General features: G+C 41.8%; 1 protein-coding gene across 7 annotated transcripts; it reads right to left on the bottom strand.

Moving 5' to 3' along the window:
* Nucleotides 1-8075: 8075 nt before the first annotated feature.
* Nucleotides 8076-66014, bottom strand: BDNF (brain derived neurotrophic factor). Of its 7 annotated transcripts, none has more exons than XM_020903256.2 (2): nucleotides 65222-66014; nucleotides 8076-9375 (listed from the first exon to the last, which is right to left on the bottom strand). In XM_020903256.2, exons 1-2 carry the CDS (start codon nucleotides 65222-65224, stop codon nucleotides 8602-8604), a joined length of 777 nt encoding a protein of 258 aa, XP_020758915.1. In that variant the 5' UTR covers nucleotides 65225-66014; the 3' UTR covers nucleotides 8076-8601. The 7 variants fall into 7 exon arrangements, with proteins under 7 accessions (XP_020758915.1, XP_070329071.1, XP_020758919.1 ...); XM_070472970.1 differs by lacking the exon at nucleotides 65222-66014 and adding an exon at nucleotides 64450-64532; XM_020903260.2 differs by lacking the exon at nucleotides 65222-66014 and adding an exon at nucleotides 64236-64420.
* Nucleotides 66015-144179: the final 78165 nt, after the last annotated feature.

Raw genomic sequence — 144179 nt, forward strand, 5'->3', positions numbered from 1 at the left:
TTCTTAAGGATTTTATGTGTATTGACCTATTTGATTTTCACAAAATACTATGAGGTAAGTGATAGTATTTTTTATCTTTCCTTTCCAACTGAGGAAATTGGGACACAGAGAATTTAAGTAACTTGCCCACAGACACACAGCTCTAGTATCACAGCTGAAATTCAGAACCTTGCCCTCAGGTTTCAAAATCCATGGTCCTGGGCTCTGATGGGGTGATAAGTTGGATCCCAGAATAAATAGTGTCCTGAGGTCACCAAGAAGGGAAAATCAGCATGAACTGGGAGCAGACATACATGGAACTAGAAGGAAAATATACGTTTTCAGAGATTCAGGCCCAAAGGGTTCTGGGCCAGGAATAAGTCAAAATTGGGAGACTAGACAAGGAATTCCAGACTCTGCCTACCTAGAGAGGTTTGTCTCCTAAGCAGGCCAAAGTTTATCTCAGACTGACCTTCCCTAAAATTTGCTGTGAACGAGTCTATTGGGTGTGGTGTTGCCATGATTTACCATGTGATACCCTTGTTTTCAATGCCATTGTTTCCAGAAAGAGGCTATACCTAGAGGGCTGGCGGGGAGAAGCAGGTTGAGAGCTGCATGACCTTGGTGAAGTTATAAACCCAAAGGAGTCAAAAGGCAAGTCTCTTCTGTTTTGGAGGTTCTGTAACAGTGACTTCAGAGGATGCAAATCCTGCAGTTTGATCCGGGGTTTCCTGACCATAACTCACCAAAACACACCAGATCTCTCTTTCCCAGGAAACATTTATGTCACAGAGTGACATAAAACACAGGCACGTATCATTGTCTAGCTTTGAAAGCAAGTTTAGAGCCAGGCAGAAAATGTTTGCACCTTGAAGAACATACGGGTACCTTTTCCAAGGCATTTCCTGCCCAACTGTCACAGAGCTGGTAACAGTTTCATAGTTAAATATGAAGGGAAAACTTCCTGGGGCATCTCCCCCGCTTCCTCAACTCTCATTTTGACAGGGCCTCCTGATTTCAGTCTCGTGATAAGTGCTGCACTCTGCATTTAGTCACTTAGTTGTGTCTGAGTCCTGCAATCTCATAGACTGTAGCCCGCCAGGCTCCTCTGTCCATGGGATTCTCCAGACAAGAATACTGGAGTGGGTTGCCATTTCCTTCTCCAGGGGATCTTCCTGACCCAGGGATCGAACCCAGGTCGGAATGATAGACTCAGGGTGGAATTTACCTCCAAGACCATCCAATTCAGTCTCTTCCTGCAACAGATGAGGGCTTGAAGGTTCGGAGATCAGATAAGGCTTTGGCCATTCTAGTTAAAGACTGGACTACCAGGACTCCTGGGTCCTAAGGTAGGCTTGTCAGCGCTCAGGTTGCCATGTTGTTTAATAAATAGGTAACATATGTGGACACCCTCCACCCCAACCCATAAATGGAGACTCTTCAAATGCAGTTTGCAGTGTCTTAAATGTGCAGGAATATGCACACACAGACACACACACACAGATGGGGTGAGGGTGAGAATACATTATTCTCCTGTCCTCCTTTCCAGAAATAGTTCCTACGATTAGGAAAAGGTTTGCCACGGAGACTGAAGAAGCCCTTTGCATTTGCAATCTGGTCATTCTGGAGGGGTGAACCTAGGACTCTTCAGCTGGACGTTAATAGCTGATTAATTCAGAAAGCTTATTTAATTTGTGACCAATATAGCTCTGTTTCGCAGAGAGGGCTGTGTTGGCAGATGCAGAGACCAGCTCCCCAGATGGAATAATCTTTTTCTTATTAATTTGCTGTATGTTGCTTCTCATTTCTCACAGTCACTCCAAATGTGTTACAAACGACTACATGCTCTGGGTCCTGAATCCACTATTGCTATAGCTTTGGAAAAAAAGGAAAAAAAAAAAATATTGACTGTCAACTGCAGTGAGCTTTCCCAGCACTTATATCTGTGCTCGATTTTTAAATCAACATTGCCATCTCCCACCACTAAGCACTGCTCCACCTGGGAGCAGCCATTGCCCTGGTGTATTTTAGGAAATGACAATCTAGATGGTTTGAATGATGTTTTCAGGGCCCTGGAAAGAGGTCAAGGCATGGTGGGATTGAAACTCACAGTTCCAACTTCTTGGGCTGTGGAGTCTTTCAATTGTCTAGCAAATGTAGCAGGGTGTTTACTTCCCTCAGGCCAGGGATTCAAGAGCATTGCCTGGAGAGCTTGTTAAAAACGCTGATTTCTGGCCCTGCACCCAGAGCATCTGATTCAGTAAATCTAGGGTAGGACTTGAGAATGTGCATTTCTAACAAGTCTCTGAGGGTGCTGCTGCTGATGATTGGAGAGCTCACCTTGAGAACCATTGCTTAGTTGAATGAGAGGCACATACAGGTAGGATCGCAAAGAGTGGGACATGACCGAGTGACTTTACAGCAGGTAGAACAATCTCCAAGTAAACACAGCTTGGTACTTTTTGAAGAAGGTCTCTGATGTTCGTCACTCAGTAGTGTCTGACTCTGGGACAGAGGAGCCCGCCAGACTCCTCTGTCCATGGGACTCTCCAAGCAAGAACACTGGAATGTGTTACCATGGCCTTCTCCAGGGGATCTCCCCAACCCAGGGATCAAATTCGGGTCTCCAGCATTGGAGGCAGACTCTTTACTATCTGACGGTTTTTATTTTGTTTTGTGTCTTTTGCTTTTCCTCTGTCGCTAAGCACCAAATTAGAGTTTAGAAACTATTGTGATTATTTTTTAATGTTAAGGCTCAATGGAGACTGTAGACTAAATTAATTTGACTGTGTACCTCAGTACTTGATATGGATTTTTCCAAAATGTGAGCACTTAAGCTAGACAAAAATATTTCCCCTGAGTTCAGCCATTCTATGCAGACCAGCTCCTGGTTCCTAAGGAACCATTTGAACAGCACACAGCACACCACAATGCAATGCGGCAGAAGCATCCTTGTGATGATTTCTAAATGCAGAACATATACCCCAAGCTCAGTCTTTCAACCAACTTTTTTTTCTTGTCACTTACAGGCTTATGATTATTAATACCCTGTCATTACTACAGTGTTCTGTTTGCAGGGTTTTAGGACAGAAGGGCTTATTTTTGCAAAGGAAAAGTACTTTTGTTTTGCCAGATACAAAAATTAGCAGCTCACAGTTAAATATACAATGAATGCAAAGGTCCTATTTGTTTATTTTGCATGTGTGTGATGGGTGGGATAAGATTTAATAAACCGGAAGATCAGCTTTTACAAGTCTATGCTACTAACATTACTAAGCATACAGGATTGTTTATCAGAGAAGCACATGTCAGGTTGCGTAGCTCCTGATCTAGGATTTTGTGCCTAGCAAATAATTTGAGGGATTGAGGTAAAGGCTTATGGAAATCCTATAGAGCCACATAAATGGCTTTTTTTCTTAATGAGGAACATCATGGGTAAGGGCACATATTTTTGTAATATTTAAACATATTCTTCAGGCGATTTACTACATCTACTCACAAATCAAAAAGCAAGGAGGTTGCCTCCTTTTCCACCCCCACCCCCTACCCCCCCCCCCCACCCCCGTGCAAATTAAACTGGCTAGAACTGAAGGAACAAGGGGTAGAGGTGTGGGTCAGGTATTTATTAGCTGAAATGTACATAAAGGGTGGCTGGTTTGGAATGGCTGCATCTAACCTAGCCAGAGTTTGGTTCTTACGTGGGGAGTTCATAGCCCAACCACTAGTTAGCTTATTGTAACCAACAGCAGTCAGTTTCCATTTCTCCCCCAAACCAACCACCTAATCTTTAAAACAAGTTAAAACAATCCACAGCTTAAAAAAGAAAATGCCCAGATTCCATCGCTAATTTTGCTGTTCAACATTTTAAGGTTGGAGCAAATCTGTGGATCACTGTTTCCAAGCTAAATAATATATCTACCTACATTATGTACTTAAGTTGCTTCTTATCCGAGTTATCAATGTCCTTTATTTAGCCATGGCTTACCAAAACATGCAGCCACTTCCACTTTAGCTGACTTACAGCACAGGCTTGATGACCATGGAGAAGACATGTACGTTTTAATTAAGCCTAAGCCCTAATGCCGCTGGGGTACTGGCTGAGCTGAGGCCAGGCATGAAGGCTTCTATTACAGTTCATAAGGTGCTGACATTTTATCCAGAGTCTAATAACCACTGAATCAGGGAAAACTTAACACTGATCTATTCTAAGAATTCAGATTCTCGCTCAGAACTGTGGCAGAATTCAGTATTCAGAATTAGTATAGCTAATAAAAGGGACTTCATGGACACTGCTTATGACCAGAGAGGCAATAAGGTGATAAACAATAGCGATGGTCTGGGTTATTTCCAGACATCTTCGTGATGAGAGAGGTTTTTACCTTCTTACGCAGTGACTTGAGTACCTATTGACTATTCCTATTATGTTCAAGTTGGATAATTTTGATGTCTCCATCTTTTGTTGTTTGCTTATTCCTTGGACCTCTTCTGATGAAAACTTCCCATCATGTTTACCAAACTCCTTTAAGTTTGAATGTCACATTGAATTCTCACTTCTTTTTACTCAAGATTCAAAGTTTCCCAAAGTTCTAATTCCATGGATGGGCTCCTGCCTTGATTGGCTGTTAGGACTTCTAGAATTTAGAGTATTTTGCAAACTCACTGGACCGTTTAGGATTGAGGAATTCTGTCTTTGGATCTGCTCTTCCATATCCACAGGTCTGTTTGTTATGACTTCCTTGATCCTTCTTTATAAGACAATACGAGAGGAAACCATGTGTGTATATGTTTGAAATAGAAATGATACATTGCACAGATATAGTTCACCACGTTCTGGGGTGGGTTGTCAGTGTTCAAACGGGGAGTCTAAAGAGTAGGAACAGATGCTTTTTTCCCTTAATGGCCCTTTCTCTCATGTAAAATCCTTCCATTTATTTCCCTAAGATTTAGTGATAACTTTAAACACTTTAACTAAATTACCCAGTGGCTTGGCAGCCATGAATGAGGCAAAATCTTTTTAGAAATCCTAGCAATCTGTTAGACTGTGGTACTGTGATATAAAATCTGCGTGTTCCACGTAGAAAAATTAAATCAGTGCAATGGATGTGAGCACATAATGCAAATGGCACCATTTCTAGACCAAGGGTACATGACCTGCCTCTAAATATTGAATTTCTATGTTTTTTTTTTCTGTCATTGACTTTCTAAATTTGGGCCAATTTATCCTCATTATCCCTAAGTAAACCTACTTTGATTTTTTTAAACAGTTATTTTATAATCAAATAGAGCCAGCCAGCCCTGATTCATGGATCCTGGTGTTGCTAGGATACATGGCTTGGTATTTGATGAAAGTATATCACTTCAAAGGGGAAAACTTTCAAGTGTCCTAGAAAATGACACTCCCCCGTCTTCCACTGTGGAAGACAGGCCCAATCCTAGAGCTTCTTGAAAGCTTGCAGACTGCAGGATTGGCTTCCCATGCTTTGAAATAAGCAACCTCTCTGGAGGGCTGTGCAATTGCTGAAACTAGCCAGGTTGGTCTTAAAGCAAGGAACACACGTATTTAACAAAACACGTTTTCAGGTTTGTTTCACAGTGAAGAGAAAAAAACCCAGAACCCCCAGATTTTATGTACTTTGAAAATATATTTAAAAACATTAAAAATTCTATATTTAAAACATATATTATATGTTAATTAGTACACTTAAATAGAACTTGTATTTACAATAGGCTTCTGATGCGATTAAGTTTTAATGCCAATTTTTTTTCAAGAACATAATTATATAAATATACTAAAATACAATAAATATTTTTTTGTTGGTTTGTTTTACATGGTGAATAATATCTTTACCATAGAGAGAACAAGGCCACAGACATTTACTTACATTGTCAATGGGAATCACCATAAAAAAAGCAACAGGCCTGCTGCCATGCATGAAACACTTCTGCCACAAAGAGACCACAGCAAGACTTTAAAAAAAACAAAACCAAACAAAACGGAACACAAATGAACAGCAACAGAGAAAGATTTGAACAAAATCAACCTTAGGTCAATGTAAACCATCAAGCATGTGACTGTGATGTAGGTTGTTGAGTAAGAGACTGCCACGGATCACATGGTTGTTGAATGTCGCCTACTCGGCCACAGATTCAGCCTTTGCAATACACTTTGAAACTGTGATGGGGACTTTTTTCTGGTTTTAGAGTTTTGTCCCTTGAAAGGAGGCTGGGAAAAATTAACAGCAGATATTCTGAGAATTCATTACATGTTAAAGATAATTACAAAGATAATTCCAAACAGCACAAAACATACCTATACTACATAAGTTATCCCTTCTTTTAAAGACAGGTATTCAGATGGTACGATAAAAGATAGGCTTGTTCTAAATAAAAGACTGAACAAGTTACACATTATTTGCTGATGGTGTCGTCATTCCCTGGGTCGTGGTAGACAGCCTCTTTTGTTTATCCCTTACCCTAAGATGCAGCAAATTTCTTGAGGCTTTCTGATACTCCAGAACTGGCCCAGGAGATTTTCAAGTTTACACAATGGGCTAAATGGGCCTTAGCATTAATTTTCACTGGGATCCCTTTTGCCCAGGACCACTATTCCAGCTCCCAACTCGATTTCTCCTAACCCAAGATGGCAGAGGGAAGGTAGGGACCCTCTCCATGAACAGACAGGATGGTCAGGAGGTGGGGAGCATCATTTCACCAGGGAGCAACATTTTGTCAGCTTGCCCTGGTCTCTCCCACCGAGCAAGGTGCCTTTAAGCCTTTGGTATCTTGGATGGGCAGACACTGTTCCAAAGTCTTGTCCCTGGACAAGATTTTCTATTGGTAACTGTGGTCATCCAACCTGAGTTTTGGGGGGAACTTTTCCTGTTTTTCCTTCCCCTTTACCGAAGTTCTCAAAAGACAAAACCCTGGTTTCCTCATGTCTAATTTCAAAGCAATCAATGTTCATGTAGCAAACATCTCCCATCTCACTGAATCCATTTCAAGATCACAACGCCACCCATGTGGTTCCAAAAATGCTCCAGGCTAATCCAGCTTTATACAAAATTATTCAGGGGCAGAGGGTATAATCAGCTTGAGCGGGGTCCTCCAGCGAGAACCTCTTAGCACTGTTAGATAATGTAGGCACTTAAAGCTCGAGGTCCAAGCAACTTGACACATGTCATGCCAGAGTCACCCCTGATGAGTCCTTTAGAGGTTTCCCTTCTGGAATGTCTCAAGTACCCTTCCCCACCCCCACCTAGACCTCAGCATGACCACTCAGAAATTTTTCCTGCACCACCTGGAAAGGATACATCAGCTCCACACAGCTTCCAGATGGCTGTTTAGTCTCATTTCACTGGCGGTGTGGGCTCCTGCTCTATCTAGGTGTTTCTGGGTCTGTTTTAGAACTCTACCTTTTGCTTCCAAGACAGTTTTAAACTTTACCATGATTTTTTTAAGTCCTTATAATGATTGACCCAAATGTTTACCCTTCATCTAAAAGAATCTTCATTTTCGAGTTATTTTTTGTTGTTTTTCTCTCCTCTTAAAAAAAAAAAAGAAAGAAAGAAAAGAAAGAAATCATTATTCTCTAGGCTTATGAGTGCCACGGTGTGACAAAACGTGCCTACTCATTTGCAGCAGTGGTAAACTACTTCAGAGCGTGCAACTGGTTTTTCTCCCTTAAGAGAAAACAAAACAAGGGGGGGACCAGAGGGGGTGGGGGGGAAAGAATGTGCTCAGAGTAAATGAAAATCTTTCTGATCGAAGAAGCTTCCCCCCGACCCCCACCCACCAACCAAGGCCCAGAGGGTGAGCGGGCGCCTAGGTGGTGCCCCATGGGAAGTGGAGTGAGCACTTCATTTATTTGTCATAATTTTATTCACTTTCCAGTCATCTGATTGATACTGCCAACATCTCTGTAACAGACAAATGAATCTTTTATCAACCAGAATATAGATGGAAGGAATTCTTTCCCCATCCCTACACCCTGTGGGAACTAAAAAACAAAACAAAACAAACAAAAAAAAAAACACAAAACAAACAAAAATATACCCCTCCCATCCCCGATCCCCTAAGCCAGTAAAGCGATGACAACAGCACCTTGACATTGTTTTAATTCCAACGCTATCAGAAGTTAAAAGCAGTAAAACAGATAGAATACTAACAAGAACGAAGATACTTACTGTCTAAAATGTAAACGGAATGTTTTGGTTCAAATTTTTGTTAGACTTTTTTTTTCTTTCTTTTTTTTTTTTGTCTGTTTTCTGAAAGAGGACAGTTTGTTATCAATTCACAATTAAAGCAGCATGCAATTTATTAGTAGTATTTTTTAAACTTTTTTTTTTTTTTTTTTACGTTTTTCAATTCTTGGCAACGGCAACAAACCACAACATTGAGGAATGTAAAGCAGACTTTTTAAAGTTGTGCGCAAAAAATGACTGTTTCCCTTCTGGTCATGGAAATGTCCAATAAATAGATTGTAGAACCACTGTACTGTATAAACTTCATTTATACATGCAGTTCATAAAATTATTTTTTTTCTTAACTGAATAATTTACCCTGTTATGTATATATACAAATAGATCATTTTTGTCTCCATATAATCTATACAACATAAAGCCACTATCTCCCCCTCTTAATGGTCAGTGTACACACACAAGAAGTGTCTATCCGTATGAACCGCCAGCCAATGCGCTTTTTGCTATCCATGGTGAGGGCCCGCACGTACGACTGCGTAGTTCGGCACTGGGAATTCCAGTGCCTCTTGTCTATGCCCCGGCAGCCCTCCTTCGTGTAACCCATGGGATTGCACTTGGTCTCGTAGAAGTACTGCTTCAGCTGGCCTTTCGAGACGGGGACCTTTTCAAGGACCGTGACCGTCCCGCCCGACATGTCCACTGCAGTCTTCTTATCCGCCGCGGTCACCCACTCGCTGATGCTGTCACACACGCTCAGCTCCCCGCGGCGGGCGGGGTCCGAGTGGCGCCGGACCCTCATGGACATGTTCGCGGCATCCAGGTAATTTTTGTATTCCTCCAGCAGGAAGAGGAGAGGGGGCTCCAAAGGCACTTGACTGCTGAGCATCACCCGGGAGGTGTACATGTCCGCGTCTTTGTTGTTTTCCTCGCTGGGCCGAACTTTCTGGTCCTCGTCCAACAGCTCTTCGATCACGTGTTCAAAAGTGTCAGCCAGCGACGACGAGGACGTCAGGCCTCTTGAACCCGCCTTGGGCCCATTCATGCTCTCCAGAGTCCCATGGGTCCGCACGCCTGGGTAGGCCAAGCTGCCTTGTGCTCGGAGGTTGGTTTCTTTCATGGGGGCAGCCTTCATGCAACCGAAGTATGAAATAACCATAGTAAGGAAAAGGATGGTCATCACTCTTCTCACCTGGTGGAACTGTAGGGAGAGAGCAGAAACAGGACACAAGACGATTTAGGGCTTTCTTTGGCTGGGAGGCAAGGCAGCCATCTGATTGTAATTCCAGGCCATTCTGCAGGGTCAAGGTTTCTGCTGTGTTGGTAATAAACTTGCAGCTGCACCAGGCACGGGTTAATGTCAGTGGTGTGTGCAGTGGGCTTTAATATAAACCAGACCTGTGCAGCCCTGGCCCCAAGGTTGAGCATGGAAACCCTAGATTAGATGGCTCCCGTGCAAGTGAACAAAAAACTATGGCTTTGAGAGTGCTTCCTTCCTCCCACTTGAGCAGCTTTGTAAGTTTAATTTTTAATGATCTCTGCTCAGGCTGTCACGAGAAACACAACATCAAAAATGTTACCAAGCAACAACTGCAGGGGTAATTGTAATTTTTTTTCCCTCAACTCGGCAACAAGGCTCTCAGGCAGGAATGTGTGATGGGACCAGTAGTGGCCTCTGGGGTGTGAGTGGGTCTTTCGAGCTATGGGCCATCCAGGCCTGAATGAGAAAGCGAGTCAGGGAGCTACAAGGAGTCTTCCCATTGACTCTCTTTCCTCCCGTGGAGATGATACATTGGAAGAAAGGAGGGACCTCCTTGGTGGTCTAGTAGTGAGGATTTGGCAATTTCACTGCTGTGGCCTGGGTTTAGTCCCTGGTCGGGAAACCGAGATCCCCAAAGCTGTGTGGCATGGCCAAAAAAAAAAAAACACAAAACAGAGAAAGATCATTTCATCAAGCCATCGAGTTTTACTGATAAAAAACCAAAGGCCACGGAGGACTTGCCTCCCATCATGAAGAAAGTTTCTGTTAGGACTCAGGGCTCCCAAGTCAAGTTCCAGTGTCTTTCTACTGGTTTTCCTTACTACACTTTGGGTGGCCGTAATGAATGTAAGTTTTGCTTATTCCCAAACAGAAATCATTTTCGACATGTTGATTGTAATGACGTGTCTATGCCTGGGGCTGATATCATGAAAGCAACTTGTCTGCTTAAGAGAGAGCTGAAGAAGGAAGCATCGAAAAGCTTGGAAGGCGGATTCCAACGCCTGCCATATGCACATCCATGGGTATCTCCACTAACTCCCCTGGCCCCTGGCCCCTCTGCTTTTCTGGCTCATGTGCAGACCCATCTAGGAGAGCGTAGCCTCTCTTTTTACTGGAATGTGGCCTGTGTGCACGTGTGGATACACGCAAGCCCTGAGCTGATCGTACCTTTAAAAGGCCGAGCGGCATTGTATACGTTTTGGTACAGGCAGCTGGTGATTCTTTCTGGGCTTTTGAAGTTTTCTGGGAAGTCCCTTAAGAGCACACCATAAAATTAATCTTTTCCTGTTTGCCAGAGGGTAGCTATACTCTAAATTTGACTCTCTCTCTACAAGCATGCTCTGGGAAGCCAATTAGAATGAGCGAACAAGTGAGAACATACCTACGGACACAAGGTTACCGTCGGATGGTGGAGGACGTCAGAGTCACTTACCTGAGGCATCGCGTCCCTGAGTAGTAACGAGAAGCATCCTCCCCCCACCTGGACACTCTTAACTTACTCCTACTCCTCAGTTCTGGAGCAAGGACTTGCAAAAAGACACTCGTAAGCCATAGCTGTTATACTGTGTCCATCAGTAGGAAAGGGGACTGCCTGTCTGCCCGTGAAGTGTCACTTGCCAGGGAAGGTAACCTACCTCCAGTCAGTAGGTCATACTGCAGAAAGAGCTGAAACTCTGGGCACAAGGAACCAAGGTGTCTGTCCCCCACTTTTATTGAAATCACAGTTTCTACTACTGTTGTCTACTACTACTATTGTCTACTACTATTGTCCCCAGACACCAACCAATTTCCTTGCAGATTCACTCTTGCTTTGTGCAAATAGCAAGCATGCTTGAAGCTACTTGGAGTGCACAGTCTCAGATTAGCACAGACACAATGGTTTGAAAAAAAACCACAGATATCCATCCTGCTAATACCTGAACTTTTGGAAAGGTTCTGGATTCTGCACCATCAAAGAACTGGATCCTCCAAGGAGATTTCTATTCCTGGCAGGCAGGTATTTACACGCTGAATGAAAACCCTTTCTCCTAGAGTTCCCTGTCCAAATTAAAGCAACCCAAGGGGCACCTCAAATGCAGGTCACTGAAAAAAAGACAAATTTAGAATATTTTACTCCTGCCCTCCATACCATACTGGCTGGGATTTACTGTGATGAGCTACCTTTTTTTAAAAAAATTTATTTTGGCTGTGCCAGGTCCTAGCTGCAGCTTATGGGATCTAGTTCTCTGGCCAGGGATTGAACCTGGGTGCCCGAAATAGGAGTGTAGAGTCTTAACCACTGGACCAGCAGAAAAGTCCCTGAGCTATCTTTTAATACCATATTTCATGAAATCTAAGATACCATCCTTACAAAACACATCATTCTAGGTACCACTAGGATACCAAAAAATGCAGCCCGATAAACTATTGCTCTCAGTACCACTTAGAATGGAAAAGAGCTCTTTTAGACTTATTTGGACATATTTTATCATAGATAACTTTTGTGCACATGTAAAAAAGAAAATTAAGCAAAATAACTTGGTTAAGACAATGACAACTATGTTGCAACTGCTGCACAGCCCATGACAATAAAAAGACACGACCCAATTCAGAGATGTTTAAAAAAATGAATAAGAAAATGTGCATCTCAGAATTAACAAAATGGGTAAGTTTAGTAAGTGTTTACTAAGTGCCCACACTCGCTGCTTAAAATGGCCCAAGGTACTGAGATATCCTAAACTATACAGTTGGAAAATTATTTTATTATCACTATCATACTGAGTCTTTAAATGATCCTTTTTCTATACTTAGTTTAAAGAAGCTGACACTGTAAAGTTACTGCTTTTCACTTGTCTCATTTGTCTTTTTATTAAAAACTTTTTGCTTATAAAAGTAGTTAGCACTTCATATGTCACTTTCTCATCAGTTCCACAAGCAAGTACTCCAGAGGAACAAATGGCATCTGAGTAAATATAATTTGGCTTTCACCCTGAGCCCAAACATGGGCCTTCCTTAGAGCAGAACATCTGCAGACATTCAGTAATTAACCTACCTGGTGATAAAGCCCAACCCCCACAGTCAGCCCCTTCCCACCCCCACCCCACCCCCCATTTCTATAAAGCTAACTGCCTGCTGGCTTATAAGGCCAATACTTCCTGTAGGAACAATGCTCCTTTCTAATTCTTCTGTTTCTGACAATGGTTTCTTGATAGTTTGGACCACCCAGGTTGCAGGTTAGAAATCTTGGAATCAATTCTGATCATGTATTTCTTTCAGAGCCTTTAAATCCAGTCAATGAAGAAGTCCTGCTCATTTTCTAAAATATGCCTCCTGTCCATCCTATTTTCTCCATCCCACTGCCACTATCTCGGCACAGCCCTCACCATCTTATTTTGACTATAATCCTCTCATCCCCTTCAATGTACAGGACATCCTTTCTGCTCCACTTAACTCTGATGACCACTGTCTGACTAACCTCTCATCTTAGGCTCTTATATGAAGACTTGCAATGACTAGTTATTCCACCAGATCAAATCCAGCCTTTTTTTGACTTGGTATTCAACACCTTCCAAAGCCTGGCGTCATCCTACTTAGCTGACTTTCTTATGCTACTCCGTGCTTCATCACCTCTGCTCCGATCAAGCCAGTGTCCTTGGGAGTCTCACATACATCATTACCTGGAAGTGACTTGTTCCTTTCTTCTTCTGGCAAATTCTTTTTTCTCTGACTAAATCTCGCTTATTCTTCATGACCCACTTCAAGCATCAAATCACACATGCCACCTTCTCTAATTCCTCCAGCACACACTGACCTTCTTTGCCTCTAAAATTCCACATGATGTCTCATTTAGTACTTCATTCCGTACTCACTTGTTAATTGTTAACAGTGTTTGTTAGTTATGGCCACTCTTCAGTTGGATGATAAGCTCTCTGAATCATAGGTGATTCCCCCTTAATGCTTAACACTGAATAATATAGTAGTACTCAGTCAAAACTTACTGATGGTTTTTATTAAATCATGAGAAAACATAGTTCTGACATCATTTTCATAGGAAGTCTTTCCACATGACATGTACCAGTGAACTCACTGAAATTATTAGGTCAAGTACAGGCTGTGCTAATCCCAAATTATAAGCTCTAAAGTATTTGATAGATGGTAATTATCAGCCATGGAGTCTAATCGGATAAAATTTTACTTGAGTAATAATTTTAAGAAACAAATAATACTACAACACACTAACTGCTCCAGCTACTTTCTGTGTAGCTGTTTCTAAGAGAAGACTTGAAAAGGGGGCAGTAATAATAATTATACAAAAATTAGAACTGTCAGTCTTTTAATGTCCTTTCTTCTATTTACCTCTTTAATGAGTAATTCTATATACTGCATTAGGAAATCATAAAAGGTTAAGTAAGTGCTTCCATGACAGTTTTCTTCTCTGACAATTTCTTCAGATTAGGCTTTATTATGCAAGAGATAAAAGAGGCTATGCAAAATTACTAAGTAGATTGTTAGTCTATATATCTATTTATACACAAAATTTACTGTTGCTAATTCTGTTCCAAGCCTTACAACAATCAACTCAATCACATTTATAAAATGCTAGGCAAGTTGTTTTTAGCCCCATTCTTGAAAAATTAAACATAGTGCACAGGGCTAAAAAGAAAATTAATGAAATAGAAATGAGGTTTGTTTTTAAGCCTGACTCACAAGTTTTAAACATTCAACCAGATGAATATCCATGACATCATGCTGTAGCAATAACTTATATTTGTCTAAAGACTACAGAACATCCACAACCAGCATTTGACTGTTACAAGGAGACAGAACAGGTGTTATTATCCACATTATACAGAGGAGACAATTACTGTTCAGAGAGCTTAAGGAATCTATCAGACATCATAAAGCTATTAATAAAAGGCTACTTGTCTCACTGTCTACATTTTTACCATCAGGATATATGTTCTAAATATTTTTTAAATTTAAAATATTTAACTGCAGGGATGAGAGGCAGTGCTCTGAAAAGTGGTCAAAGAAGCAGCTTATAAAGTGTGGACACAGTTTTCTCTGGTTGTATATATCTCGGAGTCCAACTTTCTAAAGGCAGCACCATTAAGATGGTATTTTGACCTTCAAGACCCTTCAATTTTAAGGCTTGATTAGTTCAGCAGATGGAATTTCAGACAATTCAGTCCTCTTCTAGAAGAAAGCTTTGCAAAAATTTACACATGCTGGAGCCAAGTTTTCATGCCAGAGCTAAGAAGGGGAACCAAACAATAATATGGATAATCCGGGCATACAGGGAGAACACTACAAAGTTTTGTTTGTTCCCCAACCCCTCTGAGTTTTGTCCATGAGCATGTAGCCAAAGAAAACACAGTTTAAAGATATACTTGCTCATGTTAGTTCTATAAGCAACAAGAATAATGGTAATGTTGGCAAAATTATCAATTAATATTTAATTTCTAACATACATGATGCAAATCAATTAAGAGCCACCTTAACAAAATCCTGCAAGTCAATATCAATAATCTTTAATTTGTATCCAGTTTCACTCCATGCATAGATTAGGCTTACTGTTGTTGTTCATTCATCAGACACGGATCTGTTTTCAAGCTTTATAGTCTAGGAGCGAAGTAGGACATATATGTAAAGTAACTAAGATATAAACGTAGAAATGACCCAGGAAATTACAGGCACAATTCTATAAAGAGAAAGAGGTTACTTCTAGCTAGAAAATGAAGAATACTTTGTGAACAAGATATCAAAGGATAGAAAGGATTTAAATGTATCCAGAAAAGACCCCACTGGATGGACAGCAGCTGTGTTAGAGGCATGGAGTACATTTCTTACTGCCTCCTGAGAAACCTGCATGCAGGACAAGAAGCAACAGTTACAACTGGACATAGAACAACAGTCTGGTTCAAAATCAGGAAAGGAGTACGTCAAGGCTGTATATTGTCACCCTGCTTATTTAACTTATATGCAGAGTACATCATACGAAATGCTGGGCTGGATGAAGCACACGCTGGAATCAAGATTGCTGGGAGAAATATCAATAACCTCAGATAGGCAGATGATACCACCCTCATGGCAGAAAGTGAAGAGGAATGAAAGAGCTTCTTGATGAAGGTGCAAGAGGAGTGAAAAACCTGGCTTAAAATCCAGCATTCAAAAAACTAAGATCACGGCATCTGGTTCCATCACTTCATGGCACAAAGATGGGAACACAGTGGAAACAGTTTTCTTGGGCTCCAAAATTGCTGCGGGTGGTGACTGCAGCCACAAAATTAAAAAGATGCTTGCTCCTTGGAAGAAAAGCTGTGACAAACCTAGACAGTTTATCAAAAAGCAGGGATATCACTTTGCTGACAAAGGTCTATATGGTCAAAGCTATGGTTTTTCCAGTAGTCATGTATGGATGTGAGAATTGGACCATAAAGAAGTCTGAGTGCCAAAGAATTAATGTTTTCAAACTGTGGTGCTGGAGAAAACTCTTGTAAATACCTTTGACTGCAAGGAGATCAAAACAGTCAATCCTAAAGGAAATCAACCCTGAATATTCATTGCAAGGACTGGTGCTGAAGCTCCAATACTTTGGCCACCTGATGCAAAGAGGTGACTCATTTGAAAAGACCCTGATGCTGGGAAAAATTGAGGGCCAGAGGAGAAGGGGGCAACAGAAGATGAGATGGTTGGTTGGCATCACTGACTCAGTGGATATGAGTTTGAACAAACTCAGGGAAATAGTGAAGGACAGGGAAGCCTGGTGTGCTGCAGTTCATGGGGCTGCAAAGAGTTGGACACAACTTAGCAACTGAACAACAACATTTCTGGAGAGAAGAGTTCTGGAATAGTAAGGAATAAGAATGACTGACTGACAGGTTTTGAAAGACTCTTAGGGTGATGCTAAAGAGTTTGGAACCTACCAAACAAGCATGGAAGAATCAACCAGAGTTTCTGAGTGGGAGGAATGCTTTGAGATTCAGTTTATCACCATGTGTAGGAGAACCTGAAAGAAATGATACACTGGAAGAGACAATTGATTGATTTTGTTCTTAGTGGCTATTGAGCTTTGAAAATAAATATTAAGGAGTATCTGTGGAGTAGGGGTTAAGAGCCTGGACATATCTTTCAACTTATTCTATGTATGTATTTTTAGGCTTAAGTTGCCAAAAGCAAAGGGGTTAGAGAAAAGTATGTAGAGCTAGGTGGAAGCCACAAGCCATGTCTGTCTTGGCCAAAAGAACAGAGCAGAGGGAGATGGAGGGAAGGCGAGAATATAAACTCTCTTTCCAATTATGATTACACTGAACTTGGGTTCTACTGCTCAGCACTTTTAATTCAAAGATCTCTAAACGCTTTGCAAATATTAAGTAATTAAGACTCATAGGACCCTAGAGGTGCAGGTAACTATAATTATCCCCATTTCATCTAAGAGGAAAGAGAACCAGAGTTTTTAATCAACTCATCCACTCGCTGTGGGTCCCCTGATAGAACAAGGTCAGAATCTCAGATTCCAAGGGAAAACCAGGCTTTCACCTACAGGGACTAGATTCTTCCATCCCACTGCATTATTTTTGTATCATTTGCCCATTAGGTACATGTTGCTTAGCCAAGAAGACTTAAAAACAGAAACACCTCACATTTCTTAACTAAAATAATGGGTCGTTGGAATCCACAAATAAAATAGAGAGGGAAAAGCTCAGATGCTCACCTACTTACTTCAATGACCAATCAATTGAAACTAATAAATATTTCAGTAAATGATATCTGATAATGTATATGTTCCAAAGCTGTGAAGAAAGTTCCTTTAATAGTGTAGTTTTTTAACCAAAACATAGTTTATGTCCAAGAGCACCTGATTATACTTCCTATAAAACACAGTCCTTCACACTACTCTCTGATCCCTGAGGATGCCCATGGTGATGAGTGACACCTGGAGACATTACTTAGCCTCACCAGGAGTGCCAGAGAAACTGTTGGTTCTTAGTTCAAACCCAGAGTGACACATACATGTGAGTACCATGGAAAGAAAGCATATTTCCCTGAAGCATAAATTTAATACATAGATGTACATACTCCTTTGATAGAAAGCCAAATAACTCTGGTCCTCTAGTCACTCTTTCTATTGCCCACCCTATTTCTGAAAAATGATTATTTTCTACTGGATGGAGATCAACCATATCCAGGAGTCAAACTAGATCATATTCTCCATCAGGCTAAGGATTAGGCATTTTCTGTTAACACAATTTGTACAGGACCTTGCACAAACTACATCCTCACATATGCTAAATGACTCCGTTCCCTTTGTGCTGGCAATATTTGCGTGGTTTTTAGGGAGGCACAATTAAAGTAGGAAGGTGCAGTTAAACTAAGGAGCGGTCCCTGGTGGCTTAGCAGGTGAAGAATCCACCTGCAATGCAGAAGATGGAGGAGGCTCAGATTCTATCCCTGGGCCAGGAAGACACCCTGGAGGAGGTCATGGCAACCCACTCCAGTCTTCTTGCCTGGAAAATCCCATGAACAGAGGAGCCTGCTGGGCTGCAGTCCAAAGGGTTGCAAAGAGCTGGACAGGAGTGAAGCGACTGAGCCCAATTAAAGTAAGAGCAGTGAGACTTTGAGTGAGTGACAATGATGGAGTGAATTTTGGGAGTACGAGACAGAAAATGCCTGGCAGATGAACCAAGTCTGGGCAGAGAACACCCCACCTGGCAGTCTAAGCCCAGGCACAGCTGTCACCATGTGAAGGCCTCCAAGTGCCTCCATCATCACTGCCCTGGGAAACCTGCTGTTCTCCTAGGACCAAGGGAGCATCCCTGAAACGCAGAGCTCCCAGAGCCGGCAGTCTTACCCAGGCTCTGACCCCCAATACTGCCCCAACAGGGCACGTCCTCTAGCCTCTAATAAAGAAGTCTCAAGCATATGCAAGTCACATGCATATCAAGTAAGGAGATTGTTTAAAAAAATGCTGTTTTAAAAAAACTACCAATTATTAGATTATAAGAACCAAATGGCCATTAACATTCAATTAAAAAACTAACCTCTTTAATTATTAATAGGATTTTGTTTTCCTTAGAATTTCTGGTGGAATTTGTCATAATGAACTAAAATAAAGTTCATATTTAATAATGTTCTGCCTATTAAGTGGCCAAAAGCAAGGAATTATTTATCAAATTTCCACACAGGGTAGACAGTAATATTATTACTGATTGTGAAGCCCTGTCTCCCTGGTGCTGTGAAGTTTTAGTAACCCACTGTGTAAGGAAGGGCCTGAAAAAATTACCAAGTGTTGATAAGTGTTGATCTCTACAAATCCTGTGAAATCATAGGGAAAATTATCCTACAAAGGGAAATGACTGTGGAAATAGGAAATAAGGAGATACAAATGTCATTATAACAAAGACATTTAAGTTATATTTAATCATACAGGCTTTGAATTTACAGAAAAATTTAATTTTAAAATTTATTTCATGCAACCTAAAGTCTCAAACTTCAGATAATTTTTTTAGTGCTACATTTATAAGCTAAGTGTATTAATGCAATTCCAGTCTGTTACAACAGAAGGAGAAACCTGTGGAGCCAGAAATAAGTTTTAGGAAATGTAGGTATGGGATCAGTTTCCACGGGCTGAAATTAAATGAAGTCTTGCTTCCCAAAGTGGAATCCATGGGCTTATAGCATTAGCAAAACCTGGGAGCTAATAAGAAAAGCAGACTCTCGGCTTCCCCTCCTCCATCCCATCCACACATCCACTCAATCAGAATCTGCATTTCAACAAGGCTCATACACTTCAAGGTGATTCATATACTTACTAAAAGTCGAAAAGCACTGGACTAATTGATAAGACACAGAAATGACAGGGTTAACATCGACTTAAGTATCCTTGGTTCAGCTTGTTTTATTTGGACATTTATTAGGTGGGAAAGTAGTTTTGCTTTTGTAATGTTAACTAAAATCTGGGTTCCCTTTATGTCAACTGGCTTTTCCACTATTGTGTTTATACCATAAAGTGCCGGATACCTATAAATGTGACAGGCTGAATGAAAATTTATAGAGTACTACTGACCTAAATCTGGACGTCCACTCATTCACTAATTTTTATCTCAATGCTACAAGGCATGGGCAAGCAAAATTGGCTTCCCTAATCATTGCAACCCTAACACCACTGACTCAATCAGATGACACTGGAAACGATATGACTAGTTAGAGCAGCTAGTAGATTTCCAGGCACATACTTTCAGCCAGATGTCTCTGATCCTTCTGAGTTCTTTCTGTCTTGAAATAATGGAACAGAGGCAGAAAGAACAGACTCACCCACTCAATGGATATTTCTTACTTCTAGGCTTGTCCTAAAACAAACAGATCCAGCTCTCTCCTACCAAGTACTATGAAATTAAAACAAAAACTCACAAAAGAAAACTACAACATGGAATTCCCTGGCAATCCAGTGGTTAGGATTCCTCACTTTCACTGCTGAGGCTCAACCTCAGGGTTCAATCCCTGGTGGGGGAACTTAAGATTCTGCAAGCCAAGTGGTGAGGCCAAAACACACAAACAAAACAGAAACAACAGCAGCAGCAGCCAATAGTCAAACTCGAAAGTATAAAGCATCAAAATCCCCTCCACAACCCAAGTTGGTCTTTATTTCAATAAGGTACCCGGCAGCAACCCAGTTCCTCAATTGAGTTCCAACATCTAGGATCATTTGTTTCAAGACTGAAGCACCAAAAATGATTTAAAAAAAAAAGAAAAGATTTCTGAAAAAAGGTAAAAAAAATTGAGTTCAGTGACATTATCAGGAAGTTGATGGGGTAGTTTCATAAAAAGAACTGGAGACTGGTTCACTGTTCAGGCTTTTTTTTTTTTTTACAAAGGACTGAAAAGATGGCTAATTTCCAAAGCCCAAGAAGTCACCAAGTTCACTGGTACAAATGCAAATGACTCACACGGAGAACCCTGATATCGTGGCGAATGGGTGGGGCTGAGATGCCACAGAACCCTGTTTTCCCAGGCAGATCCACCTTGAGCCCCACAGAGTTGACAGAGATGTCAGCATGGTTAAGGGACTGCCTCCCCAAACAAGGCACACCTCCTGACGGGGGCTGTTGTGAAAGCACAACAGAACTCGGGTCTTCTTTCAGGTTTCTAGATCCAGGAAGGAGCAGGCTCTATCTAAAAAAAAAATGCAAGGGTAATACAACTGCATTCTCCACCCCTAAGGGGAGAACATGCAGTAACTCAAACCAGAGGATAAAGAAAATCTCCCTTTAAGAAGTTTGCCACAATGTGGAGACTGGGAACATGCCAGAACAATTACAATTGGAAAAAAAAAAAAGCAGAGAAGAAAGTTAAGACCCGTCTGTCCTATTTCAGTCTCTTTCTTCAGAAGTGGCGATGTCACATCGGCAGGCTGCTCTCAGGGTGCTGCTGGACCGACACTCTGGAGTTCCTGCCAGGAGATGCTGTAGCGACTTGACAGCTGTGAGCCAACACCCACTCGACACCGTCGCCACACCAACACGCTCTTAATGAACCCCAGCGCTGCGGTACAGGCATGCCCTTCTCCCTGTTCCCACAGATGGTGCTCCTGAACATTTCCACAGCCAGTGTATGCCTGTGGTTAATTAGTTATCTGAGCAGTTTCCATATAGAGAGGATATCTGCACATAATTAGACCCGTCTTAGGTCCCAACTGAAAGGCCTCAATGTCATTAAGTGAGAAGGGGTGGAAAGAGAATGGGATGGATGAAGAGACCTCTCTCTAGATTAGACCCCATCCTCGGAAATACACAAAAATTTAATTTCTAACAAAGCAAGAGAGGTGAAAACAGGTAGGGGAAGAACGTGGACGTATAAGTTGCCTCTAGAATCAAAAGAATAACATTCCTTTAGAAGCCACTACCAAGAAATCCTATGGGAAAGATAAAAGTGAGCAAGAGAAGAAAAGCTCACCTTTATGAGACCATTTTCAGGAATCGGTTTGTTAAATTCCACTGAAGCACCAATACACACACCACAGCCTTTCTTCTGGGATGCACAGTCATACCACACAGAAGCGTGTGGATAGAGGCCAAAACAGGTGTGGACACGCCACCCTTTCTGAAGCAACAGTGTTCTGCGCATTCACGAGGATTAACCTTTTCCACACATGGTGAAAACGGGTGGCTCCACACATCGAGTTGTCCTTCGGGTTATTTCTGCATCCAACTCTATAATTTCTTTTAATTGCTTACTGTAAAGCACAGGAAAGTGCTCATTATTTGTAGCTTAATGCAGGAGCAAGAATAATTGCATTCCCCCGCCCACTGCCCTTACTCCAACCCCTAACTTCCCTGTGTCACCGTTCATCTGAAGAGCACAGGGAAGCCGGTTTCTGGGCCCTAAACATAAAGAACCAGGTGGGCCCTACCTCCAGAAACTGGCTGTTCTCCATAGCTACTATAAGATACAAGGAAAATATTAACATCTCAGATGACAAAAGATCCATATGGCTGGTCAGGAAATATCTACATCATAGACTGTACCTATAGGAAACATTCAATTCTGTGGTTTCATGAGTATGAGGACCAGAACATCTGCTTGCCTCCAACTCTTTTCACTCAACATTGACTGCTGCATAAGATATGCAAACTCTAACACTAATATATTTAATCTAGGCGAGGGAAAGAAGGCTCTGTTTCCACACAGTACCATAAAGACATACAGTATTGATAGTGGTGTATATAGTGGAGATTTGGGGAAGATGCTCTGGGACATTACATTAAATAAGTAATGTCAAACTTCTCTTGGAATTAGAAAGTGACTTAAAATAATAGCTAACATTTATTGGTTCTGGAGGTAAATAATCTAATTATGAATAGTAAGTTTACAGCTGAGAACACTGAGACTTGGAGAGATTTATAAATCATATTGCCTAACACCATATGCCCGGCATGTGGTGGAAATGGAATGTGAACCCGGCTGGCTTGCATGCTTTTATTCATACGGGATCAGATGTGGACGTGGTGTCTTATATTTTGAGGGAGGTCCACTGCACCAGTTTCTTATTTATTTAAGCAAAGCCCCATGTGATCATTCCTGATAAGTAGTTTGTTTACATGCTAATTCCACAGAGGTTGAATATAATCCTAAGGTTTCCTCTTCACTACCCTCTTCCTAATATTGAATTATCCCTCAAGGTTACCAACCATACATGCATACTTAACAGGGCAGAGTGTCAAAACTCTGCAGGAATCTGTTGGACATGGCTGGACATTTTCCCCTGCGATCTCTTCGGGCATTGGAAAAGAACTACACGCTTTTCAGACTAGGAGCCACAACTACCAAGTACAAGCCTGTCAACTCCACGTGAGTAAGAATGACTTCAATCAAGAAGCACCCAAGTGCCTTTAAAAAATACTTGTGACATAAAAATCTTTCTTTTTAGTGTCTCAACCTAATCCCTTCCAAGTGTGGAGACCTGGCAAACTAGGCTGCCCCACTTCTGACCCATGCATTTTTCCTGTTACTCAAGAACAGGGCTGTGGGCAGACTCCCCTGGTGGTCCAGTGGTTTAGAACCTGTCTTTCAATGCAGGGGACACGGGTTTGATCCCTGGCCAGGAACTAAGATGCCATATGCCACGGGGAACTAAGCCCATGCTCCGCAACCAGAAAGCCTGAGCACCACAATAAAGATCCAGTGAAGCCAAAAATTTAAACAAAAAAAAAGAGTAGAGCTGAGGGTCTGAGATGGGAGTGAAAATAAGGCTAGAGAGTATCAAATTTATCCTCAGGGAGCAGTTCAGACAAGTTAGGGCCCCAAAGACAGGAGACCAGATGGTCCAGTGTAGACAGGACAGCGGACTCTCAGACTCTGCAAATAGGAACCATCATGTCAAAAAAACAAAGGAACAAGGATAATGGAATGCAGGTCTTACGCATCTTCTCTGCCACCCAGCTGGTACCCTGAGGCACTCCATGTGAATGACTAAGCAAAACGGACCCTGTGGCTCCAGAGAGTTGATGCAGAACATATATCTGGGATGATGTCCTGAATGTGTGTGGTGGGTCAAATGATGATGGGATAAAACAACACCTTGCTTCTGGCAATAGTCAGCCCGCAGAAGACAGCAGGCTTCTAGAGAAGCAGCTGTAAGGAGCCTGAGAACAAAACTGGAAATGCCTGTTGTGAAGCCTTGACAGGTATTAACAAAAGAAAATGTGTATCCACATTTGTCAGTGGTGTGTCAGCTAGCTTCTGCAGTCCACCCTTACGCCCAGGAATCATTCCGTGTTTCTTGTGTAGGCCAGATACAGTCATCAATCAACTCCCCCAGTGCAACTGGTCCTCACAGGGGAAGAGGAGTGGCTTTCCACTTTAAAGTGGCCCCATCAAAAATTATGAGAAAGAAGTTTCACCTGGACTGAATAACCATCCTGCCAGTCTCATTCGGCACACTTCTCTATGCAGTGGAATAAAAGGGAGTTTTCTCCCCTAAACTCAGGAACTCACAGAGAAAAGTAATGGAGAATCAATCTTACTAGTGAAAATGGCAGAGAGTCCTGCGAAGATGACATGGAATATATGCTCTTCAACAGTTGGAGATGTTGTCCAGGGCATGAAATCTGCATTTACAGGATGGCCTCTTCACATCATGCAGGAAATTCCCCACAACTGGAGAAGTCTAGCAATACTGTAACACTGTATCCTATAGTTTTAATTTCTTATAAAGGACTTAGTACTAGTAGTGTATCCGACTCTGCAACTGCATGAACTGTAGCCCAAGGCTCCTCTGTCCATGGGATTCTTCAGGCAATGATGCTGGAGTGGGCTGCCATTCTTGGAGGAAGTGCAAAATAATTTTTCAAAAGAGCGTCCCCGTGGGAATGAAAGTTTCAAGCTTAGGGAGACTTCCTCTGTGATTTGGGATCTCTCTCTTGAACTCAGTCCCTAGAAATAAGGTAAGCAGCTGGGAAACAAGTGTTGAAAGCCTGGTACGCAGCGCACTGCAGTTCGACAATTGCCTTTTCTGCTCCAGTAAACACTGCTGGGCTCTTCCGACCCACTATTGCTCTTAGGTGAATAATGAATGCAGGTGTAACTTTCCGCTGCAGGAAATTCTGCAAGTGGCAACGTGGGTCCACTCCATGCGTGTCACTAGAGCTGGCACAAACCCACGGCCATGGTGAGGCACTATTTCCACTGGAACTGATGCCAGCACCAGTTCTTGGAACTGGGCACTATTCCCACTGCAAACCAGGGGCCAGGGAAGAGACTGAGACCTCACTTACAAGGGCACCTCCTATTGCTCATCTTTCAGACTAACAGGCACTCTGTTGGTGAGGTTGGTACTGAAACAGGCATTCTCATTTACTGATGGTGGCTATACTAACAGTTCAAGACCTTTCTGCAGTACAATAAGGCAATATTTTTCAAAATTTTAAATGAATTTCCCTGTGGATCCAGCAAGTCTACTGAGAATAAATGTACAGTAACAGGTAGGTACATATGTACAAAATGACAAATACACAAGGTTATTAATTGCAACAAAGCACAGAAGAGCAACTAAAAGAAGCCCCATTTCTAGCTAAAGGAAAACAGATAAACTATAGTACATATTTATAATAAATTCACACAATTGAAAGGAACAAGTTAGCTTCCATATACTGGAATGGAAAGCTCTCTGAAACGTAAGTGATAAAAGCAAGATACGGATCAGCACATGTATACATATACATACTATCTTTTGCTTTAAAATGGGGGAATATAAATAATATCCATATTTACCTGTGTTTCCATATAAACACATTGTAAAGGATTCACAGGAGATGGAAACAAATACCCACCCACAGGAAGTATGTGTCAGGTGGGGTTACAAGCAAGCACAGCACAGGTGGGACAAGAGTTCTCAATGCAGACACTTTAATACTATTTTGATCCTTGAATCATGTCAATAAATTATCAAAAACTTTAAAAAAATAACCAATTAAAAGAAATGTCTAACCTAGAGGCTTCACTTTTGGCACCAAAGAATCCCCCACACTGCTCTGATGCAACAGACACTCCAGAGATTCAGAGCTGTTCTGGCGCCTGGTGGTAACTAAATTAAAAAGTTTGGGTCGGGGGGGGAGGGGGGCTTCCCTGCTGGTCCAGTGGCTAAGACTTCACCTTCCAGTGCCAGGGGTTCAACATTTGGTTGGGGAGCTAAGATCCCATGTGCCTCGTGGCCAAAAACTAAAACATAAAAATACAAGCAATATTGTAACAAATTCAAGAAAGATCTTTAAAATGGTCTATATTGAATATATATATTTAACGAAAAACTCTGGGTGGCGAGGGTGACCCATCTGAGTTCTGGTCCTACTTTTCCCACTTGCTATTAAAGTTGACCCTATGAAGTGGCTGATAACTGGTCATTTTTTTTTTTAACCAACAAATTGGGCAAATTTGACCTTCCTAGGTGACCCCATTCAAGGACTCTGCTGCCTCAGCTCTGTGACAGACAGAGGGTTAGAGTTCTCATCCCGCCTGCCACAGCATCACGCCAAGGGTCACCAACAAAGGGCAACCCTACAAAGAACCTTTGTAAGTAAAGCATAACACCAGGCTGAGTGGTGACCACTGCCAAACACAGGAGGAGAACGAGACCCATTCCCCAAAGTCTCTGAGATACTCAGATGGTGGAGAAGAAAGAAAACTTCTAAAAGATGGGACCTAAATTAAACAGAACATAAGAGTAGAATGCCAAAGAAAGACTTTGAAGAGGAAAACATGTGGTTAAATGACTCCATATGTGGTCGTCTGCAACAGAATATACTGCAAATTCCAGAAGCCTTAACAGGGAAATTAGGGAAACATATATGGGGCAAACTTTCAGACCTGAATACAGATGCATGATCAATGTCAAATGAATGATCCAAAAGGATGGCCCTTATCTTCGCCATCTGTGTAGCGGTTGGGGCCGTGAGCCTGTCACATGCAGGTAGGCCTCAAACTTTCCTCAAAAATCAGATGCAAACTTCAGATACTTTTAAAAATGCTCCCTGGAGAACCTTACACTCCAAATTTAGAAACAGAAAAAAGAAAAAAAAAAAAAAAAACCTCTTTAAAAAGGCAAAAAAGGAAAAAACCCCTCATCTCCATATGTACATCTGTACATCATCTGGAAAGCAGATCTCCTATGAAATGGATGGCCAAAGCGCACCACAATGTTAAACTCATCATGAAAACCCCAAGGTTGCTTTCCTCACCTTCCTGAAGTGAAACATTCCAAAAAGTAGGAAATAACCACAGGAGGAAGTTCACTGGTGGTACCCTAATTTGGCACTGCTATCTAGATGCCTGGAAACCAGAAGCCTCTTTGGAACTCAGAAGAAAGTGAAGAATACCTTTCTGCTTTGATTAAGGAAGGTCTTTGTGCAAGGTTCCTAGTTCCAGTTGGGTCTAGGTGGTCGAAACAGTACCATGCATTCTGAGCCCACCACTTAATGACTTTGATGAACCCTGCTGAGACACTCTCAGGCTACTTGGCATCAAATGCCATGTCCTCTCACTTTCAGCTTCATGTTTCACAATCAACCATGCTTCCTTACAGAAATGTCTCTAGGAGGCTTACTATCCTATATTATTTCAAGTCAGAGTCCCCTCTTGCACAAAAGGCTTAAACTACCTCTGATTAAGAATCAGAATGTGTTGTTTTAGTTCAGGATTCACTTATTCATTCATCACAGGTTATTAAGAACTTACCAAGTTTAGATGTACTTTGCTTTAGGAAAATCATTTTTAAGTAAGTTTCTTGTAAAGAAGGAGTAATTAATTTGGTAACTCTTAATAGATTCTTCAAGTGACTGAATCCTGAGTTTAAATTCTCACTGCTTTTCAAATATAACAAAAAAATCAGTTATGGAGGTGGGTATACTCCCAGCTAACTCAATAGCTTTCAAGGGAGGTGTTTCCGTGTTAACCCCAAATGGTCAATATTACATGGTTAAACACTGAGTTAGAGATTCACGAGATCAAAAGCAATTCTTTAAAAAAATGTTCACAGAAACACAGGGACAATGTGTTAACACCTCCAAAGTATATGTCAGGGTCAAGGATACAAGCTCATACTTCATCAGCAGAGCTCTGGTCATTTGATTGAAGTTGAAGGTCATAACTGGCTATGTTTCTGTCATTTCCTCATGAAAAGGAAACTAAGTTGTACTCCATGTTTATTCCATGAGGGAAAAAAACTTACAAATATTTTTAAAGCTACATTTTGGCCTCTTCTCCCTTCATAGCTACAAAGGTCATCATCTTTCTATGGTCGGTTTATCTTCTATTTGGATGTCAACTTGTCAAATGTATAGCTTAGGGTGACTATAACTTAGGATGACTATGACTTAGCATTCTCCTAAAATCGACATTTTAACTTTTGTTCATTTAATAGACATGCTCTGAGCACAGATACTGGGAACACCAAAAGGAATGAGACAGAATCCTTGCCCCTGAGAACTTCACTATTAAAGGGTAGGACGGGAGGGTGAGGGGTGGAGAACAGGTTAGACACATTACAGACAATTATGGTTCAATGTAGAACATGCTGTAATTGACATATGCACGTGGGGATTCCCGAAAGAGAAAATATAAAGGAAGGGAAGGTGAGACAGGAGAGGAAATTGTCGGCACAGGTTTTTGTTTAAAATGGATCATGTTTTATAGACTAAAAGATTGTATTACCTGCTTGGCATCTACCACCCATGTAGTACCCACGGAAAGTCCAGAGTTGATGAGCTTTATAAACTGGAAACCAAAAAGCTCATTTATGAATATTTACATAGAACCAATTTTCCACTTAGAGTGCTTTTTTAGCTGAATATCACAATGCTGGAATCTTTATCTTTTCCAGGGGAAAAGACATGCTAAATTATTTAGCAAATAGCTGTGGAACCCCCTACTTTGTATGTGCACATCAGTCAGCTGTGCACTATGGAGGCTAAAGACAATAAAGGAGATGTAGTTTTTGCTTAAAAGTTTTTGATTAAAATACACAAAAGAAAAACCCCTAACTTAGAAGACAACTTCCTTGGGACACACAGCTCATTCAACTTTGAAAAAATTACCACTTTTTTTTAACTTCCCCTTAGTACATGTTTAGGTTAACCACACCTCCTCCCCTTAAGATTTTCTGCTGAGGACAGAATAGAAATAAGATGTCAAACGAGAATAATACAGAGTCAGAGTCATGTTAGAAAAGCCGTGTTAGAAAATGCAGTGCAGCCTATTCCCTACTACCACAGATCAAGTCCCCTCATGGAAACACAGGAAAGGGCAAGAGGATTTCCCTCATTATTTTAGACACAAGGAATTTAAGTAACTTACCCAAGATCACAGATCTATTGAGCAATGGAATGAAACTTGATCATCAGCTCCAGAGATGCAGGGTCCCAGGCTGAGACTGTTTCATGAACTTTCTATTTAAGAAATGTTTCTTTAGGGACGTCTCTAGTGGTCTGGTTTGAGAAACCACCTTCCAAAAGCAGGGAACAGGGGTTCAATCTCTGATGGGGGAACTAAGATCCCACAAGCAATGAAGTAACTAAGACTGTGCTACAATGAAAGATCCCACATGCTGCAGAAGACCCAGCATGTCACAACTAAGACTCTACGCAGTCAAAAAACTATAAATAAATAAATATCAAAAAAATTAAAAATAAAAACACAATGTACCTTTAAGGTATACCAAAAAAAAAAAAAGAGAGAGAGAGAGAGAGAGAGAAAGAGAAAGAAATGTTTCTTTAAAGTCACAGACTATCCTAAGCAGGATATTCTAGAATGTTTTTCTAGACTAAACTTCACATCTACAGCTCCTAGCAGAGAACCTGATACAGAGAAGGTACCCAATGTTTAATAGTTGTACAATTATTGCTTATATAATTAACTATTGTAAGATAGAGACTGTGAATGATTCAGGAATCCAAATAGGGTAGGTTTCTCTTGTGGAGAAGTGTTTACAGAGGAAGTCGAATTTGAGCTGAGTCTTAAAACAATGAGTTGGATTTAGATGGACGAATGGAAAAGAAAGTCAATGAGTAAACAAATTAGCCTCCAAAAAGGACAACAAAAGGGACCGCTTTGTACTGCTGGACCAAAGTGAAGCAGCTTTCGACAGGGAGCACGCTAATGAAGGTTCCTTTGAATTTTACTGGTCTTCGTTGCTGTGTGTAGGCTTCTCTACCTGCAGAGAGCGGGAGCTACTTCCCGTTGTGCTATGAAGGCTTCTCATTGCAGCGGCTTCTCTTGTTGCAGAGCACGGGCTCTAGGCGCTCAGGCTTCAGTAGTTGTGGCACACGGGATTTGTTGTTCATGGTACATGGGATCTCCCCAGACTAGGGATTAAGCCCATGTCCCCCTGCACTGCGAGGTGGGTTCTTACTACTGGACCACTGGGAAAGCCCACTGATAAATTTTTTAATAATCTCAATAATAAGTCTTTAGCTCCAAAATTACTGCAGACGGTGACTGCAGCCATGAAATTAAAAAACACTTGCTCCTTAAAAGAAAAGCTATGACAAACATAAACAGATTATTAAAAAGCAGAGACAGCACTTTGCCAACAAAAGTCCGTACAGTCAGAGCTGTGGTTTTTCCAGTAGTCATGTATGGATGTGAGAGTTGGACCATAAAGAAGGCTGAGCGCTGAAGAATTGATGCTTTCAAACTGCAGTGCTGGAGAAGACTCTTGAGAGTCCTCTGGAGAGAAAGATCAAATCAGTCAACCCTAAAGGAAGTCAACCCTGAATATTCATTGGAAGGACTGATGCTGAAGCTGAAACCGCAATACTTCAGCCACCTGAGGGGAAGAACTGACTCACTGGAAAAGCCCCTGATGCTGGGAAGGACTGAAGGCAGGAGGAGAAGGGGGTGACAAGGACGAGATGGTTGGATGGCATCATAGACTCAGTGGACATGAGTTTCAGCAAACTCTGGGAGACGGTGAAGGACTGGGAAGCCTGGCGTGCTGCAGTCCATGGGGTCGCACAGAGTCAACGACTTAGTGACTAAACAACAACAACAATCCCCACAGCAACCCTGTTAGGAGGTTGAGGCACAGAGATCAGACATAGTTTGTACAAAGGTCCCAGACCTTGTAACTAAGTGGTGGCCGTGGAATCCTACTCCATCCTTGGGCCAGGCCTTCTGCTGCCACATGGAAGTCTGCGGTTAGGAAGCATCTTTCAAGTCAGGATATTATTTTCAACAGGCCTCCCACCTCAAAGCTTTGGAGTTTCTGATTATTTACAAGGCTGCAAATCCCTTCTAACCATACTCAAATCCAAGTATTTGGACGATGAAGTAAATGATGAGTCTTTTTAAATGTATTTGGGTTCAAGCTCAGCAATTCTTCAACCTTCCTGCAAGTCTGAACCACCTGTGGAAGTTTCTAACGCAACACATGCCCAAGCTGCAGCCCAAACCTCCAAATCTCAGGGAATAGGACCTGATCTGTTTGTCTTTTTAATGTTTACTTTCTGGCCACACTGGGTGGCATGTGGGATCTTAGTTCCCCCACCAGAAACTGAACTCACACCCCCTATATCGCAAGCATGGGGTCAACCACTGGACCACCAGAGAAGTCTCTGCGAGTTTTCTTTTTTAAGCTTCAAAGGTAATTCTGATGATCATCACCTTTAAAAAAACCAATTTTATTTAGTTAGTTAGTCTGGGCTGTGCTCGGTCTTCATTGCTGCTCTCGGACTTTCTCTAGCTGCTGTAAGCAGGGGCTACTATTTGTTGTGATGCGAGCGCATCTCATTACAGTGGCTTCTCTGGTTGGAGAGCACAGGCTCTAGGGCTTACAGGATCAGTAGTTGTGGCACACAGGCTTAGTTCCTGGACCAGGGATTGAACCTGTGTCCCCTACACTCCAAGGCGGACTCCCAACCATTTGACCACCAAGGAAAGACTCTGATGATCACCATTTTTAAGAATCATGGCTCCATGTTATGCTCTCCAATAGTTCACTTACAGGATCCTCAGCTTTAAGCAAAATTATTACTAAGAAGCTCAAAGAACAAGACATACCCTTTTTCTCTTTTCAGGTATTTTATTTCCTTAAAACAAGGAACTTTAAAAAGTCCTTAAACATTTTTTTATCTTCCCACCATCACTTTTTGCCAGTCTCTTCTCTAGAGAGCAGACACTAGGTCAGGGTGATGACACTGGTCTCCATCTGTGCCACGCACTCACATTAACAAGGGTGAACTATGATGTCTTACTTGAATTCTGCAGGTCCTGGTTTAGACAGCCTGTGTGAGGGTAAGAGGGCTGGATTACGATCACAGAGCTGTAATCCTTGCTCTGGTTCTATAGCTGTGCCACTTGGAACAAGGTATTTACTCCCAGCTTCAGTTTCCTCAACTGTTAAATGGGAATAAAACATGCCCAGTTTTTTTCAAAGGGTTATTTATAGGATCAAGTGGAACATGTGGATGCATTTTCTTAATGTTTGGAACACTATACCTTTGGACAAGATTTTTACCTAAATGTACAACCTTGGTGATAGTGGTAAAGAATCCATCTGCCAATGCAGGAGATGTAAGAGACATGGGTTATGATCCCCGGGTTGGGAAGATCCACTGGAGGAGGACATGGCAACCCACTCCAGTATTCTTGCCTGGAGAATCCCATGGACAGAGGAGCCTGGCAGACTACCTTCTATGGGGTCACAGAGTCAGACACAACTGAAGCAACTTAGCATGTACATATAACCTTACCTACATATGACAATAAATTCATGTAGGAATGTTAATGATGACAAGTCAACTAAATTTTGGTCCCAGTACCAATATCTACCAGGGCGCTGCACTAGGACAGGCTATCAAAACCTCTGATGTAGCTTGAAGCAGTGATGGCGAGGGTTCCCCTAAATTTCAACATGAGATTAGTTTTGAAGAACAATCAAATACTCTGGAATAATAGACACTTTCAAGTTTTAAGAAAATCATTGCCAGGGATGTGAAAACCAGAAAAATACACTTGTATTTTAGGAAGAATGTTTTAAAACAAATTCTATTTATTTTTTTGGCCATGCCATGTAGCTTTGGGGATCTTAGTTCTCAGACCAGGGACTGAACTTGGCCCCAGCAGTGAAAGCCTAGAGTCCTAACCACTGGCCCTCCAGGAAATTCCTGATAAATTTTATTAATGATGATAAACTTAAATGATTATTAAAATCTTTAAGATAAGGTCATCCTGCATTGCCTCTCAGCCATTACATGTCTATGATTTATTTCCAAAAATTACCCAGTAGGGAAAATTTCACATATCCATATCTATGTTACCGACTTAACATCTGTGAATAATTTAAACAAGTGGATGAACACAATCCTGAATGTGAGAGAATGGATGCAAGAATAAGCAGGAGGACAGTAATTTCCATGAGGAAGGAAGAAAGATTTCGGACTTGGGGATTTCTACTTATTGACTTTTCTCAAGAACAATAGTTTTCCAACTGGGTTTTGCAGAGAAGAGTATCAAGAGGCTTCTTGCAAGGAGCAAAATCAAGGCCAAGGAGGCAGACTCTGATGTCCCCACTTCTAGTTCAACTAGCACAGCACAGTTTATTTTGTTTTATACATCGGGGTTCTCCTGGAGATTTTGTCAGAGGGAGAAAAATCCACTCCTACAATTTACTTATTTACATCTATACAACTAATTTGGAGGTTAGAAGATCTGTGTCTCCTCCTCTGGTTTTGTCTCAAAGAACGCAAAGTTCTGTGTCACTATTTATTTAAGGCTTATTCTTTTGTATTTATGGATTTACAGTTTAATCTGATTGCCCTGCTCAGGAGTGAAAGAGAAGGTTAGAAACATGGCTGTAGGTTTGGTATTAGCAGGAAAATGGGATTTCTTACCACACCCTAATCTTGTGGGTTTTTTGTTTTTAGTTTTGGGTTGGGTGGTGGTGGTGTTGTTTTTCTTTTTTTTTTTTTTTGAGATTCACAAGAGAACTATGTGAGAGATTGCTTCCTTGTTGTATATCACGAGGTTAAACATTTCTGAGTTGATGGTGCCAAACTGTGCTCTAGTTCCACTGACATATTTACACGATCCATGAGTACCACATGTGGATTCTTATTTATTCCATATATTTGAGGAAAAACACCTCCTGACTTCACGGTGAAAGGAGACCACCCAACAGATTGAAAAGTGGTTTTCAGTAAACTCTTAAAAAAATACCATTACTAAATTTAAACATATTATTGACTAACATTTAAAGATAATATTCACAACACTGATTTTTCCTTCTTTTTCTTACTCAGCATAATCATGAAACCAGAGTCTAGTAAATGGAAGCATTCTCACATTTTAGCTTCTTTAGGGGGGAAACACATGGGATTTATAAACATTGTCAAATAAAAGACACATTCCTGGATACTAAAAGGCCCAAACATGTCCTTCTAAATAAGGAAAAAACTCCATCATAACACCAGTGGAAATGAATGGCATTTTTAGTCCAGAAATTCTTCTACTGTGGCTTCTACCAGCATCATTAACAGGAGTTCCTCTAGAAACAGCCTCAAATAATAGTGAAATGTTTAAGGCAATGTATAAGCATTTTCACTGCCTTAATTTGAACATGAAATGATACTCAATTGTTATATATAAAAAAGAGATTATCTCTTAGTGACATAAGTTTTTCCAAAATATTACAATCCATAACTGAAAATACAGGACAGGCAGGAAGTTCTGAAATGACTCAAGAGAATTTGTACAACAGCTTTTTAAAATACTCTTTTGAACTGAGTATATACGGAGGTAATGGAAGCCTTACCTGGGAGAATCAGTGGAGTTCCTTACAGGGAGCACCTGGTGATGGATGGATCCATCTAGCCCGGCGCCTGGCACCCACTGGGCATAAATTAATGCCAGATGAATTAATAAATAAAAGAACCATCCCCACATATAACACCTTTACTTTCTTTAAAGAAAAGCTTTTGAAACAGGAGAAAACATACATGCAGCAACATGAACTATAAAATATGTGAAGCTCTAAAGAGTACATAAACAGTAAACTGCTTGCTTTGCTGACTGAAAATATGAATATTTGGTAGCAGTATGAGAGACCATGAAGAATAAAATGGTCATGACTCCTAGGAGTGGGCTGTGTAACCTCTGGTCTAAATTTGTATATTAAATGTGGGTTAATTAATTTCTGACTGTTCTGCAGAAGAGCAAAGTAAGTTATTAAAAAAAAAAAAAAGAAAGTTAATCTATCCATGTTGAAACATGAAAAGGTTGAGGGAGGGGCCAATCTTTGACAGTTTACATTTAGAAAAGGAAACTCTTTGGAAAACTGTTAATAGCCGAGGATGCCATACTTTGAGAAGGGGAAGGTGAGTGCTGTGGGCTTTTTTTAGTTCAGTTACTGAACTCTAAAAAAATCTAATGTCAAAAGCTAATTTCTTAAGCAATCTGGGTGTTTGAACCTGATCAGGACTCTTTTTTAAAACATTCCATTCTATATGATCCAAAGGAAAAATAACTACTGTTGAGAACCCATGTGAAAGTATGAAAAAAGTAAAAGTCCAGCACTTTTCAAAGAAATGGGAAGGATTTCTGATGCTCAGTTCATGATGCTGCACCTATCTCAGGCAGAAGACCCAAAGAAATATATGACTGTCATCAGGATTGTATGTGAACTAAAATAAGGAGCATACTGATGAATATATTTTGAAAAAACTTAGGAGTACAAAGGTACTTCAGAATATACCTAACTCCAAGCTTCCATGTTAATATCTGTCCTTTCTAAAAGGGTTTCAGTCTGTGCTTATAACAGGAAACTGATCATATTCCATATTCTTTCTTTGTTAAATCATAAATTCACTCAATTCAAAGCTTTGTATGTGGTGAGCCTGTGATATCTACTTAATTAAATCAACTGAAAGTTCCTCTAGATACTACGTACAGTGCTTAAATTTATATCACTGGTTCTAGATCTGCTCGCTGGGGCAACATAAAGTAAACTCTCTCTTTCCTCCATATGCCAGTTCTTCACAATTGTGAAGATGATCCTCTAGACCAGACATCAAGAACAAGTCAGACATGCTACCCCCTAGTCCCCCAGACATGGTGGGCAGTGACAGGATATTCTTTCTTATTGAGCCGGGTTGAGTTCAGAATTCTTCTTAACCCAGACTTCTGGGAGCTACCATCATGTGAATTTAGACTAAAGGAGACAAAAACACATTTGCCATTCCAGCCTAAGTCTTCCTGTCCCCAAGCTACCCATGCCAAGTTTTCTGTCATTGCTTGCTTGCAATGGTTTTCAACTTCCTATGCATCCTGGTCACATTGATCTCAATATATACCCATTTGTCACTGCTGTGCCGAAAGCAACCTACTTCATTTCTTGAATTGAAGATAATACTTTCTCTAAAAAACTTGTTCTTTTTTATTGGAGTATAGTCAATTAATGTAGTGACAGTTTCAGGTGGCCAGCAAAGGGACTCAGCCATACTTAAACATGTATTCATTCTCTCCCAAACTTCCCTCCTGTCCAGACTGCCGCTTAACATTGAGCAGACTTCCCTGTGCTATTCTATGTATAGTCTACTTGAGAAATGGGGGGAAATTATTAGTTTACCCAAACTAAAACTGCAGACCAAAACTGCAGTGTGTGTGCTCAGTCGTATCTGACTCGTTGTGATCCCCATGGACTGGAGCCCACCAACCTCATCTGTACGTGAAACTTTCCAGGCAAGAATTCCTCCTCCAGGGAATCTTCCTGGCCCAGGGATTGAACCTGTGTCTCCTGGGTCTGCTGCATTGGCAGGCTGGTTCTTTACCACTGAGCTGCCTGGAAGGCCCTTAACTGCAGTAGTTATATCCAAGTCCCGAAACCCCCACCACCATATAGACACACCAGTGTCTCACACTCACAGCCTGCAGCTGTTTAAAACCTCAGAGCTTCCTTTGTGCAGTCTAAGTCAGCCCCCCAAATCTGGTCCCAACTCCATATTCTCTCTATTTATACAGCTGACTTTTAACCCAACTAATCATAGTATTTTACATTTAGCCGATCCAGATTCTATCATTCAACAGAATGCCTGCTGGCTTTATGTTTCAAAATGATAAGCACATCGTCTGTGCCTTCAGATACATTATCAGCCGGCATGAGAAGGCTGAATGTGCCTTCCCCACGTTGCATAAGAGAGAACACCTTCAACAGTTTGGTCTAGGAATGTGGCCTGGGACTCCGCCAAGCAACTCTGCCAGCAGCGTGAAGCAAATTTCTCGACCTTCAGATTCTGTGTGATGTAAAAGAAATTTATCTGTGTTTAAAAACACTCCCCATAATTCAAGAAATAAATGAACATGTGAAAAGACATGGAAACTTGTTTCAGTTTGGGCATAGGTTCAGTTTTCAAAAGCAGAAAGCAAGTATCAGAACAGGCAGCAAATGCTGATGGTAACAGCTCCAAACCAAGAGTGATTAGACTAAATCCCATGTGGCAAAAATTTTACTCTATGAGTTTCCTTCTTTTTCTCTCTCCCTCTCACACCCCACCCCCCATTTCTCTCTCCATGTGTGAGATATATAGATGTTTCTCCTGAAAAGTTAAGTTTTCTGCACCTGATTGCTCCTATCCATGACACAATGCACAGACAATATAACAACTTCCTTTGGTTATCTGCTTATCAGAAACTGACACACCCTTAACATACACTGTTTTCTGCTCCCTGAAGCACAACGATCAGCATTGCCACCAGTACCTCAAATCAAAAACATTAAGTGAAAATTCACCAACAGGTTTATAGTTGCTACTATCTAAATCGGCTTTAACATTTCATATGTTCCAAACATGACAACTTTATGAGTGAACCAAATTGTGCACAAGCAACTTTAGAATTCAGCCAACTGAAGGACATTTATAATAGCTACCATGAAAACAAAAATATTACACTTATTTCCTCCAATTTCTGCCTCTCTGCCAGCAAAAAATATTTTTTCTGTAATTACAAAGTTTCTTCATTGTCCACACTGTTAGTCAGAATCTGAGGCAGCTATTAATCAATCTATTTGTTCATTCAACAATATTTGTTGACGTGTTTCTTCTATGATCAGAACCATTTTGGATACTATTGCAGAAGCATGCAAAAATGAAGGAAATGCAGAGTTTGGCATCAAATAATTTTAAGCTAATTTGTAATGATTGGTTCCTGGTTCCATAAACTTTTGGTGCTGGCTCAGACGCATAGGTTTATCTAAGGTTGAGGCAGCTCTTACAATGTCTTCTTGTCTTCCCCCTACCCCCTTACTTTTTTGGTGTTTAAAGTCTTGCTACATATATGACCCTTTTTTTATTCTCAAATCATTAAAGTTAAAATTAGATCATAGATCAAAGACATTCTTAAAGTCGTTCTATTCAATTTATTTGGTGTTATTACATCTCAGAAAGGGTAATGAACTGCCTGTAGCAAGTAAATAAAATCAGAACCTTTGTAGTCAGTGCTTCAGCATATATCGTTGAAAATAAAAAATGTTTAAAAGGAGGCCAGCTCTTCTTCCTGGTGGGTTATTCCACATTTGGCTACTATTAAAACACTAAAAGGACATGGTGTAGATATTGAGGTATGTATCTGCCTGTTTTAAAATCTCATCTACAATCCCAAGTGCATCCTAAACCACCCACACACAAACACCACACCCCTACCAACACATACACTCACCAAATCTGAATAGGGTGGCAAGGCAATCCTAGTAACCGTAGCCTTGGAAAAGAGGCTCATGTGGCGCAGAATCCGTCTGGCTGTAAAGCTGGCGATTTTGTTCTCTAGGTGGCGCTATTCCACTTTTGATGAGTTGATTAAATTCCTTGCAACTGTCCGTTTATTTTCTATTTCCGTCATATAAATCTTAATTTTATATGTACTAGTTGTAATTAAATGACAGATTGCCTTCCAGTTTGATTTTAATAAGCTATTTTGAAGTAAAGTGACTTTTTCACCACTTAATGTCACACATTTCCTAGTTATGTTGTCTTAGAGTTAAGGAATCTTCCTTTGCCTGACCTCCCTTTAAAATGCAAACGCATGTCAGAAACACAGAGGGGCATCATAAAGCTTCAGCCAGACCAAAGGAACCAAGATGAAAGCACATTTAAGAGCTACTAGGTTCTGCGAGCTCTCAAAATCAGGACATTACTACCATGACAACCAATGAAAAGTTCTTTCAAGTGAACCTTTGGGGAAAACTACATAACACATGTAATTCTCTGGGCTCTTTGGAAATAAACTTTTATTTTATGATGGCTGTCATGGAACCTTGTGAAATGACTTTGCTCCCCCACCCCCAGTCAGTCTGCTGTCCTACATCCACCCCCCAATTCATCTAATGAAACCCATGTTTAAACTTTAGACAATGTATAGACGAGACATCAGTGCAATTAGCCACTTCTTAGCATCCAGCGTTATCGGGTCAGATTCGTTTCACCAAAAGCTTAAGTGTCGCAGAGTTTGTACTTGAATTTGAGTACTTTCATTTAAAGAAAGTTCCCACACTTCTTCTTTGACAAGATACTCATGTTTTTCTTACAGAAACAAGAATACCTTTCAGTTCACTTCGAGAACATGCCCATTTACCACTCCGTCACCCCCATAAGTTTTCCAAAGTCCATATATTAGGGAGCTCCACTGTTCCATATCTATCATCAATAATGATTCCATATATTCAATAACTAGGTCCATGACTTTTCTAAGCCTTTGGTGTGAGTATTCTGGAAAGCCAGAGATGCATTCAAAGTATACAATTATTTAGGAGTAAGCAATTCTAGGATTTCCCTGGTGGCTCAGTGGTAAAGAATCTGCCTGCAATGCAGGAGACCAGGGTTCGATTCCTGGGTTGGAAAGATCCCCTGGAATAGGGCATGGCAACCCACTCCAGCACTCTTGCCTGGAGAATTCCATGGAGAGATGAGCCTGGTGGGCTACAGCCCATAGGGTCACACAGAGTCAGACACAACTGAAGTGACTAAGCAGCAACAGCAAATAATTTTATGACTTAAGAGGAAGTTTAAGGAGACTTTGAGGACACACATGTCTAAGCCTAAAAATACCAAAGCCTTTCTCTGTTTCCTAGGGTTAAACCCCAAGTACAAATGACATACGGATTTCATTTGCCAACATAATTTACTATTTAACATGACTCCATCCTAAACAAAGTAAATGGATGCAGAGTGTAACCAAGAAGTTCACTTACTCACTTTTGAAGCCCATCTGGGCATGTTATTCATCCTAATAAAGAAAATTTATCACAATACAGTTAAACATTCAAATGATTTCTTCCTCCATGAAGCAACAGCTAGCCGTTTGAAACCTAGAAATTCCCCGGAATTTTCTCCTCCATTCCTCTTTTAAAATGCAATTCACAGCTTGAGATTACAGAGTCTGCCAGTGGCTGAATGACTGAACTAGATGGCTGAGAGTCCTTCAATTAAGCAGCAATTTTGCAATTAGTGGAAACTGAGTGCACCATAACAATCATTTGACAACAAGTTGAGACAAGTTAGCAATTACCCTATTAGAGGGATACATTCACATGCACTGGGCAGAGCTGGGCTAGGCGAGCCCCCTCACACAAGCTGAAATCTTCTACACAGGGAGATGCAAGTTGAAAATGTTTCAGCCATTAAAATACAGCTTTATGGACCTCAGAAACGGCAATGGTTTTCATTTTAAAAGATACTCAGAGTTGAGCTCTCATATACTTTTCCATTCTGTTTTCATTCAAGCAGCCTAAAATCATTCTTCTGTCTGCTGTGGGACTAACCTCCTAAAACTAAAATGTTAATGAAGTACTTGTAGATTACCTTTCCACTGTGTACCTCTTCGATATTCTAAAGCTTAGTAGAATATTAAGTCTATGGTTGAGACCCAAAGCTGCTGGCTCTTAGATTCCACAAATTCACTGCCTGCATATAGTGCTGTGGATGTGTGTGTAGGACCAGGGCGGGAGCGAGGTATTGGATACTTAATAGTAGGTTCTAAAGACAAAAGTACCAAAAAAATCAGCAAGTTCTTTGCTGTACTATGAGGTGGACATGCTCAACTTGCTGCAGTTAGTTAAGCTGCAAAGCAGAGCTATTTATATTTAAAAGAAATGAGATTATCAATCATCTGCCTTTTGACTATTGAAAAGCTGGAACTCCTAAAAGATTCCAGGAAGAAGAGAATAACTTACATTCTAATGGTGACCCTATTAAACAGAAAATTCAAGGATTTTGAGCCAGGATTTCAGAAATTTGCATTATTTACAGGACTTCCCTCTCTCCAGGTGAATCAAATGAACCAGCAACATTCCAGCATCTCCCCATCCCTTTTTGGCCATTTTGAGATTGAGGCAATTAACTCACATAGTATAAATGAATCATTTGAGGTGAGGTCATTGTATTTCTGGCAAATGATCACTTTCCTGGTTCCTTCTGTTTGCAAGTCAAAGTTACACTTATTGAAAAGACATCCTAAAACAGAGTTCCTAAATGCTTTATCTTCTGGACACTCAAATGTTGACCTGGTATAAGTCTTAAATAATCTTAAATATTATCTTAAATGAGATTTTCAGTTACTAATTCAGCTCTGAATAGGCAATGAAAGGCTCCAAAGGTATGTGAAAAATTACTCTTGTTATTTCCCTTTTTAAAAAAACGTGATGTCTAAGTGTGTCTGCAATGTTCTAATGCTTCAAAACATGTACCTAAGTCTTGTTTATCTAGAAATCATTTCTTTCTGCTTATATCATTTATAAATAGAAAACGTTTTGTAATGACTTAAAATAGCTCTACATACATAATGCTTCTCCTGTCATAATACTTAGTACAAGTCTATATTTACCAACATTTATCACATTTTGCAAAATAAAGTGGAAGAAAAAAAAAAGACAACGACTTTATGGCCCAGGAATTCCAGTAATGGTGACCAACGTGTTTTAAATTCCAGTAAAGGTTACGGTTACATTTCAACAAGTGTCTCTTTCCTTCCCTTACCTCCAGCAGTAAACTTGCCAAAAAAGAATCTTAAGCAAGGTATTTGCAAAATCAAGGAATAGGAGTTAATGACCTTAAGCAAGGTATTTGCAAAATCGAGGAACAGGATTAAGGACAGTTTTAAAGGGGTGTGGTCCCTCGGGTCAAAACTTTATGATCTATTGCTTATAATAATCTGGAGTACTACATGCCATAATCTCATAAATCTTCAACCTGAAAATCATAATGTTGCATGAGGTAAATAAACACGTGTAGATGCATTAAATCAGCAATTATACCTCAATAAATTAATATGCAAAAAATATAAGTATATACAAATATAATTTTAAGGCCAAAATGGCCTCTGACTTTATAACAGGCTCACATAAACAAAGTTTTTTTTGGATAAACTTAAAGGTAAGGGGGTATTTTCCCAGAAGTCAAACCAGTTTGAAGGTCTCGTTTAATAACATTACATCCTATTAAAAATCAATATGCAGTTTTATATGCAGCAAAAAGAAATCAACGTTCCCAATTACACATGACTTTGCTTGAAAAAGATAACTGTACTAGGAGAATTAATAAACACTCAGAAATATGCTTTTCTTTGCTTCTGGCCAAGAACATTCCTGCACTCTTGTCAGAAAATATTCGCTGTTTACTGCTGACATTGAGGAGTAAGTGTAAGATCCCTGAAGGACCCGAAAATGAGATCCAGGAATCCCTAACACACCACCAACCATAGCCTGTCAAAGCTCCCCCAGCTCAAGGAAAATTTGCACTGGAGCCAGGAGGGCGACGAGTCGAAATTCACCCGAGTCGGGAGTCAGAAGCGTCATTCAACAAGTCCCTCCTACCAGCTACCGAGGAGATCCCGCAAAGCCATCCCTGACCACTTCCCCACCCCCCCCCCAGCCTCCCGCCCCTGCAGCCGCTCTGGGCAGCTTGGCCGGCAGAGGGCACCCTACACCTTCCCTAGCGCCGCTCTCCCCACCCCCTTCCTCGCGGCCCCTCCAACAGTCCCTCCACCCCCAACGCACAAACAGCATCCTTCGACGGCGACTCTAGTTCACCCCAGCAGTCCCAAGGCTTTTCTTCCCTAGGGGGTGCCACCAGTCTGCAAGTCCCCTTCTCTGCCCGTCGAGCAAAGAGCCTCCAACCCTCAGCTATTTCTTTCCAGGCGCGGCTCATTCACCCATTTCCTCTCCCCGGCTCTGCATTGCATCCCCGGGGACCTACCCGATCAGAACATCACCCTCCGCCAAACACAGACACAGACACACATCCCTCCCAGCCCCTGAAAGCCGAAACTTTTTACTTTTCTGCAGGGTGCCTCAAGGGAGCGGCCCGGTGTGGGGAGAGGAGTACAACCAGCCCCAGGGTCCCGCAGCCCCTGTCAGGTCCGAGCTGCAGGAGTGTGTCAAGTTTCCCAAGACAAACTCGTACTGGACCCGGATACGTCCGCTTTTAACTCAACTCCTGGGGAGCAGGTGATGATGTGCAGCCCTGCGGAAGCCCCGGACGCGGTATGCGGGCTGAAGGAGCAAGCGGCCCCCCAAAACCTAAGCAAGGGCCGCCAGCCCTTGGGAAAGACTCATATCTCAGCCCCAACCCCGTCACCTCAATCGGGCCCCCCCCCTCCCCACAGCTGGCGCCCTAAATCGCTCACACGACCCCTCCTCTGCTGGGGGTCCCCGAGGCGCCGTCTTCTCCCCATCGCGCAGCTCTGCGTCTCCTCTTGGCTTTCTCTCCGCCACTTCTGGGCTTACCGGGGTCCCCTCTCTCTCGGGCGTCCTGCCTACCCCTCTGGATCGTGCGGTGGGAGAAAAAAGCTCAGCAGGAACAACTCAAAATGCCCCCTTCTCGTGGAAGGGAAGAAAAGAGTTCTGGCCTCTTCCCCATAACTTCGCCCCCCCCGCCCCAGCCAACTTTCCCCGGCAGACCGGCGGCTCCCGAGCCAAGCCCCACGTCCGATGCTCGCCTACCTCGGGGTCCACACAAAGCTCACGGGTCCCCGGCGGCGGAGTCACATCGTCGTCCCGCTCCTGGCCCCTGCGCCCAGCCCAGGTCCCCGTCGCGGAGCCGCTCGCCGCCGGCCCCACAGCAGCGGTGGCAGCTGCAGTTCAAGCGTCTCATCAACGCTTCCCGAGGAGGAGGTGGGGGGCGCGCCGGGCCGGTTCCTCGGCCGCGCCCGGAAGCCCGCGGCGCGACGGGGTGCGCGGGACAGCGAGCGGGCGGGTGCGCCCGTGCGCGGCGGCAACGGGGACCCGGAGCTCCAGCCTGCGCCTGGAGCTCGGGCAGACATTATTTAGCTCTTCGGTTGAGCTTCGATTGGTCAGACGGCGCCGCCCCCCGCCCCCCTCCCCCAGCTCGCCCGCGCCACCGAGACCCGTGCGGGGCGGCCGCTTAAAGGGAACGCCGCGCCTTTTCCTCGCCCCCGCTCGGCCCCGGGGACTCCCCGGGCTGCCCGGGCGCCCCGGACCCGCGCGCCCCCGTTCGGCCAGTCCCCCGGGCCCCGCGATGTGGCCCCGTAAGCCCCGCGGCCATCCCTGGGGCGCCTCAACGGGACGCGCGCGCCACGCCCGCGGCTCGGATGGGTGACCTAGCCCCGGCTCGGGGGAACCCCGCGTCCCGGGCCCTCCGCGGAAACCCGGGCGGTCGGCGCCGGGACTGAAAGGGGCGAGCGCGCATTGGGCGCCCCCGGGGTCTCGCTCCCCTCTGTGGCAACTCCCCCCCGCTTCATCCCGGCACCTAAGTTCTGCGGGAGAGGGCGTGCGTTTCCCGGGCCACGGACACACCTTCCCGCACCTTCCCGCACGACGGAGCTTGCCAACGCGAGCACACAATGAAATCGCACAGAGCTGGGGGGCTATTGGTTTACTCCGCTGCCTTAAACACGCCGCGGCTTAAACAGAGTTCGTGCACTGACCTCTCCGGAGTTTGCCTAATAGGAATCCAATCAAGATAATAACGGCATTTTTTATTCATGAACACCCCCAGATAACGTTACACCAAGTTACTTGCTCCAGTCGGGAAGCCGAGGCAATGACAGACCTCACTCAAGCCACACGCTTTCTAGTCGACCAAACAAGAGGGAAAAAAAACGGAGAGAGAAAGAAAAGAAACCCACCTTTTCAGTCACTACTTGTCAAAGTAAACATCAAGGCAGCTGCTCTGGGGAAGACTTCGGCCCCGAAACTCCCAGACTCTCTTCTTTTTTCACGTTCCCTTTGGTTAAAAAGAAGGGGTGGGGTTGAGGGGAGTCTTTGGTGCCCGGTATGTACTCCTTCTGGGCTGCAGCAAAGAAGTTAAATTATTGATAGTGGAAATTGCATGGCGGAGGTAATACTCGCACCCCCTGAGCGAAGAGCTCCATTTGATCTCGGCAGAGGCTGGGAGATTTCATGCTAGCTTGTGGGGGGAGCGGCTGCGCGAGCAGCCTTCTCCGGGTGAATGGGAAAGTGGGTGGGAGTCCACGAGAGGGCTCCACGGTGCCTTGACGTGCGCCGTCATATGATACCTCCGCTGCCTCGAAATAGACACTCTAGTGCACGAATTACCAGAATCAAAATTCAGCGCATTTAAAATGATACATCTTTTATTAGAAGAGTTCCGTTCCAGGGCATTGCATGGTTCTGCAGATGTTTTCACTTCCCTCCCTAGCAAACTTACACACATAAACCAACCCTTTTAATAAAGAACCTGGGTAGCAAAGATAAATAAAAAGCCTTCTGTTTTAATGTGTGTGTGTGTGTATGTGTGTGTCTCGGGGTGGGCAGTTGACTCAATCCTCACCTCGCCCCTCTTCCCCCGCAGCAGTCTTTCGGATTCTTAGTTGCAGGTAGCTAAGACCCTTGCCGAGAACTTCATATTCACTTTCAATATGCTATCGGACAAACGCTTTCAACCGTCTGTCTAGGTTCCTGCTTGAAGGCGGAATTTTCTTCCCATTAGTTCGACCAGTTCCTGCGCGAAAGTACAGTCCTTAAAATTGAGAATAAGGAACGGAAAAAAACCCTGGCATTTAACTTGTAATCCTGGGACCCCTTCCGAGCATAGAAACCACCTGTGTTTTAGTCGCTCAGTCCTGTTCAATTCTTTGCGACCCCATGGGCGGTAGCTTGCCAAGCTCCTCTGTCCATAGAATTCTCCAGGAAAGAATATTGGAGTGGGTTGCCATTTCCTCCTCCAGGGGATCTTCCCGACCCAAGGATCGAACCCACGTCTCCTGCATTGAAAGCAGACTACCGTCTGAGCCACCAGGGAAGCCTATAAAACCTCCGGGGTTACCTATTAAAATGTAGATTTATCCTCCTGAAATTGTGATTTAGTAGGGGCGGGGCAGCGTCCAGAAATTAGCATTTTAACAATCACCTCTAGCGATTGGGAAGTAGAAAATCTGGGGTCACACTTTGAGAAGCACTCTTTCTTAAGCAGTGCATATTTGGGTGTCATAGGAATCTCTAATTTCCCCCAAATTTGGTAGGCAGTTTTATGAGTATGTGCATTTCTTCTGTAATCTCAAAGGAGTCTGACCTAATCATTGCTAAGACTCATTGCTTTAAGAATTTCTCTAAACACTCCAACATTAATTTGGGGAAAGGGAAAGATTATAAACAGTTTCCTCCCCTGAACCCTTCTGTGGTTATCAAGAATGTGCTGTTGAACTGAATATGTAATATCATTATATACTCAGTTCAGTTTACCTAAGGGTTTACAGTTTAAAAAAAAAGAGTGCACTTATATTAGCTGTTTTAGAGCTTCTAAAGACCAGTCACAGAAATTACTATTATTTTATAAATGAAAACCGGAGGCTCAGTGCCACGAAATCATTTGCCCGAGTTCACACAGCTAAAATGCCAGAGACAACACTTTAATAAATCAGGAACTCCAGCTAGAAATATCCCTGCATCTCCCCACCCCCAATAAGGGAAGCTATGTTTCTGGGAAGTGTTATCAGGATGTGCGATCTTTCAGCGCCTCTTTGCAAATTGTTAGACTGAATAGTCAAATTATTCAAATATATGCATATTCTTAGAGTGTCACACATTTAGCTTTGCACCTCTATCAACTTGACAGTATACATGACCAGCACAAACTACCCTACAGCACAGATGGTGAAGTATATTGTGGAATATGTAATGTATGTGAAATATACAGGCTAGTTGGAAGCAATGAAGGACAGAGGTCAAGGAGCCCAGCTTGGCCCCCTCAAAAAACCTCTGTATGATTCCCTAGGATGTTCCTAATGTCTCGGTGGTAATGAATCTGCTTGCAATGCAGGAGACTTGGGTTCGATCCCTGGATTGGGAAGATCCCCTGGTGAAGGAAATGACAACCCACTTCAGTATTCTTGCCTGGGAAATCCCACGGACAGAGGAGCCTGGCAGGCTCCGTGGAATCACAAAAGAGTTGGGCACAACTTAGTGACTAAACAACAAATTGATTCCTAGGGGTGTAGGCTGAGTGCTGACACAATTTCTTTTAATATGGCAAAATAATTTGAGAGGCTAGTTTATAAATTTAAAAAAAAAACTGTACTGCTTTATAAAATAAATACTGGAGGAGCCCTACCCTAAGCTCTCTCTATATATATATATATTTATGACTTTACGATAACTTCAAATCAGTGCTTATTTTCCAACTTTAAATTTGCTTGAAGATGAGTTTTTTCCCCATGTTTTTAAGCTCATTTGTAATTGTGTTCCTTCTGGAGAAATACCTAACCAGTGAATATCAAGAATCTGAGCATTCTCAATGCTGCTAAATGAGAAGTTATGGCAAATCTACCTGCTAAATTCACATTGCCACATCAGCATTTCTGCTGAAGGAAGGAGTGCTCTTATTTCTGAGACTCTGGATGTATGTATAGCCAATCTTCTTATTCCTTACACTCCCTCGATGTTACACAGATGGATATATCCTTACTTTCCAGAGTGTGGTGCAGTTTTACTGAGGAAAAGTCAGACGAGCCAGAAATGGCAAGAATATTTAGAAATAAAAGAAAACCAAATGCCAATTCAGATAAACCTTCTGATGAATCAGACCTCTGGACACTTCTGAGCATTTCCCAACTTTCTGATTTGTGATAATGGTGTTACCAAAATAATAAAAACCCAGACTTAAATGCTTGCCTATTTGCCTTAAAAATACATCTTACGTTAAAAACAATGATGCCAAGATAAAGTTGTACCAGTGTCTTGATTGGAATTCTGAATAATTTTTTATTTGATTAATTCAGGTGGCACACAGAGATAGTGTTAGAGGTCTAAGATCAAATGCTTTACAAAAATCATTTTCCTATTGTGATCAAGGGTGATGATGAAAATATAGAGCACATATTTCTGATTCTTTTTAAAGATTGGTCTCTGACATGATTGCTGTGGGAGCAAAGATTCCAAGTTTGTAATTTGAATATTTTCTCAGGCACCAAAAGGGGGAAAAATTTCACTGCTTATAAAGAAAATGCTCTCGATTCTACTTTTGTGGGACTTACAAAATTAACCTTGAATTAATAAAAATCTCTATATTTGGTTAGGGTCTAATCAATCCTTCTAACACAATATTCTAGAAGGACAAAGGTCAGGGAGAAATTCCCATCTATTCTTGTCAGGAAATATGAACTAATCCTCATTACCCAAGTGGGAGCAGAGGCAGTAAGCTCAGATGTGACATTGACATATTTTTTCTATTAATAATTTTAATTGGCTGAGGTCAATTCTACTATCACTATAAGCATTTTATGTTTAATTATGTTTACTTAAGTTTCCTAGTTACCCTTGTCTTCAGTCTTCCTTACAAAAAAAAAAAAAAAATTGTCTAGGATCAAATGAACTGACCTCAAAAACTGCTGAAAATTGGCATAATGGATATAAGTAAACAGAAAACTCTCCTGTTGAGCAGAGTGGCAAAGATGTTTTCAAATTCATGATCTATGGTTTCAAAGGGCCAATCCAGTGTGAAACTGTCACTCATAATCCTCCAAATTATTGAGCAAGGCCCGTCCTGAGAAAAATCTTACAGGAGAAATAATATCCCTATTCACTAGATGGTACCTTAATATGAGGTGTACTTCTTACCCATAAGCTTTTCATGAACCATAAGAATAACTGTGTGCCATACTGAAATACATCCAAATGGGTCAACACCTGTTACAGAAATTATGTAACCAGGCATAGCCATTAGCGGCAAACAAAAGAAAAGAAGCACAGTAAGAAAATGTTAGAAGGGCCAAGATTAGGAGAGGAGTGCAAGAAGGTCAAAAACTGATCCCATCTGGGAATAATATTTAGCTGGATCAAAAAAAAAAAAAAGCATAAAAACCATTATGAAACAACTAACTCCCAAACATATGAGAGTCATCAACTTGTAGCCCTCCAAGTTACCAGATTCTCCCTGAGAACATTTAAAAACCAATAGTGAGCAATAAATTGGTTTACTTGTTACAATGTTTCTACAAGGATAGTCAGAAGGGACCTGACTGTGGGCTTTAGGACCAACGTTGGAACTGACAATGGTAGCTGATTGTTTGCTGGTTTTGCAAGAAGAGCCAGGAAGAAAGTTAGCAAGTTTAAACCAAAGCGTTTTAGGACATTGAAGCAGGCTGTAAGGAGCAGGTTACCTTATTTTTGAAACCCAACTATTTAGGTTGTGTGATGATGGGAGTGAGAGATTTCTACTTCTAAATTTTATATTCTTCATGGAGAAAGTTAGCAACATATGCAAAAAGATAATTTAGAAAAAAATAATTACTGAACTTCCTAAAGTCATATTTTAAAAACCACACCATGAATTTGGCCTATTTTTCTTGATTCTGAATCTACACGTCTATGGTGAATATTTTTTGGGACAAAAGACTCAAGCACTGTCATCAAAATCTTCTGGGTAACCCAGATCTGGTAGGAATAAAGTCCCCAGTGGTACCCATGCAAGGATTAGGTTTTAGATTTGTGTCACATTCAGAATCATTTAGAAACCTCTGACACTCTTGACCTTTTTAACTTCAGTTTACTACTTCAGTTTTCTAGTTCCATTCATTCAGTTGATGAAAACTTGCTGAGCACCTCCCGCCAGACAATGCTCTATGGACTAGCATCCATGCAAATGAGTAAGACACATCTCAGCCCTTCAGCTGCTCAAATTCTACACCTAAGGTTTGTGTTTTAATCCATTGGGCCACATATGAGTTAGTTAAAATTAGGAAATTATGCTTTGTTTAGTTTTGTTTTCCCTTGCCATGGGTTTACTGTGTAGAAAGATGACCATCAACATGACCCTCGTGGTCAAGGGGTAGCAGTGATGGACAAGAAATTTGCTCCCAAAGCTGAAAGGGCAGCTAGTAGCTGGGGAGGGCCCCTCATGGTTGATCAGTGCCCTAGCCATCTTTGGTTAGCAGTGTTTTACAGAAGGCAGACACAGGATAAGAAATTAGGGTCAAGTTAGTGATAAAGAGAAAATGAGACATAGCTCAGGAAATTAATTTTTCTAAATATGATTAGGTAGACTTATAAAATGGGCTCCCCAGGTGGCACTAATGGTAAAGAAGCCACCTGCCAACGCAGGAGACACAAGGCTTTGATCCCTAGGTTGGAAAAATCCCCTGGAGGAGGGTGTGGTGACTGGCTCCAGTATTCTTTCCTGTCCATGGATCCCATGGACAGAGGAGTCTGGCAGGCTACAGTCCATAGAGTCACACAAAATCAGACACCACTGAAGCAATTTAGCATGCACACATGCAGACTTATAAAAAGATATATCCAGAAGGGATCTTTCAAGATTATCTCCTCTTGCTCACTACTCATAGGCCTATCACAACAGACCAGGAAAACAGACTACACATATTTCTTCTGACTACCTTTCTAAGAATCGAGTCATCATAGTGCTTGGAAGATCCCACTTGTAACATATTTTTGTTCTTGTTGCGATTTATATTTTATTTCATTTCATCCAACCTTAGTGAAGATAGAGACCAGCTGCTTCCTAACCGTCTTGTGTTATTAAGTCATCCCTCAGCTTTTCTCATAGCGAGAAATCAGATTTCACAAACTTTCTTCATAAACTCCAACTTCCAATCCATTAATCAAGTTCCTTGGTCTACCCTGGACCTCCTCCAAGATCTCCATACTCTTCTGAAAATGTAGAGGCCTGTATTAGACATGTCTGAAATTATCCAGGGCTCAGGAAACATGGGAGTCATGAATTATCTGAACGCAGCTGTTGGGAAAAACTAAAGAGAAGATTCAATCAGATTGATGAATCCTTCCCTTGCAACTTGGAGACAGAAGCAGTTGTTTCATAAAAAGATGAGTCTATGTCAAAGCTATATATTCTATCCTTAGTTTTCAGATGAAACATTTTTCAAAAGAAACAGATCTTTAATAGGACATTTTGTTTTTATTTATTCTCAGCAAAATTGTTTAGGAACAAGTAATTTTTCTGTTCTCCACTTAATGTCCCAAGTTGTAGACCTTTATCTGATAAATTAGTATAGTACTTTTGTAGTCTCAAGTAATTTCTCTCAGAACATAAGGTCTACAAAATACTACATGACCTCTGAACTTTGAACTTTATCCTAAATTGAACCATGTCTTTTCATTTCATCTGCATTCCAAACCTATCACAATCCAATGTGACCAACTATTCTGGGACTTCTAATTCTTGATAGCCCAGTTGAAGAGCATGAAATTAGCATAAATATCATCCCCACTACTCCCCGTTGTCTGTTTAGGCCATGTTGAAGAAATTCAATGGTAACTTCAAAATCAATTCAGCAATCCCCAAAAGAAATTAAGCCAGACATGGAATGAAATCAATACTCTAAAAAGAAACTGAGTAGAAAGGGGGAACATTTACTTCCCCTTCCTAACATCATTGGGAGACACTGTCAAGGCACTCTGTGACCAAAAGATTACTAAGAGCATTTGCTTCTAAAACTTTAGTGTACCAAGACGGGTACCAAGAAGTGCAAAGTCTAGCTGAACCTAAGAAAGAGTGATGGTGATACGGATGGATAAGACAAATATAATAGCTCATAAAACATGAGGACAAAGAGATGGGGTAGAGTGGCAAATGAATGGGGAAAAGCAAAGCCACACATTTAAATTCCAAGATCTCTTCATTATTATTATTATTGTCATTTTAGTTATGGTTACATATATCCTCAAGGAAATTTATTTTTCCCTGCTTGGACTGAAGTCATGACCTGGGAGAGGAGGTGATATCTAAGAGGTGGGGAAAATAGATGCCCAATTTTGGAAGTCAGATTTTGAGTCTATGATACAAATTAAATATATTTCTAGGATGCAAATTCAGCCCACAGTCAGTTTTCCTCAAAACAGACTCAATACTCAATTAGAAAAATGAAGACCCACTCTTTATTATCAAATTTTATGCTTCTCCCAAATGCAGTAAAATTTTTAGCATTGAGAAGCTTTTATTTCAGAGACATGTTTTCCAGGAGGCTTTGAGAAGAATGAGCCAATGCTATCATGCATTCTGGCCTTTTTAGCAAAAAAAAAAAAAAGTTCTCAGGATAAATAACTGAAGTTAACTTGCATTGCTCATTGCTTTATGTCTATGATGAATGCTAACTTGAATTACCATTCTCACATAATAAACATATTTTTATGGTATTACAACCAGATTGTGGATGTAGATCATCTTAGAACTACTTTGCAAGCCAAATTTCCATTGCTTTTCATTTTATCTGCACACAAAAACTAATTAAAGTGAGTAAAAATAAGTTGAATTCCATAAAAAAGAATCATGCTAACATGCATGATGCCAATTTATCTCAGAAAATATGTCAAAGTTTGACATATTTTTGACTATTTGCTTGACTAATTAACATTTTTTCTGATCTTACTTTTTGTTACTGTGTTTTTGATAAGTCAAATTGTTATTTATTGATATGATTTTGCCCTCCATTCCTAGGAAAAATTTATAAAGTGTCTAATTTACCCTTCAATAAATTGATAAGAGTACAACTTCAGGACAGTATTTAATAATAAAATTAATCTTGAAAACAGAATTACATGTATAAATGTCACATGAAGTACAAAGAAACAGTCTCAAAGAATATTTCTTTGGAAAATGAGTTTAAAAATATAAAGTTTAAATTAGTAAACATTTCCTAGCATTTTTAAGAAAAAGGATTTTAAGGAATTTTAGAATTTTTTCCTTATTTTTTTGTTGTTTTAAGAAAAATAAATCAATTTTTTGTTTTGCTTTGTTTTCCTAGGGTAAGAGGGGAATATGCTACAAGAACAAATAAATAAAGCTGTTGCCAAATCTCAGATAAAAATCTAGAACCAACTGAAAACACTGGGAATAATATAAGAATCAATGAAAACTTGAGGTTTCAATTCATCTTGTCTTAGTTAGTGTCTCAATAATCATAAAGTAACTATGGAGTATTGAAGAAATTAAAAATACTATAATTAGTTTTGTCCTGAAAGCAAACGTATTACTCACTCAGTCATGTCCGACTTTTTGCAAACCATGGATTGAAGCCTGCCAGGCTCCTCTGTCCATGGAATTCTCCATGCAAGAACACTGAAGTGGGTTGCCATTCCCTTCTCTAGGGGATCTTCCTGACCCGGAGATCGAACATGGATATCTTGCATTGCAAACTGATTCTTTACCATCTGAGCCACCAGCAGGATCAATGGAGTATTTCAGAAACTTAAAATATTATAATTAGTTTTGTCCCAACAATTGGAAATTAGGAATGTCTTATTGGAATGTTATTAAGATTTTGTTGATTATGTTTAAGAAATTAAAGTATATACACAAAAATCAAGATATTTTGAAAAATCAAGATAATTAAAACCTTGCTCAGGCTATTTATTGTTTTCTTATGTTTTGATTATTAGAAAATAGAAGTATCATTATCATATGATGTGATTGTAAGTCCTTCAGTAGTCAAGAGAATTGGATTCTTGTTTAAACTCTATCACTCTCTGGTCATGTGACCTGGAAAGTCACTTCACCAGCCCAAGCTGGTTCACATCAATACTATCTGTTTCATAGAAATGTTTATTGAATAAGTGGAACAGTTTTAACTACTGTACATCTCAGTCACCTGATCAATGAGGCCAGGACAGTGGGCTATAAGCTGTGGTTGCCAAGTCTAGTGGCACATTCTGACTTCAGCTCAAATGAATATATAATTCAGGTGATTTTAGTGTACTAAGGAAATTTGTGAACTAGATCATCTTTAAGTTACTTTTTTTCCATATAAATTTGAACTGTTTGCAGGAACTGTATATCTTTGGTAAACTAAACTTGGAACTCATGTAATTATTTCCCCTAAATTTAGAGCCTTGAGCCAAGGTAAGGAGTCATACTCTTCTATATTTTATATTACATAGTTACCTCTGATGAGGTTTTAGGTAGACTTTTTCATACAACAAAATGTCCTTTAATATCATTCTTTCCCCCTGGGCTGGTTTCTTAGCTCTGGGACATATCAAATGTATTGTGAGTTCAGGCCATTCTTCCTTGCACAGATCACAATGGCAGTGGGATGAGGTTTTTCCATAGCCTCCAGATCCTTGATTCCATATATGACTTTGGCAACTCTGCAAAGACCACTGACTTGTACTATCTTGGACTTAGCAGTTTGCATCCATTCCCTCATTAAAGACCACATCTTTCTAAGAGTTGTTTTCCAGGAGGAAGATGGATGAAATTTATTAGGAAGATGCCCAAGTGGATGTTTAACTCCTTTACCCAGACTACCCTCCAGCTTAGTTTTAGAGTTGCTATCCTGAGTTCTAAGTTGCTGCAAAGATGCAAAGGACCCAGACACCAATACTTGGCATTCTCCCAAACGAGATGCTAATTCCAGAGAAGTTCCAAGTTTGGAGTAGGGCTTTGGGAGGAAGAACGTTGAATTGCACAAGAAAAGCCAATAAACATTTTAGTCCCCAGCAGGGACTATAAGCCTTGTAATTATGTTTAGGATTGTGCTTGTCAATCCCCTCCTTCTCCATCTCTGTAAACAGCATGTTAGCTTTGGAAGTTTGTCATCCACTGGGTTTTTGGAGAAGGCATTCCTCATCACAGCATCTGCAGTGCTATAGCCAGTAACAGTTTGAAAAGGCAAATTTATGAAAAGGCTTCTAAACATACTAAATCCTAATCTAAACAATTTATAACGTTTCTTACTCAATAACTCTCAGAAGTCAACTAACTTGGAACTGCCCTAAACAAGTTAAGAAAAGCGTCAGACATCATCCATGGGGTTCATAAACTAAAGTAAGTGGAAGGAAGAATGTGCAGGTGAAGCGTTCCATGGAGCAGTCTTTCTCTTCAATGACTATATACTTATTTCTGGACAATACATACTTATTTCTCTCTTGTTAGTGTTTTAAACATGAAAACAATTATAATAAGAACAGCTAAGGTTGTGTAGGGACTTACAGATTAGCTTACTGAGTAAAAGAAAGCACTTGGAATTAGACAGACATGGGTTTACTCAAGTTTAACCACCTTTTGACTCTGCTAATTTAGGATAGCTAAGGAATTAACGGCTGCCTCAGTTTCCTTATCTTTAAAATAGGAATACTAATAATCTCTGCCTAGAAAGATCATTGCAAGAACTCAGCTATGGGAATGTAGAACGCTCATCATGGTGAACTCAACAAATTTAGATTAAATGATTAATTTATTTGATCTTCCCCCACTTTAAGCAGTATCACTTTCTCCATATTATGATTGTGAAAACGGGGTTTCAAAAAGGATAGGGGACAATCAGTGGTTTGAAAATTTTTCATTAGTTATCAAAGGTTCAATATAATTCTAAAGCAGCATCTGTGGCCACTGATATTGAGATTCTCAGCCATACCAAAGGGTTATGTTAAAGATCTCTTGACAAAAATGTGTGCGCCAACCTGACAATGGGGAATCCAAGTCTAATCTGTGTGGTAGCTATTCCATAGGGAAGTGTAATATTATAATGGACTTTGGAACTAGAGAACATTAGGTTTGAATTTTAGCTTTTCCATTTAAGATTTGCTGTATAATTTGGGGTAAATAAACTCTCTGAGCTCCAGTTTCCTTCTTTATATACAACAATATAATCTCTCCCAGAGAATTGCTTTGAGGGTTAAATAATAAATGTCAAATGCAAAGGAAACAACTTAGCACTGGATAAATGCAAAATGAATGCTATCCCATCCCATCATAATTTGCACGTACTTTCTCATAGTGTAGTAATGACAGAAATGAAGTCTTTATAACCTCTTGAGGTTAGTGAAGCCACACCAGGAATCTGAGGAATGCTCCCTAAGTTAATGACCAGAGTCTGAACTTTTTCTCCTTATCAGTGGAGTGATGGATTTCTAGAGCAGTGAGGGTGCTAGTGGTACTGAGGATAAACCTCAGAGTAACAGGGGCTTCCCTGGTGGCTCAGTGGTAAAGAATCCACCTGCAATGCAGGAGTGTGAGTTCGATCCCTGGGTTGGGAAGATTCCCTGGAGGAGGAAACGGCAACCCACTCCATTATTCTTGCCTGGGAAATCCCATGGACAGAGGGGCCTGGCCGGCTACAGTCCATGGGGTCACAAAAGAGTCGGACATACTAACCAGCAACAACAATAGCAAGCTCAGCTATTAGAAACACGTCTACTACACCTTAGCCATTTCATTGGCTGGTTCTTCACCCACTTGGCAACTTGTTAAATGGCAGAAGTGAACTTCACAAATTTTCTCTAAATGCCAGTTTCCTTTTGCCAGGATGGAACATTCAATGGCTCATACTGAAAGGCAGGGAGAGACTAAACTAACATTTCTGAATCTATGCCATGTTAATAAGTACCCCCTCCCCCAAGTGTTCTATTGTCATATATGTTTGGGAAATGCTACTCAGTAGTATTTGCCAGACTTTGCCACCAATAGAAATCAGTCACCTTTACACCACATGTCAGTTGTTACAGATATCCCAAAATACACAGAGGCTCATCATTCCTGGAAAACTACAGTATTCACCTTGCTGCTTCATCTTATTTAGTCTTTAAGAAAGCACATATATTGGGCATCTCACTCATAGCTCAGTTGGTAAAGAATCTGCCTGCAGTGCAGGAGACCCAGGTTCAATTCTTGGGTTGGGAAGATCCCCTGGAAAAGGAAATGGCAACTCACTCCAATATTCTTACCTGGAGACTCCCATGGACAGAGACTGGTAGGCTACAGTCTATGGGGTCACAAGAGTCAGACACGACTAAGCACAGCACAGCATATCTATTACTATATCATACAACTGATGTTTTTAATGTTTTTACAACTATATTTCAATGTAATTGACTTCCTTTGTAATCATACACTTTTAAGTTTTATTCATTTAGAAACATTCTGAGAAGGGTTTATAGGCTTGACCAGACTGCCAAAAGAGTGGAGTCCATGGCACAGAAGTGGTTACCAAGCCCATGTTAATCCAACACACCCCAAGGAGAAGTAAAAGCAAGGCCATTCTCAAACACTGGCTATGGAAGTTGTTGGGGGACAAAGAAGCCCTGACTGGAGGAGGAAGCTAAGAGTAAAAGAAATCATTGTTTCCTACCAACATAACCAGAACAGTGATGAGTAAGGATGGTAGGGATCTAGCTCAGTGGACAAACAGATGTGAAGATTACCCTCAGAGAGGCTATACTATTCAATAACACGTCCAGTATTCTAATACTAATGCTGTTCTGGTTTTCTTTTTTATTTCTCTGCTTAAATTTTTCCATGTTCCCTCTCTTTTTTTCCCATTCACTTGCCCTGTAATGTCCTTTCCCACAGGCTTTAGATGTTTATGGAGCCTTTCTGCAATCCCCCAGTTTAGGTATTTTTTTCCCCACAGTCTCGTTATTACCGAGGGAGAGTAGCAGTTGCTATTGCCCCTGAAGAGGGAGATAAGACAAGTCAGTTCCAACTCCTGCTGGTGCTGATGGCTATGGGGTTTAGCATGCTCTGAAGGGATCCTGAATTCCATAACATCATAGCGTGCACTCTGGGCACAAAGATCTCAAAGCATCTTCTGCTGTTACAGGCAATTGATTGGGTTTCCCTTTTCCAGTGTGAGAAGGTTTTTAAGTGCATTTAACATTCACTCAGAGGTTAAAAACAGTGGCAAAGTACTTTCTACCTCCTGGGGTGATCCAGAAAATGTTCATAAATGGTCAAAAATGCCTCACACAGGCCACAGGTTTCTCCTAGACTGAAGTTAAATTTGGAGGTCACACACTGCTAAACTGCTGATTTTTAGCAACTCGACTTTTAAGTTTTTTATTTTTAAATTAATACTTTGGAATATATTTTCCCATTTGTCTAAAATAGAATTCAAGAATGATGCATGTCATCCTGAGTGCATCAGAAGTTATTTTAAATATGGCATCTTTATAAAAGTCAATAGCTGCCTCATCAAAGGGCAATCATGTCCAGTGTGGGTGGCTGTGCCAATTGTTTTTGAACTACTGCAGCGATCTAGCCAATCCCAAGGAATGGCTTGCAGCCTTTCTACACCCACATTTTTCTTAATTATCTCCACCAGGCTGAGTTAGCTGAGGACAGACCTATAGCATTTCCTGGATGTCAAAATGCCCACACACCTTCTGCAATCCTTGGGCTACCAGCTCCCTTTCATGTTTCTCCTGGTTGGTCCATCTAATTACCTATTATCATGTGTATATAATGCATTATTCATGAGGCCCAGACAATTTCAGGGTGTAATATCTTTGATTTTAAAAGGAAATGGCCTGAAAAATGAGAACTTCTGCGGGCACAAAGAAAATAAGCATGTAATTTGTTAGTGAGTCTCTCATCAGTCCATCCCTTTAAAAAATAACCTGCAGAAGTTTGAGATCATTGTTCAGATGAAAACTTTGCAAGTTTGTTTCTCAAAAAAATGATTGGTTCAATATCCAGGTTCTTTCTATGCTAGATTCAAATAAGTTGCTTTGATTTTTCATAATGTACTTCCTAACACACAAGTTAAAAATGGGTAACACCCAAAATTATACATCATCAAAGATTAGGGTGACTTAGGCCCAAGAAATTAGTTAGCCATCATATCACTCAAACTTGGAGCTAAAATGGAACTTAGAATTTATCCTAAGAATAGCCTCCTTGTCTTCTGTGTGAGGAAATATGGATCAAGGGTGAATGATTAATTTTTCTAGCTACTAGAAATTAGTTGGGAGCAGAGCTTGAACTCAGCCTTTTAACCTACTTAACTGTGTTCTCTTGGAAAAGAAAAGAATCCAGAAGTTTGTCTTCTTCTAGGGAAATTAAAGGACAAATCAGGCCTCTAAGCTGGAAGTTCACCAAGCTAAGTACCTTTTAGTCTTACACACTGCTGAATTTCCAGACTTTAGCATAGTTCCTGGTACATAGTAGATTGTCAGTTAATGCTTACAGAATAGAATTATGAACATTACAGTCTCTATAGAAAACATTCCTCTTGGGCAAATGGAAAATGGCCTGTTAAGCTCATGAGCCCCATAAATATCAGAGTATCTACCAAGAGAAGCCAGATCCCAGGCATCCAACACTAGGATGAAATTCCAGAGGGTTAAAAGAAAACAGGGCTTCCCAGGAGGCTCAGGGGTAAAGAACCTGCCTGCCAATGCAGGAGACCTGGGTTTGATCCCTGGGCCAGGAAGACCCACTGGAGAAGGAAATGGCAACCCACTCCAGCATTCTTGCCTGGGAAATCCCATGGACAGAGAGGCCTGACGGTCTGCAGTTCATGGGGTTGCAAAAGAGTTGGACACGACTGGACAACTAAACAACAAGAAAATAAGCTAGCATGAATTCACGCATCAGAAATGGCCCCTGAGAACCTTCCCAGGCCCCAGAGTCTACAACTCCCAAGTAAGAGTCCTTTTTTGTCTTCAGCTCTTCTTATTCTCTGTGTTGTTTTGGGGGGAATTAGTGACTGTTCCTTAGACAATGTGTCAACCCTAGAAATATCCCTGCCTTCTTTGAGCCTTCAATTATGGGTGAAAGAATGGCTTAGGAAGAAAAGGTCATAGACTGGCAAAAACTTTTCATTAGGCCTACAGAATTGTGGGAATGATTTGTAGATAACTTTTTCACCCTTTTAAATTAAAGAAATCAAAACAGGAGCAAATAATGCCTATAAGTCCCTCAGATGCCAGAGTGGGGTTTGAGGCAGCATGGGCTGGAGAGCTTAAAGTGTGGTCCTTGAAATCTGAAGAAAGATTCTGAGTCAGTCTCCCCTTCTTACTGGCAATGTGCTCTTGGGAAACCCTGAACCTGAGGTTCCTCATTTGTGAAAGGTGATTGATAATTCCTACCCTTCCCTCCTGGCTGAGATCAGATTAGGAAACCTGTGAAGAAATTTCAAACCGCTATGTGAGTATAAAGTATTATTACTAGCAGATACAAATAAAGTCTGCATTATATAGAATTCGTTATAGGACTCCTTTAGAATGTTAGAAGAAAGGGGAAAAGTCAATCTGAACTTTAGAAAACTCAGAATGAACACTCCAAAAATTGTCAAATGACAACGGAGGCAGGGATAAAGATTTGACATTTAGATTTTTGCACCCTGGTGTTTTGGGGTATTAGTCTTTAGGGACTATGTGTTTCTCTCAAGACACACTTGTTCAAGCAGTAACTTTAACATCCACAGTAAAAGAAGATTTAATATTTTTGAAATTATAGCCATTCTTTGGCCAAAGAGGAGAGAAAATTTCTTTTTATTGTTTAGGAATTTAATCTTTCTCCCCTTAAAAGTAACAGCCCCTCTTCCCATTTCCATAGGATTCAATATCAGTAAGCTCTCACTTAATGTTAATGTTTATTGTCATTTATTAAATGCCACAAAGTATCCTTTACATGGATCATGGCATGTAAATTTAAGAGACTCACCGCTTGTTAAATTCTCTAGAAACACACAAACACACCCATATACACAAGTGCACACACACACATACACACAGCAGTAGCAGATCAGCAGAGAAAGACACCAGCCAAAGAAAGATAATTTGAGATACTTCTGAGGTAGCAGTTGTAAAATTAAAATAGGCAACTCATTAAATTATCCATAGAGTGAAAAGAAAGCTACAAAAATAGATATTTTTCTGGCAAGTCAGTGCTTTTTAGAACAAATTTAGTTTTAAGCAGAATCTTAAAATCAGATTATATCAGTTCATATTCACGAGAATCAGTTAAGTGGTTAGATTAGCTTTTCCTAATTAAAGAAAAGGATTAGCTTTCCTGGCTTTTGATAGAAGTATATTTAATAAAAACTATGTTCAGTTAGACATCATTTTAACTGACATATTGTAAGCAGTTTGATTAAATGAATGTTATTTGAGCAAGTTGGAGCCTCGTTCCTAAATCACAGAATTAAAAATAAAAATCCTTTGTAAGTCATGTCACAGTGATGATTTTTTCCTCATTTCTATTTGCTGGTTTTTGTGGCTTATTATCTATTTTGTGGTCATCCAGGCCTTTGCCTCTCACATTGCCTGATCCTGGAATGTTGTTTCTTACTAAGCTTCCCCTAGAGGACAGGCCAGGAAAAGGAAAGAAACTAAATTCACTAGCTTCTCTTCTTATTAAGAATATAGATTACAGATTCGATAGGGAAAGAGTCTGGCAAATGAACAAAGAAGCATACGAATTTTGATTTTAGATCTTTTAAAGGTATTCTTTCCAATTTACACTGATAGGCAATTTTACAAACAAAATTTTGTAAGCCAACAAGAACTTACTCTTAATATCCCATTTACTGCCTTACCATATACATTAGATGATATTTAAAAATAACTAGCACTCTGGTTGAAATGAAAATTCTGTACGCAGAGAATGACATAGTGATACCTCCCCCTTATGGAGTGTCTTCTTCCCAGTTTGCAAAGCTCTTTCAGACATTCTCTTCTATCTTCCAAAAATTGCTGTGTTGTAGGTCTTACTATCAATGACACTGAAAAAGCTACAGGCAAAATGAATATATTTTCATCTGAATCAATACTGATATATTCCATTGGGGGAGCTAGACCAAGCTAAAGTCTCACACACAGAAATATTAACATGCAAGACCAGGGGGCACAAAAGTAGGCTAGTTAACTGTTCATTTTTTTTTAAGGTCAAAAATACCCCTTTCCTCTTTCTTCCCCTCTCCTTTTTAACACCTAATGTTCCCTCTAGTTTCAAACAGGACAGTTGAAATTTCTTGCATTCGTACTGAAGAGCTCTATGTAAATACACATAAACAGTGACGATCAGGTGCACTATTCTTAAAGTGATACTCATTTTCACAACACCAGGCGAAACCATTTCACCTACAAGTCAAGGATATGTATGTGAGTGCGTGTGAGAGAGGATGACGTGACACTTTTGAGGTTTAAGTTATTAAAGATCTCGAGGTTACAAGAATTAGGTAAGCATTTTCCCTCCTTGTCTCCCGAAGACTCGAAATCTACAATTTTCTCCATTTGGCTGTCAGATAAATTGGCAAGTCGACTAAAAGGATAATATTCCCTTAACGGTGCATTCATCTGAAGCCCTAGCAACTGTATTAGGCAGCAGCGAGTATTCGCTAGCGAGGCATTTCGAGGAGACAGGGAACTCTGCAATTTAGAGTGACAGATGATTTTTTTTCTCATCCATCAAACCGCCTCAAAATGTCACAATATTTACACCTCTTCCTTGGTGAATTAGAATCCAGAGACAGGCAGACGAGGAAAAAAAAAAAAAAAAATGCCGACCGGTTGCCGCTTGATTTGGGGAAAAGCAAGTGTTGCACCTTTAAATTCTGCCCCTCCATTCCCCGTTTCCCCCCCTTCTCGGGATTTTGCAATAAATCTCCCAGTTCTGCGTTCAGCCCTGCAGATCCGTATTTAAAACAGCACCATCTGGGAAGGGTGGGCGGCGACGGTGATGCGGACTCCTTGGAGTTCCTTTGCAGCACGCTTGGAATTGCATCAGACTGATCAGAAATCCCCCCGCCCCCAAGCCCAGCCCCTCCCGCCTCGTTCCCCTCCCCTCCCTGCGCGTAGATCTGACTGAGAAAATGACTGGATCTCGGAACAATCTGTGCCCCATTCGCTGCAGGCTTGCTCCGTAAACCCTGCCCAACGCTCCCTTTGTGTGCGTAGCAGCCTATCACCGTCATCTGATCCTAGTGCCTGGTTTTTATTTTTTTTTTCCCTTCTAAATCGCCACAATATCCTCGCGTTGCCTATGAATCCATTCTTTTCACCTGAGCAGAGTTGGAATTCTTTTTTCGTTCGCTAGAACAGTCCAGTGAGTTTCGGAAATAGGTTTTCCCCTAGGCTCCCCCACCCCCACCTCAAACCTTGTCTCTTAATTAAAGAGGGCTGATCCAGGAAGGAGTCCAGAACGCACAAGCCCTGGGGTGAAAATTACCACCCGGCTCGGCCCGGAGGCCGGAACAAAGGGCCCGGGAAGGGGGCAGGTTGAGGGTTGTAGGAGTGTGGAGAGGATGGTGGCTCCTGCGCAGGGGCGCGCAAGTCCCTAGACTCCCAGAGGGGAGGCAGGACAACGCTGTCGCGCGCTCCGGCCGCCCTCGGTCCCCCTGGGACGGAGGAGGGGAGGTGGAACGGAAGACTGGGAGGCTCGGAGCTGCTTTGATCACCCCCGCCCCCTGGCCCACCCGGGCGGCGGCGAGCGGGCCGCCCTCCACACGCGCCTCCGGGTGCAACCTCGCGGCGGCTGGGCGGTCTGTGCACCCAGCTGATTGGTGGCTGGGTGCAGCCGCCGCGCGGAGCTACTCGTGCTCTCCTCCACCTCCTCCAGCTGCCCAGACCCCATTCCCCGGCCCGCTCCCTGGCTCTTCGGCCCGTAAAGGACCTCTCCTCCCAAGTAGAGGCCCCCTTTTCCTTCGTTACCCCGACTGACTCGGACCTGGGCTCAGAGAGGCATCCAGTCCGGCGGGGGAGCGGAGCGCGATCTCGGAGGCTCCCCTTCCCTTGAGAAAGCGGGAGCCCTCTAAGCCAGCACCCGAAACTCGTCGGGAGGGAGGAAAGAAGGCAAGGGGGGAAAAAAAAACCCACAGAAACATCCAGCCAGGCGCGAGGGCGACGGAGGGAAAGAGAGAAAAAGGAAGGGACGGAGGCAGGAGGAGGGGGCGGGGTGAAGGGGGGGGGGCGGGAAGGAGGGAGGGGGAGAGAGAGGGAGGGAGGGATACAGAGAGAATGAATCCTTCTGCCTAGAAGAGCTGAAATTACCTTGATGCATTTTGTGTTGGAGATTTAGCTTTACCTCCTACCCTCTCCCCACCTCCACCGCCCCTTTCCTCACCGCACACCACCTCCACCGCCTAATTCTAAATGGTACAAAGTCAAAATTTAGGAAATCGAATGTTGGGTAAAAGCTTCATAATTAGTAATGAACCTACTGTACACACACACACTCACACACATACACACACACACATACACACACACACACACACACACCGGCAGAGAACGGAAAAGAAGGAGATGAAGGGGAGAAAAAGAGAGAGAAATCTTACATTTGAATCAGACATTTGCAGGTCCAAGTTAACTAAACTCATTATATCCGCAGGAAAACTGAGCTTCCCCACCCCCCTTCTCGCTTTACCCCAAGGCTCTCACCTAGGGCAATTCAAACTGGGCAAATACCAAGAAACAACCCCCCTCTCATACTCTCCTTCTACTTCCTCCCCTCCACCGCGCGTCCTCTCGGGAAGATCGAGTATCAAAATAGCTCAAAAATTGGGGTTGCAGGGGGTCCCCGCCCCGGGGCTTACCTTCTTTGCGGCTTACACCACCCCGGTGGCTAGATCCTGGAGATAAACACTTGCATTTCCCAAAGTTAACCCAGTATACCAACCCGGAGCTTGCCAAGAGTCTATTCCAGCCTACACCGCTAGGAAGCCAACTTCAGCGAGCTCAATGAGGGGACCAAACTGGGGCTCGCTTTCCAAACGCTCCGCTCCAAAATCTGACTCTCTCTCCAGCCCCGATCTCAGTGTGAGCCGAACCTCCGAAAAGACGCTTCTTAAGGGCGACACAGGGCTGGCTTACTGCGGGGCCGAGACAGCTACCTGGGGTACCACCACCTAAGACAAATCCGTTGGCTCTGTCCAAGGTGCTGAATGGGCTCGTATCTCCAGGATTACACACCCGGCGCGGCGGGAGGAAAAGACTGAAAAATCTGTAATTAAGTGATATTTGATATTGCTCTAGACGGTTTCTTCCACTTCCTTACGTTTTGTCACGTGCGGATGGCTTTGCCAAAGCCATCCTGTTAATAGTTGATCACATGTTGATGAGACCCTTTTCTCCTATGAGAGGCTTACCCATTTCATTACCGGCAATATGCCCTTCTGACTTATTTCTCTCCCACCAACCCCACCCCCATCTGCACCCAAACTCCCAGTCTCTATCGTATCCTTACCCCCACTCCACCCCCTGACCCCAATCTCTAATAGCATTATTGTTTTAAGATGGAAATTAATCGTCTTGCGAATGTCAATTACATGCCCACATTTAAATCATAGAATATGCTCATATATCACACACATAGAAGCAAAGAATGGAATGCAAGAAGGCTGGGAGAGAAGCATCAGCCTTGAACAGCCAATATAACACACACACCCTCCCTCCAACTCCAAGTTTGTTCCACGCAGTTCCACATTGCTGTGTTAAATCTCAAATGATTCCAATTAAAGTTGCACTATGTAAAAACCCGATTCTCCTGGCCTGAGTAGCTGCTGTTCTTTGGCGTGTGAAGTGCTAGGAAGAGCTGTGATATGCCCGTTGTTAAGCAACATGTCAAGATTTTTCAATTATAATGCAGGGTTTATTGCTACTCACCATTGTGCCTTTGCTGTCCTGGAGACTCAAGTGTCTTAAAATCCCGTCTCCCCAACAGATGCTGGAAGGTAATGTGTCTTGTTTGAAGTCATCATGTGAGAAGTTCGGCTTTGCTCAGTGGATCGCCCACCACTTGGTGTGACTTATGAATCTAATAACCCTTTGCAATATCCGCAAGCTTAAACTCTCAACCACCTTGGCGACTACAGAAGACAAAGCAACTCGCATCGATGTTGAAAAACCTATAGATTTACGCAAACGCCCTCACTCCGAGAGACACGTTTCCTTTTGAGTTCTTACGTGATTCTAATGAATGAGCGAGGTTACCAATGACTGCCCAAGTGCCCTGCTATATAGCGGTGGTTCCTAGGGCTGCCTTCTAGCCGCCGGTCACTGGGTCCTGGCACAGAAAGTTCCCGGGGAAAGTGGGGGAGTTTCAGGGTACCCTCATGTAAATAACCCAGCCTGCACACCGCTCCCTTGCCCACTGCTCAGGTCACACCTGGGGCTCTGGCAAAGCGGAGCTCGACTCGGGAGATTTTCCTGTCGCCAGGTAAGAAAACCTTCGCCTAGGCAGGCTAGGGCGGGAAGACCGCTAGGGAACTTGTTGCTTGTCAGCGCCAGAAGGCTACCGCTTTAATAATAATACCAGAAAAACGCAGGGGGAGGGGGGCGAAAGCGGGGGGCGGCAACGACGACGACTATCCTTGCTGTTTACGTGACCAACTCACTGTGACTCCTTTGGTAAAAAGGAAACTTCTTAGAAAAGTTCGTACCCCTCCCCCTCCCCCCAATGACTAAGGGTCTCCAGCTGATGAGGTCGTGAATGATGATCAAGTCGGAGCGGGGGGGGATGGGGGGCTAGGCGGGGAGGGGGTGAGGGTGAGTGACTTGTCCTTGGGAACAACCACATGCGTGGAAGCGCGCATGAGCCCGGCAACTTTCCCTTTCCCTCTTAGGGACTGATGACTAGGCGAGAGGCATCCGAGCGAGCCACTAGTTGCCCACAGGAACCTGTGTAAATCGAGCTCTCGAGCGGCCGAGTTGAATGAAGTTCTGACTGCGTCTGCTCTAATGGGTTATGGCTTCTCCAATGTGAGTTAGCAGCGCGGGTGCGCAGCTAGGTCGGCATGGCGCACCGCGAAGTGTGGAGCCGCGGGCGAAGGCAGGGAGGGGTGCCTCCGCAGCGGTTTGGCGCTCCGCGTCCGCTCGCTGCTTCTTCCCCGGAGTCGCTTCCGCATCATCCGCGGGCTCCCGGGCCATCAGGGTGCCCGGGTGAGCGCGAGGGGGAAGCGGAGCGGCGGTTGAAAAGCCGGAGATGGGGTTGAGCTCCGCGGGAGGGGCTCTCCCAGGAAGCCCCGCGGTTAGCACCCGCGCTTCCCGCTGGAGAGGTCACGTGTTGGCGGAAAGTAACTTAGAAGGGATGGAATGAACTTCAAGACGAGAAAAAAGCAAAAGGAAACAAACCACCTCCCCGCCCCTCACCCGCACCTCCCTCGCCCCCGCCCCATGTGTAAAATAAAGGTAAAGCAGGAAGAGGTGGGAGGGGGCGCGGCTCTCTGCTGGAGACCTGCGGAGAGCTCGCGAAATCTCAGGCCTCGAGCTCTATAACCCGGTCGTCCGCAGCGTCCCCCCGGCCTAGGGAGGCGCTAACCCAAGGTAGCTTTCCACTGAAGCTGCCCTTTGCCTACCCCCAGTCGGCGCCTCCACAGCCGAGCAGAGGAACGGAAGACGACTGTAAACCAGTTGTTATGGAGATGCCGGTCGCTCTGAGGAGCGCAAGTGCCCTGGAAAGTCCCCAGACGCATTTCAGGTTTCGTCGTTTGGGCACCAACACCAAGATGTTACTCTCCACCCAGAGTTCCCACGAAGGGGAAGCCCACCAACGGCGTCACAGGCCCTGACCGCGGCGCTGTCGACTGCAGGGATGAGGCAGAGAGATGCTGCAGAAGATGGTGGATAGCTCTTAAGTTTCAGACCATCCAACCTTTTCCAATTTCCAGTTTCTTTATGCCAATCAAAAGTGCTGTGTCTGAATGACATTCGTGCTTCCTTAGGTGAATAAACCTCAGTTACACGATAGGATGATTAGAAGCAAGAGAAGATTAGCATTCAGTGGCTGATTCAAGGTTCTCTCCCCTCCCCCCTCCCATCCCAGAAATGCCTTCCTTATGGAAAACAGGCTATACTTCCCAATTCTGTATACGGACTTCTGTTCGTTGGAGTCTCCATTGGTACTGGGCTGTTATTACTACAAGTAAGTCCAGTGTTGAGTTGATGATGGCTCAAGAGATGTTTCCAGAGCCAACCTAGCTTATACTTGGATCCAGCCGAAGTACATATTCTGCAAATGCTTGTCGGACCTCATTAGGGACAGTTCTTGACTTGCCAGGCTCCTGTGGACCTGAGATGGGTCATCATAAAAGGATGCCACACGCCTTCACAATCGCCAGTGTAACAGTTCCCTCCAACTAAAAGGACTGTTCAGATTGTCCACAGATTGCCACTTTTTGTCGATCCACGAATTAGCCAGCAGATGATGCCCTAAGCCTAGATCAGCTGGCACAGCCATCCTCAGAGGTCTTGGGGTACAGGTTTTGTGGACAAAACCAGTTTCCTGAGAATGCAATTCATAATACTGTAATTAAGTATTCTGTGTCTCATGTACAGATCTGAAATCTTGAAATAACCCAAGGCGATGATTACCGAATGAACATGATTATTCCCCATCATCTATGATACATTTATATGACTTTTTCCTCAACAGTTTGTTATCTGTATAGAGACTATTAAGTTACTTCTCTGATGGATCCTTATTCTGAAAATTAATGTCATATTTTGTATGATACTAAGTGGGATATCTTGAATTGTGAACTTGGGTTCCTGGGGATTCAAAGCATGAATGACTGATTAGTTTGAAATGATTTAGACAACACATGATTGTGCTGAAAATATTTCCCAAGGAATATTTTTGACTATTGTTGTTCTTTCTTGGAATCATTACTAAAACCTATAACTCATAGAGCAAGATGAGGGACGAAAAAGTAGTGAAAGTCACTCAGTCATGTCCAACTGTTAGTGACCACCTCTCTGTCCATGGAATTCTCCAGGCAAGGATGTTGGAGTGGGTAGCCATTCCCTTTTCCAGGGGTCTCCTCAACCCAGGGATGGAACCTGTGTCTCCTGCATTGCAGGCAGATTATTTACTGTCTGATCCACTAGGGAATCCCCTTGGTGAGGGACAGGAGCTGTTATATAAAGAGAGTTGCTATACAGAGTTGAGGAAAGGAGTTAAGAGATGGTGTTTGACATACATATATTTTCCTCTCTTGATTTCTCAGTGATCTGAAGAAAAGTTCTCTTCTCTTGGTGTGTTATCAGCTTTCCACCTTTTATCCTATCTATTCACTTACATATTTGCTTTTTTACATCTGCAAAAAAAAAAAAAATCCAGTTTCTAATATAAGCAAAATTTGCATTCATTTAATTTGTTAAGATAGATGCCAACCACTGGACCTTCCACAGTTTTCATCTCAGGAGCACTTATTCCTGAGGTCATCTTATTTTCTCCACAAAGCCCTAGTCAACTATGATATGAATATCACACCTCTCTAGGTTCATCTGACCCCATTCATTTTTAGTACTGGTAAGAACATTTCAAACTGAACAGTAAACAAAGCTTCCTTTCTTAAAGATTACTAATGCGACAGTGTAGCCAAATTTAAAGGCAAGTGTATTAATACAACCTAGAAGGAAGGATTTTTGTTTTCAAACCAGGAGTACTGTGTTCTTTATCAGTGAATGGTTTGATGTTCACATGCAGTTTCCTACCAAAGTCATAAAGTTTATCCTCTGCCTGTACCTTTATGAATAATGGTACAAAAATTAATAAGAAGGGGCTTATCAAGACTAGGAGGCACAAAAATATCATTAAGTCGATGTGTCAGGAGTCTCGGAATTAATGGGAGAGAGGTAACAAAACAGAAGTCTACAAAATCAGAAATGAAAAAGGATTTCTTCTGTTTAGGGCATAAGCAGATGCTTGGAATATCTCTTGAGACAAAGTCCCCCCTCTCTCAATTTCTAAAAGGAAATACAGCAAGCCACATTAAAAAGAATATTTTGGGTATTCCCTCTCCTGTGTCAAGGCGGAATCGACTAGAGTCCTTTGTTCTTTTCTCCCAGCTTTCCCCCTCAATCTGTTAGTAGTTAATTACCGAGCTTCCCATCTCACCTCGTGTTGGATGGATTATTTCCTTTCCTTCCCCTTACTTATATTTCCTCTCCTTCCCCTTCAGTACTTGTTCTATGCCAGGCACTTTGATAGAAGCTGATGCTCCATGTACTAATAATTCCCTACCCTAAAGAATCTCAGAGTCTAATAGACCCAAGATATAATCTATAAAGAGTCAATGAGTCAGGTGAAGATGATGCAGCTGAATTGGACATGGTTAATTATTGCCAACATGTCAACAGTTGCCTTCTCCCAGCCATTACCTAAGGATCAGTTGTAATCAATAAAGAAAAGTATTCACAGAAAGGCCTCAAATAGTGATATAGCTACTGTCTGGGAGGCTCAGAAAAAAAAGAAAAACAGGTAGTAAAAGAGTTCTGCTCATGATATAAGAAGTGATTCTGACCAGGTAGGAAGAAAGATTGGCTCTCTTAGTCACTTCCTGATCTCTAATGGTTCTCCACAGGCAATAGAAGGAGAAGCAAAGAATCACGATGCACAATTTGGAAGGCTTTCTGAAAACAAGAATAGGCAGCGATTGCCAAGAGCCTGGTGTTGAGCTCATATTTAAAAAGAACTCAAGGAATCTTCCATCTACAAACCTAGTTTAGTTAGAAAGGAAACAATCCGAGCATCAAAAAGAAGCAAGCAAGAGAAAGCCTTAGAAAAGTTGTGATGTGTTTGCAATACAGAGAAGGCAATGGCACCCCACTCCAGTACTCTTGCCTGGAGAATCCCATGGATGGAGGAGCCTGGTAGGCTGGGGTCCATGGGGTCGCTAAGAGTTGGACACAACTGAGCGACTTCACTTTCACTTTTCACTTTCATGCATTGGAGAAGGAAATGGCAATCCACTCCAATGTTCTTGCCTGGAGAATCCCAGGGATGGGGGAGCCTGGTGGGCTGACATCTATGGGGTCGCACAGAGTTGGACACGACTGAAGTGACTTAGCAGCAGCAGTTGCAATAACCTCTTGCATTCCTGAGCCTGACAAGTAAGCATGAGACAGAAGATCTGGATATGACTTAACTCAATTTCAGGAAAACCAGACAACCCCATAATGAGGCTGAAGCAAGACCACATGGAATATTGAGGAAGAACTGAATGACGCTGTCTAAACCATCCTACAGACAAGAGATGAATAAGAGGAAGTCTGGGTGGCAAGTAGAGGAGAAGTGATGTTGTTAATACAAAAGGTTGATAGGCGATTAAGACAGGTCAAGAGCATGTCAGGTCAGGGCTTGTGAAAAAATACATTGAGCTAAATGTAAGAGCATATTAGAAATTGAGTAAAAGGAGAAAGCAAACCCCTAAGGAGTCATATAACTTTGTGGTCATTGTTTAGTTGCTAAGTCATGTCTGACTGTTTTGCGATTTCCCAGGCAAGAATACTGGAGTGGGTTGCTATATCCTTTTCCAGAGGACCTTCCCCACCCAGGGATGGAACCTGCATCTCCTGCATTGGCAGGTGGATTCTTTACTACTGAGCCACCAGAGAAGCCCTCGTCTAACTTAGGACCATGGAAAGGCAAGAAAAAACTAGTAAAAGTCCATATTGTGATCAGGCCTAACAAAGTATGTTTCAAATCAACTTTGCCTAGAGTATCTGGAAAGAAATGTTCATAGGTGCTGAAACATGCTTCTTATAATTAGTGTGCACGTGAGTGTTCTGGGCAGTTTGTTAAAAGTGGATCCTGAAGACTAAGATTTGGCATTTTCGACAAACCACCTGGTGACGAGGTTGGACCACTCTTTGTGAATGCTACTGCAGCCTATGGTATTGTTTGCATTATGACTTCATTGAAAACTAGCTAATCTCTTTATTAACTGAAGTGAATGCCAAATAACAAGAAATAATTCAAGGAAGAGACCTGTTCCTTTAATCCTAATGTTACACATATCACAAACGCTAGCTTACTTTTCAATCCATTAATTCCAGAAAGTTCCTGAATATAATGGGCATCAACCTCTCACATCAATCAGTCACACTGCCATAGTTTGAATGTTTGTAATTTCCTATGTATTGGAATAAAATAAAAGAGAATCAGCTTGGAATATATTGGGCACATTGCACAACTGAAAAGGAGGCAGAGAAAATTATTCTAGTCATGTAAAGAGGATTGGTTAGGTCATATTGAGTCCTGAGCTCATTCTGGGATTCTTTCTATAAATAGGATATTTTGGAACTAGAGAAGGCATAGCAGAAGGCGACCAGAGTGACAGAGGGATTTGGGGAATTTGCTTCTGCTGAAAGGTTAAAGAAACCAGGTCTGTTTTCTTTTATAAGGAGAGAAAAGATGGTACCTCACTGAGGTGATATCATTCTGAAAGTAGTGGAAGTAATAGGATGCGACAAGAGTGCCTTATGGAAACGAGAGTAGAAGGATTCTGGCAAGGAATGAAGGCCAGAAGAATGGCTCTAGCTTTTCTAAAGGCCTTCAGCTAGCAGTGTTCCTACTGGCAAAATTCCACTGGTCACAAAAAGAGTGGTAAACACTGAATTTAGATCAGGAAATAAGTGAGAGATGTAAAAGGAGACAAAGAGGCATCTTATCTCTTTTTTTCATTGAGAAAATTTTCAAATGGGCATTTATTAATCCCACAGAAGCACTGCATTCATAGCCCATGATGGCCCTTTCTAACTCTTCAGGCTCAAGGACTTTGCTTCTGTAACACATTTCTGCTTCCTCTTCACCCTCAAGTGGTTCCATAAATTCAGCAAAAAGACAAAAAAAAGTAAATAATCAATTACAATTGCAAGGCTCTTCCTCTAAGTTACTTTTTCCTCTTTACCAACCCTGGAAAATATTCTTTTTCAGTTGATAGAAGAGTACTGTCCATGATTTTGCATATGAGATCCTAACATTTTCATCTGATCACTGAAACTCAGAGATGGAAGGACTTTCAAGCTACTCTTGTCAACCCCATCATTTTATAGCAGGGGAATATAAAACTTACTGAGTTGATAACCATGCAATTTTGCCTATTTGGTATTGGAGCATGTACACTTTCCAGAAACTTTGAAAATTCCCCAGTGAACTCTCCAGAAAATATTAGTCATACCATGACCTGTCTTTTCAATAAATCAACCCATGCAAGAGAAATTACTCTAGGTCCCACAGTGCCTTCATGTGGGAACCTGAGGAGTCCTTCGTCTTCCAGCTGCTCAGGGCTTTTGTGTCTGAGGCCCTGCTGTAGGGTCAATGGAGTGGCCAGACGCCAGTGCTCCCCTCCTCCTGGGGCACATCCTGCCTCTCATTTCTCGTAACTACCAGACTGTTTATCTCCCAGAATGTTTGGGCTTGAAGTTACATTAATGTGAAGGTATTTGGGAAAGAAAAGAAAAAAAAAAAAACAAAAAACCCTCATCATTTCCAAGAATGGCTTAATTATGGTGTCTTTTACTTTTACATCCTTCTGTCCCCTAGGGTGAATTTCCAGCATTAAATAAACACTTCAACTATATTGGGGGCTTCCCTGGTAGCTCAGATGATAAAGAACCTACCAGCAATGCAGGGGACCTGGGTTCGATGCCTGGGTTGGGAAGATCTCCTGGAGAAAGGAATGGCAACCCACTCCAGTATTCTTGCCTGGAGAACCCCCATGGACAGAGGAGCCTAGCGGGCTACAGTCCATGGGGTCACAACGAGTCAGACACAAGTGAGTGACTAACACTCAAACACCCCACTGCCTTAAGTGATTTCAAACTGCTGTGAATGGTTGATAGTTCGGGAAGTCACTGGGAGAAGGAAACAGTTCTCTCTAGCTTCTCTTTGGAAATGTGTGATGCTATTATCTCTTCCTGCCTCTTCCTCCACCAAGAAACATGGAATTCTCTATTCCCACTTTTATACTACCCTGCCCTCCTCTGTATCCTGAAAAATGGTTAACCTGAGGAAGAGATGGGGAGAGAGTTTCAAGAAGAGAAACTAGCCTCTGTGAAGGCCCTGAGCTGGTGTTTTAGTTAGTTGCTGCTGTGTAACAAGCCACTCCAAAACTTAGTAGCCTAAAATTAAAATAAACTTTTATTATACCCACACTTTCTGTGGGTCAGGAATTCTTATCGAGCTTAGCTAGGTAGTTCTGTCTTGAGGAAAGAAAGTAGGTGGGGAGGTGGTGTGGGGCAGGCCCTTTATTTATTTATTATTTATTTATTTGGCTGTACTGGGTCTTAGTTGCAACTTGCAGGATCTTCATATTCCTTGCAGGACACGAGATCTTTAGTTGCAGCATACAGGATCCAGTGCGTGACCAAGGAACCTGGGCCCCCTGCATTGGGGACGTGGAGACTTAGCCACTAGACCACCAGGGAAGACCCTGGGGCAGGACTTTGGTAAAGCTGCAGTCAAGATTGCAGCCCAGGGCTGCAGTTATCTGAAGACCTGATGGAGACTGAGATTAATTTTCTAAGCCACTCACGTGGATAGCAAATTGATGCTACTAGTTGGCAAGAAGCCTCAGTTCCTCCCTATATGGACCTCTCCACAGACTGCTTGAGTATCCTTGCAACATGGAGGTCGGCTTCCTACAGAGCAAGCCGTCCCAGAAACAGAGTCAGGTAGCCACCGCCATCTGTATAACCTTGCCCCAGAAGTCATATAGCATCACTTCTGTCACTCTCTATGTTAGAAGTGAATCTCTGTCTCGTTCTACACACAAAGAGAAGAAAATTAGACTTCACCTATTAAATGGAAAGTTTACAAAGAATTTTATAACTTTTACAAACCACCACAAGTGGAAAAACTCTCACTTGTATAAGGCACCAAAAAGGGCAATGCCACTGGGACATGATGAAAGAGGGCGGGAAGAGTGCAAGAGGAGGCTGGGAAAATGAGTCTGTGGCTTAGATCGTGCAAGGCTTGGAGAATATTTTAGATTTTCATTCTCAGAGCTTTGGGAAACCACTCAGTCGAAAGAGTTACATGATGGGTTTTACGTTTTAAAATGGTTACTCTGGTTGCCCTATGAAGACTGCATTCTCTGGAGCAGGAAATGGCAACCATTCTGGTATTCTTGCCTGGAGAATTTCATGGAGCCTGGAGGGCTATGGGTCATGCGTTGCAAACAGTGGGACGTGACTGAATGACTAACACACACGCAGGTATGGAGTCCAGGTTGGAGTCGATTACAGGCATCAGGTGAAAGATGACAGTAGCTTAGACTTAGAAACGTGGGTAGATGTGAGATATATTTTGGAGGTAAATCAAAGGACTTGGTGATTGATTAGTTTATGGGGAATGAGGAGGAGAGAGGGTTCTGGGATGAGCAATGGGCACGTTTGAAGGAATTATTTACTGAGTGGAAAAGATCGGAGAAAAAGCAGGTTTGCAGTTTAGGTGAGGGGGAGGAGAGACCAAGAGTCTAGGTCATTTAATTTTCACACCAACTGAGAGGCAAGTTAAAATGATAGCCACCATCTAATGGACACTAACTCTGTGCCAGGCAATGTGTTCAGGACATTACCTGCAATCTTTTTAATCCTCTCAATAAACTGACTATTATAAGTAAAGGCATAAAGAGGGTGACTAATTCTCCCAAAGTCAAACAGCTTGTAAGTGATAGAATAGAAATTGAAACTCAGGATTTTCAGATTCTAGAGCTTGTGCTTTTAAGTCCTAGACTACACTTATCTCTCCTTGTCTTTCCCCTCTTTTAGTACATTCATTATTGGGGTTTTTTAACTTTTATTTTTTTTAATTGAAGCATAGGTGTTAGTTTCTGTGTTAGTTTCTGGTGTACAGCAAAGTAATCCAGTTATCAGATTCTTTTCCCTTGTAGGTTATTACAATAGACTGAATATATTTCCCTGACCTACAGAGTAGGTCCTTATTGATCATCTATTTTATATCTGTATATAAACATATATATATACTAATATGTAGTGTGTACATACTAATCTCAAACTCCTAATTTATCTTTCCCCTGGTCCCCTTTGGCAAGCATGTTTGTTTTCTTTGTCTATGAGTCTATTTCTGTTTTGTAAATAAGTTTATTTGTATCATTGTTTTTTGTTTTTATTGTAGTTTGTGTTAGAATATTGCCACAAGCTAGTTTTAATTAACTATACTGCCCCCCTCCCTCCCGCAATCCCCCCCAACACACAGTGGCTGGTATATAATTGAAGCTTAATATAATTTTGTTATGCGAATTAGAGTTAAACTGATCCTTTTATCTCTGGGAAGACTAGTTTTCTAACCTCATACAACACAGAAGGCTAGATTGAAATGCAAGGTGAGGCCAGAAGACGAGCATGGCATACTAATGGTCCTACATTCCAGGAAGCCTTAAGCCACATCTGGAGTCACCCCTTCCCCCATCTCCATCCTAGAAGGGAGCAGATGCATCCTAGAAGAAGCCTCGCCAAAACGTAGGCCAACTCCTTTCGATGATGCAGGTTATTCTTGAAACCCAAGAGCTACAAATCAAAGATGGGGTATACACTGCAAATTAGGGGGCACTAATGCGATGACTCAGAGTCCCAGAATGGGTCTGAGTTTGCAAATCACTGAGGAGATGTTCCCAAAGTCTTGACAGATCTATGTTAAGGCAGAAACAAGGACATCATATTCTCCAATATTACTGTGATTCAGAATCTAAATAGTGACCTGAACGCTAGAAATGTCAGCCAAGAAACAGGAAAAGGAATGAGCAGGACAGAGATCTGGTTCTGAATAAAATAATTGTGAAAAGCCTGGAATTTCAAGAGAAAAAGAGGAATCTCTGGCCCCCACACTGGGCCTTTCTTGGTTCTTCTGCCTCTGTCTCCTGCCTCCCGTAAGGCAGGACACAAGTCTTGGGAAAGGGCCGTGCTGGAAATAACTCTCATACAGACTCTCTTTCCAGCTCTATTTTCTGAACTTGGCAAATCACTTTCTTTCTCCGGGCCTCAGTTTTTCTACTCATATAATGACATTCGACTTGACATTTGTTTTCAGGTGAATTGGATCTCCCCAAAATTCATCTTTTGAAATCCCAACTCTTAGTACCTCAGATATAACCATATTGGGAGATGGGGTTGTTAAAGATGTGATTAAATTAAATGAGGGTGTTAGTGTTAGTTAGAGTCGTGTCTGACTCTTTGTGACTCCATGGACTGTAACCCGCCAGACTCCTCTATCCATGGAATTTTCCAGGCAAAAATACTGGAGTGGGTTGCCGTTTCCTTCTCCAGGGATCTTCCCAATCCAGAGATGGAATCTGGGTCTCACATTGCGGGCAAACTCTTTACCATCTGAACCACCAGGGAAGTGGAGCTCTAATCCAGTATGACTGATGTTCTTATAAGAAGAAAGACACCAGGGATGCGTTTTTACTGAGGAAAGACCGCAAGAGGACACAGCAAGCCAGTGGCCATGTTCACTCAAAGGACAGAGGCCTCAGAGGAAACCAACCCTGTGGTACCTTGTCTTTGGCAGCTTCCAGAAATGTGAAAAAATAAATTTCTCTTGTTAAAGCCACCTAGTTTGTGCAATTTTGTAATGGCAGCCCAGAAAACGAATGCATATTTCAAAGTGCCAAATGTTCTGTCTTCCTATTTCTATGAAATTTCCTTCAATAGATTTAGTATCGGGATCCCTCGAAGCTGACTGCAAATGCTTTGACAGTTCTCCCATCAGTGGGATCAATGTGCTCCTCTCCCAAATCCTGGTGGACGCTGTGACTGCTCTGACCAACAGAATATAGCAAAAGAGATACTGTGACATTTTCTGAGTCCAGGCCTTAAGTGGTTCTGAGCTTCCTCTTCCTGTCTCTGGGAATACTTGCCCTTGGAGCCTTAGGCCACCATGAGAGACCACGTGAAAAGCCATGAAATCACATAGAGAAGGAATGGGTCCAGTGGTGCCTAGCCTTCCAGTATGTCCTGCCAAGAAGCTGGCTCATCAGTGAAACTGTCCTGCAACCTCCAGACCACATCAGCTACCCCTGAAGGCTCTCAGGTGACCCTGGTTGATGCCGGGTAGAGTGGAAGAATCGTCTGGCTGAGCCCTGTCTGAATTATTATCTCACAAAACCATCCGTTGTAACAAGGTTGCATATATCAGTGACCCACTAAGGTTCTTATTAGCTTGCTGCAATGATGTAATGAACATTTCTGAACTGATTTACTGGACACTACAGCTCTATCAACTGTATACCAGCCTCTCTCCCAAGGTCTCACTCTGGGGGAAGAAGTAAGGCGCAACTATTAAGGGAACAGTTTTGGGGCTAAGATTTGGATTTTGTTAAGTTCTGCCTTTAACAAGTCTCTTACTTCAAAGTCACTTGGTATCTTTGATCCCAGTTTCCTCATCAGTTGGATAGGGATAATCACCCCTGCTCTGTGGGGCTTTGTGAGAATTTAATGTGTTAGACATCACATTGCTGGGCAGATAGTGCGCCTCTTGTAGACGGTAACCACTATTCCTTCGATAGTAATGCTACCGCTGCTGCCAGTTATGATAATGAAACCAGCTGCATTTACCTATACCCGCCAGTGGAGTTGGATGAAATGCATCTTCTAAACAAGCAGCTTTCATTGGTCTGCTACAGAGTCAAAATCCCACCACTGACACTTCACTTATTTATGACTGTGCTGGGTCTTCGTTGCTTCATGTGGGCTTTCTCTAGTTGCGGCAAGCAGGGGTTACTCTAAAGTTGGGGTGCGCATGCTTCTCATTGCAGTGGCTTCTCTTGTTGCAGAGCATGGCTCTAGGGCTCACAAGCTTCAGCAGTGGTGGCACATGGGCTTAGTTGCCCCAGGGCATGTGGAATCTTTCCTGACCAGGGATTGAACCTGTGTCCCCTGCATTGGCAAGCAGACTTCTAACCACTGGACTACCAGGGAAGTCCTCCAGAGAAGTTTGGAATGAAAGCTTGGGTTTGAGAAATGACAGAGCAGAAACTAATCAGGAGGGCAAACCCACTGGGAAGTTAGGTGGGGTTTTGGAAGCACAGAAAGGAAGGCTTTTTCCCAGAAATGTCTCCTAGATTCCTCCAGGGAAGCAACTCTTTCTCTCTGGTGTATTCCCAAGGCCCTATCTGTCCTTTAGTCCATAGTACACTCTGCCTTCTGATAGAACTACTTGTGTCTATGTCTGTCCCTCCATCCAGAGTAGCAGCATTGAGCAAGCAGAAATCAGGTTTCCTTTATCGTTATAAATTCTTAGGACCCCAGCCAGAGATCTGGCAAAGAGAAGTTAATAAATAGTTGTTGAACTGAACTGAGGAAACTGTGGACTCAGAGGAACAAAAAAGAACACAAAAAAAGCAGTTATTGGACTTTCCTGGTGGTCCAGTGGCTAAGGCTCTGCAATCTCAATGCAGGGGACCCAGGTTCAATCTCTGGTCAGGGAACTAGATCCCTATGCCACAACTAAGAGTTCACATGTCACAACTAAAGATCCTGCATACTGCAAGGAAGATCAAAGATTCCACGTGCTGCGACTGAGACCCAGTGCAGTCAAATAAATAATTTTTTTTTAATACTTAAAAAACCTGCAAAGTTACTAACTTCTTTCTTTTTTGTGTGATATTCACCTGGTCTCAGTTTCCTTCTGTGAAATTATGGCCTTAGACCTATCTCTAGGCAGGCAATTTTGAACGTGACAGCAGTGAACTAATTAACATTTCTGCACTCTTTATTCTCAGAGTGCAGGCTTTATACATTGAATTGAGGTGAAATCCAATCTAGAGGGCTCATGTTCATTAAAAAGGCCTACAGCATTGCTTGGAAGTGTCAGATGCTGGCTTGCCCAAATTCCAACAGGGATAATTGCATTCTGACAACTTCAAGTTTCCCTGCACTCTTCAATTGGTTAAGGTAGACTTCGCTTCCCTTCTCAAATTATTTTGCACTGCTATCCTTGGCTGTTAAACACATAATTTGTAAGCCATTTTATTCTTTCTTTTGAAGGACTATGTAATTTTGCTAAGGTTTAATAACAATTTTGACCAGATGAAATATTGTATGACTTCGGGGTATTATGATGGATGAAAGGCTGTGCCTACATACTACATTGGGATCTCTTAAAACCTTATTAGTAATCCTTCAGTGTTAAAGAATGACCCCGCAATATGAAAATTCCTTCACAGTGATTGATCCATGTATTTATGGGAGGAGAATAAAATGTCATAAGAAGTCAAACTTCCTGTCTGACAGAGGTATGGACTTGCCTCTAAAAATTGCCAGGGGCCACATACATTACCTCATTAATAAGATAACTGTAGATTCCAGTGTGTTGTATAGTTGTGTCTTAAAAAAACACCCTTAACCTGACATGATATACCTCCCAATCTAATAAAGGAATGAGAACATGTGAAAGGTATTGGAAATTATGGTGGTTCCATTAATATTGCTATGACCATGATTACATTTACTGGTTTATTTTCTGTCTTCGTCATGGAATGCAGAAACAGAGGAGGCAATGTGCCATAACTTGCCCTCATATTCAGTTCCAGCAAGATACCTCTGTAAAATCATTTGTTTAATATTAAGGAGGTAATTTAACCCATTTTATGAAGCTTTATTTTATTAGCAGCTGCTATAATAGGTTCCATCTGATCATCTTTCTTTGGTTATAATAATAACATCCTTATCCTCTTAATGATGAAATTTTCTCCATTCCTTTGATGTCTGTGCTAATTGCTATCTATTGTAATATTTAAATTCAGAATTAGAATGAGTTTCTTCCTTCATCTGTAGCTCTTAAAAGAGTCAAGTTGTGAACACAAGAACACCGAATCAAACCCTAACTTGAGGCCTGTAATAATCTTAACAGCTCAGTGACTCTGCTATTATAAATAGATGGTTCATCCCTTTCATCACCAAATGTTTACTGAGCACTTCCTTTGGCTAAGTATGAAGAGACTGATAAAACGATTGCTGTACCAATATGACCCTGTTACCCATTTCCTCCTTGACACGGATAGTATACATGTTGGAAAAAACTAACAATTTCACTAAGTGTATCAGTAGTTAGGATGAATGAGATGGAGCATGGAAAGAGGAAAGGGGTGCTGATTATGAATTACAAATGAAGTCTCTGTAGGGGGTCCTCTAACTCTGTTTGGACTTTTTCTGGAATCTCTTAGAAAAAGGACCCATTTCCAAGCTTGGCTTGAAGTTTGGAGTATTTACAGACTCACAGAAGTTTTTCCGTGTGACCCAGCTCCATAACAGTGTATTTGGGTGAAATTGAGTAAACATTTGCATTGCTATCCAAAGCATGTCATGTGCTGCTTGTAAGATTTCTCACATGATTGCTGATCTCCCCTTGGAGTTTATTGCATTGCTCAACATATCACTCAAGACAGGAAGTTTCCTGCTCAAAGGCCAGATTGTCTTTATGACCTTAAATTTATTATCATTATTATAATCAGTTATAATAATGATATTATATTGTTTTTATATCAGTGAATTTTCAATCAGTTAACATTCTCTTAATCTTCTGACCCTTTTTCTGATGGTTAGAACACCTTTGGATTATATAGTTTTTTAGTGATTATGATCTGGTTTAAAGGAGTGTCAACATTACCCTTTAATTTAAGAGACTTAAGTCAGAAGTATGACATGGTATTTATACAACTTCTAGGCCAGACCCATTTATCTATGTTTTACTTGCCTTCTGTCATGATTTTCGCAAAAAGCAGCAGACTAAAAAGGCTCATGGATGATCATGGACTTAGGGCTGGTAACTATAGAAGGGTTCTGGGGGTACCTGCGTTCTACAGGCAGAATCAAGTTCTCTCTTATCATGGGTTTATGACTGAGGTGTGTCTGTGTGTGCGTGCATGTGTGTGTGTGTGTATGTATGTGTGTGTGTGAACACTTTGGTCTCTTCAAGAAGGGAGAGAGGGAATTTGACTGTTTCTAGAGGTAATTCTTCCAGCTGGTAAATGCTCAATAGATGGGCTGGTTGAGTAACAAAAGTACCAGATATGTATAATGATGGAACTTGCTTTACTGCAAGTAGTCTTGAAAGTCACTCATCTTCCATTTAATTTAATCAATGAATATAGACTGTCTACACGTGCCATAAATTGTGTTATGTTCTCTGAGTAATTAAAAAAGTGCATAATTTCTCTGAAGACACTGCTAGTGAAGGGTAGGAAGCACATGGACAGCCACTGTCCCTTTTTGTTCCCACATCAGACATTTCTAATTGATGATGGTGTTTTTTCTGTCTAAACCTGGATTCAGTTTCAGAATCTTTTTAAACTTGATGCTCTAGGCAACTCTTTCCAATCCATCTAAGTTGGAACAAGAAAGAAAATCCATTTGCCATCCTGACTCTAGTGGAGGGACAGATATGTACACAAATCCCTATGTTATCAGGTAGATCATATCATTAACAAAAATAGTTATTCCTTAAGTATTTACTACATACTGGATCAAATTCTCAACAATAGATTTAGTAGTTATGTCCCAAAGATGAAAACGACTTAAAGGAAATCCTATTGGGATCTTCTTTTGAAAAACAAAAACATATACTTCAAAAGTAGATTATCACCCTCTGATTGACCTGCTTGACAAGATCAACTGTGCATAGAATTTTGTGTATGTATCACACATGTACAAAGTGTTAAACTTCAATTAAACTCCTTCATTGGATTATGAGATGAAGCAGAACAAATAGGGAAGAGTGGTTTTTCAAGGAAAAACAATTCAGAGTAGGAAAATGAAATTAAAGCATTCAATGAGAGTGAAGAGAAAGAATATGGAAACTAAAATTACTATACAAATCTCTTCTACCCTCCATTTGACACAGGAAAAAAATATTCATTTTTCTTTTGTTTCCTGATGGAAAAAAAAACTGTCTGATTCCTATTAGATTAGCTTTTATAACAAAGTCTAATTCTTAATATGTTAACAAAGCATAGAGTATTTTTTAAAGTAAAACATCAATTTAGCAACGTGCTGTAGACTGAATGCTTATGTCTTCTCAAAATTCATAAGTTGGAACCTAATCCACAGTATAGCATTTGGAGGTGAGACCTTTGGGAGGTGATTAAGTCGTGAGGGTGGAGTCCTCATGAACGGGATGAATGCTCTTATAATAGAGACCCCAGAGGGCTCCCTCAACCCTTTCCTCCATCTGAGGATTCAGGGGGAAGATGACTGATGGCTCTCTGTGACCTAGAAAGTGTGTTCTCACCAGCCACCAAATATACTGAGACCTTGACTTTGGATTTTCCAGCTTCCAGAGCTGTGAAAAATAAATTTCTGTGTCTATAAGCCACCCAATCTATGCTGTGCTGTTCTAGAAGCTGGGACAAACTAAGACACGGGGACGTTCCTTAGAACTCATAAGAGATTTAAAAAAGATAAAGGCATACGTTACCATATGTAAAATAGATAGCCAATGGGAATTTCCTGTATGACCCAGAAAAACTCAAACGGAGCTCTGTAACAACCTGGAGGGGTAGGATGGGGAGGGAGGTGGGAGGGAGGCTCGAGATGGAGGAGACGTATGTATACCTAGGGCTGATTCATGTTGATGTTTGGCAGAAACCACCACAATACTGTGCAGCAATTATTCTTCAATTAAAAGTAAATTAATTAAGAAATGATAAAGGCTTTCTCGGTGACACAGTGGTAAAGAATCCTGCTGCTAATGCAGGTGGAGAAGGCAATGGCAACCCACTCCAGTACTCTTACCTGGAAAATCCCATGGACGGAGGAGCCTGGTGGGCTGCCGTCTATGGGGTCACACAGAGCTGGATACGACTGAAGTGACTTAACAGCAGCAGCAGCTAATGCAAGAGATGTGGGAGATGTGGGCTCTATCTCTGGGTCAGGAAGATCTGCTGGAGAAGGAAATGGCTACCGGCTCCAGTATTCTTGCCTAAGAATCCCATGGAGAGAGGAGCCTGGTGGACTACAGTTCCTGGGCTTGCAAAGGGTCAGGCACGACTGAGCACATACACCTATTCACACAATACAAAGCAAAATACATTAGCAAAAGAACTTTAGGTATGTTAAAAATTAAAATAGATGTGCATATAACTAAGCAGAAAGTCTGGGGCCCCGTGAGAATGTCCCACAATAATTTTATTTTCTAGTCCATTCTTTTTCCTTTTGAGGGACTTCTTGGCTTAAAACAAATTCAATCAGTCACTGATCACCTATCATGAGCCACATGATTATAGTTACTTGAGTTCTTCCTGACTGTTCAGAGAGTTTATGTCTTAACAGTTCATCTTTAACAGACCTGTGAGATAGGTACTGTTATTGTCATTTTATAGATGGTGAAACAGGGAGAGAAAGGCTAAGTAATTTGGTCAAAACCATGTGGTTAGTGAGTAAGAGAGCTGGAATGAGAGCCATGCAGCCTGGTCCCTGTGCCCACATTCTTACCTAGAATGCTTTACAGCCTCAGAGGGGAAAGTGAGGCCGCACACTGGTAGTCTGCGTCTCCTGAGTTAATTCTACTTCGAAACATTACTATTAGGGCTATTTGCCTTCACAATTATATTGCTTTTGTGTGTGCATGTGAGTCGCTCAATCGTGTCCAACCCTTTGTAAGCCCATGGGCTGTAGCCTGCCAAGCTCCTCTGTTCATGGAATTCTCCAGGCAAGAATACAAGAGTGAGTTGCCATTCCTTTATCCAAGGGATCTTCCCAACCCAGGGATCGAACCCAGGTCTCCTGCATTGCAAGCAGACTCTTTACTGTCTGAGCCACCGGTGAAGCCTATTGCTTTTAACTACATGTAAGTAGGAATGCAAGGATAATTATGACTTGGAATTTTCTCCCAAATCCATGATCCTATTCATTCATTCATCTTCAATAAAAATTAATTTTTGGAGTTCTCTCTGTTGGTTTTCTTCTCAGTGGTTGCTCCTTGGTCTCTGTTGATTTTTTATTTGTACCTAGACTTCTAAACTATGGGGTTCAGTTCCTAGTTTTACCTTTTGGTGATTTTCTGTATTTATAATCAGTTTTCATTTGACTAGTCTCATAACTTTAAATACCATTTAAATAACTCAACTCTAAAATTTAGACTTCCATCTCAGGCCACTCCATTTAATGCTAGATTGATATATCCTATTGTCTACTTGATAGATGCTTCGCTATCCAGTAAGTACCTCAAATTTAAATGTCCCAGCCTGGATTGCAGACTCCTGCCCCACCTCCAGAATCTGCTTCTCCCATGGTCTTCCCATGTCTCAATGGCAATTTTATTTTTTCAATTTGCTCAGGGTAAGAATTTCAGTATAATCCCTAACACCTATCTTTCTTTTACATCCCATTTTCAATATATCAGCAAATCCTTTCAGCTGTTTATCATTAACAACATAACCAGAACCTACAACTTCCTACCACTCTCCCATATTCCCTTGATTCATGCCATCATTACCTCCTACCTGGGTTATTTCATCAACCTCCTTATTGGTCTACCTGCTCCCACCCTGGCCCATTTCTGTGTTGCATCTCTAGTCTCCCTCAGCATAACTCTCAGAGAGATACTGGTAGAATCAAAGTCAGGTCAAGTTGCCCGTCTGATCAAAACTCTCCAAGGGCTTCCAGCCTCATTTGGCACAAAAGCTGATATTCTCACAGACTTATTCTTTGTCCTTAAAGGACTTCTGAAGCTCTACATTTTCTTCCTCCTCAAGCCTCCAAAGGCTCCGGCTACTTCTCTGACTGTGTCTCCGTCCACTGTTGTCATTCATTTTGTTCTAGCTACACTGGTTTCCTGACAGTTCTTGAAACACGGCAAAGATGGTCCCTCTTTGATGCCTTTGGACTTTCTGTTCCTCTGCCTAGATGCTCTTGTTTTAGACAACCACATGACTCACTCCCTGAATCTTTCAGTTCTTTAGTAAAGAACATTTGTCAGAGACGTGTTTGACCATCTCAAACAATATGTACCATCTCTTCACTGCCTATACTCCCCTGACATGATTCTCCTTTATTTTCCTTTAAAGCATTTATCAATGATTGACACTTTACATCTTATAAATTGCTCCAACAGAATGTAAGCTCAGTGAGGGCAGGGACTTCACCTATTTAATTCCCTGTTGTATTTCAAGCTCTTGGAACAGTATCTTGCATGTAGTTGATGCTCAACAAATACTTGTGGAATGGCTGACTTACTGAATGAATGAAGGAATGAATGAATGGCATCTACTATGAACCAGACATTGACCTCAGCAGTCTGGGTTTAGCAGTGCACAAAACAGATACGGTTCCTGCCTTCATGACATATGCTTTATATTGCTTATCAGTGTTCTTATTTTCTCCAGAATAGCCCAAATTTCTTTCTTTTAAAAAAAAATTTTATTTATTTGGCTGCGCTGGTTCTTGGTTATGGCACTTGGGAACTTCAATCTTTGTTGAGGCATGTACAATCTTTAGTTACGGCATGCCAACTCTTAGTTGAGGCATATGGGATCTAGTTCCCTGACCAGGGCTTGAACCCTGGTCCCTGCATTGATACAACGCTGTACTTTCTCCTTTATCTCACTTCTCTATTTCTAATACCCTGGTAAACTGAGGATGCATGGACATGAGTGCTTACTCACTCAATTGTGTCTGACTCATTGCAACCCCATGGACTATAGCCTGCCAGGCTCCTCTGTCCATGGAATACTCCAGGCAAGAATACTGGAGCAGGTAGGATCAAACCCCAGTCTCCTACACTGCAGGCGTCCATCTAAGCCACCAAGGAAGCCCTGATATACACTCATGAACATTGGTGCTGTTGGGTAAATTTTCCTTTTGGCTCAGGCTTGGACTGTGTGGTTAAGAGTGCACAGGTAGTTAAGAGGCCCGATTTCCTATTGTTATCTAGCCCATCCAGAAGTGTTAGCTCTTCTTTTATCTCTAGGAGTGTCTCCTACAGAAGCCCCAGGGATCCAGGGACACCCAGATTGCATCCAGGCCTGTGCTTCCCTAGGCGGCCACAGAAAACAGTGAGCAATTGTTTTTTTCGCTTTGACTCACAACTCTGTTTTCACCTGGGCCTCCTTAGAGTAAATTCTATTCTTCCAATTCCCTCTGAATGGCTACTCTGGCCCCATGCCATTTCTCATTCCCCACCAAAGCTCCCTCCGTAGATAAGGATTTTGGGCACGTTTTCAAGGATGTTGCTGCTGAATTATCTACCTCTGTGCTTTCTTACGTTTGCTTTTATGACATTTCTTCCATTCTCCATTGTTCCTTGCAACTTTTGTTGATGACAAAAGATACCCTCCATTTACATTTGAAAAAGGGTAGCGATTCTGTTGTAAAGCTGGAACAATACCTCCTGAAGCTCAGCTTCAGTCCCACTTACTCAGCTGAACAGTCGTTTAATATTTTAATAAAATAAAAACCTTCCTTTAGTACCTGCTGCTGGGTCTGTGAAGTTTATGATGCGTCTTTTATATTCATTTCCACATTTAAGTTTTAATATTTTCCCTCTCTCCCCCGAGCAGCTTAATACACTGCAGGGAACACTTTCCCTTGATGATGAAAACAATATTTTTAAAGGTAAGTGGGGCTTTTAGTTTAAGTATAATCAGGGGACTCATTAAGGAATGTGTTCAATGTCCCAGTACCTGGATTTTTGCTTCTAAACTATTACTATATATGCTTGAGTTTAAAATATTGCTATTTGATAATTTCTGGAGGGTGAGTGGAGGGATAAACCATTTGTGTTAAGGTTAATGAAAAATCAGTAACATCTTTGAGCTGATCAAAGGCTTAAATGATGATTTTATCTTGGTGAAGTTAGACCATCTTCAAGGCTTACAGTCCCTGAGACTATCACCCAAAAAGAAGTATTATTCTCTCAAAGACAGTTTTATATTAATTAGGTATATTAAGATTAATGTATAAATTGTCATTGTTAGTTAATTGATTCATGAGAAGAAATGTAATAACCCTTTGAACTGGAATACATGTGTGGTAAGAGCTAGCATATTCTTTCTCTGTACAAAGACCCACCTATGACACCCAATTATAATGAGAAGGTTGTGTGATAAGCACAGAATCAGAATAAAGGAGATTAAATTGACTCCAGCATCAAGCTAAGATTACCTGAAACAACGGTGGTTCTCTACACAGGCTATGTCTCTTTTGTAAAAACCAGTGGAGTTTACAAAATTTTCAGGAGGTTGGGATCTACCTCAGACCTAAAATGAGGGTCAGGCATTTTTATTTTTATTTTTTCTTAAAAACTCTGCATGTGATTTTCTTGGTCAATCATGATTGAGACCATCAGTCTGATACACAATTGTCTCCCCAAGAGCAATGGTTTGTCACGGTGCCATATTATCCAAAGTCCCTGGGGGAAGACTCAGTCTCTCCTGGTTGGTGGTTAGTCACAACACCAACATTTGCCTTGTTATTCCCCTTTGCCTGGGGTTACCAGGATGAACAATTCTTTTTTTAGATACGATTTTGCATTTAGTCAAATGTGTGCTCTGACCAGAGTCCTTTCATTTTTCGGTAGCTTTGTCCATCCCTGCTCCGATTCAGCATGCCCTGATCATCCAATTAAATCTTCTGTGCACACCCAATCCTGTTTCCTTCTTTGGAGGTTTTGAGGGACCCCTGTTATTTTAATCTCACCAAGAAAAACAAATTAGCAGAGAAAGGAGGATGTTTTCCCAGTTAGGCAAGTTTATGCAGAGATAAGATATCCCACAGAAATAACGCATTTGCTGCCATGAGGACCACAACTAGAGGCTGTCACCTCTTTCCCCAGATTGCAGCCAGGACTGCTGCTGTAGTTCAGCCACTCAGTCATGTCTGACTCTTTGCGATCCCCTGGACTACAGAATGTCAGGCTGCCCTGTCCATCATCTCCAAAAGCTTGCTCAAATTCATGTCCATTGGGTCAGCGATACCATCCAACCATCTCGTCTTCTGTCGTTCCCTTCTCCTCCTGCTTTAATCTTTCCTAGCATCAGAGTCTTTTCTAGTGTGTCAGCTCTTTGCATCAGGTGGCCAAAGTATTGGAGCTTCACCTTCAGCATCAGTCCTTCCAATGACTACTCAGGGTTGATTTTCTTTAGGAGTGACTGGCTTGGTCTCCTTGCAGTCCAAGGGACTCTCAAGAGTCTTCTCCAACACCACAGCTCAAAAGCATCAATTCTTTGGCACTGAGCCTTCTTCATCGTCCAACTCTCACATCCATACATGATTACTGGAAAAACCACAGCTTCGACTAGACGGACTTTTGTTAGCAAAACTTTTGTTATAGCAAAGTAACGTCTCTGCATTTTAATACACTGTCTAGGTTTGCCATAGTTTTTTTCCTAAGGAGCAAGTGTTTTTTAATTTCATGGCTGCAGTTGCCATCTGCAGTGATTTTGGAGCCCAAGAAATGGTCTTTCTTAAACATGAATTTGATCATGGTGAACCCCTTCAATGAATGCCCAAAGCTCTTGTGCTTAAATCTAAGCTCTGAAATCTTGCAAAGCCTTCCATGGTCTACACACTGCTTGTTTCTCTAGCCACCTCACTCTACACCTCCATAATCATGCTTCAGCCATCTCTGGATTTTGTTCACTTCCTTGAATGTGCAGATCTCTTACATTATCTCTGCCTAGCACACATCATCCTCTTTTTCCCTGTTAGCTCTTCCCCTTTGATTCTCAACTTCACTGTCACTTTCTCTGTAAGACCTACCCTTATTTCCCTATCCAGTTTAGACATGTTAGCTATAAGCTCTCAGGGTACCCTGGATTTCCGTGATAGTAATTCATATTATGTTTTAAAAAACAGCTCAGTGATTCACCTTTGCTTTTAAGATAAAGAGCAAATTTGGATTAATCCTTAGTCAACTAGCTAGCCCTACATTTGAGATCTTATTTCTCTATCCTCTGGCCCACCATTCCTCAAAAATCTTTTATTTCGTCCATTCTTAGTTACTTCTTAGCCTTTTATAACTGCCTCCGTCACCAGGTCCATCTACCTTAAAATATCTTTGCCTTTTATGTTGGATTCATTTTATGATGAGAATGAAACATATTCTTTGTAAGTCACCATAGACAAAATAGAGAGGTATGATATTTCCAAGATGGATTTAGTTCAAAAATTTTAAGACAGTTCATTCTTTACTCTTTCTGAATTTAATTTCTAGAGACAGGCTCTCTCACTGTTGATCAAAGATTGCAACCACCTCTGACTGTGTCATTCCTGAATTAAAGAAGGGGGAGAGAACTCTTCTGTAAACATCAAGTCCCAGCCAAATACATTTCCCAGGCTTAATTGGGAGGAAGCTAGCATACCAGTGTGTCTGCTTTAGACATAGCCCAGATTTTCCAGTACAATTAGGATTTCAAGTTATTTAATATTTTCCAATATTGGCATTGTGTTATGTTTTCTTAAATGAGAATTCATTTTTAAAACACTGTGCTTAGTGTGTTGGTACATGACCCACATTGGTCCAATAAGAGTCAAAACTAAGATTTTTATTAGTTCTATAGGAAAAGAAGTGGAATTTACCCTGGAGTTGCTAATTTTTTCACTCAGACATAAGGCTGGAGCTGCTGGTGACCATCTTTGTTACTATTGGGAGAAAATCTGCCTAAGAATAAAGCCACATGGGGCAAAGCAAACCAAAACACAGAGGCAGGTTTTCATGAATTCAGCCTGAGCACATGAATTCAGCCATGACTGAATCCACCATGTGAAAGGGTCAGAGGCAGAGTTGCAGGGTCCCCAAGACTAAGGCTCCCTAAGACTCTTTCAGGTGTCTGCAAGTTTTAAAGTATTTTCATAAAAATAAGATGCTATCTGTCCTTTTCAGTCTAATTCCCTTAAGAGTGTGTAGTGGGGATAAATTATATTTGATAGTGCAGTGGATTGAATGTAAAGAGAGATATGAGGATGCAGCTGTCTTCCATTAAGTGAGGCATTGAAGAGATTTATAAAAACATGAAATGATATGACTTATATATTTGAGGGGAATATAGTTATTTTTCAATATTCATGTTTTTCAATAAACATATGCTATTTTGTAAATATTAATGGATTTATAATTATCACTTAAAATGAATATATTAATACATAATTTTAAATAAAGATGACCCTAGACATGGACATCACCAGATTGTGAATACTGAAATCAGATTGATTATATTCTTTGCCATCGAAGATGGAGAAGCTATATACAGTCAGCAAAAACAAGACTGGGAGCTGACTGTGGCTCAGATCATGAGCTCCTTATTGCAAAATTCAGACTTAAATTGAAGAAAGTAGGGAAAACCCATAGACCATTAAGGTATGACCTATATCAAATCCCTTACAATTAAACAGTGGAAGTGACAAATAGATTTGAGGGACTAGATCTGATAAACAGAGTGCCTAAAGAACTATGGACGGAGGTTCATGGCATTGTACAGGAGGCGGTGATCAAAACCATCTTCAAGAAATGCAAAAAGGCAAAATGGCTGTCTGAGGAGGCCTTACAAATAGCTGAGAAGAGAAGTGAAAGGCAAAGAAGAAAAGGAAAGACATACCCATCTGAATGCAGAGTTACAAAGAATAGCAAGGAGAGAGAAGAAAGCTTTCCTAAGTGAACAATGTAAAGAAATAGAGGAAAACAATAGAATGGGAAAGACTAGAGATCTCTTCAAGAAAATTAGAGTTACCAAGGGAACATTTCATGAAAAGATGGGCACAGTAAAGGACAGAAATGGTATGGACCTAACAGAAGCAGAAGATATTAGGAAGAGGTGGCAAGAATACACAGAAAAACTACAAAAAAGACCTTAATGATGCAGATAACCATGATGGTGTGATCACTCACCTCACCTAGAGCCAAACATCTTGGAGTGCAAAATCAAGTGGGCCTTAAGAAGTACCACTGTGAACAAAGTTAGTGGAGGTGATAGAATTTCAGCTGAGCTATTTCAAATCCTAAAAGATGATACTGTTAAAGTACTGTACTCAGTATGCCAGCAAATATGGAAAACTCAGCAGTGGCCACAGGAGTGGAAAGATCAGTTATCATTCCAGTCCCAAAGAAGGGCAATGCCAAAGAATGTTTAAACTCCCATACAATTGCACTCATTTCACATGCTAACAAAGTAATGCTCAAAATTCTCCAAGCCAGGCTTCAACAGTATGTGAACTGAGAACTTACAGATGTTAAAGCCAGATTTAGAAAAGGCAGAGGAACCAGAGATCAAATTGCCAACATCCATCAGATCATAGAAAAAGCAAGAGAATTCCAGAAAAACATCTGCTTCATTGACTATGCTAAAGCCTTTGACTGTGTGGATCACAACAAACTGGAAAATTCTTAAAAAGATGGGAATACCAGACCACTTTACCTGCCTCCTGAGAAACCTGTTTGCAGGTCAAGAAGCAACAGTTAGAACTAGACATGGAACAATGGACTGGCTCAAAATTGGGAGAGGAGTACATCAAGGCTATATATTGTCACTCTGCTTATTTAACTTCTATGCAGAGTACATCATGTGAAATGTCGGGCTGGATGACTCACAAGCTGGAATCCAGATTGCCGGGACAAATATCAATAACCTCAGATATGCAGATGACACGACCCTTATGGCAGAGAGCGAAGAGGAACTAAAGAGCCTCTTGATGAAGGTGAAAGAGGAGAGTGAACAAGTTGGCTTAAAACTCAAACTTTTAAAAAACTAAGATCATGGCATCCGGTCCCATCACTACAAGGCCAGTAGATGGGGAAACAGTGGAAACAGTGACAAACTTTATTTTCTTGGGCTCCAAAATCACTGCAGATGATGACTGCATCCATGAAATTAAAAAACACTTGGTCCTTGGAAGAAAAGCTATGACAAACCTAGACAGTGTGTTAAAAAACAGAGACATTACTTTGCTAACAAAAATCCGTCTAGTCAAAGCTGTGGTTTTTCCAGTAGTCATGTATGGATGTGAGAGTTGGATCATAAAGAAGGCTGAATGCTGAAGAATCGATGCTTTTGAACTGTGGTGTTGGAGAAGACTCTTGAGAGTCCCTTGGACTGCAAGGAGATCAAACCAGTCAATCCTAAAGGAAATCAACCCTGAATATTAATTAGAAGGACTGATACTGTGTTTCATTTCATACGAAAATAGCAATGCCTTGAGAAGTTGGGAATGCTCTACTGGCCAACAGTAACCTTTATGTTTTATGGGCAGAAAAAAAAAAAATCTTTTTTCTCTACCGTAATTCAAATATGAGGAGAAGACTTGGAGTAAATGAAAGAAGCCAGGGAATGTTAGCCTGTGTTGCAATGTAAACCACATACAGGAAAGAGGCCCTTCTGTCTCCTAGCACACAGATCTGTGAAATCTGTTCTTATAGGAGCCCTGGGCGCTGTTCCAGACTACTGGGATTATCAGCTATGATTTCAGGGCAGCAGCACAAATCAATTTTAGGTTAAAGGGCAAAGAGTTCTTTTGTCTTTCTTATCCATCAAGACAAGTTTTTAAAGCCTGAACTTTCACAATCACCTTCTCCTAATGAGGTTTGTCACTTGATTTTTGGTTTTCATCACCACCGCAGTCAGTTTAAAACGTCTTATGTCAGGAAGCTGCTTTGAAAGTATCTGAAGATTCAGCTGAATGCTGATTTGGGGCAGGACTGATCAACCTGCAAACAAACCAATTTTGGAAAAGGTTGATAACAAACACTGCTTTTTTTTTTTCCTCTTGAGTTGCAAACATTCAAGGATGCATGGCAAGGATGCATAGCTTTATTTATTCCAGAAACACTTAAGCAGAGTGTCGTAATGAGAGTAACTATGGGGACAAGGAAGGCCTTTGAGGAGGTGACGTTTGTACTGATCTTTGCTGTAGGAGGATGAGGTAAAAACAAGTTACTGGCAGGGCACAGAGTAAATACAGGAATCTCTAATGTGCAAAATGACAGATCTATTGGAGGATTAGTAGGCGTTCACATAATGCAGTGGTTATCACATTCACCTTATATCTGATGATTAGAAGAGAGGCCAGTGAGGCTGGAGCAGTGAGTAAACCCCACAAGAAAAAGAAGCAGGCAGGGGCCAGATCATGCAAGTCATTGCGTAACAGCGACTCACTGAAGGATTTCGAACAAAGGAGAAGGGGAGACAAAATATATAGCAACGTAAAAAGTGAGGATGTGTTTTTCTCCTTGGCTTTCCACCCCAGGAAAATTAGAGCATTAATGGTACCTGTGTGCACTCTGAGCTGTGCCTTACATCCAGAGGCTATTCCTCCATCTGCCGTGCAACCTTCAAAGAACCCCTGAGATAACCACAGCTCCTCAATGAAGCTACAAAGTTGGGCTGTGTGGTGCTATGGAAAGCGCATGAACATGGGCATTAGGAAATCCCATTTTGTGTCCTGGCTCAGTCACTTTTAAAATCACTGCGGGCCTTGCATAAGATTGTTAACCTTTCCAAGACCCTTGTTTCCTTTTAGCTGACAATAATATCTATGCTGAAGAGTTGCTGTGAGGATCAAATGAGATGGCATTTGTAAAGGGCATGCTGCACAATGGGTGCTCCATGAATGCTAGTTTTCTTCTGCCTTGAAGGACAAGATGGTGGTGGTTAAGAGCATGGACTGTGAATCAGAATGATTTGGGTTTGCATCTTGCCCTGCTATATGCTTCCTGACTAATCCCAGGCATCATTTCACCTTTTCACAGGTATATATACTTATTTGTATGGAGGCTAATAAAATTGTAGTACTAAAATCATAAGATTGCTGTGAGGATTAAATGAGACAATCTATTAAAAGCACTTGACTCAGTGCCCAACAGATAACAGACACTCAAAAAATACTGGATAAACAAGAGCAGTACTCAGAATGGGTGCTTTGTGAAACGTTATGTAGTGGGATCTATGAAATACTTTCTAAATGAATACGTGTTAATGGATATCGGCTGATTCAGGTGTGGAGCACGGGCACCTGGGTAAGACCAGGGAGGACGGGGATGGGGAACTGCATGTATGTTCATGGTTACCTTGGCATCCAGGAAATAGATGCTAAAAGCAGGCACAGGAAGCAAGGTATGCTTCAGAAGTTGAAGGAGACAAACTGACTTCTTCACAATTTTGCTGCATGAACACAAACTGAATCTCCTAAGTTATGAACAACAAGAATACATGTCTTAAAAAATACAACTCAATTCCAATGAGCCGTATTTCTTTCTTGAGGATACTTGGAGAGATCCAGAGTTCAAACATGATGGCTCCCCCAGAATGCATGTGCTTCAGCTCTGCTCGTGTAGCAGCAAGCTTGCCAGCCCCACTCAGGGAGGAGGTGGGCCTCCAGGGTGGCTGTCCTTGAATAAGTCATATGGTACAAGCACTCTAAACCACCCTTATAATCAAGAAGGGCAACTGGCCCACAGTCCTTAAGCAAGATCTGGGGGGAAATGCCAAGAAAGAAGGCTTCCCTATCAACATTGATTACTCTTGACATGATAACTTTTTCCTTGCTACTAGCTCATACTCCAGAGGTAAGTCCCTGAGTTCTAGAATATTCCCAAGTGACACAGGCTCAGCCCCCGGCACAGCAGCCTTCACGCTGGACCCTCCTCTCAATGTCCTGGAGTTATATATGGTTGCAGAAAGGCCAAAAAACCTAAGGAAGAGCATCGATAAAGAGTCAGAGTCCTGCAAGTCAGAGCTCTCCCAGCGCAACAACTTCACACATCTCTGTTCATAGCTGTCTCCGGAGGTTGTGCAGTACCCAGGGCTGCATGGCCGTTTTGGTGGCACTAGATTTTCCAAACTGAAAGTGTCCTGATTCCAGAATACATAGATGAGTAGCAAACCCTTAGTGTGTGCCAGATACTTTCTCACAGATGATCTTATTTTATTAGATTCAGTCAAATATCCCAGGAGTCATTCCCGAGTTCGCCCTTTCGCTCTCCTTACCCCCACCTCCATAGCAGGTCCTCAGCTTGATGCGCAAAGTATAATGTGCATGAGATTCCTGCCCAACCATTTCTCTGCCACCACGTGGGGCCACACCCTCCTCGTCCCTCACGCCGGAGGGTCTCAGTAACTCTGTACTCTTCTCTCCTATCCTACCCAGCAGCCAGTGTGCTCTTTGGGACTGTTCTAGAACTCAGGGGCTTCCCTTCATGTCACTCGCCTACTTAAAACACTGCAGGCACTGTCTATCACATTGCAAATAAGATGCAACCTGCCTACAACGACCTACGAGGTTCTGTGTGACGTGGCCTCCCTGCCTATTTCTCTGAGTGCATCTCCTCATTCTCCCTCACTCAGCTCACTCACTCTGCTCAGGCCACGCTGGCCATTTCTGTCCCTGGATGCCTTCAAATCTATTGCCTCCTTGGGATCTTTGCACTTGCTGTGTTCTCTTTTTCTGGAGTGCTCTTCTCCCAAAAGCTTTCTTCCTTTCCCTATCTTTTTTTTTTTTTTAACCAGATCTTCAGAGATGCTTTCCCTGACTGCTGTACCTGAAATATCTTTCCCAGTGTAACTCAATCACTCACAGCCCTCCTGACCTTCTGTCTTTTACTTCAAAGGGCTGAATGCTGGTGTTATTGTTTATCTCCCCTGCCAGAATGTAATCTTCAAGTGGACAGGGACTTTTTCTTGTTCACGGCTTCTCCTTCTACACCTAAAACAGCCCTCTGCACACAGTAGGAATTCAATAAATGCATGTTAAATAAATACTCAATAATCTAATCCTTAGAGCACAGTTTTTCGAAGTGTGGCCCCAGACCATTAGCATTAGCCTGTACTGGGGAATTGTTAGTACTGCAAATTCTCAGTTTCTAACCTGGATCTACTAAATCAGAAACACTGGCCGTTGGATCCAGCTAGCAATGCTTTAAGAAGCTCAGTAGGACTTCTTAAGCATACTCAAGTTTGAGAACCCCTGCCTTAAAACAAATGCATAAAATAATATTAAGCCTGCTGTACAGATTTTTCAAAGGTAAATTTTAGAGAGGTAACATAGTTCAGACAACTTAAGGAAGAATTAACATTATCAAATGTCACGTTGTAAGCATTTAGTAAATAGTATTAATAATAGTATTTACAGTAGTATTGTTACCTATTATGTAGCAGGTACTATATTTAATCTTCACAATTATTTTATTCAGTGGATATTAATGCTTCCATTGTTAAGTTTATTAAAGCTCAGACAGTTAAGTAATTTACCAAAGATCACCCAATAAAGAAGAAGCAGAAAGATCTGCTTGCTTGCTTCATTTTTTTTTTCCAGAGAGATCTAAGGACCGATCACTAATGTGGTAACAGATATGCAAGGAAAACACATTTGGCATTTTCTAAGATAAATGCCAATTTTCCACAATTGGCAGTGATGAATGGTGGGTCTTGACATCCATGGACCTCTCCAAAAGGGAAGTAGATGTCCTTTCAGTCTGGTGACTTAAACTCAGAGACACTGACCTGATCTTAATGAACCCCATCTTCTACCTCAGAAACAAGGGCTTGGGGCACTTTGGATATAGGTTGGCAAAAGCCCGGCTTGGGCGCCAGGAAGCATGAATAATTGTGGGTTCAGCAAATCACGTGGGCCTCACTGCCTTCATAGAAGAGAGCTGACATTTGATGGTGATAGAGGTGATGAAGATGGAAATATAGAAATATATATGCTGCTGAAGTCAAGTCACAGCTGTTCTTGGAACTGCATGCCCTGAACACAAAACATCAAACCACAAATTCCTAAAATTGTGCTATGGCAATCTGGTCAATTTAACCATGAATGTTGATGGGGAGATTACTGGCCTTTCCATTTCCTCCTTTTTCTTTTCTCTGTTTGGGGTTTTCATATCAACATCAATCCATTCGCTTCTTTTCAGTTTTTTCCTAATATGGAGGCAAGCGTCTATGGGATGGATATTAAATCTCTAATAAAGGTAAGACCAGTGCTGTACTAAGTTCCACTTAAAGCTGGTATCTTTATGTACATGCATTTACATATGCCTGGAGGATTTTCCAAGGATCCAAGACATTGCTGTTTGACTTTACTCATGGGTTGTTGCTATTGGCCCAGACTCTAAGGGCAAAATAGCATGTGACAACTGGACTTTTAGAAAATAAAGCCACTGTGCTAGAAGATGTCAGAGGAAAGGGATACTGAATCACATGTATCTGTAGACCTATATTCAACATCTAGCACATAGTAGACAAAGAATTGGGCTTCCCATGTGGCACTAGTGGTAAAGAACATTCCTGCCAATGCAGGAGATGCAAGAGACATGAGTTCGATCTCTGGGTTGGGAAGATCCCCTGGAGGAGGAAATGGCAACACACTCCAGTATTCTTGCCTGGAGAATCCCATGGATAGAGGTGCTTGGAGGTCTAAAGTTCACTGGGTTGCAACGAGTCGGACACAACTGAGTGAGCACAACACAGATGACTAATAAAGCTGTATGGAATGAGCATCTGGATAATGGACCCACGAGAAGAAGTCAACAAATATTCTTTGGCTGGATAAAACAAGGAAGAACGGAAGGACTCTCCTCTGTCATACTGATTAGGAAAGTATTACCAAGAGCCTCAGTGAATGTCAAATGAAGATTTGAATAAATGCTTGGCCCGTAGTAGGCAGACAAAGAATGACAGCAGGCAAGCAGTCATCTTTCCTGCTACACAAATGAGATCTGCAGTGTAATGAAAGACACTGGGCTACTTCCTGGGAACAGGATCCTTATGCTTGGAATAGTTCTTTTTTTTTTTTTTAAGTCTGTGTATTCCATCATGTTACCAGAAACTTGGGCTGTTCATTTGAGTCACGATTGTTTTGTATCTTTTCTTATCACTTCTTGGAGGCACACAGACACTCATTTGCGCAAGCTCACACATTAAGGAGAGGGTACAGTCTGGGCTTCTGACATGTCCACACTCATTAAAACCATCAGAAAAGTCATTTCCTCCCAGATGTCTAAAGAGCGGCTTTGTTTACACACGTAGATCCACTGGGTCAGCTCATGAGGCAGAGTTCTGACACATCTGGTGCTCTCGGAGCCTGTGACATCAGGAATTTTTCTGGACATCTTCCTCCACTGCCCGGATACCAAGCCCGTCACCAACTCTGCTGGGCTCTCAAAAAGAACTACTGGAAAAACTGCCCTGGAAAATAAAGTTTCATCTGGTGTTTCCAGCCACATCAAGATTGTATTCTCAGTTTGATTTCAATAGCCTTTAGGTCAGGAGTATAGATGTCCCAGGGGATCTGAAACCCCTTCCCACTGTGGAAGGAGGCACTCTCCATTAAGTGTCTTAAATCTTAATTCCTGGGCCATGTTAATTAAGCTTTTTTTGCTTGTTTCTTCATCTGTGAAAGGCGTTAATAGTGATACCTATCCTATAGGATTTTTGAGGCTAAAGTCATAGTAATGAAGGCATTTGAAACAGTTCATTGGAAGTCAAGCTTGGGAAACCCCACACGGACTGTGGGGCCCCCCATCTTGCAAAGTGGCCTTGGTAGTAGGGAGGAAAAAGTAATGCGGGGATGACAGGGTTGGGGATGGTTTCTGCAACACTGTGCTGTTTCCATCTGTTCAAGACTTTTACTCACCTAATAGTTTGGGGCTCCCTGTCAGATTTCAGATAGTAAAACCTTTCAGTTGTTGCTTAAAAAGGGGGGAAAAAATGGGTTGAAAACTTGAAAACCAGGGATCTAGCATAACCTTCCATTTTACAAATGAGAAGGACTCAGACAGCAGTGTTTGCTCTGCTGACCAACTCGGCCCCCTCCCCTCCCCTGTCAGACTTGATTGTCCTTATCCTATGGTACCCACCCAAACCTGGTTGGACAGACAGAAAAAGAGGCATAAGCCCATTATTCTGTTATAGCTTAAGCCTGACTGGGGACTTCCCTGGCAGTCCCGTGGCTAAGACTTCGCCTTCCAATGCAGGGGGTACAGGTTTGATCCCTGATAAGGGAGTTAAGATCCCACATTCCTTGGGGTCAACAAACCAAAACATAAAACAGAAATAATACTGTAAGAAATTCAATAAAGACTTGAAAAATAGTTCACATCAAAGAAAATCTTTAAAAAAAAAAAATCTGAAGCCTGATCCAATAGGTTGCTCAAGGCTATATAGTTAGAAAGTTGTTTAGACTAAAATGTGGGGTTTTTGATTCATTGTTCAGCACAATTTGTGGAACAACTACTACCTTTCGGTCACTTTCAGTACCATTTCTTTTGGACCCCCTAGGACCCCCGGCCCAGGAGAGGACTGTAACCATGGCATGAGAATTCTCATAATGCTGCAAGATTCCTTTCCACGGTTGTGCTCCCTCTCATCCATCCTTAGGAGCTAAAAGGACTCTAAAAGGCCTTAAAGCCTTTCATAAAAAAGTCCCTCATAACCTGTTTTATGAGGAGACCGGAATCTACCTTCAGCTGGTACCTTTGATTTCTTGGTGTGGCCTTTTCTTATTTATATAATGAAACGAAGGTGCCCATCTCACGAGGCTGCCAGGAGGGCAAATGAGAAAATGTATGCACAGCCCCAGACCCACAGTCAGGCTTCACAGAAGAGATTCAGCCAATTGGATCTTCCTTCTCCTGCCATAGTGAATATATTCTCTTCTCTTTTCCCAGATTCCATTAAGGACTTGCCTAGACAGTTTGGGTATACTAAGTTCTTGTTTCTTAACTTTTTTCCTCTGTCTGAGATGTGAGTCTCCATGGGAGTCCCAGAACCTCAAGATACAGTCCTGAAGTTGGCACGGCGGCTGTGAGTGTTTTTGATCATCTTTTTGGTAGACAAAAAATGAACCCTATGAAGTAAGCAGAGCTGATGTCATGACTCCTATTCTTAAGATCATAAACTCAAGTGTCAGGGAAGTGAAGTGACTTGCCCAGGATCATGTAGCTCATGGTGTCCAAGCTGGAATACAGATCCAGATTTATCTAACTCACATCCGCTGCTCCATCTGGCAGCCTCCGGTCACCTCTGGTGGAAAGCTTCCTCTAATCTGTCCCAGAAGGATGAGTTATATTTTTTTTATAGAAAACAGTCTTTTTTTTCTCTTTTTTTAAATTGAAGTATAGTTGACAAATACTGTATGATATTCTTTACATGTGGAATCTAAAAACTAATACAAGTGAATCTATATACAAAATAAAAGTAGACTCACAAACATAGAAAACAAATTTAAGATTGTGAAAAGGGGAGAGGGAGACATAAATTAAGAGACAGGATGAGATGGTTGTATGGCATCACCTCCTCAATGGACATGAGTCTGAGCAAACTCTGGAAGATGGTGAAGGACAGGGAAGCCTGGCGTGCTGCATTCCATGGGGTCATGAAGAGTCAGACACGATCTAGCAGCTGAACAGCAAACAACAGAGGGATTAACAGATCCAAACTACCACACATAAAGTAGATATGCAACAAAGATTTACTATATAGTACAGGGAATTATATTCAATATCTTTAATAACGTAAAGAAGACAATCTTCTCCATCACAACGGTAAAATTACTGGTGGGGGAGGTCATTCCACCCCTTGGCGATTGCCTCCAAGGAAGGCCTGGAAATGTGTGGGAGGCAGATCGAGGGGGTTGGAGTGCTGCTGGGCCCCCCAGCCCGTGAGAGGCGAGGAGGTGGGAGACATGGGACAAGTCAAGCGGAAAGGAGGAGCGAGTTTCCAGGCACTCCCCTGTATAAACACAGCCCTGACAGAGGAAACGTTGCCTGCAAGGACACGCTTGACGTTCTCTGGAGTTTTCAAGGGGAAGGGCTGAGTCACCACGGAAACGCCATCCCTCATCCCTCCCCCAGGCCACAGGCGAGGAGGTGGGACTCTAAAATAATGCTTCACATTCCTGAGGTACTCACACGTTCAGAGGAGGGTCGTCCCTCCTGCTCTTCGATTTGCCCACCCACATGTTTGAGGTCACAGACTACTGTTTTAATTTCATCCCACCTGGAGTCGTACACCTTGATCTTTAAGTTACAGGCAACTAATTTTATTTTGCAGACTCAGGTAACATTTCATCTGCAATTAATAGAAGACCCAACTTAAAGTGGCTTAAATGTTAAAAAAAAAAAAAAGGTGTTAAGTAAAGAGAGAGAGGGAGGGATGTGGTCACAGGATTGGTTAACTCAGGGGCTCAAAGTCAGTAGCTTCCCTCTGTCTTTCTCATCTGTCATTGTTAAAGGGTTAGTTTCATCTTTAGAGTCATAGGATGATGGTCACAAGAGGAGTACCACATTTACTTTACATTCGTTTTTATTTTTATTTTTTAAAAGCAAAAACATATTGTATTGGGGTATAGCCAATTCCAAGCTTTACATTCTTAAACAGATGCACCCAAAAGCAGAAAGGTTTTGCTTTCATTTTTTTTAAATCAGAGAAAAAAGGCTTCACAAGTCCTCTGGTAGACGCTTCTGCTTCCTTTCCTTTCTGGTCAAATTGCATCTTGCCTTTTGGTCAAAGGAGCCAACAGGAATGGGATTACTACCACCAGATTAGGCTAATAAAGGCTCATTCCCTGAAGCTCAGCAAGACAAGTCTGTCCAGGAGGAATACCCCCAAACTAAATCAGGCAAGTTTGGCCTTGGAATATAAAATGAAGCAGGGCAAAGGCTAATAGAGTTTTGCCAAGAGAACACACTGGTCATAGCAAACACCCTCCTCCAACAACACAAGTGATGACTCCACACATGGACATCTTCAGATGGTAGAGTACCGAAATCAGATTGATTGTATTCTTTGCAACTGAAGATAGAGACGCTGAGTTTGAGCAAGCTCCAGGAGTTGTTCATGGACTGGGAAGCCTGATGTGCTGCAGTCCATGGGGTCACAAAGAGTTGGACTTGACTGAGTGACTGAACTGAACTGATACAGTTAGCTAAAATAAGACCTGAAGCTGACTGTGGCTCAGATCATGAGACTTTATTGCAAAATTCAGATGAAAACTGAAGAGAGCAGGGGAAACCACTAGGCCATTCAGGTATGACCTAAATCAAATCCCTTATGATTATACTGTGGAGGTGATGAATAGATTCAAAGGATTAGATCTGGTGACAGAGTGCCTGAAAAACTATGGATGGAGGTTCATAATATTGTACAGGAACAGTGACCAAAACCATCCCAAAGAAAACGAAATGCAAGAAAGCAAAGTGGTTGTCTGAGGAAGCCTTACAAATAGCTGAGGAAAGAAGAGAAACGAAAGGCAAAGGAGAAAGAGAGAGATATACCCAATTGAATGCGGAGTTCCAGAGAAGAGCAAAGAGAGATCAGAAAGCCTTCTTAAGTGACAAATGCAAAGAAATAGAGGAAAAGAATAGAATGGGAAAGACTAGAGATCTCTTCAAGAAAATTGGAGATACCAAGGAAATATTACATGCAAAGATGGGCACGATAAAGGCCAGAAATGGCAAGGACCTAACAGAAGAAGAAACAATTAAGAAGACATGGTAAGAATGCACAGAGCTATACAAAAAAGGTCTTAATGACCAGATAACCATGATGGTATGGTCATTCACCTAGAGCCGGACATCCTGCAGTGTGAAGTCAAATGGGCCTTAAGAGGCATTACTATGAACAAAGCTAGTGGAGATGCTGAATTCCAGCTGAGCTATTTCAAATTCTAAAAGATGCTGCTGCTAAAGTGCTACATCAATATGTAGCAGATTTGGAAAACCTGCAGTGGCTACAGGACTGGAATAGGTCAGTTTTCATTCCAGTTCCAAAGAAAGACAATGCCAAAGAACGTTCAAACTATTGTACATTTGCACTCATTTCACATGCTAGCAAGGTAATATTAAAAATCCTTCAATCTAGACTTTAGCTGTACATGAACAGAGAACTTACAGATGTATAAGCTGGATTTAGAAAAGGCAGAGAAGCCAGAGATCAAATTGCCAACATCCATTGGATCATAAGGAAAGCAAGGGAATTCCAGAAATACATCTACTTCTGCTTCACTGACAACGTGAAAATCTTTTACTCTGTGGATCATGATAAACTATGGAAAATTCTTAAAGAGATAGGAAAACCAGACCTCTTTACCTGCCTCCTGAGAAAGCTGTATGCAGGACAAGAAGCAATAGTTAGAACTAGACACGGAAAAACTGACTGGTTCAAAATTGGGAAGGGAGTACATCAAGGTTGTATATTGTCACCCTGTTTATTTAACTTCTATGCAGAGTACATAATGTGAAATGCCAGGCTGGATGAAGCACAAGCTGGAATAAAGATTGCTGGGAGAAATATCAGCAACCTCAGATATGCAGATGGCAGAAAGCAAAGAGGAACTAAGGAGTCTCTTGAGAGCCGGCTTAATACTTAACATTCAAAAAACTAAGATCATGGCATATAGATGGGGGAAACTGGAAACAGCGGCAGAGTTTATTTTCTTAGGTTCCAAAATCACTGCAGAAGGTGACTGCAGGCATGAAATTAAAAGACACTTGCTCCTTAGAAGCAAAATTATGACAAACTTAGACAGCATATTAAAAAGTAGACACATCACTTGGCCGACAAAGGCCTATATAGGCAAAGCTATGGTTTTTCCGACTTCCCCTGTGGCTTAGACGGTAAAATCGTCTGCCTACAATGTGGAAGACCTGGGTTCAATTCCTGGGTCAGGAAGATCCCCTGGAGAAGGAAATGGCAACCCACTCCAGTACTCTTGCCTGGAAAATCCCATGGATGGAGGAGCCTGGTAGGCTACAGTCCATGGGGTCACAGAGTCGGACACGACTGAGCGACTTTACTTTCTTTCCACGCATGGTTTTTCCAGTAGTCACGTGCAGATGTGAGAGTTGGACCATAAAGAAAGCTGATCACCAAAGAATTGATGCTTTTGAACTGTGGGGTTGGAGAAGACTCTTGAGAGTCCCTTGGAGTGCAAAGAGATCAAACCAGTCAATCCTAAAGGAAATCAATCCTGAATATTCACTGGAAGGACCGATGCTGAAGCTCTAATGCTTTGGCCATCTGATGTAAAGAGCCAATTCATTGGAAAAGACCCTGAGCCTGGGAAAGATTGAAGGCAGGAGGAGAAGGGGGTGACAGAGGATGAGATGGTTAGATGGCATCACCGACTCAATGGACATGAGTTTGAGCAAGCTCTGGGAGATAGTGAAGGACTTGGAAGTCTGGCATGCAGCAGTCTAAGGAATTGCAGAGTTGGACACCAATTAGTGACTGAATAACAACAATAACAAATCAAACTTGGAGACAAGGAGTGGGGAGGAGAAATGGCTGCTGGATAGGTGACCAGGAGGGTCTTCTATAAGACTTGGGTACAAGACTGCTGTGCAGATTAAATGAGATATGTGAAAACTACTCTGCATGGTTTCTGGAAGAGAATAAGTTCACGCTTACTTTCTCTGCTCTTATTTTTATCCCATCCTCTGCTTACTATTCCCCAAGTTGGCTCACAGTTTTAATCCATATTCTCTGTGTTTAGAATGTCCCCTTCCTGGTGCAAAACTACTGTCTTATTCTGTTCTGGCTGTTATAATGGAGTACCATAGGCTGGGTGGTTTATAACAACAGAAATTTATTCCTAGTTTTACAGGTTGGGAAGTCCAGATTGAGGTTGCTGGGAGATGTGGTTTTCAATGAGGGACTGCTTCCTGGTTCACAGACAACTGTCCTCTTGCTATATCTCCACTTGATAAAATAAAGAAGAAATCTCTCTGGGACTCTTTTATAAGGGCACTAATCCCATCCCTGAGGGCTCTACCCTTAAGACTTCATCACCTCCCAAAGGCCTCACCTCGAAGTACTATCACTTTTTGGATTAGATTCCAATGTGAATTTTGAGGGTGACACAATCATTCAGTCTATAGCAGCTACCAATACATCATGGCACATCTCAGATATCAGATTACAATGAAGTCTTCCTTGAATTCTCAATCCTCCAAAGTTTATTTGTTCTATTTATTTGCAGTTTCGTTACCCTTTGCTTTGCATTTGTGTACTTTCTGAAATCTCCCCTATTATGTAAGCTCCCTCATGCTTAGACTAGGTCTCATTAATCTCAAAATCCTCTGTATAACCTCTCAGTTGGCCCACCACATAACAGGTACTCAGGAAATATCTGTGCAGTTGAATTGAATGCATTTTGTTCAAAGCTGCTGTCCTGGCTTCACAGTTCTTGAACTCTAACTGCAATATTGCCCAGTGTTTGTGGTGCTTTTTTTTTAAATGGTGGCACTAGTGGTAAAGAACCTGACTGTCAATGTGGGAAACATAAGAGACAAAAGAGATGTGGATTTGATCCCTGCATCGTGAAGATCCCCTGGAGGAGGGTATGGCAACCCACTCCAGTACTCTTGCCTAGAGAATCCCATGGACCGAGGAGCCTGGCAGACTACAGTCCATGGGGTCACAAAAGGTCGGACATGACTGGAGCAACTTAGCATACATCATATAAAATTAATTATCACAACCAGTTTTAGGTGTACCATTTAGTAGTACTAAATATAGTCATATTAATTTCCAGAAATGTTTTATCTTCCCAAACTGAAACCCATTTGACAACTACCCATTTCCCCCTACCCCCTTCTATTTTCTAACAATCACCATTCTATTTCATGTCTGTATGAATTTACTCTAGATTCCTTATATATGTGGAATCATATGATATTTATCTTTTTATGTCTGATTTATTTCATTTTGAGTAATGGCTTCAAGGTTTATCCATGTTGTAGCATGTGTCAGAATTTCACTCCTTTTTAAGACTAATATTAAATATATATATATATGTATACACATACACATCTTGTTTATCCATTCATCTGTTGATGGACATTTGGTTTGCTTCCACCTTTTGGTTATTATGAATAATGCTGTTATGAATGTTGGTATACAAGTATCTGCTCAAGTCCCTGCTTTGAATTGTTTTGGGTATATACTCAGAAGGAGAATTTCTGGATCATATAATAATTCTATGTTTATTTTTTTGAGTAACCAAACTGTTTTAAACAATGGTCAAAGCACTGGCACATTCTCTTGACTTGTACCAGCACCACAGCTCCCGGTTTGGGGGGATAATCAGCTCTAGCCTCAAAAAGGAAATGGATGAATCTGATTTGTAATCACAGATTGCCAGAAAAATTTGATTGGTCCTTGTGGGTCAGGTGTTCATCCTGGATGAAACTGGGATCCAGAGGTTCTGGGAAACTTACATGAAAAAAGCATGACTGCCCAGAGTAGGTAACTGTGGTCCTTGGAGAAAATGGGTTCATGTGGTTTCTGCAGATCACCAACAAGTGTTTGTAACAAAAACATTTAACACTCAGTTTGGCTACTTGTAGTCACATTTTATTTTATTATTTATTTAGTTTTAAAAATTATTATTGGAGTACAGTTGGTTTACAATGGTGTGTTAATTTCTGCTGTACGGCAAAGTGAACCAGTTATACATATACATGTATCCACTCTTTTTTAGATTCTTTTCCCATATAGGTCATTACAAATAGTAAAGACTCTGTCTGCAATGCAGGAGACCAGGGGTTCGATCCCTGGGTCGGGATGATCCCCTGGAGTAGGAAATGGCAACCCAGTCCAGAGTCCATGGAAGAGGAGCCTGGTGGGCTACAGCCCATGGAGCCACAAAAGATCAGACATGACTGAGCGACTAATGCACAGAGTACTGAGTAGAGTTCCCTGTGTTATTCATTTTAATTACCGTAGGGTGTACATGTCAATCTCAATCTCCCAATTTATCCCCATCCCTACTTTTTCCTCCATTTAACCACAAGTTTATTTTCTGTGACCCTATTTCTGTTTTGTAAATAAGCTTACTTTTATCATTTTTAAAGATTTCACATATAAACAATATCATAGGACATTTGTCTTTGTCTGATTTATTTCACTCAGTGTGACAATCTCTAAATTCATCCATGTTGCTGCGAAAGGCATTATTTTGTTCTTTTTTATGGCTGAGTAATAATCCATTGCATATATGTACCACATCCTCTTGATTCATTCCTATGTAAATGGACATGTAGTCACACATTAAATCTATGAGTTCTTCTTGGCTATCCAAGGTAGGGGTCTCCAATTCTCTAATCAGAAGTTCTTCCAAGAAATTGGGTGAAAGGAAACCTTAGACCAAGTGTCTCTTCTCACGTTTCTTCTCAGTCAAAATATTTCATATGGGGACTCTCCTGACAGCCCAGTGGTTATGTCTCCATGCTTCCCCTACAGGGCACACAAGATCAATCCCTGGTTGGGGAACTAAGATCCCACATGCTGCACTGTGCAGCCAAAAAAATTGGGAAAAAAAATTTCGTACTTTCCAGATGCCATTCTCCTTTGACAAGTGATCAGAGTTCACACTGGGCAGGTGGACTGGCCCTTGGCAATGTTACAGACTGATGACTGATGACCTGTCATTGTAACAACTTTGTAAATGTGTTTTGCCAGTGCTGAAAACAAAACAAAACAAAAAAAACCCCACAAAAGGAGAAGAAGAAGGAAAGGTCTTTAACATTTTGGCCACTGAAATCTTGTCATCCATCAGAACCTGGAACTCTGCCACCCACCCACTTGGCCACTGCTGGACCAGAAATGATGAACATAAGTCACTGTGGTTTTTCTAGTTTTTCAAAAATAGAAAAGAAGAGATTTGGCTAGAATGTGGCATGTCTGGGTTTCCAAATACATCTGCTTATACAGTGAAATGAAGGACCCAGGGCATGCTATTGTAGATATCATTGCAGGGGTCCCCTAGGTCTCAAGGTCTAAAGGTTATTGGTCTCCATAGAGAAAAGAAGATAATTTAACTCAGCCTCATCACCTTTTCTGGTTATCAGCATAGTAGATTCTTAATCTTTAAAAACAAACTATATAGAAATGAATGGCTTAGAAAATAATAATTCTCCAAAATCTTACCCCACAGATATAAGTAAAGGCATTCTCTTTTTCATACGATTGCTTTTGCCTAAATGGATTAACACAATAACACTGAAATTCTATTTTTCATAACAATATAACTTAGACATCTTTCCCTGTTAGTACTTGAAATTCTCATTCTTTATAGGCTGTACAATTTTCCATTGTACAGATGTATTATACTTTAATGTACTTATTCACTCCCCTATTTACAGCTATTCAGGGAATGAGGAAAATATTTAATATTCATATTTTTCCTCTCTCTCCTTGCTTCCCACATCTATAATATTTTATTGGGCAAAGGTGACTTTCAGATCAAAAGCCGGCTTCTGTCTGCTCTCCTGGCTGGGTGATTGCTTTAAAATTAGAGTCTCTCTTGGTTATTCATTGTGAAGCTCAATTATGTAGTTATTTAGTCTCAACTTAAAGACATCACTCTTCATTTCTAAATTAAATGATAAGGAATGCTCACAACCCTACAGAAATCTCAGACGGGTCTCAGAGCTATAGGTCTAGGGAGAATCTGGCAGCAGGGTCAGAGAGCTCTTTTGCAGTTTCTTCTGTTTTTCGATTTTTCCACCTCATGTGGTTTCCTTGGAAATTGGGGATGTGCACAGTGTGTGTGTGTGTGCATGCACACACCATGTATATGCGGTATACACAAATACATGTCTAGGTATATATTGGGCTTCCCTGGTGGCTCAGATGGAGTTTGCCTGCAATGCTGGAGGCCTGGGTTCAATCCCCGGGTCAGGAAGATCCCCTGGAGAAGGAGATGGCAACCCACTCCAGTATTCTTGCCTGGAAAATTCCATGGACGGAGGAGCCTGGAGGGCTACAGTCCATGGTGTTGCAAAGAGCTGGACATGACTGAGCAACTCACTTATGTCTGGGCAAAAAGACCTCAATAATGATAGACTCCCCAGAGCAAAGCCCAAGAGGCAGCCAGGTGGAATTTGGGGGTTACCAGGCAATAGGCACAGTGACCCTAGTAAATTAGAGCAAACCTCAGGACAAAGCTTGGATGCCATTTCTATGGTTTTCATAAATTTGGAAAATTGATACCTTTCTTACTGTGATGATGCCTGGGGCATCTCTGATCAATCAAGTGTTTCTGAGCCCCTTTGTGATGAATATTGTGACTTCTGAGTAACCATTGAATAAACCAGGATCCTGGAGAAATCTTTGGCAGTCTTTATTATTCAGACCTTGCTTGAACCACAAATGTTGGAAAAGAGCTTCGGTTTAAGATAGATGCTGGTTGCTGGGGTGGGGAGGTGAAGTTGGGAGGTGTGATTGGAGAGGGATGGGTAAGGATTAAGGATGAACTCAAGGCATCTTGCTATTGCTTTCAAAATACTGTTGTCTGTAGTTACAGAAACGTTAGTCTTTGTTACTTAAGAAGGGAAGCTTTAGAGAAGTGTCTATTCTTCAAGTGCTAATTTCAGCACAGCGTGGTTTCCCAAGTATAAATACAGATTTTGTGTGTACTCTACCCTACTCAATATACGATCATGTAGCTGCAAAAGCCACCTTGTCCTCAGCGTAGGCAAGAGCTGTCAGCCTTAAAATTCTGATTTTCTTTGGAGACAGGGATTGTTTTCTAAAGACCAAAGAGACTATTACACCCTTTGTGATAGTAACTGTGGTTCTTTAAATAGACTGTCCTATTAGTGCAGAAAGCCCCCTCAATCCATGATTTTCTGTGTTCATCTCTAGAAAGCCCTGGGGGTAGGCTTTGATTATCATCCTCTTTTTCACAGATAGAGAAAGTGAGGTCAGGAATAGGAAGCAGGAGCCAGGTACATGGTAATGAGAAACGGACTCTGGAGCCAGACAAAACTGGGTTTAAATTCAAGCTTCACCCTTTATAGTGATATGAACTTGGGTAAGTTATTTTCTCTGCCCTTTATAATGAGAGGACAGTAATTTCTACTGTGTAGGGATTGTTATGAGATGAAGTAAAATAAGGCATAGTAAGCATTCAGTAAGTGCCTGGCAAGATCTCCTGGAGGAGAAAATGGCAACCCACTCCAGTATTCTGACCTGGAGAATCCCATGGACAGAGGAGCCTGGTGGGCTACAGTCCATAGCGTTGCAAAGAGTCAGACACAACTGAAGCAACTTCACATGCATGCAGTGCTTTGCACCTAGGAAGCCCTTGGCAAATATAGAAGCTCTTAATAACATTTGCAAGGACACAAATATGATAAGTCACAAAACAGGACTAGTGGGCAACTTCCCTGGTGATCTAGTGGCTAAGACTCTGTGCTTCCAATGCTGGGGGCTTAGTTTCCATCCCTGGTCTGGGAATTAGATCCCACGTGCTGCAACTAAGTCCTGGCACACCCAAATGAATAAATATTAAAAAAAAATTTTTTTTAAACAGGACTAGTGTTTGAGCTGAGTGTCTTTTTTACTACATCATATAGCAGGTTCAAAGGATCTCTTGGGGAAGTGAATTCTCTCCTGCTAGAACAATCTAGAATCACTCTGTGGTGGAAGTTGCACATTTAAAATGGACTGGTCCTGCCAATGTGGGGCTATTTTTGGAAAGAAAGAATGCAAATTGAGTGAACGCATTCTGAGCCCCTACTGTGTGGCAGGCAGGTTTACTTTGCCATCTCGTTTCATCAGCAGACACTTGTTCATTACAAGGACCAGGAACAGGATAATTAGGAAGTAGACCCAGGGTCAGGTAGCTGGTAGGAAGCAGAGGGAACAAGATCTAGAGCTGTCCAACACCAAAGCCATCTTCCCACTGCTCTAATCCAGGGCCTCCAAAGAGGCCCCTTCACTTTTTTAGGGGAGGCAGATTTGGGGCTGAGAAGGTGTGGGCTGTATTTGGTTTGCCTGCCTGCTCAAGACTCCTTCTTCAGTCTGATTCCCTGGACTATTTTGGGGTTGCCATATCATTTCAGTCCCCCCTCGGAGAACCCTGAAGAATGTGCAAAAGCAAAAAAGAAACCCAAGAAATCTATTATTGGCACTCGCCCTCAATTTGCTATTATGACGTCCATCCTGCAAAGCGGTGTTTATAGCCTTATAAGGTTCCCAGCATCGATTTAACTGTGTTATCTCCCAGTAGATGATACAGAATGCGATCTCAGTAGCAGACGGCAGAGAGAAGTGGGAAGCGTTTCTTGGCTGGGGAATGAGAGAGAAATGAAAAAGGGCCTACTATGCTGAGTCACTAAGGCAAAGCCGCTTACTATGGACCACATTCAGGCCTGAGCCAAGACGCAGGAGCGAGTCACATACTGGTTGGTGGGGCTGAGATGTTCCTCTTTGGGAACGCATCTTCTGAGAAGCTGCAGCCAGAAAAAAGGGGGAAAAACGCCAACATCCTGAACATTTTAAGTTCATCAGTTATATTTTTACACAGTTAAATCAAGCACAAAAACAGAAAAAAGAAAGTCATGTTTCCACCAGCTTTCTTCCAGCCTCCCCCAACACAGCCGTGTGGCTTAGCTCTCCTCCCCTCATCATCACAATAATCCAGCAAGCGTTCCTGAGTGCTGTTCACAGGCCAGGCATGGGCTCAGAGCAGCAAGTCTTATCTCACTGAATCCTCGCAAAAATGTCATAGGGTAGGTATGTTTATCATTCTCATTTCTGAAATGAGGAAACTGATGCTTGGAGATGTTGAGTTACTTGGTCACATTCTGGAGCTGGGAATTTTCAGAGCCAAAGTCAGACCCCAGAGATGGAAGCTTTCTGTGTTTCTATCTCATCATGTGTCTAGAGCTAAAGGGTATAAGAAATGTTTCCATTCTGGGGTCCCCAATCCAGCTTATTATCAGGATAAATTGGTACACTTAAAGCAAAACCAAAAGAAAGAAGGAAAGGAAGGAAAGAAGAAAGGAAGAAAAAGAAAGGAAGGAAGGAAGAGAAACAATACAAAAAAGTCCTTGTAGATTCCTGGATTCACTCTGGAAGATTGAGAGTTTGTGTTGGATCTTGGAAATTTATATTTGAGTTCCCATGCCTACCTCCACCACCTCCCTTTCCCAAGTGATTCTAATGAAGACCCAAGTTGGAAGCCATGATTTCATCTATTCTATTCTTTCCAAAGCAGCAGCTTAAGATAATAGTGACTTGCCCATGGAAGTGCATCAAGTTGGTGGTACTCAAGAGTCTGATTCTTGGTCTGCTCTCTATATTACCATATCCACTAATTAATAGATTAATGAAGCAGTGATATATACAGTCAAGTCATTAATCCTGTGAATGAGACTGGGTATGCTTCCAAGAGAGGGGGACAGTGAGATCTGGGATGTAAGCAAGGACTTCTTTCATTAGGAAAAGTTCTTAGAAGGTGATAGAACTATAGGCATCAGTGTTCAGTAAGCATGCCAGGCCCTTAGTCTTCAATAAGTAGGATATGGAGAGTTAGGAAATCATGGGTCAAATCCGAGAGATTTTTCAGAAAAAGGGAGAAGAAAAGGAGCATGGACCTTGGAATGGGGATGCTCAGTCAAGATATGAGAATGTGAGGAACCCACCAATCTGAGGAGTCTGGCAATTATAGATGAGGAAGTCCCAGGAGATGAGCATCGTAGGAAGATGGAAGTCAGATTAAGAAAACTATGATTTGGGACTTCCCTGGTGGTCCAATGCCTAGGACTCCACATTCCCAATGCGGGGGCGGAGGTCCCCAGTTCGATCCCCGGTCATGGAACTAGATCCCACATGTTGCAACCAAGACCTGGTACAGCCAAATAAAAATAAATAAACAAATATTTAAAAAGAAGACTATTATTTAAATACACCATCTGTAATGAACATTTGCCATTTGTTGGCATCTATAACCTGAAACTCCTTTCCATATTTAGGGGGATTGCCTCTATAAGTGTGTAGAAGTGAAAGAGGCTAGATACTTGCCCTCCTCATCTCTGGAAGCTGTTGCATAGAACATGGTGGGTGATAAGATACTGCAACCAGATTTACATCTAATCAACTGACTCATTTTGAATTTACTTGGGTGATTGGAGTATGGTATCAAGGGTCCAGTGGTGGCAGCAGTCATAGGGCAGAGGCTGTGTCCTGTGTCTAAGCAGACTGTCTCTCGGATGTGCCCATTGCTATGAATGGGCCTCCATTCATAGCTGGAGCAGCCTCCCTAGCTCCAGCCCCTTGCTTGAACCAGGCTCCCCAGACTTTCAGCTGAGCCTAGAAGTCACTCAAAGCCCAACCAACAAATTTCATTGCTTTCACTTAGCTAGTCAGTTTGAATCCTTTACAATCAAGAATCTTGACCCATGGGCCTCCCACACTGAAGCTGACTGCCTCCCTGCTGGAATTTCTCAACAGCTTTTTGTTTGACCTGTTCCAACCTTTTCTCTAACCACAATCCATGAAAGAGGATGGTTTTAAATGTTGCATCTTATTTAATATACATTTGTGAGGTCTATCACTCCCTTTTTTTTAAAGATGTGGAAACCTGGGCTGGCAGAAATCAGTAAGAACACCTGGGTTCATCTCTGCACTCTGATACTCAGCGCTGTGACTTGGGGAGAATCTTTTTAATCTTTCTTCATGTGCTTATCTTTGAAAAGAAGGCAGTAACTACCTATCTTCTAGATGTAATGAAATGTATCTTAATTTGTTGTCATCCCTCAAAAATTCTCTTGCATTTTAATTCACTTTAAAAGCTGTATTTCAAAGGGATAAAAAAAATTAGAGCCTAAGATGCCCCATCAATCCTAAATGACATCCAAGACAAAACGCAGAAATGGGATAATTTTGAACAAAATTGGTTTTCAACTGCATTTTGATTGTAGTCTGTCAATGATTGTTTTGTTGTCCCTGATGGAATATTTTGTCTGAGTTATGGCTGTTTTATAGGAACACTGGGTTGAAGACATCTTTCCTGATGAAGATGAGCCAGTATTGTCTCCAATGGATTGACTTTTCCCCTAAAATATATCTGGGAATGAAAAGAAAATTTTCTCTTAATTGAAGACTCATGATGCCTGAACTACAGGAAACAATAAATCCATTGTTTAGGACACATGTCAATGGTATTGGCTCTAAAAGCTCCCCAGAGATGAATGCCAGGGCCTAAATGGGCAGAGAAGGAGTGTTGTTCTCTACCCTTGAAGCTGGGTGAGAGGAAATACTTTATTGGGCATGGAGGCCTTTTCTGGAGAAAGGATTTGGCCATATGTCTAGCTGGTCCTATGGTGCCTGTTTTCATTAAAACTGGTGACTCAAGTGGTAAAGAATGTGCCTGCAATGTGGGAGACCTGGGTTCAATCCCTGGATTGGGAAGATCCCCTGGAGGAGGGGATGGCAAACCACTCCAGTATTCTTGCCTGGAGAATCCCCATTAACAGAGGAGCCTGGTGGGCTACAGTCCATGGGGTCGCAAAGAATCAGACATGACTGAGTGACTAAGAACAAGTGGACTGGTATTAAACTCTCCTGAGAAAGAGGGGTAAATATGTTCTTTTTCTTCTTTCCTCTATGTCCACAGCTGGAAACAACTGAATTTTCTGAGGTTAACAGTTTATGGGAAGCTCTTTTCAGCTATAACCACCCCTCTTCCTTTCCCATGTGCTTGATATTGCAGATCCTTCTGAGGACCTTGCTATGAACCTAAAACTCAATTTTTATCTGTGTCCACACTGGTCCTTACTTTCTTCTCCCTCCCTCCATCTCTCCAACCCCCTCCCACCACGACATCTCAGAGGAAAAGATATCATTCTTCTCATCTAGGGTTGGCCTCTCCACAAGGCATTGACGCTGTCCTTTCCTACACAATCTTCATTCTCTCTCTTCCTCTCTTTCCTAACTATTTAACACACTCCTTTACTTTGGCTCTGTCTTCCTAAATAAGTGCACTGCAAGATTCTCCTTAAAACTGCCCCCCCCCACCCCCGACAGCAAACCGACCGTGTCTTCTCCTTTTCATATTATCCCTGTCTGTCTCAGTTTCCTGCGTCATTCCCTCATTTCATTTAGCTTCTTGTATCTTTCCCTCTGGTTCCTACTCCCATCCACCACTGAAATGCCTCTTGTCCAGTTTATAAATCACCAGGGCAGTGGACCCTTTCAGTTCTTTTTGACCTAAAGATGGAAATATTTGACTGTGATGATCTCTCTCTCCTCTTTGAAGCTTCCTTACTTTTTCATTTCCTTGACGCTCCCCCTTGTTTTCTTCCAACTTCTATAGCATTTCCTTTTCAATATCCTTCATGGTCCTCTTTCTTTCTCCTAACCCTTTAAATATTGGTGCTGCCCAAATATGACAAATGACAGCTACTCAGCAGTCATTGCCCCTACATTTCGTTTAACTCTGAGGCAGAGATCTACTGATTTTTAGGGAAGGTAGGCTCCCACCCAGATCTGGAGCGTACATTATGGTTGCTTGAATACAGAAATTTTAATCTCAGTCAGCGGTGCATAAGAATAAAACAGCTGGAGGACTTCTGAGAAGAACTGTTTTTCCATATGAAAGACAGAATGTCATGAAATGGAATCTTTTGTCCCTCCTTCATATTTTTGCCTTGAACGTAGTTAAGTGAAGTCTTGGAATTTAGGCTTTGGAAGCTACCTTGAATATGGAACATGTGACTATGGAAAGTCAATATGTAGAAAATGGCAGGGCAGAGAAAAGAAACAGCCTGGGTCCTTGATGACATTACTGAACTCAGATTAATATCAGAACTGCCCACCTCCATGATTCTTAATATGTAAAATTGTTAGTAAGTTATTTATTATTAGTAAGTTAAGCCACTGTTATTTGCATTTTTGGCTATTACATTCTAATATTGCAATCCTGGAAATGCAGAGCTTTGGTTCATTTGGTTCTGTTTTCTTCATATATGTTCTCTCTTAGAAAAACAGTCTTATAACATCCTTGACTTTAACTGTTCCCTGTACCCTTGTGTCTTTCTGTCTTAGTATGTTTTGGCTACTGTAACAAAAATACCATAAACTGGGTGGTTTAAACAGCAAACATTTCTTTCTCATAGTTCTAGAGGCTAGGAAGTCCAAGACCAAGGCACCTGCATATTTCCTGTCTAATGAGGATTTGTTTTCTGTTTTAAAGATGGTCACCTTCTCACTGTGTTCTCACATGGCAGGAAAGAAGAGACAGAAAGCAAGCTCTGTGTGACTCTCCTAGTGGCATTAATCCCATTCATGAGGGCTCCACCCTCATAACCTATCTAATCCTAATCACCTCCCAAAGGTCTCCTAATACCGTCATCTAATACCACTAAAAGCCAGGGTTTTGACATGAATTCTGGGGGAACACAAACATTCAGTCCATAATGCTCCCAAATGTACACTTGCAGCCAGCTTCTGTATAAAGTAGTGTATTGAGCATTAACTAGGTATCTAGGTGCTTTACATATTTTTGTTAATCTTCACAGTAATCCTACGAGCACTATCTCTTTATCACCATTTTAAAGATGAGGAAACCAAACCAAAGAGTTAACAAACTTGCCCCAAATTCACAAAACTATTACAAATCAAAGCTGTGGTTTGAACCCCATGATTCTGATTCTTGAACTTGAGTTCTTAACCATTATACTCTGCTTCCCTCTGCCAGACAACTCAAAAAGTGTTTCTTTTTTTTATATAGAGGTTTAATCTGCTTCTTAGGCTTCTCTGATAGCTCAGTTGGTAAAGAATCCACCTTCAATGCAGGGAACCCTGGGTTCAATTCCTGGGTCGGGAAGATCCACTGGAGAAGGGATAGGCTACCCTTTCCAGTATTCTTGGGCTTCCGTGGTGGCTCAGCTGGTAGAGAATCTGCCTGCGATGCGGGAGACCTGGGTTTGATCCCTGGGTTGGAAAGATCCCCTGGAGAAGAGAAAGGCTACCCATTCCAGTATTCTGGCCTGGAGAATTCCAAGGACTGTATAGTCCATGGGTCCCAAAGAGTTGGACACGACAGAGTGACTTTCAATCTGCTTTTTATTTACTTCCCTTAGTTGGTCCTCATCTGCTAATTCATTATCTTTGCTCTGTCTTTTTCTTCTCACATCCTCAGATATTGGAAGACTCTCCCTTGTCCTCTTTTCGCTTCTGCAGGGTAATGAGTCCCTGTGACTAGAACAATTTCTCATGTAATAGGATTTCTGGACCTCTTGGCCATCAGGCCATCATTCTTTAATCTAGACACATTCTTGTTTGATTGCATCCCTCTTAAAACGGGGTAGTCCTCACTGGACCTCATTATACACATATGCAGGGACTAATAGGATGACCTCATTCCAGAAATTCCAAATAAAAACATTGAATAATTATTGACCATTTACCATGTGCCAAAGCCCATGCTGAGTATTTCATGAGCCCCAAAGCATGTCGAATTTCCTGCCAAAGCACCCTGAAGACAGAGAAAGGGAGTGTGCATCCCTAGGGAGCTAAGGATGTAGGCCATGCAGCAGCTGTCTGTGTCTTGAAAATTCCTTCCCACTTCAAGCTTTAAACATGGCAGCAGATTTTTCTTTCTTCTCAATAGCAGATCCCTCTTCGGCTTTTACTATAAAAATAGGTTGTAAATGATTCGCCATTGAGTAAAAGAGAAACACTGGGAACACGCCTTGTATTTATGCCATGGCCTCCCATACTCCCAAGCACACTGCCAAATACTCCTAGGAATTTGCCAACCTAATCTGAGAAGTGTAACCATACATTATCTTTATTACTTACAACAACCAGGCAAGGGAAGCATATTTTGGGACAGCTAAAGAAACAGTGGCTCTGCTATAACTTGCCCAAGTTCTCCAAGATGGTAAGCTGAATCTGGCTTTGAATCTAGACCTGCCTAAGTCCTTTGTACACACTCTGGGCTACCTTTGGATAGTAGGTGTGAAGGCACATCTGAGTAATGGCGTATGTGATATCCTGTATAGCAGATGAAGACTCTACTCCAGAACACTTTTAAGCCACCCTGATTCACAAACACATTCTTCTTTCATTAGCTCAGCCCAAGTTATGTGTAGCCCTGCTGGCTATTGTACTCACTGCAACCTGTTCCCCAGGACCTGTTGCAAGGACTCTGGTTGGTGAGAAATCTAATTTTTTGACCCATATTCTGGCCTTGATGTTTCTCTCTGCTATCTTTTCTTCCTGCCATGTGTTTTAGCTAGTCTAGGTCGTTTTGAACTGAGGTCGTTTTGAATCCTAGTTTGGTGGGCAAACATGCCTCCATATCTGGATGATTGAAATTGCTATCTCAGTTTCTCCAGAGAGTTTTCTAGAGGCCATTTTAGACTAAGGAGCTAGAAAGTATTATTCTTATTGATAGTGAAAGTGTTAGTCGCTCAGTCATGTCCAACTCTTTGCGACCCCCTGGACAGTAGCTTGCCAGGCTCCTCTGTCCATAGAATTCTCCAAGCAAGAAAACTGGAGTGAGTAGCCATTCTCTTCTCCAGGGGATCTTCCCAGCCCAGAGACTGAACTGATGTCAGCCTATTCTCTATCATCTGAGCTACCAGGGAAGTCCATTATTCTTACTGAAGCACCATTAAAAACGAATGTGTCTGTTTCAAAATTCAAAACTGCCTATTTCTAGCTAAGGAGGCTTTGAAATTCACTGATTATTTTTCACAAGATTGTGAATGAAGAAGTGTTCTTGGTGGTTCTGAGAACGAATCACAATAAAACTGGGATCTAAGATGCTAGGCAATGGGTGGAGCAAAAAGATTCCGAGCTCGGAAGGCCTGTCTGTACCTTCCTTGAAGCTCTGCAAAGAGAGAACCTCTTATGGCAAAGGTGTGAGGAGGTTGCCCTTTTGTGTCCCTAGGAGCCTCAGCGACCCTTCTCCTCTTGAACATCTTTTCTGGGCTGCTCCTGCTGCCTTCTTCACTTCTCTCTCACTGGTCCTTGCTTTCTTACCAGCACAGTGCCTGGGTCCCTGCCTCTGTCTGGTGACTTCAGCTCTTATCCTACCATCAAAACCCAGAGCATGAGGGATGTAGAACATGCCTGCTAGACACATTTATTTTAGATGCAGCTTCACGAGAGTTCACATTTACCTTTAAACAAATGGGAAAAGGGAAGCCCAGAGAGAAAAAAGTGATATACAGGAGGAGAGGAAATGACAGCACTGAAACTAATGACAGGTTCCCTGTTGGTGACTAAACCAGCTAAGTCAGCAAAACTGGGCTGTACTCTCAAAACCAGAGCAGGATTCCTACTCCCTGCACTGACCCAGGAGCACTGATGGGGTCCATTAGCAGAGTGGGGACAGGATGGGGTGGATAAATACTTCTCTCCTTACGGAGCATATATAGAAACCAGGACACAGATGCCTCCACTTCTTGGGCTATGCAGTTTCCATAGCCCTGGGCATAGCCATGGCAGCTCCCCTTGACAACTGAGGCATCTGGGAACAGACTGGACCCTGCTGTTGGTGGTTAGCTGTCTGCTCTTGTCGATCAGATGACAGAGCAGGTCCAGGGCAACGCTAGAGGCCTGACCTTGCCACGCTCCTGATGCCAGATGCACAGCCTAGGTGGGCCCCTCACCACCCTCCCCCCTCGGCCGTGCCCCAGCTGCGTGGGCGTCGCTCAGCCACTGGCCTTGACCTCTGGCACTGTGCATCTTGTTTCTGTTAGATATCTAGTGGTCCTAAAGGGATCACTACCAGGAAGGGTCTCAGAGTAAGGAAACAGGATCAGGTAGTGGGGTTTAGCATTCAACCTCTGAGGTCAAAATTCCTGGGTTCAAATACTATTTCACTCATCACTACAGAACCTTGGGAAAGTTATTGCCCCTTTTCTAATCTTCAGCACTCTCGTTTATAAAATGAGGATATTAACTGAGCCACTTGGGGTTCCAGTGAGGACCAAATAAGATAATAGATATAAATCAGCTCACAACCAGCCAACGCTCAGTAGATATTGGCCATTGGTAATTAACAAATCATTTCCCAGGTAGTGTAATCAGAAAATGGGAAATATGTTCAGGCCCATGTGATTTTGGATATGGTGTAATAGAAAAGCAATGGACTAGAAAGTTGTTCTGTTGTTGCCTAGATGTCTCACCCTGAGAAAATCTTTCTATTCTCATGCCTCGGTTGTCCCATCTGTAAAACGGGGGGCACATCAGGGTCCTTCTGTGACTATATTTTATGCCCTCAGTTTTTAGTAAACCAGCAAGCTACTGGGAATGAGATTTGGAGAATTAGTTAGATACACACACTGCTTGGTGCTAAGAGTTTCCTCATCTCTTAGCTTCTTTCTTAAGCAAACCACACAGGTCATGGGGGCTGGGAAGGGTTTATATTTGAAGTATGAGAGACATAAGAACATTCAAATTCAAGAGCCCACATTTGGGGGGGGGGGGAGTTTGTGTGTATGTATTTAAATGGGAAGTCCAACAGAGAGATGAGAAATGGAAATGGCTTTATTCTTTGATCAGAAGATTAAGTGTCACATTGTTATAATTAATTCACAGGTAATGTAAGCTCCAGAGGTGAGCTTGCAGGAAATGGATCGGCATAGGTGCTATTTTTACTGTCTTCTTTCTTTCCTTGCTGGCCAGAGCCTCAGGTGAGCCTTGCTCAAGGACAGGTGGGGCATTTTCTTGAGGTGTTGAATGTGCTGGTGTGGTTTAATAGTCTGTTTGCTACATGAAAATGAAAGTGGAAGGACCAAAACAAAGCCAAGACTGATAAGATGGAAAGTGACCTCAGAAAAACTTAATTCCTTATTGCCAAAACTCAGGAAGTTTAGGCTCTGAATTGTCATTTGGGTTTATGTCGGGCATTCTTTCTATTAGGAAAGATTGTTTCCTTTCTCTGTCATCCAAAGTAGGGCAGGCATCTCCACATTAGGTGAGAGTCATCAAATGCCCAGCTGGCCAAGGAGAGGGGAGGGACCTCCGATCTACTAGGGGCCAGTAAAGCACTACACACGATCTTCTTAGATTTTTCTATTTTTTCTCATTAATCATCCTATGAGATAGGTACTGTAGGCCCCACCTCACAGTTAAGGAAACTAAGGTTCAGAGAGACAAAGGACCTTGCCAAAGTTTAAGCACCTAAGAAGTGACAAAGCTAGTAATCAGACCAAGACTCATCTGATTCTAGAGTCTTTCTAGAAAACCACACTTCCAGGTCAGCGTCAGCTTCTCAGCCAAGAGTAGGGATTAGATTTAACATTTAGTCAATTCCCTACCACTCTTCATTCATCATTTGTTTTCCAGCTTCATTGTCTCCTTTGGAGACAATGGTCTATATTGGAAGGTCCTTCTAAAAAAGACTAAAAATTATTCAATCAGAATATGTTGAGTATGCATCATGTGGCACATATTATGTGTGTTAACCAGGTCTTAACAGACTAAACTTAAGTTTATGACAATTCAAGAAAAACGAAGAGTATGAATCGATAAATATTATATAAAGCATGAAAAAAATGCCCATGATAGAGTATTATATTTTATAACACTATACATATGTATCTCATAACTCCTCTTTGATCTCTTTCTCTGATAGCCTGAATGCTATCTCAGAATTCTCAAATTCTCCTTAGGAAGTGATCACCAATTAAACTGGAATCTCTTGTCATCTCTGTGTTACAGGGAAACTATTCATTTGGCTTGAGGAAGCACTGAACTTGTCTTAAAAGAAACTGTATTGGAGAACACACTTGAGGAATGAGCAGTGCTTTAGAGAGAAGGAAATACTCATCCTAGGGGAACAAGATGAGCAAATTCATGGAGGCCAGGAGGGTGGAAGAAATAGGAATGATGAGTAATCTGGCAGGTGTGTTTGTGTGTATGTGTGTGTGTATGTGTGTGTGTGTGTTGGTAGGGGATGTGAATTAGACTGGAAAAAGCCTGGAAAGTTAGGTTGGATTGGACTGTAGAGAGACTTGAAAAATCACACTAAGGTATCTGTACTTTCTTTCACGAGCCATGAGGTGTTAAGTTCAGGTGTAGTTTTGAACAACACTTTTGGCAATAGGATATGGAAGAGGTGAAAGGGGTGGGAGGAGACTAGACTGGCTAGTCAAGCAAGAATCACTGTGCACGGAACATCTGACCTGCGCTCTGACTGACCCGAGGGAACCAGCCATACACAGAGCTGGGGAAGGAGAGACCACCTTAGGGTGGGTCTGCTCCCAGTGCTTCCGGCGCAGAACGGAGCCGGTGTGGCTGGAAGCTCAGACAGTGAGAGAGAGATGATGCAGGTGAATCGGGATGGGTAAGAGAGCTCAAGAGTTTTAAGAGGAAGGTGCCTTTATGGCTTTACATTTTGAAAAGATCCCTTTGTAATGTGGAGGACAGTTTAGAAAGCACTTAGGAAGCTATGTTAACAGTCCAGGCCTGAGTTGATGGTGGCTTAACCCAACGCGGTGGCCAAAGGAATGAAGAGAAGCCTACAGTAGGTTCTGGTTATATGGTGGAAGTAGAAGGGATTGGAGTTGATTCAAGATTAAAGATGGTGAATAGGGAGGAAAAGGGAAGAGTCGAGAGTGATTTATAAGTTTTGGGGTTGATAAACTGGAAGGAAAGAAAGGCAAAGAATAAAACATGGGAGGATATAATTAGTATCTCTATATTTTGCTTTTTCCTGGCAGGGTTTAACACTTGGTACAGGGGGAGACCGCTGTGTCACCATCCTTACCTGACAATTGGACTCTCTGGTTTACTCAGAGCTCAATAGTTACTGCATCAAAAGGGCACAGGAGGACAAGCTAAGAATTAAAGAATGACTTTATCCTCCACTCATATAAAGCTAGGCGAGGGGACCTGGTTTTAGTTTTTCTGAAGAGTTATTTGGCAAACTGTATCAAGAGTCATAAAAATATTCACACCCCATTGGCTAAGAAATTCTGATTCTAGGAATAGATCCTAAGGCAACACTCAAAGAAAAATGTAACAGTTATGAACACATGTTAATGTCAACATTACTTATAACAAATGGGAATATCCTCCATGTCTGACAATAGATGATTGCTGGAAAAACTGATACATTCACATAATATTCTATTAGATAATCATTACAAAAATAAGATTTTTAGAGGAATAATGATTGACTTGAGAAAATATAAAACAAAGTATAAAACCATAAAACGAGCATTCTGTAAACAAGCATATAGTTGGTAAAAGGGAGAAAATACATCATCATAGCTGCTGGTATTAAAATTTCTCTGTGTTAAACATTTGCAAACATTCGGAAGTTGTGCTTTAATAAATTGCTTGCAGGGGTGTAAGACCCCTCCAGGGTATATTCAAGTAATAAGGGATAATCCCTAAACTTTCCTGCATTCTAAAGAAATGCATCCTATTGAGCCATAGATGTTTCACCTTGTTTACCTAACAGTGTTGCTTTGCAAAAGTGAGAGAGAGGGCAGTTAGGAAGTCAGGGTATTGTGTGGGAAAGGGAGAAGGAGAAAGAGAAAGATCTCAGTCGGGAATGGAGCAGCACCGTAGGGGGCTCTGTGTTATAAGAGGTATCCTCAGCTTATCTGCTGTAGGCTTTTTGTTGTACATCCTCTCTTCCTTGTCCCTTAAGGTATCTTCAGTAAATTAACAATTTTTCACTAATTAGAGTGGACATCTGTTGTTTATATCTATCCAGAAGCTATTTCACCTTCTGTTAACAACACCTTGGTTTTCCTCTGGGGAACCACCCATCCCTCCCACCCAGTCTGTGTGGTATGGATGTTATTGACTCACCCACCCACTCCCCAAATCCAGGGGTGGGGACAGGACCCAGACCAGGCATGTGAGAGCACTCTCCATCCTTTCTTCCCCACGCAATAGATTCAGGCATGGACTTGGGATCTGATGGAATGGAACTGGGGATTCTCCTCTGGACTATTAGGAGAGTGGATGCTCTCACTCTCTCTCTCAATTCTGGAAGGGAAAGTGTGAGTTTCCAGCCATCACTGTGAGGAGGCCAACCTCAAGCTTTTATTGCCCCTCTTGCCATCATAGGGGGAGAGCCTGTCCATGAATAGAGCTAATCTAGAGGAAGACAGAGCTGAGAGACTGAAGCCGGGTACTGCTCTTCAGATGCCCAAGTTCTCACTGGACTTGTTGTTGGGGTGTGCATGTATGTGTTTCTTAAAAATGCCTATGAAATGTTTCAGATTTACCATAATGTATAGAATTCATAAAATAAAAGCCCAGATACTTTATATAAAACAGGACCATTATAATGAAAGCATGCTTTTAACTCCTTGATCACAGCCATCTCTCACCCTCTTGAATTTAAGGTTGGTTTCTTCTAATCCCTCTTTTTCTCTGTTTAGATACACATGTATTCTTGAGCTATGTTTGTTTGTATCCCTAAACGATCATATAAACAAATGATATCATAGTATATGCATTATTTTTCAACTTGCTTTGTATCATTCAACTTATGTGTGGAAATTGTCTGTGTTCCAATGTATAGTTTCAGTTCACTCCTTTTCTCTGCTGCATGTTATTTTATTGGCTGGTTACACCATGGTTTATTCATCCCTTCCTCTTCAGAAGAACATTATGTGGCTACCCTGAAATCTTCTATGATCCAATAAATTAATTTTTCTGCCTAAGCCAGTCTGAGCTGAGTTTTCTGTTACTGGAAAGGATTCTCACAAATGGATATAAAGCTTTTGTGTAACCTGTTGCTAGCTCGGTAAGAGGAAGAAGGAATAGCTGATGCCAGCGTTACAATTATGAGTCTTGAAAAAAAAAACCTGCAATGAAATACACTGAAATGCTCTGTGGTGAAACTTTGGACAATCTTCTAAAATTTGTTTTAAACCTTTCTCAGTTTTCAACACAAATAAGTATTTTTATTATAGTCAGGAAAAAAAAAAAACCCATTACAAATAAAGATAGGAGATAAGCATTGCAAAAGCACTTCTCCAGGGTAAAAATGACACAAATTCACTAGTAGAATACAAAGAAGAGAGGATTTACAACATGAACTCCATAGCAAACGACATGAAAACACCATTTGGATATTTCTCCAAATTTTTTTCTCTGTGCCACTCGACAAGATGACAGTCCTGTGTTATCAGAAAGTTCTGGACCTCGGAAATGCATTCTGTTCCCTTATAGGGTCTTTCTTTTTTCTTTGCCTGGTTGTGTGCTTCTTTGAGGGGCTTTCCAGGTGGTGCCAGTGGAAAAGAACCCACTTGCCAATGCAGGAGATGTAAGAGATGCCAATTCAATCCCTGGATTGGGAAGATGTTTCATTGGAATCAGTAGAGGAGGTGACAAGTTGGGAGTGGCAAAGTGGTGCTCCTTGCTTCTCTGTCTCCTTCAGAGTCTCAAAGCTCACTGCTCAGAAATGGATGGCTTCTGAGCCCCCAGCTGGAACCCAGCCCCGTGAGTCACCCCACTTAATAGCCCTAAGGCAAGGAAAAAATAACAGTGGAATACTATCAGTCTTTATATAGGATGCTTTGGAAGATGGTGCTAGAATTGAAGAGGCAATGAGAAATCGTTCCCCAAATTAGGGCTAAGGCAGTTCAGATTTAGAATCTGCTAGCAAGAAAGGACCTCAAAAGTGATCTAATCCAACTCCCCTAACTCTACAGATTTGAGCAGTGACTCAAAGAGAATCAAGATGATTTGCCCAAGATCACACCCCTCGTTCACAGCAAGGCTTGAATTTGACTATATATGTCTAGATCTTCTTGCTCCATTAGCTCAGAAGAACAGCAGTGAGGCTATTGCTTTCGTTATCATCTGTGCTAAATCCAATAGAATTCACATTAAATGATTCCAGGTCATCTTCCCTTTTTTTGTAGCAGGATGCCCTTGTAGGCAGCATGCACCTATAAATGTCTCTGTTTGTAACAAGAATGACAAGTGCTAACCTGGACCTGCGGCATCATTGGATAGGGGAGAAGGTAGATAGTAAGAACACCAACTGTGATTTTGAGGACAAGAGTGGGTGAGATTCCATGGACTGATATGCAGCCACTCTAACATCAAATTCCTTAAAACAAGAATACAATTATGCACATGAAAATAAAATAGAGTCTAGAAATTTCAAGTTGTGGGAGCTTTTTTCTTCTGATAGGGAGCAAAGAGTTAGGCAGGCATCAGGGAGTTAGTGAGAAACATTGCTAACTGACAATGGAAGATATTCACAAGCTGAGTCCCAGGACCAGCACATACTTAGCTCATCTCCTAAACTGCTGCCTCTTTGGGCCAGGGGCGTTGACACTCTAAGTGATCACTTGGTGTCTGAAAAATGCCCCATCATTTGGGCTTCTAAGACTCCATTAGGGTAGCTCTGTGTTATCATTAAGGTAGAAAGGTATATTTTTGTTAAAAGTTTAAACTTTTTAAAGGCAAAAATGTGTTTGGAATTTCCCCCAACATAACCAGACTAACAAATTAACTAGACGTTCTATCCTTTTCCTTATCCTTTGAGGTCATTTTTATGCTCCTCTATACAAAATGGTAGATGTCAAAATCATGTAAACAGCTGAAAAAAGGGGCAGTTTTAGATGTTATTGCCAATAGATTTAGAAAAATGGATCTGTATAGATAGAAATTCTCTAATGAGCAAATGCACTCACCATCCTACACCATTTTCTCAGAAGCATAAATGTTCATTTATCCATTTAGGCAAAATTTAAAATGAGTCACCGAGAACATAAACTGGAGAGAGAGAATGGATAGGACTGTAAAGCAGAAGCAGGAACAAATGTTTAAACTATGAAATGGAGGTGGTTTCTTCAGAAGTGCATTCAAAAGTACTAGGAGGAAGTTCCAACAGGGAGCAGGTAGTGGGACGCTCAGTGGGTCCAAGGAGGCAATAGGTAAGGGGTGATGCTGCCGTGATGGACACAGTCGGGCAAAAAAAAAAAAAAAAAGGATGATTTAGGACCTACTTGACTCTTAGAAGTGTTTTGGTTGAAGTGATACCAAAAGGCTAATCTGCACTTTAAAAAAAAAAAAGGACGTTTGCTGCTTGTCATAAATAGCTCTAAACTCAGCATCTGTTCAACAAACATTTATTGAGGACTTGCCAAGTTCTAGGGTCTCAGAGAGATGGCAAATGCACTTATAGTGCCAATTCTGAGCCCTTAGAAATAGCTGCCTGGGACAGTTTGCTAAAGAGGATTTTAAGGCTAGGAATAGGCTCAGCTGGAAAGAATGCCTTGATCAACTAGTGATGCCTGCCACGGGTATAAAAGTCAGGAGTGGCCGCATGAGCACTGAAATGTAATACTGCCGTTCTAATTACCGCTGAGTAACCGAAGATGCAAGTGGTCATTTGGTTAGGAAAGCTTTCTGGTTTGCCTGTTACTGGTAATAACATGATTTGCACATAGTCCATATTCATTGTATTAATTTAAAAAGGAAGGAGCGCATTCTTGATACCGGCAACATGTATAAGACAGAGATATATGTAAAAAGCCTGGTATACTGGAGATTGATAAATTAGTAGCTCTGGAGTATATAATAAATAGGGACAAATATGAGGAAATGAAACTGCAGAGATAATTTGGGCCCAGATTAAGAAGGACCTTGTAATGCTCCCTATTTAGACTTATAAGAAATAAGCAGTGGGGATTCTTTGAAAGTGTTTGACCAGTTCCACTTTTGAAAATTTGTCTTAGCAATGTGTAAAGTAAACTGAAGCTAGAAGAGAAAGCCCATTAGACAAAAGCAAGTCAGAGAAAATAATATACCCTTTATACAGAGGACACATAAATTAGTGTGTCCTTATATTAAAAAAACTGATGTAGCCAAATGTCAAAAGAATAGGCTTATGAATAATGAAATAAGAACTAAATGTGTTAAGTATTTACTATATGTTCAGTTCAGTTCAGTTCAGCCACTCAGTCGTATCTGACTCTTTGTGACCCCATGGACTGCAGCACGCCAGGCTTCCCTGTCCTTCACCAACTCCTGGAGCTTACACAAACTCATGTCCATCGAGTTGGTGATACCATCCAACCATGACATTCTCTGTCGTCTCCTTCTCCTCCAGCCTTCCAGGCCAGAATACTGGAGTGGGTAGCTATTCCCTTCTCCAGGGGATCTTCCTAACCCAGGGATCGAGCCCAGGTTTCCTGCATTGTGGGTGGATTATTTACCAGCTGAGCCACCAGGGAAGGACTACTGTATGTTAGAAATTGTGCAAAATGCACTTCATGGATGAATTCACGTTAAGAACGTTTACTGAGTAGTGACTATGTGTCTGGCCTTGTTCTAAGTGCTGAACAAAATGGAGAAAAATCTCAGCTTTCATGGAATGTATATCCCAGAAAAAATAGAAAAAAATTATCAGGGAACAATCCATTCTTTGAAGAAATAGGAAGCATATAGTGGGGTACTACTTTAGAGGGCATCAGAGAAGACAAATTTCTTCAATAAGATGGACCTGAGAAAAACCATGTAGACATTCAAGAGAAGAATTATTCAAGGCAGAAGAAAGGGTAAGGGGATGGCTCTGAAACAGAAGTGTGCTTGGGGTCTTGGAGAATTAGAAGGCTCATGAGGCTGGACTAGGAGGGAGAGGGAGTAGGAATTAAGATTTGAGATGTGGCAGGGCACCAGTTCTTACGGAGCCCTGTAGGTCATGATAAGGACGCGAAAAGGCTTTCCTGGCGGCTCAGACTGTAAAGACTCTGCCTGCAGTGCAGGAGACTTGGCTTCAGTTCCTGGGTTGGAAAGATCCCCTGGAGAAGGGAATGGATACCCACTCCAATATTCTTGCCTGGAGAATTCCATGGACAGAGGAGCCTGGTGGGTTACAGTTCATGGGGTCTCAAAGAGTTGGACATGACTGAGCGACTAACACTTTCACTTTCACCTCTTCTCCCACTTCCACATCCAATCAGTCTCAAAACCCCATTGATTCTGCCTCCTAAATGTTTTTCAAAACCAGCTATCTCTTTCTATCATACTCTAGTACCATTTTTAAGACACTGTCATCACTCATGTGATGTATTCTAAGAGTCTGTTAACTGCTCATCCTATCTTGCCTATCTCTGACCATCCTGCACGCAATTGTCAGTGATCAATCTAAAATACAAAGTTGAGCAGGTCATTGATCTTCCAAACCTTCCAGTGGTTTCTGCTTGCTGCAATCTTTAAAATACTTTCACAACCTCTCTCTTAGCCCAATACATGCATTTTATCATCTCACACACTGCTAGGGACCAAATGTTTGCATCCCCCACGGTTCATGAGTTGAAACCTAATACCCAGTGTGGTGGTATTTGGACGTAGGGTCTTTGGATGGTGAGCAGGTCATTAGTGGGATTAGTGTCCTTATTAAAGAGACCACAGAGAGCTCTCTAGAACCATCCTCCACGTGAGAACACAGCAAAAAGACAGTTGTCATGAGCCAGGAAATGGGGTGTCACCAGACACTGAATTATCCAGCACCTTAGTCTTGAACTTTCCAGCGTCCAGAACCGAAAAATAAACTTCTGTTGTTTATTAAGACACCCAGTCTATGGCACTTTGTTACAGCAGCCTGAACTAAGACCAGGATAAAATGAGACAATGCTATGTTTCAGTCACACCAGCTTTCTCCTGCTTTCTTGACTATCTCAGTGTTTTCACAGATGCTGTCCCATCAGCCTGGAGAGCTCTACTCCATCCTCTACGCATCTGAGCATCTCTTACTCATCTCTGAGGATTCAGCTGAAACCATCACTCGCTCAGAGAGACTTCTGCCTTTACAAATCAGACCAGGTTCCTTTATAACCTCTTTCACTGCACCTGCACCTTCCTTTCTATACCACGTAGGAAATAAAATAATCACGGAAACAATTACATGCTGATAGCTAGCTTTCCCACTAGACTGTAAACTCAGCAGAGACAGACCTTTGTTTAAATTGTTCATTCTTGTATCTCCAACTTTCAGCAGAGGGTCTCATATATATATAGGAGGGCTTTATTGGTGGTTAAGTAGTAAGGAATCTGCCTGTAATACAGGAGACCCAGGAGACCCAGGTTCGATCTTAGGTCAGAAAGATCCCCTGGAGGAGGGCATGACAACCCACTTCAGTATTCTTGCCTGGAGAATCCCATGGATGGAGGAGTCTGGGGGGCCACAGTTCATAGGGTCACAAAGAGTTGGACATGACTGAAGGGACTGAGAACACACACCCTGATATGTATGAGACGCCTATAAGGTAGTTATTCTCAACCAATGAAACCCAAGGTACCCTTCTTATAATAAATACTTTGTAAAACACCTTTTCCCACTCTGAAATGAATTCACAGATAACATAATTTGTACTCATAGTTACTAAATAAAATTCAATTGTAATGTTATAAGCATGAGACAAGGGATAATTGAAAGAAAAGTAAATAATAATAAAATGATATATACTTCAGTAAGAACTTGTTTGAGCCCAAGCACTCTGGAAGACATTAGGCAAGAGTCACATTTGTGTGCATGCATGCTAAGTCACTTCAGTTGTGTCTGACTCTTTGCAATGCTATGGAGTGTAGCCCACCAGGCTCCTCTGTTCATGGGATTCTCCAGGCAAAGATACTGGAGTGAGCTGCTATGCCCTTCTCTAGGATCCTCCCAACCCAGGGATCGAACTTGTGTCCCCTGTGTCTCCTGCATTGGCAGATGGGCTCTTTACCAATAGCGCCACCTGGGAAGTCCCAGATGCTCATGTAAAATCTCCAGGAACGTGAACATACGTAAGTGGATACAGGTGTTGGTCTTAAATGCTGTGATTGCTGTCACAGCTTTTTTAAAATGGTGAACCACTCTTAGTGGAACTACTTTTAAAAATTATAATTTACTCTTGATTTATAGGGAAACTGCTTCCTAAATAATTCAGTGTGTTTTAGTGGTGGTCCAGTGGTTAAGATTCTGTGCTCCCAGTGCAGTGGACCCGAGTTTGATCCCTGGTCAGGAAATGAGATCCCATAAGCCACAACTAAAAACACCCCACACACCACACCTAAGACCCAGCCCAGCCAAAATTTAAAAAGTAAATAAATATTTTAAAACATTTAGTGTACTTTAAAGAGTTTATGACTGCAGTCATGAAATTAAAAGTTGCTTGCTGCTTGGAAGAAAAACTATAACCAACCTAGACCATATTAAAAAGCAGAGACATTACTTTGCCAACAAAGGTCCGTCTAGTCAAAGCCATGGATTTTCCAATAGTTGTGTATGGATGTGAGAGTTGGACTATAAAGAAAGCTGAGAGCCGAAGAATTGATGCTTTAGAACTGTGGTGTTGGAGAAGACTCTTGAGAGTCCCTTGGACTCCAAGGAGATCAAACTAATCAATCCTAAAGGAAATCAGTCCTGAATATTCTTTGGAAGGACTGATGCTAAAGCTGAAACTCCAATACTTTGGCCACCTGATGGGAAGAACTGACTCATTGGAAAAGACCTTAATGCTGGGAAAGATTCAAGGCGGGAGGAGAAGGGGACGACAGAGAATGAGGTGGTTGGATGGCATCACCGACTCGGTGGACATAGTTTGAGTAAGGTCCGAGAGTTGGTGATGGACAGGGAAGACTGGCGTGCTGCAGTCCGTGGGGTCACAAAGAGTCAGACATGACTGAGCAACTGAACTGAACTGAAAGAGTTTACAAATAAAAAGTTTGTGTACATGTAAAATGTAGTGAGATTTTTAGGCTCAAATCTACATATTTAGTTGTGTATGTACACGTTTACACACACAGAGATTTCTTTGTCACCTATATGAATAATGGGTGGGACATTAGAAAGTCACATGAGAAATGAAGAGTTTTTCATTGGTCAGGTCAGTCCCACACATTTCAGTGTATCTTGCATCTTTGATCCTTATCTAATAAACATCAGTATTGTGCTCTCTGCACAACCAAAATGATCCCCACGATTCCCTAAAACATTACCCTGGTGGCTGGACTGCTTTGAATAAAAACTTTGTATAAACCATGATTTCTATATCACCCAAAAGTTTAGATTTTTTATAAAATTTTGCATGTAATAGGAGTGTTGGGCTGCTTCCCACAGGTCTATAAGGTCTATAATGTCTAGGCATCCCACTTGCCTAGTTTTAAGACCAAAGAAAAAGTCTGGAGCTAGCAATAGAGATGTCAACAGTCTAGTGGAAGGGGGAACTTTTGCTTACCTGTCTTCAGCAAAAGGTCTTGGAGTGACAGATCACTGTGTGCTGCGCATGGTGATGTGCAGCAGTCTTTGCTCCAAGAGGGGAAGGGTGATTACCAATTATGGGGGAATTAATATCTGGTGGGCTTTTTAGTTACCAGGAAACCAACTGAGAGAGCCACCCCTCACCCACCCCTTTGATAGGAGGATCACTAGCTGGGACCTGAGACAAGTATGTGGGAATGTTAGTCACATGAGTAGGGTGTAAGAGAAGCAGGCACTGGTCGGCTGGTGCAGAGAGCAAGAGAGCAGCCATCCTGAGTGGTCTGATCACACAAGGAGTTTTAAACAATGTCATGAATTAACGGGGTCTGCTCTCTGCACAGTAGCTCAGTTGTGTCCCACTCTTTGTGACCCCATGGACTATCGCCCAGCAGGCTCCTCTGTCCATGGAATTTTCCAGGCAAGAATACTGGAGCAGGTTGCCATTTCCTTCTCCAGGGGATCTTCTTGACCCAGGGGTCAAACCCACATCTATTGCGCCTCTTACATTGGCAGGCAGATTCTCTACCTGCACCACCTGGGAAGCCTGAATTAATAGGATATGAAAAGGGAGGATTTTGCCAAGGCAGTTGATTTCCACGGTGCTGGCACAATGAATAATTTTTGCTAAGCCCAATTAGGTTAGGGCAGCTGTCGCCTGTACCACATGTAACATAGGTAGATGTTTGTTTTCTCATGTTCTGCAAGCATGAATTAAACATCCCCTAGCTGCTTGGACTACACTTAAGCTGTAGGATCCAAAGGGAAATATACCATATTCCCCATAAGGCAGTTACCCCAGGAAGGCACAAAGTATTGAGAAAGAAAGGGGATTTTTTAGCTGTCTGGCAGTTAGCAGAACTCATAAAAAATGACTTTCTCTTAGAAACCATTTTGTGGTATTTTGCTTTTATTAAAAAAAAAATCTTAGTTTTTCTCCTGAGAGAATCATTCTGCTGGAGTAACAAGCAGAAACAACGCAGGGTGGGTGACATCCAAGAAAATGACGCTGGAGCCATAATGTACGTATCCTACACAATAATAAACACTGTCATTTCATGTAAACTGGTGAGAGTCGGGTAAGAAACTTGCTATTATGGAAATTGCTCTAACACTTCTTAGTGCTACAGATGTAGTCTCAAAAAAAAAAAAAAACTAAAAAAGTCACAACCGTATTGAGATGGGAACAGATTGCCGGATTCAGCAGGAAGGTTGACAGGCAGCGAACATTTCTGTTAAGAAAACATACCCACTAAACTCTTTTCACCTCTGGGTTTGATACTGTTTCCCCACTGGGGGGTGCTGCTAAGAGATACTGTAATTGAGCGATAGGGTGACTATCGCTAGCAGCTAATGTTAAAAACCCAGTGACTGAAGTCAAGACCCACATTCACCCATTCAACCTACAAATATTAACTGAGCACCTACTATGAACCAGCTACCATGATCCAGGCATTTTGCCTGCTGACTATAACAGTAAACAGGAAGACAGAGTTCTGCTTACAAGCATTTCCATAGTACACAGTGTTGTTAGTCATCCTGTCATGTCCTACTCTTGGTGGTCCCATGGACTCTAGTCTGCTAGGCTCCCCCATCCAAGGGGTTTCCAGGCAAGAGTACTGGAGTGGGTTACCATTTTCTTCTCCAGGGGATCTTCCCAATCCAGGGATTGAACCTGGGTCTCCTGCATTGCAGCCATGACACAGAATAAGTACATACATTGGTCAATGTCTATGTCAATATCCACAGTGATAAGTGCTAAGAAAAGAATAAGGCGAAGTGATGCACAATGAGTAGGGGTGAGGAGCAATTTGTCCAGGGCAGTCAGAGAAGGTGTCCACTGAATTGTCAGGGACCATTTCAATCTAAGGTGGTAACCTAGGAACAATAGTATTTACTTAACCAGCATCCTCATCTCAAAATGTTCAGACCCAGTGAGGTTGATTTTTTTAATGCTGTATATTTTGATTTCTAATAGAATCGGAGAGGATACAGGAGATGCCTCTGTTTCTTCCTTAAATCGACAGGAGCATCCTCAACTCCTAGGACATAACATGATATAGTGGGAAAAACTGAAGACTGCAAAGTCAAAACCCTGGGTACTAGTTCTGATATCCCCTAAAAATGGGCTGAGGGACCCTAAGTAAGTCCTCCATCCTGCTGGGTTTGCTCATCTGTGAAATGAAATCAGACTGTAAATTCCATGAGGGAAGGCAGAATGGTGGAGTTGTTCCTGGCTGTGTCTCCAGCTCCCTGAATGCAGTGCCTGGGAGAGGGTTCACTAAAAGCTAATACTGTTGCATTTATTATTAGCTGATAGGCAAGGTTCCTTCCCATCCCAACGGTATAGTGCTTTAGCTTGATCTCTTTATAATGACAACAGTGACAACAGCAAATCAATTTCTGACTTTGCTGCAGCTGGAGCTGCTCCATAGAGTCTGGTCATTTCTTTTTGGGTCTCATGTCCCCTCATCCATAAAGTGAAGAACTTTATCTCAGCAATTTATCCTGGCTCTAGAATCATGGATTCTTAATTAAATTTTACAAATAAAATTGTATTTCAAATACACTAGGGGGACCCCGTGGTGAATTTTAAAATAATCATGTAGTGGAATTCTTTCCCAAGCAAAATATATCATTTGTGGATACTATTCCTCCAGGTTGGCTCTTGTTGTGGGAGCATGGGCTCTCTTAGTGGGACATCTACCAGAGTTTTAAAACCTAGCTATCCCTAGCTTCCCTGGACTTGCCAGGGTCACTTCTGGGCTGGAGCATAAAATCCCAGGCTCTAAAGGAAAGGTGTGAACATAGGAACTTGACACTCTCCTGGAAGCTACACTCTGTCCTGGGAATAGACATTTTCTTTCTCTCTTTTTTCTTGCTCCTTCTTTCCCTCATTCCCTCCCTCTTTTCTTCTTTCTCTCTCTCTCCATTTCTCTCTCTTTCTCCCTTCCTTCCTTCTTTCTTTCCTCCCTTTCTTTTGGAAATCTTGGCTCCATTACTAGTAAATCATTTTCACGTAGGTAAGACCCAGAAAGTACACACCCTTTTCCAGAGTGGAACCAGGGACAGATAGCAGTTTTTAAAACATCTCCTTCTCAAAAAAAAAAAAAAAAAATTGATAATGTGAGAGAAGAAAGGAAATGAAATAATAAAGGTGGAAAAGTCAATGTTTATTGAAGGCAAACCATGTTCTAGGCACAGCTGTATGAGGCAGGTGTTACTATTATGCCCACTTGATGGATGAGAGAACTGTGGCAGCTCAAGTTAAAACCCATGGAGGGAATTTCCTGGCTATCCAGTGGCTAGGACTAAAATCATGCCAGCTGTGTGGTGTGGCCAAAACAAAACCATGGAGATGGACTGCTTCACACAGGTTTAAAGGAGATCAACTAAGGGGGGAGAAAAAGAAAGGAGGGATGGAAGCAAGGATGGGAAGGGTTTAATCTGGAGATGGATTCTTGGGTCCATGGTATGAATTAGAAACAGATTAAACCAGAAGTCAGGAGACCTGAGCTCCAGTCCTACTTCTCTACTGACGCAATTGTTAGATGGAGAGGTTAGACTCACCTGGAGGGAGATGTGAAGATTAAAGTGAGGTCATGTATATGAGGGACCAGTATAGCAGCTCCAGAGTTCAGTAAGAGCCTTCCACTCCCCCAAACAAATATTTGTCTGTTTGGGTTTTTGTTGTTGTTTTCTTTTCTGCCATATCCCATGCTCTATCCCAAACCTTCTCCAACTGGGGACCATAGAACCACAAGGAAGGCCTTCATTCATTCATTCAAGTCAGAGATTTCAAAATGGTGTCCCAAAGATTGGATCTGGTCTACAGATAGATGTATTCTGTCTGGCCAATAAGATTTTTTGTTTTTAAGTTTGAGTTAGTTGTCCCTTGGACTGCAAGGAGATCCAACCAGTCCATCCTTAAGGAGATCAGTCCTGGGTGTTCATTGGAAGGACTGATGCTGAAGCTGAAACTCCAATACTTTGGTCACCTCATACAAAGAGTTGACTCATTGGAAAAGCCCCTGATGCTGGGAGGGATTGGGGGCAGGAGGAGAAGGGGACAACAGAGGATGAGATGGTTGGATGGCATCACCAACTCGATGGGCATGGGTTTGGGTAGACTCTGGGAGTTGGTGATGGACAGGGAGGCCTGGCGTGCTGTGATTCATGGGGTCTCAAAGAGTTGGACACAACTGAGCGACTGAACTGAATTGAACTGAACATTGGCAAGGGAGGGGGCTTCACAGAAAACTTTAGAGTTTTGACTTTTCTTCAAAAATCAGAAGATTGGGCCACACTGGGCCTCCTCCTATCCATCCATCATTGGCTAGTTTTGGGCATGAGGGATCTCCATTTAACTAGTTTCCTTCACTCTTCATTGCCTTATACTTGGCATTTCAGGTCTGGCCTCTGTAGACATTTAAACTTGTGATCTTCTACTCTGAGTTACTACTGTCCTTTTTCTTAGGTTTCTTTGAAAATGGAAATACATTTGGGAGGAGAATCACATAAGTAAAAGGTTAACAGAATAGATTAAACATTGAAGTCAAAAACAGCAATCTTTCTCCAGGGATAGGGTGGGAGGTCTAAAATTGGGAAGGGAAGGGACGGACCTGGAATACAGTAGATACTCAGAAAATTGTTGAATAGATGAAAGCAGAATGGTGTGTTATGAGAGGGGCCTAAAGTCTAGCTTTTTCTTGAAGCACAGGCTCCAGCCATCACCAAGATGTACTCTCTGGGCATCAGCACAGACTTACGTGATGAAGCCCAACATAGTCCATCCCTGGGCCCCTTAACTTTGAGGGGATCATGTTTCCTAAATTAAAAATAGGGACAAAATCCAACCAAAGATTAATTTGTCACTTTAATTCAAACTAGTTTTAAAGTGTTTGTTACACAGCAAAGACTTGGCTAGGTTTTGAGGGTATAGGATAAAAGCAGAAATGTTTCTTGTCCTCAAGAAACTCAGTCTTTCAGGGAATTAAAAAAAGAAAGGAATTAGACATTAGTGTAAGATAGGTGCCATGATGAGAAATGCAGGGTGATGTTATAAGAACACTAGGGAAGAAAGCCTACTATATCTCCCTATATGGTCCCTTTATGAGAATAAGAAAAAAGACCTCCTCTTCCAAGCAGATGCAATCCAAATCAGGGCACACAACTTAAACACAGCTTGGTCTTGAAAATATCAGATGTTTTGACCTGGTTCCTTTGGCCACAAATGAGGCAATGCTATCATGTAGGTGGCTGTATCAATTAGGTTATGTTCTGCTGCAAGGAATAGAAAACCAATTAAATGTGGTTTAAAGCACAGGACATTTACTGTTTATTCAGCAAGATGTGTGAAAGTAGGTGAATCCCAGATTGATGCAGCAGTTCCATGGTCTCTGGGTCTCTGGGTCTGTGTCTCAGCTATTGTTTAGGTCTTCTTCAAGGTCAAAAGATGAGTGCTGCAGGTCCAGGTATCCTCACACAATCATTTTCGAAGCCAGGATATGGGGAGGCAAGAGTAGAAGAAGATAGTTCTCCTCGCAATGCTTTCTGCTTTGATAAGAGAGGTAATGTCTTTTCATGATGTATGCTGAGCAGATTTTCCTGCATAGTTCATATGCCAGAGTTAGGTCACACGATCGCTCCAGCTGACAGAAAGGCCAGGGAAGCAAGTAGCTGCTTTTTTCAGTCTTTACAGTGGGAGGTACTTTGGGAAGAAGGCAGGTTGGGAATGTTGGTTGGAGGCAGGCGGGCAGTGGGGCAGCTTACAGTGTCAGCCACCTTAACTCAGGTTTGAAGAGAAAAGACCTAAAAGTGCTGCTTGAGCTGAGTCCTGAAGGATGGCGTCACTCCAGAGAAGTAGTGAGGGAGGGGCAGAAGGCAGACAGAGACTGAAGAAGTCAATGAGAGAACAGTGTGAGAGACCAGGGCAGCAAATTCCACAGGGTCTGGTAGTACTTTCTTTTTTTTAACTTTCTGGCTGCGCCATGTGGCGTGCAGGATTTTAGTTCCTAACCAGGGATCCAACCTGCGCCCCATGCACTGGAAGCGTGGAGTCTAAACCACTGGACCACCAGGGAAGTCCCAGGTAACATCTTTAGAGAAATAGGAAAGGAACAATGTATGAAGAGGCAGAAGAAATAAAACTTATCTTGACAATTAAAGGACTTGTAAGTTGGATGGAAGAGGACATTTTTAAATTGTAGTCTGAAATAAAAATATTGGAATTTTTGAAATGTTGGTAAGATATATAAGGTTTTTTTGAGTGGGTATAATCCTACATCATTCTAAGGGACTGGGCATTTAATGTACATTATTTCAGTTGTGAGCTTATAGGTGAAGGAGGATGAGCACCTATAGTGAAAGGCTCTTTGAAATTGATATGTTCTTTCTTGAAAAAAAAAAAAAACAACTCAATAGACTTCATGATGATGATGATGATGATGGTGATGATGATGATGGTGATGTTGACCACAACAGCAGCTAACTCTTATTGAGCACTTATACACAGACACTGTTCTAAGTGGTTCACACATATTAACCCATTAGATCTTAATAACTCTATGAGCCAAATGTTATTAAGCTCCCATTCAGCAGATGAAGCAAACAGAGCCCAGTGGATTAAGTTCTTTGACCAAGATCAATGCAGAATGGCTTAGCTAAGAGATAGCAAAGCATGTTGAAGATGAAAAAGTTTCTTTTTCCTCCCTGTCAGTGGGCCCTACTGTCTGTATATATTGTATTTGACCCAGCAGAGATTAACCTTAACTGCCTTGGGCTCTATGGCTAACATTCCATCTAGTCACCAAGAGATAAAAGTGAGAGATAGACTGTGCCCTCTGTGGATTGCCTTGCCTGAGAGAACAGCCTGAAAGCAAGGGGCCTAGTCAAGAGAAATCAATATGTCAATGTGGACATTTTATTAAAACCCAGCCTTGGTTTCTTGCCCAATAAAGTATATTGCCTAGAGCCTCATCAGAGCTATTGCTGCCACCTGTGTGCTGTGGTATACAATAGACTCAAGTCTATTTGGATCATTGATTTCAGCTTTTAAACCCTTTTTTTTTTCCTTCCAAGAATAATGTTTTAGATGCATGGTATATGCCATGTCCTGTATGAGGCCTTGGGGATGGCCAGACAAATAAAATGCAATCCTTGCCCATGAGGAATCAGGCAGTGATCTTTATCTTTCTAATTTCTTTCCAATCCATTGGTTACCTTTTTGTGTGGTTCTAGAAGAAGTTAGAAGGAGATCCTATATTCTCAGATTGGGCCCAGATGCATGGAAGCAGCCTGTATGATGGAAAGAGTGTGGGACTGGAAATCAGGAAACCAAGTCTCTGATCAGGTTGTGTCACTCATAAGTCCTTTGGACTAATGACTGTACATTAGGCTGGCAATGGGGGGAGAGCACTGGATTTGCAGATATGGTTTCTGTTATATTATCAGTTGGCTGGTTGCTTGCCCCTGCCTCTAACCAGCATGAAGGAAGGCCAAGCATGGCTTAATCTCCAGGGGAAGGTTATACTCATAGTGCCCAGTTAATCCATATTGCTATCACTACCAAACTCCTAGAGTTCCCAGAAGTTGTAGAATAGACTAGAGAATTTGAGAAGTCTGGAATCACATCTAGGTTGGGTCATATGGCTCTATGACATTCTAGCTGTGGCATCTCAGGCTTGTGATTTAGCAAAGAACCCAAATAATCATGGCTTCAATAAATTAAATTTATTTATCTTTTATGTAAAGATAGACCACCCAGCTCTGACCCAGTAAGTCCATACTCATCAGTGACATTGATTCTATCTTGTTGGTCTACCATCTTCAATACAGGACTTCCATCTCATGGCTTAAAGTGCTTGGTCTAGCTCCAGCCACCACAACTGACAACCCAAACAATGAAGGAGGAAAAACTTGTCTACTGTTATTTAAGAACATATTTCAAGACCTATATATAGAAAACTATAAAACACTGATGAAAGAAATCAAAGAGGACACAAATAGATGGAGAAATATACCATGTTCATGGATTGGAAGACTCAATATTGTGAAAATGGCTATACTACCCAAAGCAATCTATAGATTCAATGCAATCCCTATCAAGCTACCAACGGTATTTTTCACAGAACTATAACAAATAATTTCACAATTTGTATGGAAATACAAAAAACCTCGAATAGCCAAAGCAATCTTGAGAAAGAAGAATGGAACTGGAGGAATCAACCTGCCTGACTTCAGGCTCTACTACAAAGCCACAGTCATCAAGACAGTATGGTACTGGCACAAAGACAGAATATAGATCAATGGAACAGAATAGAAAGCCCAGAGATAAATCCACGTACCTATGAGCAACTTATCTTTGACAAAGTAGGCCAGGATATACAATGGAAAAAAGACAACCTCTTTAACAAGTGGTGCTGGGAAAACCGGTTAACCACTTGTAAAAGAATGAAACTAGAACACCTTCTAACACCATACACAAAAATAAACACAAAATGGATTAAAGATCTAAATGTAAGACCAGAAACTATAAAACTCCTAGAGGAGAACATAGGCAAAACACTCTCTGACATAAATCACAGCAGGATCCTCTATGATCCACCTCCCAGAATATTGGAAATAAAAGCAAAAATAAACAAGTGGGACCTAGTTAAACTTAAAAGCTTTTGCACAACAAAGGAAATGATAAGCAAGGTGAAAAGACAGCCCTCAGAATGGGAGAAAACAATAGCAAACAAAGCAACAGACAAAGGATTAATCTCAAAAACATACAAGCAACTCCTGCAGCTCAATTCCAGAAAAATAAATCACCCAATCAAAAAGTGGGCCAAAGAACTAAACAGACATTTCTCCAAAGAAGACATACAGAGGGCTAACAAACACATGAAAAGATACTCAACATCACTCATCATCAGAGAAATGCAAATCAAAACCACAATGAGGTACCATTACATGCCAGTCAGCATGGCTGCTATCCAAAAGTCTACAAGCAATAAATGCTGAAGAGGGTGTGGAGAAAAGAGAACCCTCTTACACTGTTGGTGGGAATGCAAACTAGTACAGCCACTATGGAGAACAGTGTGGAGATTCCTTAAAAAACTGGAAATAGATCTGCCATATGACCCAGCAATCCCACTCCTGGGCATACACACTGAGGAAACTAGATCTGAAAGATACACGTGCACTCCAATGTTCATCGCAGCACTGTTTATAATAGCCAGGACATGGAAGCAACCTAGATGCCCATCAGCAGATGAATGGATGAGGAAGCTGTGGTACATATACACCATGGAATATTACTCAGCCATTAAAAAGAATTCATTTGAATCAGTTCTAATGAGATGGATGTAACTGGAGCCCATTATACAGAGTGAAGTAAGCCAGAAAGATAAAGAACAATACAATATACTAACGCATATATATGGAATTTAAAAAGATGGTAACGATAACCCAATATGCAAAACAGAAAAAGAGACACAGATGTACAGAACAGACTTTGGAACTCAGTGGGAGAAGGTGAGGGTGGGATGTTCTGAGAGAATAGCATTGAAACAAGTATACTATCAAGGGTGAAACAGATCACCAGCCCAGGTTGGATGCATGAGACAAGTGCTCAGGGCTGGTGCACTGGGAAGACCCAGAGGGATGGGATGGAGAGGGAGGCGGGAGGGGGGATGGGGATGGGGAACACATGTAAATCCATGGCTGATTCATGTCAATGTATGGCAAAAACCACTACAATATTGTAAACTAATTAGCCTCCAACTAATAAAAATAAATGAAAAAAAAAGAAAAGAAAAAAAAGAAAAATAAAAGAGCATCTTTCAGAAATTGAACACACAAATTCTGTTTATATTCCATTGGTTAGAGTTTAATCATGTACATACATACCTGTAAGGGGTGGAGGGAGCTGGGAAATATAGTCTTAATTCTGGACAACCACTTGCCCAGCTCATATGTGGGGGTTCTTTCACTAAGGGAGAAGAAGAGGACAGATACTAGGCAACAGCGAGCAATCTTAGCCAAAAGTAGTAATTAACCTCTTTGATTCTTCTGTTTTTTTAAGTGAATAAATGGGACTAATATGATCTGCTTCATTAGTATCTGTGAGGGTTAAAGGGTAGAAATTTGTTAAAGGACCCAGCACATAACAGATGCCCAATCAATGGGAATAAATATAATTATTTAGGTAAAATATCTGGCATATGGTAGGTGTCAGTTCTCCCTCTTGCTCCCTTCCTCCTGGTTTCATTCATGCTCAGTGATGTGCTTGAAAATAAGCTAAGAGTAGTGGGGTCTGGATCAGTACAGTCTGATCCATGTAATTGTTACTGCTTGTACCTCTTCCCCCTTGCCTACTGCATCTGAGACAGGTCTGACGCTAAACATAGTTAGGACCTGAAAACAGAAAGTGAACCCTTGGCAAATTGCCTTTCAATTAAGTCCATCTTGTAGCAATTTTCAGAGTAATTGCTATCAGGAATCTGTATTGGGGAAAGCAAAGGTCAGTGAGGGTTCCTTCAGTGATTAGAAACTCTTCATTCTAGGGATGAGTTTGGGTAAATATAGCTAAGCTCTTAAAACAATCAGGGTGATCTCATCATTTCTGGGAGCAAAGTTCAATTGAGGACTCCCTGGGTGGGCCTCAGGGTGGGCCATCCTTGCCAACATTCAGGCTAGACCCTCCCGGGTTCCCCAGAGGGAGAGCTGATGGGGATGGGTACATCCCACTCAGTAGAATTTCATCTCAGTATCACCAATGCCTCTCCACGGTGGTTGGATGAGTGATTACTGTCTGGGGCAAGTGCTAGACAGCAACCAGTAGAGGTCATTTGAGGGAAATCACACTTGGGACCCCAGAAAACCAAACTTTCTTCCAAAAGCTTTCTTCTGATCTACTTTGAAAAGAGTCAGCTATGTCAGAAGGTACAAGATATGGGGTCCTGGGTCTAAGATTCTCAAGCAGGGATATTCTCAAGTGTTCACTTTGTACCTTGTGGAAATTAATTTTATTTTTGAATTAAGTAACACATTCACTCACTCTTCCAGTGATAACTCATTAAATGCCTACTATGTGTTAAACACTGGAAAGATTAAAACCAGCCTTAAAAGGAAAAAAACTTGAAAGCAACAAAAAAGCAATAGGCATAATGAGGGAGGTCAGAATGGAAAAGGTGTGAGACAAAAACAGGAAATGGAGTACAATTCCATTCAGTGTGCTACCAATTATATATATGGCCACCAGTTATTTTCTAAGTGACATATTTTTCTATTTTAAATCCATGAAAGTGAAAGTCGCTCAGTTGTGTCCAACTCTTTGAGACCCCATGGACTGTAGCCTGCGGCAGGTTCCTCTGTCCATAGAATTCTCCAGGCAAGAACACTGGGGTGGGTTGCCATTCCCCCGACCCAGGGATCGAACTCTGCCTGTGATACGGGCAGACTCTTTCCTGTCTGAGACAGCGCATCTCAAACCTGCAGTAATATATATTTATCACAGCAAATGTGGAAGCTGTAGAAAAGTGGAGGAGAGAAAAGAAGAGTCTCATACAACCTCACAGGAGTGATAAATGCCTCAAGTTTTCAGTTTATAGTCCTCACAAAGAGTTGGACTTAGCGACTGAACAACAAGAGCGACATCAGCTCCCACCCCACTCCATTCCTGTCCAGACTCCTTTGCAGCAAATGGGGAATCAAGCAAGGGTGTATTTTCAGGTAAAATTTCAAAGGTAGCTTCAGTTCAGTTCCCTGGGAAAATTCTGGATTATGCTTCATTTTAAGATTCTGCATTATGTACAGGAGCTGGGCTCCAACAGCCTGAGGGTAGCACAACTCAGAAGTCACTGAGTGAACATCCACACCAAAGTCAGGGGCAAGAACAAAGAGAAATGGGAAAAAGGACTTGAGGAAATCC

This window comes from Odocoileus virginianus, chromosome 10, assembly GCF_023699985.2.
Source record: "Odocoileus virginianus isolate 20LAN1187 ecotype Illinois chromosome 10, Ovbor_1.2, whole genome shotgun sequence".
Classification (NCBI taxonomy): domain Eukaryota; kingdom Metazoa; phylum Chordata; class Mammalia; order Artiodactyla; family Cervidae; genus Odocoileus; species Odocoileus virginianus.